Source organism: Solea senegalensis, linkage group LG13 (assembly GCF_019176455.1).
Source record: "Solea senegalensis isolate Sse05_10M linkage group LG13, IFAPA_SoseM_1, whole genome shotgun sequence".
Taxonomy (NCBI): domain Eukaryota; kingdom Metazoa; phylum Chordata; class Actinopteri; order Pleuronectiformes; family Soleidae; genus Solea; species Solea senegalensis.
Window position 1 is genome coordinate 7,571,917 of NC_058033.1, and position 136,535 is coordinate 7,708,451.

The window sequence follows — 136,535 nt, forward strand, 5'->3', positions numbered from 1 at the left end:
ATCAACTCCATATCTCTGGCTCCTTCCAAGGTAGCAAGAAACTTGGGTGTCATGATTGACGACCAGTTGACCTTTACAGATCACGTTGCTTCTGACGCCCACTCATGTCGCTTTGCCTTATTCAATATAAGAAAAATCAGAGCGTACCTAATTTGACAGGCTACCCAGCTTCTAGTACAAGCTCTGGTCGTCTCCCGCCTTGACTACTGCAACGGGCCTCCTGACCTGTGCTGTGAAACCACTACAAATGGTCCAGAACGCAGTGGCAGGCCTGGTGTTCAATCAGCCTAAAAGGGCACATGTCAGTCCTTTGTTCATTGAGCTCCACTAGCTACCCTTAGCTGCCCGCATCAAATTCAAATCACTGATGCTAGCCTACAAAGTGCATCATGGGTCTTTTCCCACCCACGTAAAACCTTCTGTTACCCCTCGACGACTCCGTACATTCAAGGATTGTCGTCTGGCGGTGCCAACACCTCGCACAAGACAATCCAGACTCTTCATGTGTCGTTCCACACTGGTGGAATGACCTACCGAGTGCTACCAGAACAGGGGGCGTCCCCAGAGCCGGATTAATGCAAAGGCAAACAAGGCCGATTGGCAGGGGGCCCAGACAGAGGGACAATGAAAACCTAAAAATGACTTGGTCCGCGTTTCAAGACGATTTACGCTCCTCGTCCGCTCCTCGCAGGGCCTTCTGAGGACAGTCTGCTCCGACGGACAGTCGTGCTGGGGGCAGGCGGGCGGGAGAAGCCGCAGCAAGGCAACGGGCAGTTCTCCAGCCCTCCTGATGCTGGGACATGAAATGCAGCTTCCCCTGGATCGCCTACATCCTCAGAGGGGTGACACTCCAGCAGCAGCGCCGTCTTAGACTGGTGAAACCACCGTCCACCTCTGACCAAGAAGCTGCGGCTGACCAATGGCACAGGGTACCGAGCTGGGACTTCCTGGGAGACCAACCTGAGGTCCCAGTTGGGCAACCGCCCAACCTCTGCAGCCCAATCTCGGCCCATTTCGAGTCCGCCAGAGGCCTATTTACCTCAGGGTCTATGATACTGCTTAAGAAAAAAAAAAAAAAAAAGCTAGTGCATTGCCTGTTAGGCGGCAGAATAATCCACAAGGCTTTGCGGTCCGGCAGTCTACCCGGGTTATCCAGTCAAGTTGGCCATGTTCAGGCCAATGTACGGTTCAGGTTGTTTTTGTATGTGTTCTTATGAAGGGGGGGGTAAATGTACCATATGGCTGTACACCATAGGATAGTCAAGTCGCATGAGTGTGACGTCATAATAGAGAGACGCCCCTGTTTGATGTTGAGTGCACGTTGTAAATAAAACACTGTGAGCACACAGTCGTGTCTATGAATTTGTGGACATAACACACATGTCCACGGCGAGGTCCGGGTGGGGGTTCACTGTAAACCACCTTCACCCCGAGCCCTTCCAAGCCGATCTAGAGTTGGTTTGGAGTGGATTAGGCTGCACGGTTGGTGTAGTGGTTAGCACTCTCGCCTTGCAGCGAGAAGACTGAACACAATCAAGTCTTTATCTCACTGTTACACAGACGTTTTCACAGGAAGGGAAACTGAAGTTTGTAAACCACTCACTCTCCTACACCAAAGTCCATAGAGAAAATCAGTGACTTTAGCTCGATCCACTGCTGCCTCCATCAGTGAGTTGTAATTTTGTGCTGATGGTGTTTACAGCCAACCAGTTAACTCTGTCTGTTAACGGTCTCTATGGTAAGCGCAAAGGCGACGCAGAGATGGCGTCACGTCCCCTGTTGATGAGAGTTCAATAAAAGCTGAGATCAGGTCGTGTCTTTTGGCAGAAGTTGTTTGAAAGCTCTGATCATTTGACAACTTCATGAACAGGAAGACGAACAAAAGTAAAAAAAACAACCATCTTTTAAATGTCAGTGTTTTCACTTGAGTTACTTTTGATGACATGCGCTGATCATGAAAACCTCTTCTGTTCTGTTCCAGGCTGATGGAAAACTACACATTCAACAGCCTCACCCTGCAGCTGGAGGGGTTGAAGGTCACAGAGGTCTCTGTGTACCCGGTCTTTTTCTTCTTCTTGCTCTCCTACCTGCTCATCATCCTCATGAACGTGGGCATCGTGGTCCTGGTCTTTATCGACGAGAACCTGCACCAGCCCATGTACCTGCTCTTCTGCAACCTGCCCGTCAACGACATCGTCGGGAACTCCATCATGCTGCCGCGGCTGCTGTCGGACATTTTGCGTCCGCCGTCCGAGCGCCTCATCAGCTACTACGAGTGCGTGCTCCAGGCGTTCACCACGCACATGTTCGGCACCACGTCCCACACGGTGCTCATGATCATGGCCTTCGACAGATACGTGGCCATCTGCAACCCCCTGCGCTACGCCGCCATCATGACCAACAAGACGGTGGTGAAGCTGACGGCATCCGCCTGGGGCGTGGCCTTTGTTTTGGTCGGGATTCTGCTCGGCCTGACCATCCGGCTGAACCGATGCAGGACTCTGGTCACGAACCCTTTCTGTGACAACGCCTCACTGTTCAAGCTCTCCTGCGAGAGCGTGTTCATCAACAACATCTACGGCCTCACGTTCACTGTGGTGCTGTTCTCGTCGTCCATCGGCAGCATCGTCCTCACATACACACAGATCAGCGTGGTCTGTCTGACCAGCAAGAACAAGTCTCTGAACAGCAAGGCCCTGAAGACCTGCAGCACTCACCTGGTGTTGTATCTCATCATGCTGATCAGCGGCTTCATCGTCATCATCCTGCACCGATTCCCCCAGTACTCAGACTACAGGAAGCTGTCGGCCATTTTGTTTCACCTGGTCCCTGGCAGCCTCAACCCACTCATTTACGGCGTTCAGTCAAAAGAGATCCGGAAATTTCTGTCGAAACAGTTTCAGCCTAAAAAAGCTGTACCTTTATGATCATTTTAAACACAGCAAATTATAAAAATGGAAGAGTAGAACATTTTAAAGTCAGAATTCTGATTTTAAATTTACTTTACTTTCTTTCAAAAAGTCTTTTTACCTGTGGCCTAATACTCCCGTCTGTAAATATGCCAAGATTGTGGCTTCTTTTTGCCTGAATCCTGTACAAAACTAGGAAAAACCAAAGACAATCACAATTATAGCGCTCACAATTATAGCGCTGGACTTTCAGTTTGCATTGTAAACTGCAATTAATTCACAGTTTGTCAATTATAACTTTCCTTCTCTTCAAGTTAAAGAATCAGGAGTTTTATTTCGTCCACATCACAAAATGATCTCTGGTGTTTCAGAAATTTTGACGTGAAAGAAAAACTGATTCTCCCACTTTATTTTTTATTCTAATTGCTCTTTTCTGAAGTTTAATTATAGTTATGGTATAGTAGATCTTTAAGTGTTCCACCCAAATTTTGACACAGTGTGATATATAAGGCATTAAAAGTGAGAATCGGTATATATACATATGTGTGTATAAATATATCAGACGTATTCCGTCTCAAACTGCTTGTGTCATGCACCAGAATGTCCAAAAAAGGCAATTCATTTTCTGATTATATCAAGAAACGCTCCGACGTTAATGCTGACCTGCATACATTTGCTCTTATATCTTCACCTCACCTGCTAATCTAATGTAACCCGAGTGCTGGGATTATCTGTCTGTTTGTACATATATTATATGTTGTTGTATGTCTGGCCAGCTGCTTTATCAACAAGTTTAAATCGCTTCCTCTGAGTCGCAGTGAAAATGTCGACTGTATATAAGCTGCATTTCACGTGGATGATGTGTGAATAAAACTGAGATTAAATCAAATAGACTGGTGCTGAATGTCGATGAAAGAAAGCTGCTGTGCTGTTTTTCAAAAACAACAAGAAAGTGCCGTCTTTTACGTCGAAACTAAAGCTTGGGTTCTTCTTCAGGAACAAACCATGTCTTAACGGGGTTTAACGGGGTGCAGTCCGACCACAAAACATTACCCCCTCTTTTTCATAATTTTCCTGACTTCATATTTCTTTGTTTTGTTTTTAAAACGAAAAACACTTATTTTATTAACTCTGTGTCAAACGCCACAGCCATGAAGCAGTGGTTGCCAGGCAACAGGTGACCTGTGACGCTGCTGCAGATAAAAATGTGCCGCGTCGCCTCAGGTGAGCGGGCAGGAGGACGGTGCGTGTGCTGTGTTCACTGACAGCTGACGATGAACCGAGCAGGGACGTGAACGGAGACAAGATCATCTCACCGTTAGTGAACAAGTTTACACTCTTTTAATCATCAGTTAAAATGAAGCTCTGTCTCTTTTGGTTTCTTTGCTTAGAGAGTGTTAAAAGTTGTCTAAAGTGACATAATGACATAAACTGAATATCTTTGACATTTCATTAACCAAACAGTTCTCATATCCAGGGTTTTTGCCTCAGTGAAAATCATTTTTGGGGGGAATTTTATCACATGTTTGATATAAATGATCTTCTCCTTCTTTAAGTCAGGCTTCACTGTTCATACACTTAAATATGTGTCTCTGTAAATGTGTGTGTGTTCCACATATTACGCATGTTGTGAGGACTGAAATCTCTTTACACACTTGTTTTCCTGATGGGGACAAAAACATCAGGTTTGCGTGAAGACATGTTAGCGTCAGTCTGCAGGACAGTGTCATGTCCTCTGAAGTCACAGAAACCAGAGTGTGAGGACATTTTTCTCAGGGTTAAGACCTGCATGATGTCAGTGATGTGTCCTCGCTATCATTTAAAAACAAGTGTGCATGTGTGTGTGTGTGTTTCAGGTAATAGTCATGTCCTAAATCACATGAGGACTTTTTTTCCTCATGGGGACAAAAAGACAAAAGTGTCAAAATGTCAATTTTTACATTTTAAGGTGAAGACATGTTGTATGAAGTGAAGACATTAAATGTCCTCACTTCATATGGTTTTTAAATTAAGTTTTTGGCCGGTCCTCACATTTTTAAAGGGCTTTTTGGGGGATTAAGACCTGGTTTTAGGGGTTAGGCATTTAGTTGCGCTGGTTATGGTTAGAGTGTCTTATGTTTGAGTGTCCTCAGTGAGACTGCTGCACGAGTTTGTATGTGTGTCTTTGTATGTGTCTCTTTGTGAGGACCAGAAAAATGTATAAACCATAGAGACATTAAGGGAAAGTGAGGACATTTTGTCTGGGTCCTCATAATGTAAAATTAGGATGAGGTTGAGGTTAAACTTAGAAACCATATGAAGTGAGGACATTAAGGGAAAGTGAGGACATAAACGGAAAGTTAGGTCCTTAAGGGAAAGTGAGGACATAAACGGAAAGTTAGGTCCTTAAGGGAAAGGGAGGACATTAAGGTGCAAGTGTGTTACTGCTGTCGTCTCCACAGATTCCAGAAACATGGAAAACCAGAGTTTACATTCAGGCATCCTGCTCCTGGAGGGGTTAAAGGTCACGCCCCAGTCGGCCGTCCCCGCCTTCGTCCTCCTCCTCCTCATCTACGTCTTCATCATGGTGTCAAACCTCGGTCTGATGCTGCTGATCCTGCGGAGCCGGCGCCTGCAGCAGCCCATGTACCTGCTCTTCTGCAACATGAGCGTGAACGACGTGTTCGGTGCGACCATCATCATCCCGCACGTCCTCAGGGACATGTTCGTCTCCACGTCGGAGCGCTACATCCGCTACGTGGACTGTGTGGTGCAGGCCTTCTGCGTTCACCTGTACGGGAGCACGTCGCACACCGTGCTCATGATCATGGCGTTCGACCGCTACGTGGCCATCTGCGACCCGCTGCGTTACGCTGCCATCATGACCAACAGGGCGGTGGCGACGCTGTCGGCCGCTGCCTGGATGTCGGCATTGGTGCCGGTGGCGGTTCTCCTCGGCCTCACCATCCGCCTGAGGCGCTGCCGCCACGTCATCGCCAACCTGTTCTGCGACAACGCCTCGCTCTTCACACTCTCGTGCGAGAGCGTCGTGGTCAACCAGGTGTACGGTCTGGGCTACACCGTGCTGCTGCTGGGCTCCTCCATCTGCAGCGTCACGCTCACGTACCTGAGGATCGCCGCCGTCTGCGCACGCAGCAGGAGCAAGGCACTCAACAGCAAAGCACTGCAGACGTGCGCCAGCCACCTCACCGTCTATGTGCTGCTCCTAGTGTCGGCGTTCGTCATCGTCATCCTGCACCGCTTCCCTCAGCTCTCTGACCACAGGAAGGTGGTGGCCATCCTGGGCGAGGTGGCGCTGCCTGCTCTGAATGCCGTGATCTACGGGCTGCAGATGAAGGAGGTCAAACAGACACTGGCAGTGCTGTTTCACGGCAAAAAGGCAGCAGTAATGGTCAAATGAAGCAGGAGGTTTCTGGAGGGTCCTCTCACCACTGCTGTTTATGTGATATTCCAATATTGGCGTTTTTCCACGACATAGGTCCGGCACGGTACGACACAGCTCGACTCCAAGCGGCTTGGTTTCGGTTTCCATGACTTCATAGCTCCTCCTTAATATGGGCGGAGTCACCACAACACGGCTGCAAGAAAGGTGGTTTTATATGTGACACAAACACACAAATGAGTTGTTTTGGGTGTAACTGAATCATTAGAATCAGTCAATTAAAAAGATTAATTCAGTACTTCCTGCATGAGTGGAGCACTGAACTGAAATACCACTGAACGTCATTGTGATTCGGCTCACGATCGCTGTAAAATATTGAGATTTTTTAATTTTGGAGATTAACGATAATGTTTTAAGGGATTTTTAAGTCTTTTTAACATAATAGCTTAGATTTTTGTGTCGGACGCCGCGCTCATGGCCGGCAGTCTGTCGACGGCACATTTTAGTATCGGGTCAGCTGAACCTCGTCAGAGCAGGAACGAACAAAAACACCAGGTTCTGTCACTGATGGAAAAGCACAAAAAACGAGCCGAATCAAGCTGGAACTGAGTCATGGAAAAGCGTCAGAGCACTTTGGAAACATAAACAATCTTTTTCACTCATGTTTTATGGCTTTTTACGTGACTTTTATTTGTATTTTATGCCCCGTGTGAGCTGTTTAATGATCCTTGTGAAAAATGCTTTCAAAATAAAGTGGGATCTTTGAAGCTGTGAAAGAAATTCTTGAGTCATCAGTGTTGAGTAAATCATATCTTTACTGCATGCATGGATTTTTGCATGGAGGAGAGACACTGTCACCAAGGACGGTCTAAAATGGTCTCTCCCTTTCCTCCAAAAAGCTTCAACACTTATACAGAAACATCAAAGTAAAACAAGAACAGACACCATACCTAATGTTTATGACCGTAGTAGATGTTATCTAATATTTACCCTAACAAATGCCATTATGTGCAACCCTTACGTTGACCTTTCCTGGTGACCTTTCCCTATCATATAATCACCCCAGCATTCATTCACAGCTTGACTGTTAGTTCTTGTCTTAGAACATTACAGGAAACAAGAAGAAAACCAATTATTTCCCACAAAGCTCGACTCTTCTTCTTCTTCTTCTTCCTCTTCACTGTACACACGTCTAAATGATTGACATATGGGAATCATCGTGGCTGGGACGTCATTGAAGACGTCATTAACAAACGGCCTGGGAAAGCTTTGTGAAGTCGCTGGGCATATAAAGTCTTGACTCCCTTCAGGTGAACGTGGAGGACGTTCATGTCAGCAGAGGTGAGTGTGTGACACACACACACACGCACCCTTTTAACAAAATTAGCCACAAAAATATTTTTAGAATAGTAGAATTTGAATAAATTGCATTAATTAAAATAAAACAAGTGATAGTTTTCACTCAAGTCTATTTTGCATAATTTACTTAAATAGAAAAAAACAAATCAAATATTCTTTATTTTTAGTTTTTTGCCCAAAATGTTAAAATGTGAAGTCAAATTTTTAATAATTTATATGAATAAAAACACAAGTGACTACAAAGAAAAAATTATGTTTTCATTCAAAATAATAATTTATGAATGAATGAAGATGAAGTTGTTGCTTTGTGTGAAGTTTAGATTAAGAAAATTGTAGAAACGATCTTTAGTTTGAACGTCAACATGTGAGCAGGTGAAGTGGAGAAGCCACAGCTGTGTGAGGTGTTCAAGGTCACGTCTGAGGAAGAATTTTCCTGAAGGTGATGTGGTGAGTTCAGGTGAAATGTGACAGGTTTACGAGGTGAAACTAAACGTCTCATGAAGCCAGTTTCTGATTTATTACTACGTTTGTGGACTTGTATTTAAGCTATATTAATATTTTTTATAGGGTTAAGACCTGGTTTTAGGTTTAAGGTAAGGGGTTATGTCTCTGATGTGTCCTCACTAAGACAAAAAAACATGTTTGTGGTGTGTGTGTGTTACAAGACAAAGTTCCTTCATGACAATAAAGTCTTACCTTACCTTATCTTATCTTCAGTGAAAACATCACTGTCTCTGTTTTTGAATTCTGAACTTGTTTTTTGTCACTCTTATGTTCTGGAAGTATTTAATATAAATATATATATATATATATATATATATATATATACTGAGCAAACTTTATTTTCCAGAAGTCAGTTTTCCTGTGCAGTCAGTGGTGATGATGTGAGTACCTCATACAACCAGGGTTAGGGTTAGGGTTTCATGTATATATGTATATATATATATATATATATATATATACATACATACCTATTACCATGGTTCTCAAACTGCAGTGACTGTGGGCGCCCTCTGGTACTTGGAGGAAAATAATAGAAATACTGTTATACTGTAAATGCCAGGGTAGAAAATGAAACAAATAACAAAAGGAGTCATAATAATTAGAGTCACCTCGTCTGTCGCTCTGTCTTAATGTGCTGGTGCTGGAGTTTTGAGTTTCAATCGCAAAAGTCAAAAGTGTTCACTTGCATTTATACCTGTATACCTTTGTAAATATACATTATATATATAAATGTGAGCAGCCGGCAGATACGCCTGAGGTTCAAATACTGCCGTTTGTCAACAGACTGACGGACACTGATCAGAGGTCAGAGAGTGTCGTCACTGAAGAGTCATGAGCACGATGTCCGACACAAGAATCAAAGCCAACAATGTCCAACTGTAGATCAGTGAAAAAGACTTAAAAATCTTACTTATAGCTCCAAATTCTACTTTAAGTTCCAAAATCTACTTAGAATTCCAATTATGATTCTAAAATCTACTTATAATTCTAAAATCTACTTAAAGTTCCAAAATCTAATGATAATTCCAAAATCTACTTAGAATTCTAAAATCTACCTAAAGTTCCAAAATCTACTTAGAATTCCAAAATCTACTTATAATTCTAAAATCTACCTTAAATTCCAAAATCTACTTATAATTCTAAAATCTACCTTAAATTCCAAAATCTACTTATATTTTCAAATTCTACTTAAGTTCCAAAGAGTCATGAGTGCGACGCCCAACACAAGAATCAAAGCCAACAATGTCAAATTGTAGATCAAAGCAAATGTCTAAAATGTCAACATTAACATAAGGAGTCTGGTGCATTTAGAGACAGCCTGATGAGCCTGATCACGACCACGTTCAGTGGTATTTCAGTTCAGTGACTGTGTCAGGCGGAGTCTGAAGGACTGAACGAGTTTGGGTCGCCCACGTTGAGGGGGAGCTATGAAGTAATTGAAAACAACATGATTGATGCCGTGTTCACACCGAACACGATTTGTCGCATCACCCTGTGTCTACCGCGCCACGGGATCATTTTGTATATTTTGTGACACAGTGATGGGAGTGCTGGCCGCGAGTCGCCGTGTTTTAAACAGAAGTAATGTAGCATTTCTTTTCACCATCAGCCAAAGCATTGTTACTCTCTCTGTTGTAGAAACATGTGCAGAGAAGGAACCGTCGTCTGGACAAAGTCTTGTTTAAGATTTCCCATGTCGCGACAGATTTAGCGAGATTCAGTTAGTGAAACTAGCAGTGAAAGCTAATGGGGCTCGTCTGAAATGTTAGCTTTCATATTCCCACATTCACGCTCTCTTGTGTTTATCAGGTGAACTCACCTCAGCCTCTGAGCGATGGAGAACCAGACGGACATCCTGCTCCTGGAGGGGTTAAAGGTCACGCACCAGTCCACCGTCCCCGCCTTTATCCTCCTCCTCCTCATCTACGTCTTCATCATGGTGTCGAACCTCGGCCTGGTGCTGCTGATCGCCACCGAGCGCAGTCTCCATCAGCCCATGTACCTGCTCTTCTGCAACATGAGTGTGAACGACGCGTTTGGGGCGTCAACCATCATCCCTCGCCTGCTGAGCGACGCCCTCCTCCCGAGTACAGAGCGGTTCATCCCCTACATTGACTGCGCCGCTCAGGCGTTCTGCGCCCACTTGCACGCGAGCATGTGTCACACCGTGCTCATGATCATGGCGTTCGACCGCTACGTGGCCATCTGCAACCCGCTGCGTTACGCTGCTATCATGACCAATAGGATGGTGGCGGTGCTGTCGGCGTGGGCGTGGACTGTGTCTTTGCTGCTGGTGTCCATCCTAGTGGGCCTCAGCGTCCGCCTGACGCGCTGCAGGTGGGTTATCTTCAACCCGTTCTGCGACAATGCCTCGCTCTTCAAACTCTCCTGCGAAAGCGTCCTGATCAACAACATCTACGGCCTCGGCTACACCATCGTCCTGCTCGGCTCCTCCCTCGGCAGCATTGCACTCACGTACCTGCGGATCGCTGCGGTCTGTCTGAGCGGCAGGAACGCGACCCTGAATGGCCGCGCGCTGCAGACCTGCGCCACTCACCTCGCCGTCTACGTCATCATGCTCGTGTCGGGCTCCGTCGTCATCATCCTCCATCGCTTCCCACTCCTGTCAGACCAACGCAAACTGGCCTCCATCATGTTCCACGTGGTTCCACCGGCCCTGAATGCCATCATCTACGGACTGCAGATCAAAGTGGTGCGACAGAAAATCTTCATCATGTTCAGCAGCAAAACCATGACGGTGAAATGTTAATATTTTTAATTTTTATTAAAGTGCCTGTTAAACAGTAAACAACTGTTCTGGGTTTATTTCACCTTAAAAATGTATTGATTTTATGACAACAACAGCTTAAAATTTATGATAAAACTCTTGAGCTACATGCTTACAACACAAGCTAACAACACTTAAGCTTCATGCTAACAACACAAGCTACACAATCTTAAAATGTACGATATTAGGTTAAAGATCATTGGGATAAAGTCAGCTGAGACCTTTGAAAAGCTTCAGTCATGTGACCTTTCTGTGGTTTGATGGGTAGCTATGTGAGCTCAGTAGATACGTTAGCTCGGCAGCTATGTTAGCTTATCTTGTAAATATTTTAACCTCCTTTTAAAGGGATGCTCAGATGAATCAAAAACCTACATCTGGTTTAAATAACATGAACAAGCTAAACCTCGTTAGCATCTCCAGCTCAACACTGTGTTAGCTTCATGCTAACAACACTTGATCTTCATGCTAACAATCCAAGTGTACAAGCTAACAAAACTTTAGATAAATGCTAACAACACGAGAGCTCCATCTGACTGAAACACGCTGCTGTACATATGCCAGGCCTGTATGTGGTGCTGTAATGTTACACCAAAGACAGAGATGCAGACATTGTACACATTCCAGATTATAAGAACAGAAACAGAGACAGAATGAACCGCGTCAAGGGAAATTAAAGAAAGACGCGGACTTTGCTGTTATATTTAGCGAGTTAACCAATGACCCAAAAAAGACATTGACATTATTTTCTTATTTGTTTTGTTTTAAAAAATGCTTTAAAAATAAAGTTGGTTGGATCTTTGAAGCTCGACTCTTCTTCTTCGCTGTTTACACGTCTAAATGATTGAAATATGGGAAACACAGTGACTTCTCGTAATAAACAATGGAAACGCAACGTGGATGATGTTATTGATGACGTCGTTGGTGGTCGCCAGGCGACAAGTGGCCTGGGGAGGTGTTGTAAAAGTTGCTGGGTGTATAAAGTCCCCAACTCCTACAGGTGAGCGTGGAGGACGTTCATGTGACCAGAGGTGAGCTTGTGACACACACACACACACAAAGTGCATCATTTTAACAAAATTAGCCACAAAACATTTTTAAAACGGTAACATTTTAGGTAGAATTTGAATAAATTACATTTATTGAAATAAAACAAGTCATATTTTTACCCTAGTCAATTTTGAATAAGTTACCTAAACAACTAAAGATATTCTTTCTATGTTTTCAGCCACTAAATATTTTTTGAAAGGCAATTTATTTTAAGTACAATTTAAATGATTTACATTGAATAAAATAAAACAACTGAATATATTATTATTTATTTTTAGCCACAGTATTTCTTTATAACTGTAAATTATGAATAGTTATACGTAATAATTATCAATGGAAGTAGAATTTGAATAATATTGTTTGTTTTCAGCCAAATGATATTTTATAACGGTAAAATATGGTCGAAAAAAGGGAATATTTTAAATCATTATAAATAAAATAAATAAATATGTAATTTAAATACATAAACAACTTAAAAAGAACTGTAATATTAGTTATTTATTTTATAATGGAAACATTTTAAAAACATGAGTAATAATAAAATCATCAGACACATTCAAATTGAAACACTACAAAGAAAAAATTATGCTTTCATTCAAAAAAAATAAATGATGAATGAATGAAGATGAAGTTGTTGATTTGTGTGAAGTTTAGATTGAGAAAATCGTAAGAAACGATCTTTAGTTTGAACGTCAACACGTGAGCAGGTGAAGTGGTGAAGCCGCAGGTGAAGTGGTAAAGCCGCAGCTGTGTGAGGCGTTCAAGGTCACGTCCGAGGATGAATTTTCCTGAAGGTGAAGTGGTGAGTTCAGGTGAAATGTGACAGGTTTTCGAGGTGACACTGAACGTCTCACGAATGTGGTGTGTGTGTGTGACAAGACAAAGTTCCTTCATGACAATAAAGTCTTATCTTATCTGATCTTAAGTGAATACTTCACTGTCTCTGTTTGTGTGTGTAAACTTCAGTTTCACCGTCGTTCATGACACGTTCAAATTCACTGTGTAACTATGGGATATTTCAATTAAAGTGGATGATATTCTATTAATAGAAATGATAATAACAGTAAGAATCCTGTTTACATGGTACTAACAGTCAAAAAGAACAAGCTTATTTTTTCACGCCATTGAATTCTGAACTTGTTTTTTTTTTTATCTATAACCATACTAACCATACGTTCTCAAACTGGGGTTCGTGTACAACCAGTGGTATGTGGGCTCCCTCTTGGAGGAAAATACTTGGAGCAAAATAATAAGTAATGTTCTAATGTATATGCCAGGGTAGAAAATAAAACAAAGAAAAAAAAATATATAATAAATGAAAACATTATAACTGGAGTCTCTCGCTCCGTTTCAATCTAACGTCACTATACCAATGTGTGAAGTATATAGTGTTGCTACTTGAGTAAAACACGATAAAATTCTGTTAAACACCATCAACCAAAGCATTGTTGCACCGTCGTCTTGTGTTGTTTCACGACAACCATACGCACAAAGTGTCCACACACAAAAATGATTGAAAACTCGAGCTTCAAATTTGGTTTGTGTGACAGATGCAATGGGCACGATTTTGACGTGTCAATGCGCACCAATCGCGCCTAATCTGTGCATTGACTTTGTGTGTAAAGGGGCTCATTTGAAATGTTAGCTTTCATATTCCCACATTCACGCTCTCTTGTGTTTATCAGGTGAACTCACCTCAGCCTCTGAGCGATGGAGAACCAGACGGACATCCTGCTTCTGGAGGGGTTAAAGGTCCCGCACCAGTCCACCGTCCCCGCCTTTATCCTCCTCCTCCTCATCTACGTCTTCATCATGGTGTCAAACCTCGGCCTGGTGCTGCTGATCGCCACCGAGCGCAGCCTCCATCAGCCCATGTACCTGCTCTTCTGCAACATGAGCGTGAACGATGCGTTTGGGGCGTCGACTCTCATACCTCGCCTGCTGAGCGACGCCCTCCTCCCGAGTACAGAACGGTTCATCCCCTACATTGACTGCGCCGCTCAGGCGTTCTGTGGCCACTTGCACGCGAGCATGTGTCACACCGTGCTCATGATCATGGCGTTTGACCGCTACGTGGCCATCTGCAACCCACTGCGTTACGCTGCCATCATGACCAACAGGATGGTGGCGGTGCTGTCGGCGTGGGCGTGGACTGTGTCTTTGCTGCTGGTGTCCATCCTAGTGGGCCTCAGCGTCCGCCTGACGCGCTGCAGGTGGGTTATCTTCAACCCGTTCTGCGACAATGCCTCGCTCTTCAAACTCTCCTGCGAAAGCGTCCTGATCAACAACATCTACGGCCTCGGCTACACCATCGTCCTGCTTGGCTCCTCCCTCGGCAGCATCGCGCTCACGTACCTGCGGATCGCTGTGGTCTGTCTGAGCGGCAGGAACGCGACCCTGAACGGCCGCGCGCTGCAGACCTGCGCCACTCACCTCGCCGTCTACGTCATCATGCTCGTGTCGGGCTCCGTCGTCATCATCCTCCATCGCTTCCCGCTCCTGTCGGACCAACGCAAACTGGCTTCCATCATGTTCCACGTGGTTCCGCCCGCCCTGAACGCCATCATCTACGGACTGCAGATCAAAGTGGTGCGACAGAAAATCTTCATCATGTTCAGCAGCAAAACCACGACAGTGAAATGTTAACATATTTCATTTTTATTAAAGTGCCTGTTAAACAGTAAACAAATGTTCTGGGTTTATTTCACCTTAAAAATGTTGCCAAATTAAATGACAACAACAGCTTAAAATTTAGGATAAAACACAACCTGAATGTACGATCTTAGGTTAAAAATCATGCAGATAAAGTGAGCCGAGACCTTTGAAAAGCTTCAGTCATGTGATCTTTCTGTAATTTGACAGGTCGCTATGTTAGCTCAGTCACTACGATAGCTGAGAAGCTACAGTAGCTGATCTTGTAATTATTTTAACCTCTGCTCAAATGAATCAAAAACTTTCATCTGGTTTAATCAACATGATCAACCTAAAGCTTCTCCAACTCATCACTGTGTCAGCTTCATGCGCACAACACAAGCTAACCAAAGTTTAGGCTAATGCCAACCAAACAAGCTAACAACACTTGAGCTTCATGCTAACAACAGATGCTAACAAAACGTTAGGCAAATGCTAACAGCACTTGAGCTCCATGCTAACAGCACAAGCAAACAACACTAGAGATTGATGCTAGCAACATAAACAAACATCACTTGCGCTTCATGCTAACCACACTTGAGCTTCTTGCTAACAACACAAGCAGACAACACTAGAGCTTCATGCTAACAACACGCGCAAAAACAACAGTAGAGCTTCATGCTACCAACGTAAACACACATCACTTGAGCTTCATGATAACAACACAAGCTAACAACACTTCAGCTTCATGCTAACAACACTTGGACTTCATGCTAACAACACGTCAGCTGCATGCTAACAACACAAGCAAACGACACTTGAGCTTCATGCTAACAGCACTTGGGCTTCATTCGAACAACACACACAAACAACAGTAGAGTTTCATGCTACCAACGTAAACAAACACCACTTGAGCTTCATGCTAACAACACAAGCTAACAACACTTCAGCTTCATGCTAACAACACTTGGGCTTCATGCTAACAACACTTCAGCTGCATGCTAACAACACAAGCAAACAACACTTGGGCTTAATGAGAATGTAACCGGTGTAGTTTTGCGGTATGTGTTGTGAAAAATTCGCCGTACGATGAATCTCTTTTGGAGGTCGTCTCCATTTATTTCTGACACAAGGCAAGTGAAAGAAATCTCCCATTAGCATGTGAAACACAGGGAAACGTGCCCTCTATAAAATAAACATGTACAGCTTGTCAAATTTAGCATGATAATCTCCATATTAGGATAATGACAATGCTAAACAATGCAGAAATCACACAAGCACACATCACGTACCTCTCCCACAACATGCAGCAGCAGAAGGGGAGAGGTGAGGGCAGATACACCCTTAAATACTGGGTGGGCACCCCAAAAGTGAACATGGGGGACAAAAAATCATGAAGGTTCCACATGACAACTAAACCTGCCGTGTCAGGGTAGAATATAAAAATAAAAACTGAAAACATACATTTTGTGTAATTAGAAAATAAAAAGGCTAATAAAATAAATGTCAGGTATTCAATAAATTGCAGTACCTTAAAAAAAATTACTGTAATAACTGACCCTGTTACAGGAACAACACTCGAGCTTCATGCTCACAACACACGCAAACAAGAGTAGAGCTTCATGCTACCAACGTAAACAAACACCACTTGAGCTTCATGCTAACAACACAAGCTAACAACACTTCAGCTGCATGCTAAAAACACTTCAGCTGCATGCTAACAACACAAGCTAACAACCCTTAAGTTAAAGCCAAAGTTTAATTTTCACTTCGTCATTGATTTAAATAAAATGAACGAGAGTCAAACACATGAAAAACATTTACCGTTCATTCAGTCACCGCGCCGTGTCAAACACCCAAACAGTTAATAGCATGTTGCTAATCACATGTTTGATTCTCACGTGATCCTGTGATCACATTCACCGTCACTGAGTCTGAATAAATGAGACCAAGAAGAAGAAGCAGAGACATCAGCGTCTCGTCGTCCAGAGTGTGGAGACACACGCACAGGTGACACACACACACACACCTGTGCAGCCTCATCATGAAAAACAAACTCTCTGTTTTTATATTTATATTTCATATTTTTGTAATACTCATAATATTCCATATTCTACTCTGAAGTGAAACACTTTGATGAAGAATGTCTTTATTTAAATGTATTTGATTTTTGCATCAGATATGAAGGTTGATCACATGAGATTTACTCCTCTTCCTCATGTATTGTTTTTTATTTCACTCCTCAAACAAAGCAAACACACACACACACAAGAAAACATGCATGAACAATGAGAATAATCTCTTCAGAATGATCTGTTGTTACACAAGTTCAAATGAAGGCAAAATGTCATTTACAAAATATTAGAATCTACTAATCTGTACATTTTTAACCAGTGAAGAAAATAATGGTGTCAGTTCTCCTGATCATTACATATGACGTGTGTATATGTATATTCTGTTAGTAAATCAATAAATACTAAAGTGATCGACATTTACAAAACAAAAAAAAAAAAAAGACAATTTATTTCAAATATGTAGTCCATATTCAAAGAACTGGGCTTATGTGATTACATTTTGCCAAGTTTAGTTGATCCTTTATGTTTCCAATAGTGATCTTACAACTAAATATGAGAGAAAACTACCAGCAGGTATTGTTCTTGTTCTGAATTCATCTCTTTATCGACGATTCCCGCGTCCCTTTTTTTGTACAATTACAACAGAACGAGTTCATATTTGGCAAAGTACTTCCCCTGTATTTCTTCAGTCGTTGAGTGGAGTAAAACTGAACGTAAGATTTGAAAAGGCCGAACTCATAAACAAACACGTGACCTTAGTGACGGAGGCAGCAGTGGGTCAACAACTCCTGTGTGCTGTGATGTAAAAATCACTGAATTTCCCGAGGGACTTTGGTGTAGGAGAATGAGTGATTTCCAAACTTCAGTTTCCTGTTGCTTGAGCCTTTTGAACTGAATATAATCAGCATCAAAACACATCTATGACATCTTCTGAACACGTTCAAGGCTTTATCTCACTGTTACACAGACGTTTTCACGGGAAGGGAAACTGAAGTTTGTAAACCACTCACTCTCCTACACCAAAGTCCATAGAGAAAATCAGTGACTTTAGCTCGATCCACTGCTGCCTCCGTCAGTGAGTTGTAATTTTGTGCTGATGGTGTTTACAGCCAACCTTCATGAATTAGTTCGTCTGAGTTAACTCTGTCTGTTAACGGTCTCTATGGTAAGCGCAAAGGCGACACAGAGATGGCGTCATGTCCCCTGTTGATGAGAGTTCTATAAAAGCTGAGATCAGGTCGTATCTTTTGGCAGAAGTTGTTTGAAAGCTCTGATTGTTTGACAACTTCATGAACAGGAAGACGAACAAAAGTAAAAAAAACAAAAAAAAACATCATTTAAATGTCATTGTTTTCACTTGTGTTAGTTTTGATGACACGCGCTGATCATGAAAACCTCTTCTGTTCTGTTCCAGGCTGATGGAAAACTACACATTCAACAGCCTCACCCTGCAGCTGGAGGGGTTGAAGGTCACAGAGGTCTCTGTGTACCCGGTCTTTTTCGTCTTCTTGCTCTCCTACCTGCTCATCATCCTCATGAACGTGGGCATCGTGGTCCTGGTCTTCATCGACGAGAACCTGCACCAGCCCATGTACCTGCTCTTCTGCAACCTGCCCGTCAACGACATCGTCGGGAACTCCATCATGGTGCCGCGGCTGCTCTCGGACATTTTGCGCCCGCCGTCCGAGCGCCTCATCAGCTACTACGAGTGCGTGCTCCAGGCGTTCACCTCGCACATGTTCGGCACCACGTCCCACACGGTGCTCATGATCATGGCCTTCGACAGATACGTGGCCATCTGCAACCCCCTGCGCTACGCCGCCATCATGACCAACAAGACGGTGGTGAAGCTGACGGCGTCCGCCTGGGGCGTGGCCTTTGTTCTGGTCGCGATTCTGCTCGGCCTGACCATCCGGCTGAACCGATGCAGGACTCTGGTCACGAACCCTTTCTGTGACAACGTCTCGCTGTTCAAGCTCTCCTGCGAGAGCGTGTTCATCAACAACATCTACGGCCTCACGTTCACCGTGGTGCTGTTCTCGTCGTCCATCGGCAGCATCGTCCTCACATACACACAGATCAGCGTGGTCTGTCTGACCAGCAAGAACAAGTCTCTGAACAGCAAGGCCCTGAAGACCTGCAGCACTCACCTGGTGTTGTATCTCATCATGCTGATCAGCGGCTTCATTGTCATCATCCTGCACCGATTCCCCCAGTACTCAGACTACAGGAAGCTGTCGGTCATTTTGTTTCACCTGGTCCCCGGCAGCCTCAACCCACTCATTTACGGCGTTCAGTCAAAAGAGATCCGGAAATTTCTGTTGAAACTGTTTCAGCCTAAAAAAGCTGTACCTTTATGATCATTTTAAACACAGCAAATTATAAAAATGGAAGAGTAGAACATTTTAAAGTCAGAATTCTGATTCTAAATTTACTTTTCTTTCTTTCAAAAAGTCTTTTTACCTGTAGCCTAATACTACAGTCTGTAAATATGCCAAGATTGTGGCTTCTTTTTGCCTGAATCCTGTACAAAACTAGGAAAAACCGAAGACAATCAGAAATGTTCAGAAAACATCGCGCTCACAATTATAGCGCTGGACTTTCAGTTTGCATTGTAAACTGTAATTAATTCACAGTTTGTCAATTATAACTTTCCTTCTCTTCAAGTTAAAGAATCAGGAGTTTTATTTCGTCAACATCACAAAATGATCTCTGGTGTTTCAGAAATTTTGACGTGAAAGAAAAACTGATTCTCCCACTTTATTTTTTATTCTAATTGCTCTTTTCTGAAGTTTAATTATAGTTATGGTATAGTAGATCTTTAAGTGTTCCACCCAAATTTTGACACAGTGTGATATATAAGGCATTAAAAGTGAGAATCGTTATATATACATATGTGTGTATAAATATATCAGACGTATTCCGTCTCAAACTGCTTGTGTCATGCACCAGAATGTCCAAAAAAGGCAATTCATTTTCTGATTATATCAAGAAACGCTCCGATGTTAATGCTGACCTGCATACATTTTCTCTTATATCTTCACCTCACCTGCTAATCTAATGTAACCCGAGTGCTGGGATTATCTGTCTGTTTGTACATGTATTATATGTTGCTGTATGTCTGGCCAATGTCTCGCCCGTCGCTGCTTTATCAACAAGTTTAATTCGCTTCCTCGGAGTCGCAGTGAAAATGTCGACTGTATATAAACTGCATTTCATGTGGATGATGTGTGAATAAAACTGAGATTAAATCAAATAAAGTGGTGCTGAATGTCGATGAAAGAAAGCTGCTGTGCTGTTTTTCAAAAACAACAAGAAAGTGCCGTCTTTTACGTCCACAAAATGTGTCCCTGTCCAGTTGGTGGACTCTCATAAATGTCTGTGAATCTTAATTCCCTTAAATCCCAGATTGAAAGTAAAGCTTGGGTTCTTGTTCAGGAACAAACCATGTCTTACTTTCAACACCAGGATGACAGTCAGTGTGTTTACATGCATGTTAAAAGTCTGATTTTAGTCAGACTAAGAGAATAATTCAGTTTAATTAATGCCCCATAAACACATTAGTCCACTAAAATCAAGCTGGTCTTAGTCAGACTAACATACTTATCATTATTATCAATTGTTGCATTAACAGACAAAATTTCCAAACAAGGTCAAAATGTCCTCACAAACATAGCTTATTCAGTTTTTTGGACATCGTAAAAGATATAAGTACACACACACACAGAGTCTGGTTTCCATGACTTCAGAGGACATTACTAGGACTTAACATTTATCTCCTATAGATTTACAACATGTCTTCACCTTAAAATGACCTTCATGTGGACTTGATTTTTTGTCCCCATAAGGTGAGATTTAGAGATTTAGAGATTTAGAGAGTGTTAAAAGTTGTCTAAAGTGACAAAATGACATAAACTGAATATCTTTGACATTTCATCAACCAAACAGTTCTCATATCCAGGGTTTTTACCTCAGTGAAATTCATTTTTGGGGGGATTTTTAACACATGTTTGATATAAATGATCTTCTTCTTCTTCAAGTCAGGCTTCACTGTTCATACACTTAAATATGTGTCTCTGCAAATGTGTGTGTGTTCCACATATTACGCATGTTGTGAGGACCAAAATCTCTTCACACACTTGTTTTCCTGATGGGGACAAAAACATCAGGTTTGCGTGAAGACATGTTAGTGTCAGTCTGCAGGACAGTGTCATGTCCTCTGACGTCACAGAAACCAGAGTGTGAGGACATTTTTCTCAGGGTTAAGACCTGCATGATGTCAGTGATGTGTCCTCGCTATCATTTAAAAACAAGTGTGCGTGTGTGTGTGTTTCAGGTAATAGTCATATCCTCGTTGCTTTAGCTTTCATATTCCCACGTTCAGCCTCTGAGCGATGGAGAACCAGACGGACATCCTGCTCCTGGAGGGGTTAAAGGTCACGCCCCAGTCCACCATCCTTGCCTTTATCCTCCTCCTCCTCCTCATCTATGTCTTCATCATGGTCTGTCTGAGCGGCAGGAATGTGACCCTGAATGGCCACACGCTGCAGACCTGCGCCACTCACCTTGCCGTTTATGTCAACATACTCATGTCGGGCTCCGTCGTCATCGTCCTCCCGCTGCGTTACGGCGCCATCATGACCACGCTTCCCACTCCAGTCGGACCAACGCAAACTGGCCTCCATCATGTTCCACGTGGTTCCACCCGCCCTGAACGCCATCATCTACGGACTGCAGATCAAAGTGGTGCGACAGAAAATCTTCATCATGTTCAGCAGCAAACCACGACAGTGAAATGTTAAAATGTTTCATTTTTATTAAAGTGCCTGTTAAACAGTAAACAACTGTTCTGGGTTTATTTCACTTTTAAAATGTATTTTTCAACCATTCAGCCAAATTTAAATGACAACAACAGCTTAAAATGTATGAGCTTGAGCTTAATGCTAACAACACAAGCTAACAACACTTGAGCTTCATGCTAACAATATAAGCTACACAATCTTAAAATGTACGATCTTAGGTTAAAAATCATGCAGATAAAGTGAGCCGAGACCTTCGAAAAGCTTCAGTCATGTGACCTTTCTGTAGTTTGACAGGTCACTATGTAAGCTCAGTCGCTGCGTTAGCTGAGAAGCTAAGGTAGCTCCTCTTGTAATTATTTTAACCTCTGACAGTAAAGGTGCAGAAGCTCAAAAGAATCAAAAACTTTCATCTGGTTTAATCAACATGATCAAGCTAAACCTCGTTAGCTAAAGCTTCTACAACTCAACACTATGTTAGCTTCATGCTCACAACACAAGCTAACCAAAGTTTAGGATAATGCCAACCAAACAATCTAACAACACTTGAGCTTCATGCTAACAACAGATGCTAACAAAACGTTAAGTTAATGCCAACAACACAAGCTTGATGCTTACAACAGATGCTAATAAAATGATAAATTAATGCAAACAACACAAGCTTCATGCTAACAACAGATGCTAACAACACTTGAGCTTCATGCTAATAATCCAAGTTAACAACACAAGCTAATAAAACGTTACGCAAATGCTAACAACACTTGAGCACCATGCTAACAGCACAAGCAAACAACACTAGAGATTGATGCTAGCAACATAAACAAACAACACTTGAGCTTCATGCTAACCACACTTGAGCTTCTTGCTAACAACAAAAGCAGACAACACTAGTGCTTCATGCTAACAACACACGCAAATAACAGTAGAGCTTCATGCTACCAATGTAAACAAACACCACTTGAGCTTCATGCTAACAACACAAACTAACAACACTTCAGCTTCATGCTAACAACACTTGGGCTTCATGCTAACAACACTTCAGCTGCATGCTAACAACACAAGCTAACAACCCTTAAGTTAATGGTTTTTGGGTTTTTTAATGAGTTTCACTTACGATAGAATTTAATTTGAGCCAAAGTTTAATATTCACTTTGTCATAGATTTAAATAAAATGAACGAGAGTCAAACATATGAAAAACATTTACCGTTCATTCAGTCACTGCGCTGTGTCAAACACCCAAACAGTTAATAGCATGTTGCTAATCACATGTTTGATTCTCACGTGATCCTGTGATCACATTCACCGTCACTGAGTCTGAATAAATGAGACCAAGAAGAAGAAGCAGAGACATCAGTGTCTCGTCGTCCAGAGTGTGGTGACACACACACAGGTGACACACACACACCTGTGCAGCCTCATCATGAAAAACAAACTCTCTGTTTTTATATTTTATATTTCATATATTTGAAATACAAAATATAAAAGACAATTTATTTCAAATATGTAGTCCATATTCAAAGAACTGGGCTTATGTGATTACATTTTGCCAAGTTTAATTGATCCTTTATGTTTCCAATAGTGATCTTACAACTAAATATGAGAGAAAACTACCAGCAGGTATTGTTCTTGTTCTGAATTCATCCCTTTATCGACGATTCCCGCGTCCCTTTTTTTGTACAATTACAACAGAACGAGTTCATATTTGGCAAAGTACTTCCCCTGTATTTCTTCAGTCGTTGAGTGGAGTAAAACTGAACGTAAGATTTGAAAAGGCCGAACTCATAAACAAACACGTGACCTTAGTGACGGAGGCAGCAGTGGGTCAACAACTCCTGTGTGCTGTGATGTAAAAATCACTGAATTTCCCGAGGGACTTTGGTGTAGGAGAATGAGTGATTTCCAAACTTCAGTTTCCTGTTGCTTGAGCCTTTTGAACTGAATATAATCAGCATCAAAACACATCTATGACATCTTCTGAACACGTTCAAGGCTTTATCTCACTGTTACACAGACGTTTTCACGGGAAGGGAAACTGAAGTTTGTAAACCACTCACTCTCCTACACCAAAGTCCATAGAGAAAATCAGTGACTTTAGCTCGATCCACTGCTGCCTCCGTCAGTGAGTTGTAATTTTGTGCTGATGGTGTTTACAGCCAACCTTCATGAATTAGTTCGTCTGAGTTAACTCTGTCTGTTAACGGTCTCTATGGTAAGCGCAAAGGCGACACAGAGATGGCGTCATGTCCCCTGTTGATGAGAGTTCTATAAAAGCTGAGATCAGGTCGTATCTTTTGGCAGAAGTTGTTTGAAAGCTCTGATTGTTTGACAACTTCATGAACAGGAAGACGAACAAAAGTAAAAAAAACAAAAAAAAACATCATTTAAATGTCATTGTTTTCACTTGTGTTAGTTTTGATGACACGCGCTGATCATGAAAACCTCTTCTGTTCTGTTCCAGGCTGATGGAAAACTACACATTCAACAGCCTCACCCTGCAGCTGGAGGGGTTGAAGGTCACAGAGGTCTCTGTGTACCCGGTCTTTTTCGTCTTCTTGCTCTCCTACCTGCTCATCATCCTCATGAACGTGGGCATCGTGGTCCTGGTCTTCATCGACGAGAACCTGCACCAGCCCATGTACCTGCTCTTCTGCAACCTGCCCGTCAACGACATCGTCGGGAACTCCATCATGGTGCCGCGGCTGCTCTCGGACATTTTGCGCCCGCCGTCCGAGCGCCTCATCAGCTACTACGAGTGCGTGCTCCAGGCGTTCACCTCGCACATGTTCGGCACCACGTCCCACACGGTGCTCATGATCATGGCCTTCGACAGATACGTGGCCATCTGCAACCCCCTGCGCTACGCCGCCATCATGACCAACAAGACGGTGGTGAAGCTGACGGCGTCCGCCTGGGGCGTGGCCTTTGTTCTGGTCGCGATTCTGCTCGGCCTGACCATCCGGCTGAACCGATGCAGGACTCTGGTCACGAACCCTTTCTGTGACAACGTCTCGCTGTTCAAGCTCTCCTGCGAGAGCGTGTTCATCAACAACATCTACGGCCTCACGTTCACCGTGGTGCTGTTCTCGTCGTCCATCGGCAGCATCGTCCTCACATACACACAGATCAGCGTGGTCTGTCTGACCAGCAAGAACAAGTCTCTGAACAGCAAGGCCCTGAAGACCTGCAGCACTCACCTGGTGTTGTATCTCATCATGCTGATCAGCGGCTTCATTGTCATCATCCTGCACCGATTCCCCCAGTACTCAGACTACAGGAAGCTGTCGGTCATTTTGTTTCACCTGGTCCCCGGCAGCCTCAACCCACTCATTTACGGCGTTCAGTCAAAAGAGATCCGGAAATTTCTGTTGAAACTGTTTCAGCCTAAAAAAGCTGTACCTTTATGATCATTTTAAACACAGCAAATTATAAAAATGGAAGAGTAGAACATTTTAAAGTCAGAATTCTGATTCTAAATTTACTTTTCTTTCTTTCAAAAAGTCTTTTTACCTGTGGCCTAATACTACAGTCTGTAAATATGCCAAGATTGTGGCTTCTTTTTGCCTGAATCCTGTACAAAACTAGGAAAAACCGAAGACAATCAGAAATGTTCAGAAAACATCGCGCTCACAATTATAGCGCTGGACTTTCAGTTTGCATTGTAAACTGTAATTAATTCACAGTTTGTCAATTATAACTTTCCTTCTCTTCGAGTTAAAGAATCAGGAGTTTTATTTCGTCCACATCACAAAATGATCTCTGGTGTTTCAGAAATTTTGACGTGAAAGAAAAACTGATTCTCCCACTTTATTTTTTATTCTAATTGCTCTTTTCTGAAGTTTAATTATAGTTATGGTATAGTAGATCTTTAAGTGTTCCACCCAAATTTTGACACAGTGTGATATATAAGGCATTAAAAGTGAGAATCGGTATATATACATATGTGTGTATAAATATATCAGACGTATTCCGTCTCAAACTGCTTGTGTCATGCACCAGAATGTCCAAAAAAGGCAATTCATTTTCTGATTATATCAAGAAACGCTCCGATGTTAATGCTGACCTGCATACATTTTCTCTTATATCTTCACCTCACCTGCTAATCTAATGTAACCCGAGTGCTGGGAATATCTGTCTGTTTGTACATGTATTATATGTTGCTGTATGTCTGGCCAATGTCTCGCCCGTCGCTGCTTTATCAACAAGTTTAATTCGCTTCCTCGGAGTCGCAGTGAAAATGTCGACTGTATATAAACTGCATTTCATGTGGATGATGTGTGAATAAAACTGAGATTAAATCAAATAAAGTGGTGCTGAATGTCGATGAAAGAAAGCTGCTGTGCTGTTTTTCAAAAACAACAAGAAAGTGCCGTCTTTTACGTCCACAAAATGTGTCCCTGTCCAGTTGGTGGACTCTCATAAATGTCTGTGAATCTTAATTCCCTTAAATCCCAGAATCCCATGTCTTACTTTCAACACCAAGATGACAGTCAGTGTGTTTACATGCATGTTAAAAGTCTGATTTTAGTCAGACTAAGAGAATAATTCAGTTTAATTAATGCCCCATAAACACGTTAGTCCACTAAAATCAAGCTGGTCTTAGTCAGACTAACATACTTATCATTATTATCAATTGTTGCATTAACAGACAAAATGTCCAAACAAGGTCAAAATGTCCTCACAAACATAGCTTATTCAGTTTTTTGGACATCGTAAAAGATATAAGTACACACACACACAGAGTCTGGTTTCCATGACTTCAGAGGACATTACTAGGACTTAACATTTATCTCCTATAGATTTACTCCAACATGTCTTCACCTTAAAATGACCTTCATGTGGACTTGATTTTTTGTCCCCATAAGGTGAGATTTAGAGATTTAGAGAGTGTTAAAAGTTGTCTAAAGTGACAAAATGACATAAACTGAATATCTTTGACATTTCATCAACCAAACAGTTCTCATATCCAGGGTTTTTACCTCAGTGAAATTCATTTTTGGGGGGATTTTTAACACATGTTTGATATAAATGATCTTCTTCTTCTTCAAGTCAGGCTTTACTGTTCATACACTTAAATATGTGTCTCTGCAAATGTGTGTGTGTTCCACATATTACGCATGTTGTGAGGACCAAAATCTCTTCACACACTTGTTTTCCTGATGGGGACAAAAACATCAGGTTTGCGTGAAGACATGTTAGTGTCAGTCTGCAGGACAGTGTCATGTCCTCTGACGTCACAGAAACCAGAGTGTGAGGACATTTTTCTCAGGGTTAAGACCTGCATGATGTCAGTGATGTGTCCTCGCTATCATTTAAAAACAAGTGTGCGTGTGTGTGTGTTTCAGGTAATAGTCATATCCTCGTTGGAAATGTTAGCTTTCATATTCCCACGTTCAGCCTCTGAGCGATGGAGAACCAGACGGACATCCTGCTCCTGGAGGGGTTAAAGGTCACGCCCCAGTCCACCATCCTTGCCTTTATCCTCCTCCTCCTCCTCATCTATGTCTTCATCATGGTCTGTCTGAGCGGCAGGAATGTGACCCTGAATGGCCACACGCTGCAGACCTGCGCCACTCACCTTGCCGTTTATGTCAACATACTCATGTCGGGCTCCGTCGTCATCGTCCTCCCGCTGCGTTACGGCGCCATCATGACCACGCTTCCCACTCCAGTCGGACCAACGCAAACTGGCCTCCATCATGTTCCACGTGGTTCCACCCGCCCTGAACGCCATCATCTACGGACTGCAGATCAAAGTGGTGCGACAGAAAATCTTCATCATGTTCAGCAGCAAACCACGACAGTGAAATGTTAAAATGTTTCATTTTTATTAAAGTGCCTGTTAAACAGTAAACAACTGTTCTGGGTTTTTATTTCACTTTTAAAATGTATTTTTCAACCATTCAGCCAAATTTAAATGACAACAACAGCTTAAAATGTATGAGCTTGAGCTTAATGCTAACAACACAAGCTAACAACACTTGAGCTTCATGCTAACAACACAAGCTACACAATCTTAAAATGTACGATCTTAGGTTAAAAATCATGCAGATAAAGTGAGCCGAGACCTTCGAAAAGCTTCAGTCATGTGACCTTTCTGTAGTTTGACAGGTCACTATGTAAGCTCAGTCGCTGCGTTAGCTGAGAAGCTACGGTAGCTCATCTTGTAATTATTTTAACCTCTGACAGTAAAGGTGCAGAAGCTCAAACGAATCAAAAACTTTCATCTGGTTTAATCAACATGATCAAGCTAAACCTCATTAGCTAAAGCTTCTCCAACTCAACACTATGTTAGCTTCATGCTCACAACACAAACTAACCAAAGTTTAGGATAATGCCAACCAAACAATCTAACAACACTTGAGCTTCATGCTAACAACAGATGCTAACAAAACGTTAAGTTAATGCCAACAACACAAGCTTGATGCTTACAACAGATGCTAATAAAATGATAAATTAATGCAAACAACACGAGCTTCATGCTAACAACAGATGCTAACAACACTTGAGCTTCATGCTAATAATCCAAGCTAACAACACAAGCTAATAAAACGTTACGCAAATGCTAACAACACTTGAGCACCATGCTAACAGCACAAGCAAACAACACTAGAGATTGATGCTAGCAACATAAACAAACTTGAGCTTCATGCTAACCACACTTGAGCTTCTTGCTAACAACACAAGCAGACAACACTAGAGCTTCATGCTAACAACACACGCAAATAACAGTAGAGCTTCATGCTACCAATGTAAACAAACACCACTTGAGCTTCATGCTAACAACACAAACTAACAACACTTCAGCTTCATGCTAACAACACTTGGGCTCCATGCTAACAACACTTCAGCTGCATGCTAACAACACAAGCTAACAACCCTTAAGTTAATGTTTTTTTTTTTTTTTTATGAGTTTCACTTTTGATAGAATTTAATTTGAGCCAAAGTTTAATATTCACTTTGTCATAGATTTAAATAAAATGAACGAGAGTCAAACACATGAAAAACGTTTACCGTTCATTCAGTCACCCAAACAGTTAATAGCATGTTGCTAATCACATGTTTGATTCTCACGTGATCCTGTGATCACATTCACCGTCACTGAGTCTGAATAAATGAGACCAAGAAGAAGAAGCAGAGACATCAGCGTCTCGTCGTCCAGAGTGTGGAGACACACGCACAGGTGACACACACACACACACCTGTGCAGCCTCATCATGAAAAACAAACTCTCTGTTTTTATATTTATATTTCATATATTTGAAATACTCATAATATTCCATATTCTACTCTGAAGTGAAACACTTTGATGAAGAATGTCTTTATTTAAATGTATTTGATTTTTGCATCAGATATGAAGGTTGATCACATGAGATTTACTCCTCTTCCTCATGTATTGTTTTTTATTTCACTCCTCAAACGAAGCAAACACACACACACACACAAGAAAACAATGAGAATAATCTCTTCAGAATGATCTGTTGTTACACAAGTTCAAATGAAGGCAAAATATTAGAATCTACTAATCTGTACATTTTTAACCAGTGAAGAAAATAACGGTGTCAGTTCTCCTGATCATCCATATGACGTGTGTATATGTATATTCTCTGTTAGTAAATCAATAAATACTAAAGTGATCGACATTTACAAAACATAAAAGACAATTTATTTCAAATATGTAGTCCATATTCAAAGAACTGGGCTTATGTGATTACATTTTGCCAAGTTTAGATGATCCCTTATGTTTCCAATAGTGATCTTACAACTAAATATGAGAGAACACTACCAGCAGGTATTGTTCTTGTTCTGAATTCATCTCTTTATCGACGATTCTCGCGTCTGTTTTTGTACAATTAAAACAGAACAAGTTCATATTTGGCAAAGTACTTCCCCTGTATTTCTTCAGTTGTTGAGTTCTATACTATATGTAATGCTTTGTTATCTGATGACTCTGTTACTTTAGTGGAAGACAGAGGCCAAAGTCTGAAACTGAAGTTTGCAAACCCCTCACTCTCCCACACCACACCCCATAGAGAAAAACAGTGATTTCAACATCACAGCACACAGGAGTTCACAGGAGTTGTTGATCCACTTCTGCCTCCATCACTAAGTTCAAATGTCTTTTTTTGTCAATTCCGCTTTTGAAATCCTTTGTTCAGATTGACCTCAGTGACACAAAGTGACCACACGAGGCAGCAGTAGACCAGCAGCTCCAGTGTCCCGGCCAGCTAAAATCACTGATTTTCTCTATGGACTTTTGCGTGGGAGAGAAACTCCAGTTTCCTGTTGGAAATGTCTGTCTAACAGTGAGATAAAGACATCTTAGATTTAAACTAACGTAGATTGTGTCAAGTGAGTGTCAAACATGTGTATGAATGAAGAAATACATCATTATTATCAGGAATATTATAATATTCCGCGTTTACATTTTGTTCTAGGTGATAAAGATGTAAAGAGAAACTAAAATGTTTGAATTCATCTTCATATCTAATGTTTATGAGTCAGTAAATCTGTGACGTGTCGTGTTTCTCTTTCTCCTCTCAGATGTTGTGATCATGTGACCCGCGCCGCCGCTCTGCTGATGGAGAATATAACAGTGGGCGTGGACATCCTGCTCCTGGAGGGGCTGAGGGTCACGCCCCAGTCCTCCGTCCCCGCCTTCGTCCTCCTCCTCCTCATCTACGTCTTCATCATGGTGTCAAACCTCGGCCTGGTGCTTCTGATCGCCACCGAGCGCAGCCTCCATCAGCCCATGTACCTGCTCTTCTGCAACATGAGCGTGAACGACGCGTTTGGGGCGTCGACTGTCATCCCTCACCTGCTGATGGACGTCTTCACGCCGCTGACTCAGCGCTACGTTCACTACCATCAGTGCGTGGTGCAGGCGTTCTGCGCCCACTTCCACGGAGCCACATCGCACAACGTGCTCACGATCATGGCGTTCGACCGCTACGTGGCCATCTGCAAGCCTCTGCGCTATGCCGCCATCATGAGCAACAGGATGGTGGCGGCACTGTCGGCATGGGCGTGGGCGGCCGCCCTCTTGATGGTGGCGGCGCTGGTGGCCCTCAGCGCGCGCTTGTCACGGTGCAGACACATCATTAGGAACCCGTTCTGCGACAACGCCTCGCTGTTCAAGCTCTCCTGCGAGAACGTCCTCATCAACCATGTGTACGGCCTCGGTGCCGCCGCGTCCACCATGGCGTGCTCCCTCTCCGCTGTCACGCTCACGTACCTGCGCATCGCCACGGTGTGCTTGAGCCGCAGGGACGCGACGCTGAACGGCCGTGCGCTGCAGACGTGTGCGTCGCACCTCGCCGTCTACGTCATCCTGCTTCTGTCGGGCAACGTCATCCTCATCCTGCACCGCTTCCCGCAGCTCTCCCAGCACAGGAAGCTCGCCTCCGTCCTGTTCCACGTGGTCCCGCCCGCCATGAACGCCGTCATCTACGGCCTGCAGATCAAAGTGGTGCGGGAGAAAATCGTCGTCATCTTCAGCAAGAAGAAGTCGCAAAACGGAGCGGAGAAACGAGCAAGTTGAAGAAACGTTGTGCTGTGACAGCAATCGAGCTGTCACACCAAACCTCACAGCTAAAATCACTGAGTTCACTGTCACTTTAAATCCACCATCACTGACCGCTATATCGCAAAACCTGACAGACTGAATGTCTCTGATCCTTATTATATTATTATTATTATTATAATGTTTGTGAACAGGTGGACTGCTGTGGAGGGGCCCCTCAGCCCCTCAGCTCTGCCCACCCCATTACAACAGCCCTGCTGCTAAAAAAATAAGCAAATGTTTTCAATGAGAATAATTAAAGAGACATAAATGTTTCTTTGTTTCTTAAATTAATTGTTGTTACACGTTCTATTGATATTTTCTGAGACAATATGAAACACATTCACTTGCGTTCTCCCTCTTTATTTATAATATGTACCTGCTAAATAAATAAATAAATATCAATTGGACCCGAAACATCACATTCATCCACCATCCACCATCAACATTTATCGATTTATTACTTTATTTGGAAACATTTAAAAAATGCAGTCTTTGTGTCGACGAAGGTGTGAAGGAAACGAAAGGTTTCACAAGAGGTGAAAAGGTGTCAAGGAAAAGGAAGTGACAAAAACACGTTTTCAAGATTTGAATAATTAGTGAATCTTGAAAATAAAAGATGAACTAAGAATAAACAAGAGTGTCGAAGCTGTAAAATCTATGAAAACGTTAGTTTTTTAGGTCATATATACATACAGTATATATGTATTTATGTATATGTATATTTATGTAGTACATGCATTTATATACACACATATTTAAAAAATAATAAAATATTGAAATAGAATATTTGTTAAAATGCTGTAAGTCATGCTCACACACCTGTAGTACCTTTACAGTCCACTAGGAGACCACAACCAAAACCTAACTGTTTGTCTGTGGACAAATGAATTTCATAAGTAACAAAAGATATAAACATATATGGCTAGATATATCTATATAGATTTATATATGGTCAAAACACCTGAGGTCAAATATAAACCGTCACTGTGGCGACGTCAGGCGTGGACGTTTAAAAGGCCAGGTGAGCTCTCCGGCGCCGGAACACGTTGGACAAGCACCTGTGTATTTCGTGCGACTGCAGGCCGTAGATGACGGGATTCAGGCTGCCGGGGACCACGTTGAAGAGAATGGCCGAGATCTTCCTGTACTCATCGTGCTGGGGGAAGCGGTGCAACGCGATACTCACCATCCCGCTGAGCAGCATGAGCAGGTAGAGGCACAGGTGCGTGCCGCACGTCTTCAGCGCTCGGCCGTTCAGTGACGCACTCTTGCCGCGCAGGCACGCCTCCGTGACCTTGGCGTACGTGAGGACGACGGAGCCGATGGAGGAGGAGAACAGCAGCACGGTGAAGGTCAGGCCGTACACGTTGTTGACGAGGGAGCTCTCGCAGGAGAGTTTGAAGAGCGAGGCGTTGTCGCAGAACGCGTTCGCGACCAGCGTCCGGCATCGGTTCAGCCGCGAGGTCAGACTCAGCAGAACCACCACCAGTGCGAAGGCCACGCCCCACGCGGACACCGTCAGCTTGATTACCATCCGATCCGTCATGATGGCGGCGTAGCGCAGCGGCTCACAGATGGCCACGTACCTGTCGAAAGCCATGATCATGAGCACGGTGTGGGCGTTGGTGCCGGACATGTGCGCAGTGAACGCCTGCATCAGACACTCATAGTAGTGAATGAAGCGCTCTGACGGCGGCACCAGAACGTCGGCCAGGACCCTGGGAACCAGGAGCGAGTTCCCCATAACGTCGTTGACGGACAGGTTACAAAAGAGCAGGTACATGGGCTGGTGCAGGCTTCTGTCCATCCAGATCAGCACCATGATGCCCAGGTTGGCGACAAAGATGAAGATGTAGACGAGGAGCAGAGCGACAAAGACGGGGTACCTGCTTGTCTTGGTGACCTTGATTCCCTCGAGCTGCAGGATGAGGCTGTTGTACGTGGCGTTGTCCATCTGAGCTGCACAGAAAACAAGCACAATTTCAAACAAACAGACTTTGTGCAAAAGAGGGATGAGTCAGGATTGTTGTTGAAATGTAGTTCAATGAGTTTCTGGCTCTGGCAGAGCAATTTAAAGGGGAATTCTGGTATTTTTTTGACCTTTTGGCTGCAGTGTCGGAATATCTGTGACAAACTGGTACTGGTATCTGGTACTTACTGAGTCTGATATGGAGCAACTGTAACAAAACAATTTCTTCCGGGATAATAAAAGTATTCTAATTCTGAAGCTCCTCTCTCCAACTATCACTCATTTCCAGCTTCTTCTTCTTCCTGCAATGACCCTCAGGTCTTGCCTAAGTCTGTATCTGTACCTAAAGTACAGACTTTGAGTAACACACTGCTCTGGTAACATTTCCAAACTCTTACAACAACAATCCCAGCCATTTATTTGCAAAAAATGTGCACCTTGTCACGATTGCCTTACTGCAGACATCTGCTCCTGAACCAAGTATGAAACCAATAACTATTCACATGCACAACCACATTTATAAAAACTGGAAATCCCTCGTTCTGAAAAACAGTGGAGCACAAAGAATTGACTCATGTGCACGTGTGGCTGAGAACAGAGTTTCACTCAGGAGCGTCTACAGGCAAGCAGTCACCTGGTGGGCGGCGGTCAGTGAACGCCAGTGCCAGCCTCCAGCCGCTGTTTTTTAAGAATGCGGCTGCTCTCAGGGGAGAGCGCGGCATCACGCCTCAGCATGCTTTGCTTTTGGAAGTCGTCTCTGACTTCTAACACTCTCTGTGCATCTCCTTCCGTCACCATCTCCTGGTGAGCAGAAGGCAAATTGGTTCTATTCTCTTCTACTCTAACCGATTAAAAACACATTTCAGTGATGTATGTTGTCAAATTCATTGACTGTAAAACTGACTGTGAGTGTGTGAGTGTTTGTGAGACGCCAGTGAATGGATGAGTGCAACCCACCAGAGTGAGCGATGATGTTTACACCGAGGAAACTGAACGTTTGACACAAGGAAAAAGTAACAAATTCGCTTTATTTCTGATCTGATTCATCTGACACGTGCAGGTGTAAACAGTGGATATACAGTTAATCCATGTGCACTTTCCCATTATACAGTTCTAGCTCGACTCTACTAGTTATTTTTTTGCTTTTCCATTGTACTGACACAAGAATCAAAGCGTTAATCGCCAACATTTACCAATTAACATGTCTAAAATGTCAATATTTAACAAAGGAGTCTGGTGTATTACACTAAACCACCTGTTCAGTGTTGTGTCAGTTCAGACGGAGTCTATGCTCGGGTCATGCAGGAAGTACTGAACGATTCTGTGAACCGTGAGGGTGAGCCGCGTTGAGTCGAGTCGAGCTACAACTGTGGGAAGGAAAAGTGCCATTTGACTCCAGGTTGACACTCGTCATTTGCAAGGTGCCACTGCTTTGGTTCGAAACAATCTTGACATGGATTTGCAGATTTCTGCAGACTGAACTCCATAAATGACAGGGTTCAAGCTCCCAGGGATGATGTGAAACAAAATGGCCGACAGCTTCCTGTAGTCTGAGTACTGAGGGAAGCGGTGAAGGATAATGACGATGAAACCACTGATCAGCATGATGAGATACGCCACCAGGTGAGTGCTGCAGGTCTTCAGGGCTTTCCCGTTCAGAGACTTGTTCTTGCTGGTCAGACAGACCACGGTGATCTGCGTGTATGTGAGGACGATGCTGCCTATGGACGACGAGAGTAAGACCACGGAGAACGTGAGGCCGTAGATGTTATTAACAAAAACACTCTCACAGGAGAGTTTAAACAGCGAGGCGTTGTCACAGTAAGGATTCATGATCCAAGACCTGCATCGGTTCAGCCTAATGGTCAGACCGAGCAGAATCCCGACCAGAACAAAGGCCACTCCCCAGGCAGACGCTGTCAGCTTCACCACCATTTTGTTGTTCATGATGGAAGTGTAGCGCAGGGGGTTACAGATGGCCACGTATCTGTCAAAGGCCATGATCATGAGTGCCGTGTGAGCGGTGGCACCAAACATGTGCGTGGTGAACGCCTGGACCACACACTCATAATAACTGATGACACGCTCAGAGTGAGGACGCAGCATGTCTATGAGCAGCCGTGGCAGCATGATGGAGTTCCCAACGATGTCGTTGACGGGCAGGTTGCAGAAGAGCAGGTACATGGGCTGGTGCAGGTTCTTGTCAGTGACAACCAGGAGCACGATGCCTGCGTTCACGATCACAATGAACATGTAGGAGAGAAAGAAGCAGAGGAAGACGGGGTAGACGGAGGCCTCGGAGAGTTTCAAACCCTCCAGCTGCAGCATAATGCTGTTTAATGAGGAGTTTTCCATCAACCTGTGATGAACACAAACGTACAACACAAACAATCAATGATTATTATACTGTACGTCCCATGTGCAATGTAACCATTAAGATAGGATACGATCATCCTTAAACAACCGGTGTAAGAGCAGCAAAGAAAGAAAGGAAATAAATAACAAGCATGCATTTTTACGTCTATGAATGTCCAATTTAGAACACATCGAGTATTAAGACCATGAACATAGAACACTTGAAATGTTGCACTTATCATAAGGGTAACTTCTCCTTTGCAATCCTTGTTTGCGCTGTAAATATCGGACTTGGTTATTTAATGACTTTTCGTGAGACTTTTCACTTTTTATAATCTTAATGGTCAACATTTGTCTACACTGCACATTCAGAAATTTGCAATAGGATGTCCGTTATTTATTACCTTTACCTTGACTGTACTACTGTAAAATTCCCCACATTGTGAGACTAATTATGACAATATTATGTTATCCTGCTCTGTAGTTGTACCTGCTTTGAATCCTCTCGAGTGTCTTGGCTCGCACGCCTGTTGTGTTAGATTTCTTCTTTGGTAGAACTTTTATATGGTGACAGATTTAATCTCAACAGACTTGACCCTTGTTTACCTGCGTGATTTTATTTTTCAACTTTATGATGTGATGATTAAAGCCAAGAAGGGTAGTATGCCAACAAGCTACACTGTGTAACTTCTAAATGAATTAATAGCTTTAAAGCCTGGCTTACTGTCCTTAAACTAACCTTTATATGAAGCAAAAGAGACAAAGAAAAACAAAAAATAACTGAACCTTTTCCTTTCTGTTGTTCCCTCTCGGCACAGTTATTTTCTAACAAGATGATATAAAGAAAATCTTGGAACTGTTTGCAGTTTCAGCTGTATCTGTCTATAAAAATAAACAATTTTTAGTGGCTATGTGATGAAAATGGAACCAAATACCAAAAAACTATGTACACCTGAAAAACTACGACATGCATCTTTTTGGGCCTAGAAAATGTTCCCAAGCAGTAAAAAGTACAGATATTTAACAAAATGAAGGTAACAAATACCTCAGGCAAAGGTGTTTTGTATTTGGCTTTGTTTCATTTCATTTGTGAGCAGCGTAACTCAAAACATCAGACACGGATACTGTGGGAAACTCAACATCCATTTCATTTCATTCAATAAAAAGAAATTAATAGTTTGGTGAAAACTCTAAGCACACTATTGTTTTTACATTTTACACCAGTACTGGTTCTTGTTTAACTTGCTGCTGAGCTGGAGGTTTGAAAATTCACTTCCTTGATGCTAGCAGGACTACATCAGTCAGCTGTACCTGTTTAAAAGTTGTTGGAACATTTGATAATGCTAGCACGTGTCTGTTGGTGGGAAGTAAAAGAAAAACTAATAAGTAAATCAATACTAAGCAGTGTTTTAGTGTGTAACATAAGCTACAGGGAGCTAATGTTAGCTCGCGCGCTAACGTTCGGGCTGTTAGTTAATGGGAGCTAGCGTTAGCTATGGCGCTAACGTTTGCGGCTGTTAGGTAATGGGCGCTAACGTTAGCTCGCGCGTTACCGTTCGCGACTGTTAGCTCGTGTTGGCGAACGGACTAACGTTCGCGACTAGCACACGGTTGTTTTCATTATTTATCGTCAGCAATTTAATTGAGATCTTTATCTAGCTGCTGTTTGCTACGCTGGGAGAGGTGAGCAGCTAATGGCATTAATGTTATATTTTACTTGTTTTTTATTGTTCTTCGTGTTATGGCTGTTATTTTTTTACCCATGTTTTATGTCTTTTCTTTTTTTGTCTCTTTATATGTATTTTCTTGCCGAGCTGAGCTTTCATGTGTCTTTTATTTATTATTCTGTGCAGCACTTTAGTCCACTGTGGTTGTTAAAGTGCTTTATTAAGTGCTTCACTTGTTTGTTTGTTTTATTTTTTTTCTGATTCTGCTCAGCTGAGGCATCTTGTATTGAGACATTTTAGCTAATAACCTTTGTAAATCATAGGTTTTTCTGTGGATAAAAAAACATTTAGTGTGAATTATTAATTATTTCTTGCAGACTTGGATGCAGGAACAGCTTCGATTGAGGATTTTACTCTTGTGGAGGTATTTGAAACATTTCAGATAATGTTTTTTAGTCAATGTATTTTTCCCGTTTTGATTATAAGCATTTAGTTTTTATAAATAATGCACTGACAGGTAACAAAAGTACTTAGGCAAAATAATACTATGTGTTTTGGGCCTATTTCTTTATGTGCAGAATGCAACTATTTAAATTATAAGAATGTGTGCTGAATATGTGTTTTTGTCTGTGCATAAGTGTTACAGAAATAAACTAACATCAACATTTTATTTGAAATTGTGGTTGGGTGGTAGATGGAAAACATATTCAAGTCCTACATTTGGTCAATGTTTGCTCGATGTCCAAGTAGTTAAGTATTTACAAACGTGTCTTTCTTGCTTTCTTTGACAGGTCTGCAATTTTCGTTGCTCATTTTGGGAGGAGTGCAGGATGTTAGAGGCTACTGTTTTGTCACTGACGTAAAGCCGGGGCAAAACACTGGTAAGTCTGACATGATATTGTTTCATAATAAGCACCCCTGCCCTAAAAAACACAGGATTATCTTTATTGCTTTAAATACTGAATAACATAGTCTTTTTGTGTAGTTTATTTTTGGTATACATGGTGGCTAAACTATAGTTGATTGTTGGAAAACAATGCTAACATCTAGTGCTATTGGTGTTCTTTTATGCTTTAAATGTGATGGTGAGGTGGAACCTCCCGTATGATGTTGACATTATGCTCAACTACTGTTTGGTTTGATCAAAACAGATTTACTGTTATTGCAAACGAAAGGGTTAGCTTTCACATTGCATATAATGTCATGTTAAATCGCGGCTGCCATATAAAATCACACTTGCCAAATTACCCATTACCTAAGTGGTAAGTATTTGGTTTCTCAAGAGTTCATTAAAAAACTTTAAAACACAAAGAACTTAGTGTTTTTCACAAAACGAAAAAACACAGAGTAGAGCAGGAAGTTCTTGGTACACATTTTGTATCCCCTATGAATGAATAAAAAAACAACTCAAACAAAATTTAACATGATGACAAAATTTTTTGGGATTTAAACAATTTTAACAAAAACTTTCGGACTTCTTTAGACTGCACTCCGTAAATAACTGGGTTGAGGCTCCCGGGGACGATATGAAACAAAATGACACACAGTTTTCTGTAGTCCGTGTACTGAGGGAAGCGATGTAAAATAATGTTAGCCATTCCAGTCAACATCAAAATCAGATACACGACCAGGTGAGTGCTGCAGGTTTGTAAGGCTTTACTGTTCAGAGACTTGCTCTTACTGGTCAGACAGACCACAGTGATCTGAGTGTAGGTGAGAACTGTGCTGCCTATAGAAGCTGTGAACAGGACCACTGTGAACGTGAGGCCATAGACATTGTTAATGAAGACGCTCTCACAGGAGAGTTTAAAAAGTGACGCATTGTCACAGTAGGGGCTATGGATCATAGCCCTGCATCTGTTCAGCCTGATGGTCAGACCGAGCAGAACCCCGACCAAAACCAAGGACACTCCCCAGGCAGAAGCCGTCAGCTTGACCACCATTTTGTTGGTCATTATGGCAGCATAGCGTAAAGGATTACAGATGGCCACATATCTGTCAAAGGCCATAATCATGAGAATAGTGAGACTGGCCGTACCGAACATGTGTGTGGTGAAAGCTTGAACCACACACTCATAATAATTTATGAGACGTTCAGAGGGAGGACGCAGCATGTCTATAAGCAGACGTGGCACCATGATGGAGTTTCCAAGTATGTCATTAAATGGCAGATTGCAAAAAAGCAGGTACATGGGCTGGTGCAGGTTTTTGTCAGCGAAAACTAACACAACAATGCCAACGTTTGCAAACATTATGAACAGATAGGCGAAGATGAAGAAGAGAAAGACTGGGTAGACAGAGTCCTGTGGGACATTTAAGCCCTCCAGCTGGAGTGTGAGGCTGTTGTATGTGTAGTTTTCCATCAGCCTGAAAGAGGAAAGACAGTGAAGTTACCACAGATAATTCTAGAAACATAATAGACTGAAAAACGCTTAAAGCCATTATCATTTTAAGCGCTATAGAACATTGAAGAACATCATTTGAGCTAAACGGCTTCACAGTTATAGCCAATATCGGCAGGTGCTGTAATATTGTACAGTAAGTATGTGTGGAGCTTTTTCTCCTGCTAATGAAATCTGCCATGTTGACTTGTTCATCATGATTGTTAAACATTAAAAACCAGTGAGAGTTACACGAGAAAGCACTACCAAAAAGGTATATAAATTGTGATATATTTTCATGTTAGAGTAACAGATGCATACTTTAGTATCTCTTTTCTAGTTTCAGTTTTTCCTCTATGACTTGCTGATTCCAGTCTCTCCTGGTGAAACCCACCAACTCTGAACAAGTTCCCTGTTGGACTGTTATATAGATGTGACTTTAACTTTAGGGAATTCACGTTTTCATTGTGTTTTATAATGACTGGTACACCATTGAAAGAATCATTATGATGAAATACTTAACTTGCAACTCTTGCTCCAGGAGTTTCTCTCATACTTAATTTTTTTTATTCAGAATTTCCTTCAATTCTAATTTCACACAAAAAAAGTTAAAATTAAAGCAATAGATAAGAGAATATATGTTTGTACATCGCAAACACTGAATTTTACCTCCTTTACTTTTTTTTCAGTCTAGAAAGTTGCTGTTTGCTATGTTGGGAGAGTTAAGTAGCCAACAGGAGTAATGGTAATAATTTAACTGATGCATTCGTGTGGTGATGTAGTTAAGGCTCAAACACCAACTGATGCAAAGGCCTTATTGTGTGGTGTGCATGTGGTGTGCACATTAGGACAACATTCTGCACAAATTATGGTTAAAAACACATTTTCACATATTGTGTTCCCACTAGTCACGCAGCAGGTTTCCACTCAGATACACTCTGCCCTGTGGCCAAAAGTATGTTTGCAGGAATAAGCACGCAGCAGTGGAAGGATTTAGGAATGAGGAAAGGATAAGGCTGTGAATGAAGGGCAACTTTGGTCCATGTTGGGCTGGGAGGTAGCCAGCAGGTGGCCAGTGGGTGGGCGTGGTGGAGCAGTTACAGCCTCATTGTTGTCATCAACATTTCCCAGTGAGGAGCGTAGAGAACCGAGAGGAGAACCACTGAAATATCGAGTCAGAGTACATATGCCGTTAAATGGCACTGAAGGGTCGCAGATGTTGCCCACGCCCTTATACTACTGCCCTTCGGGTGAGAAACAATGGCGAGTTGACTGTTTTGCAGCACTTTGTCTGCAGAGGGGTCTGATTTGGGACCTGCCAGGCTCTCCTCCCGGTTCTCCCATTTCCTCAGTTGCAGAGGTGGATGACAACACAGAGGCTGGAGTGATAAACCGCTCCAGAATTAACTTGCAAGCAATCCAAAATGCACTGGGGTTTGATTTAACCACAATAAATGAGATTGGTTTAAATGTACACTTCGTGTACAGCCTGCCAAAACATAATGGAAGAAGAAGGACTAGCACACAACAGGCTTCCACCCTGTCTTGATTGTTTTTCATCTTCCACTTTGTGCAATTCTTTGTGATGATAACCTGCAAAGCCAGTTGTTTTGTGACACCTACTGGCAACAGAAAGTACACCTGAAGTAACAAACATTGTTTCATTTACCTGGAGCTTTCAGGGTGAGGTCTACATTTGCTAATAAATTATTAGTGGCTACCATCTTGCACCCCGACATGCAGAAGCAGTGAGAGAGCTATTTCAGTGCTGCTTGCTGCAGAAAAGTGATTATTATTTATTTATTAATTTATTATAAGTTTCCCATGACTGAAGACTTATACTGGTGGAATTTGTGAAATTATAATAATAATCCAGACTATTATTTATATGCACTTTAAAATACACTTGTCCTAACAATATTCAGAGAATACTTATTTGATAAACACATATTTTTATGAGCAGATTGGTCTGTTGTTGTCATAACTGAGATGTTCTGCCAATTATTATATTATTATCCTACACAGGTGACACCTGTTAGGTGTTGTTACTGACCTGGGCCTTTTGAAATCTAAACTTAAAACATATTTATTCAGAATGGCTTTTAATTCCCAGTAGTGCAGTAACAGTTTTTATTATTTTATTTTTATTCTTTTAATTGGTATTTTCATGATTTGATTTGTGTTTCATGAATTTATTTATTAGCATCTGTTTTTAATGATGTGTGTCTTTAATGCCTTTATTTTATAAAGCAGTTTGGTCACATGTGAGTTGTTATAAAGGGCTATAGAAATAAAGTACATTACATTATTGATATCACCTGGTCATATGTGTAATTTCCCCGTTAATATTCAATCTTTGTACCTCAGTATAACATTGAGCGCCATAATTCAGCATGTGTCCACATAAACTAAATAAAAAACACCACAAGGCAGAATAGGACATTGTTGTTGCACAGTTTATGTTTTATATGAATAATCACAAACACATTTTCACAATAATGGCAAAATTCTCTTGGACTAAAACAATTTTAACAAAAACCTTCGTATTTCTTTGGACTGCACCCCGTAAATAACAGGGTTGAGGCTCCCAGGGACGATATGAAACAAAATCGTACATAGTTTTCTATAGTCTGTGTACTGTGGGAAGCGATGCAAAACAATTATAGACATTCCACTGAACACCACAATCAGAAACACAACCAGGTGAGTGCTGCAGGTCTGTAAGGCTTTACTGTTCAAAGACTTGCTCTTACTGGTCAGACAGACCTCAGTGATCTTGGTGTAGGTAAGAACCATGCTGCCTATAGAAGCTGTGAATAGGACCACAGTAAACATGAGGCCATAGACATTGTTAATGAAGACGCTCTCACAGGAGAGTTTAAACAGTGATGCATTGTCACAGTAGGGGCTATGGATCATAGTCCTGCATCTGTTCAGCCTGATGGTAAGACCGAGCAGAACCCCGACCAAAACCAAGGCGACTCCCCAGGCAGAAGCCGTCAGCTTGACCACCATTTTGTTGGTCATTATAGCAGCGTAGCGTAGAGGATTACAGATGGCCACATATCTGTCAAAGGCCATGATGATGAGAATAGTGTGAGTGGTGGTTCCATACATGTGTGTGGTGAAAGCTTGAGCCACACAGTTAGTATAACTGATGAGACGTTCAGAAGGTGGACGCAACATGTCAACGAGCAAATGTGGCACCAGGATCGAGTTCCCAAGTACGTCACTTACTGGCAGGTTGCAAAAAAGCAGGTACATCGGCTGGTGGAGATTCTTGTCAATAAAAACCAGAATAACAATGCCTACATTTGTAACCAGTATAAACAAATAGGAAAAAAAGAAGAAGATGAACAAGGGGTATATTGACTCTTTTGAAACATTTAACCCTTCCAGTTGGAGTGTGAAGCTGTTGTGAGTGTAGTTTTCCATCAGCCTAAATAAACAAAACATTAGATTTTAATGCCATTGGTGATGTCATAAAATCCATGAATGTAAGAGATCAATCAATGAAAAACTACATGCAGAGAAATTAAATTTTCTTTTCACATGTTTAATTGTTTTTAATCAAACATTGAGGTAAAAATCAGCAAAAAAAAAGAAAGAAAAAGATCAGTGATACATACTTTCAGTGTTTCAGGTTTCAGTCTTGCATTTCTTCTCCTCCAAATGACATCAAAGTTGTGGCAATGTTTTATAGACATGATTCTATATACTGGGGAATAAGTCATCATTATTTTATGATGCAACATTTAGAGATCACTGTAATGGCCATCACAATTGATATGCATCATCAAGCAGTTTTTTTCCTCAGACAAACTACATTTTATTCAATAAATTACATATTATTTACAGCTTTGAGCCATAAAACATTTGTATGACCAAAGCACTGGTGTATATTACCTCGTTATTGCTAAGCTAATCTACTGTTTTATCTTTTTCGGGGGTAAACAATTTTAACAAAAACTTTTTTATTTCTTTGGACTGCACTCCGTAAATGACAGGGTTGAGGCTGCCAGGGACGATATGAAACAAAATGCTTGAGAGTTTTCTGTAGTCTGTGTACTGAGGGAAACGGTGCAGAGCAATAACGGACATTCCACTGAACATCATTATCAGATACACAACCAGGTGAGTGCTGCAGGTTTGTAAGGCTTTACTGTTCAGAGACTTGCTCTTACTGGTCAGACAGACCACAGTGATCTGAGTGTAGGTGAGAACTGTGCTGCCTATAGAAGCTGTGAACAGGACCACAGTGAACGTGAGGCCATAGACATTGTTAATGAAGACGCTCTCACAGGAGAGTTTAAACAGTGACGCGTTGTCACAGTAGGGGCTTCTGATCATAGCCCTGCATCTGTTCAGCCTGATGGTCAGACCGAGCAGAATCCCGACTAAAACAAAGGCCACTCCCCAGGCAGAAGCCGTCAGCTTGACCACCATTTTGTTGGTCATTATGGCAGCATAGCGTAAAGGATTACAGATGGCCACATATCTGTCAAAGGCCATAATCATGAGCACAGTGAGACTGGCCGTACCGAACATGTGTGAAGTGAAAGCTTGAACCACACACTCATAATAACTGATGAGACGTTCAGAGGGAGGACGCAGCATGTCTATGAGCAGACGTGGCACCATGATGGAGTTTCCAAGTATGTCATTAAATGGCAGATTGCAAAAAAGCAGGTACATGGGCTGGTGCAGGTTTTTGTCAGTGAAAACCAGCACAAGAATGCCAACGTTTGCAAACATTATGAACAGATAGGAGATGAATAAGAAGATAAAGAGCGGGTAGACGGAGTCCTGTGGGACATTTAAGCCCTCCAGCTGGAGTGTGAGGCTATTGAATGTGTAGTTTTCCATCAGCCTGAAAGAGGAAAGACAGTGAAGTTACCACAGATAATTCTAGAAACATAAGTTACCATAGAACATGGAAAAACATCAGGATTTGATCTAAAGGGCTTCAGTTACATTCAAAACTCTCAGATATCATCAGATTCTGTAATTTTGTGCAGTCCGTATTTGGTTTGTTACTACTGATGAAATATGTAGTGCTGACTATTTCTATAACGTTATGCATACTTTGGTTTCTCTTTTTGGTTTTCAGTTTGCCGTCCGTACTTGCTGATTCCAGTCTCTGCTGGTAAAACCCACCAATTCTGAACAAGATGGTCTCTTTTGGACTGTTATATAGAGGTCCCTTAACTTTAGGGAATTCGCTTATCATTACGTTAGATAATGTCATTAGGAAACATGATGAAATGCTCAACTGAAACATGCAACTCTTCAAATGGGACATTTTCCTCAATCTGGTCTACCTTATTAAGAATATGGCTCACAAAGAAAATATTATATTTATACTTTATTATATGTAATTTGCCTCAAAAACACACATTGATAAAACATTAAATAAACTAAATAATACTAAATACATATGAATATGTAGATATTAATCTATTGATTGATGAAGAAACACCTGACACAGTTTGCATGCAAACTTTATGTCAGCCCTAAAGGATCCGTTCATACATATATTTTATTACAGGCTTAACTGCAAGAAAGGGGTTTAAATTACTTCTCATGGCAGATTTAAATGTTCATGGAAAAATAAACAACATTTTTGCCCATAAATCTATGCTTAGTAATGTCTAGTGGCAAAGTGATAACATGATTTCAGACATTTATGCCAATTAAAAATTTTTTTTAGAGATCTCCCATTTCTAATTTGGTTTCGATTGTCCATATTTTGAACTGTCCTTGGGTGAGGCTGAGGTCACACAGAGAGGGGATATTCAACTAGGCTGCAAAATGCAACTCTATCACTAGATGTCACTAAATCCTATTTACTTAAACTTAAAGTCATTATCTACCGCTTTATCCTCCACCAGAGGGTCGCGGGGGTGCTGTGCCAATTTCAGGGCCAATTTCCATCGCAGGGCCACAAACAGCTAGAGACAAACTTAAAGTGTGAATCATAAATCAGTGTCGGGCCATTGGACAAGGTTTTGATGTTATCCAGAGAATTTGTTTTTGGTGTCACCAAACACAAGCCCCGAGTTAAAAATTTTCAACTCCAGCAAATGGAATGAATGATGTGAAAATGCAAAATTTGTAATGTTGTCACAAACATTTGTGCCGCATCCAAATTGTTGTGTGTTGCACTCTATACTATTATTGCTCAGAACACACAGATAGATAGGCTGAAATCCGACAGAAAACGGGTGTTCACTGAGGTTGCAATATGCAACTGCCACTAGATGTCACTAGACGAAAATGCTCACTGAACCTTGAACTGTGTGACTTGTGACGTCTGCCGGAGAATATTGGCACTGATTGTTTTTGGCGTTGAAATTTCATATCCACTCACGTCTCATCATTGATATTGTTCACAATATTGGTGTGGACACAGGATTAAAGGTGTAGAGCAGTGGTCACCAACGTGGTGCCCGTGGGCACCTGGTAACCTGTGAGCAGCCAACGAGCTGCCCACAGGCTCATTTCACTTCACCTCACTTGCATGTATCCATATGATCACTGAGTAAAATGTCCTTGATATTGTTTATAAAAACTGTGATCATCATTAGGAGTAAGCACAGAAATTAATGTGTATGCAATTGAATGCATAATATTCATCATTTAAATGGTAAATTGCATAAAATGTTAATATGGTAGCCCTCCATATATTATGAGATTTAGGTCTCAAAAAGGTTGGTGACCCCTGGTGTAGAGTGTCTACAACTTGTTGACTGATGAATAATAAATTAATCTCTTGTCTTGCTCATGCCATGATTTTGGATGTAAATTTGTCAAACGATTTAAACAATTTAAATATTGGAAGTATTGCCTCCAATATTATATTTATATATATATATATATACATATATATATATAATTATAATTATATATATATATATACGTATATATATAATATTATAAGCAATGTTTACATATTGGCTTCAGTTGATTGATAATAACTCTACAGTCATCTGCCTCATATGCAAAATATTTCCAAACACGACTCTTGGTGCCGGGTCACACGGTGGTAAAGTGGTTAGCACTCTCGCCTTGCAGCGAGAAGACCCGGGTTCGAGCCCCGGTTGGAACAAAGGCCATTGAGATGGAGTTTGCATGTTCTCCCTGTGTGTGCGTGGGTTCTCTCCGGGTTCTCTGGCTTCCTCCCACATTCCAAAAACATGCAGTGTGGGGATTAGGTAAATTGACTGTGAGTGTGATAGTGAATGGTTGTTTGTCTCTATCTGTGTGTGGCCCTGCGATGGAGCTGGCTTTTATTTTAGTGGAAGTTCTAAGTGACACTTAGTGATATCACTGCATTTAGTGATACATACATGTATACACATAGATGGTGTCTTTTTGAAGTACTGTAGATTCAAAAGCATAAAACCGTGAAATAATGCTGTTGTGTTGTACCTTGTCTGCTTTTGTCGCCTGCAACACCAGGGAAAACAGTGTCTAACCATGTCCAAACCACACAACCAAACTGCATTCTTAAATTAGTTTTATTAAAGAATACAACGTCTCCTAGATAACTTGTGTTGACTTTGCCAAAGACATAAAACATCTTTAGTCTGTTCTTGCTTCATGTTTTGTGGTTTTGTTTATATATATACAAAAAAGCCTTGAACATAAATGTGTCTTTGTTAATATGAAAAAACCTTCTTGGAGTTAAAAAACCTAGACAAAAATGCTCGTATCTCTTTAGATTGTAGGCCATAAATTATGGGATTGAGGCTGCCTGGGATTATATGATACAAAATGGCGGCAATTTTTCTGCTGTCTGAGTACTGTGGGAAACGATGCAGAACAATGATAAACATTCCACTTAACAACATTATCAGATAAACAACCAGGTGAGTGCTGCAGGTCTTCAAAGCTTTACTGTTCAGACTCTTGTTCTTACTGGTCAGACAGATGACCGTGATCTTAGTGTAGGTTAGAACCATGCTGCCTATGGACCCTGTGAACAGGACCACAGTGAACGTGAGGCCATATATGTTATTGATGAACACACTTTCACAGGAGAGTTTAAACAGTGCAGCATTGTCACAGTAGGGGCTTGTGATCAGAGTTCTACAGCGGTTCAGTCGTATAGTCAAACCAAGCAGGATCCCGACCAAAACCAAGGCCATACCCCAGGCAGAAACTGTTAGCTTCATCAACATTTTGTTGGTCATTATGGCAGCGTAACGCAGCGGATTGCAAATGGCCACATATCTGTCAAAGGCCATTATCATGAGCACAGTGTGAGCAGTCGTACTGAACATGTGTGTGGTGAAAGCCTGGATCACACACTCGTAATAACTGATGAGACGCTCAGGGGGAGGACGCAGCATGTCAATGAGCAGCCGTGGCAACAGGATTGAATTTCCAAGAATGTCATTGATTGACAAGTTCCAGAACAGTATATACATTGGCTGATGAAGACTTTTGTCCATGAAAACAAAAACAGCAATGCTGACATTGGCAACAATAACAAACAAGTAAGAGAAGAAGAGAAAAAGAAACAAAGGGTAGATGGAGTCCTTCGGGAGATTTAACCCCGCCAGCTGCAGTGTGTAGCTGTTGTAGGTGTAGTTTTCCATCAGTCTGAAACAACAAAGCAATGCTCTTATTGTCACATATGAAGACTAGCCAGCAAAGATATCACAGATCATTAAAATAAGATTCATCTATTAGAATTTATTTGTATTCTACATTTAAAATTCTGAGCCAAACACAGTGTAATCACAGTAAGAATGTTCCAGATATCAGATGCCAGTTCTGACCTTTTGCATTTGATAATTAAATGAATACTGAGTCATACAAAGAAAAGATAAAGAAATATACTTTACATTACTACACAGTTTGATAATCCTGGTATGTGTGTCTGGCTTCAATCACTCGTCTTCTTATGTCTCGTGGCTCATCGTTGATAACATTCATAAGAGCCAATCAAGATAAAGTCTGCTATGTACCAATGTTCATCGTTGTCTACATCAGACAATGTGTGATGTAACAATAAAAAAAATTGATATGCTGCAAAGTATTTGATTATTCAGTAGTTAATAAAAAATTATACAAATTTAGATGGTCAACCATACACTGTACACTGTATTTTTTATCAATGTATGAGCACAAATAAGAGAGGTCATCAATTCAAAAAACTTATAAAAAACAGCTCTTAACAGCTCTTAAATCACAGACATGTTGTGATGCAATCTACTACTATTACAAATACTGGCTATGAAGTGGCAACCTATTTGCCGCCCTTGCAGGACGTAAAGTTTCTGTACTCGTGCTTTTCGTGAGGCAATAAACTCCAAAGAAAATCCAAGACGGAAACGAAGCAGACGTAAAAGAAAGTGCAGCGATTTATTGTCACTCTGTAATCCACATTGAACACAAAATGAAAGTCATCAAGCAAAATTCTTGGTATTAGGTCTGTCACCTCAAACTAATTGACAGGAAAAAATAAGTTTTTTAATGCTTAAATGACAGCTACGGTCAGAAAATTGTTGCTCCCGTCCTGCTCCGAAACTTAATTAATGCAGAGATGCCGACAGTGCTGTTTTGTATTGAGTATGGACACTCATGGTTGAGAATGTGTTTTGGCTTGATCCAAGGGTCATTTAGATGAATGGATAGCTGGCTAGGCAGGAAATAATCAACCCAACAGATTGGTGGGTTGTCAAGATGTGTCATGTGGTTGAGTGGTAATTTTTAAGTTTACTGTAGACAAAAGAAATGGGGTGGAGGTACATAGCTAAAGTGTCCAGGAAGAAATATTGGTTTGTGAATATTATATATAATATATATGCAACTCCTGAGGGCTGATGATCAAATTGATTCTGTGGTTACAGTGTTTTGGGATGCTTTGAGACAAAATGTTTGAGTTCTCAGATTTGAGCTCAGTCCACTGTCAACAAATGGCAAAAAAGTGTGATCATGTTAAATTGGCTCAGGTGGCTACATATTTGGATATAATTCCAAATATAATGTGCCTTTAATGTCATAAATGATCTTTGAACAAGTTTCAGTTAATAGTTTCCCATAAATGGCAACTGTAAAACATTTTTTTTTTTCAATAGTTTGTCGTTAAAAGAATCTTTCTTTCTAAAATTGTATTTTTAAACCCATGTTTTCTTGGATCACAAGTTAAATTGGGATTTTACTCCATTTTGAACAAGACAGCAAAATAGCATTCACACATATTCAAAAATTCGCTTCTCATGCTTTTATGATTTATTTTTACAATTTGCCATAAACAAAAAGACAACTATTTTTTACATGACATACATTTCTTAGTGCAAAACATTTCGAATAAGAATTTCCGTATCTCTTTGGACTGTACACCATAAATAACGGGGTTGAGGCTTCCAGGGACGAGGACGAACAGAATGGCAGCAAGTTTTCTGTAATCTGAGTACTGAGGGAAACGATGCATAGTAATGATAATCATTCCACTAAACAACATGATCAGATACACCATTAAATGAGTGCTGCAGGTCTTCAGGGCCTTACTGTTCAGAGACTTGCTCTTACTGTTCAGACACACAATAGTGATCTGAGCATATGTGAGAACTATGCTTCCTATGGAGGTTGTGAGCAACACCACAGTGAAAGTGAGGCCATAGATATTATTAATAAAGACACTTTCGCAGGAGAGTTTAAACAGTGAGGCGTTGTCGCAAAAAGGGTTTTTGATCAGAGTCCGGCATCGATTTAGCCTGATGGTCAGACCGAGCAGAATAGAGACCAAGACAAAGGCCACTCCCCAGGCAGAAGCCGTCAGCTTGACCACCATCTTGTTTGTCATTATGGAAGCATAGCGTAGTGGATTACAGATGGCCACATATCTGTCAAAGGCCATGATCATGAGCACAGTGTGGGAAGTGGTGCCGAACAGCTGTGTGGTGAAAGCCTGAACCACACACTCGTAATAACTGATGAGACGTTCAGAGGGAGGATGCAGGATATCTGAGAGCAGCCTCGGCACAATATGAGTACTTCCAATGATGTCACTGACTGACAGGTTGCAAAAAAGGAGATACATTGGCTGATGAAGGTTCTTGTCAATGATAATAAGAATCAAAATGCCCACATTCATAAACATTATAACAATGTAGGAAATGAAGAAAACAAAAAAGACAGGGTACACAGATTTCTTTGTGACCTTTAAGCCCTCCATCTGGAGCATAAAACTGTTGTAGGAGTAGTTTTCCATCAGCCTAAAAATTTGCAGTATTCCGTTCACGCTGCCTCTGTCACTGCTGCTGTGTAACAGGTTTTTTTGTTTGTTTGTTTTTTAATAATTCCAAAAAGGTTAATGCAGCAACAATAACACACATATGCAGTTGAAAAATCCTGACTTCAAGAAATTCTGAAATTGCATTTGACTGTTGACAGTTATTCATGTAATAAAGCAATACCTGCTTTGTGACCTGGGTTCATCAGCCACCAAAAGCACATGGTCCTCCTTTAGCAGCAAAGGAGACATTTTTATATGTGTATTTTTACATCAGGGGAATCGTTGAGCAGCTCATGATGTGCTTTGTTATTTTAAAGGTGTGCAATACTATGGGGCACACCTAGTGGTGAGCTTACAAGTTGCAACAAAATACAATATAATTTCACACCCATCACTCCTTCTCGTTGAACAGTAACCATTGATAACGGTTGACATAATCCAACCATGGTGGGGTTTTTTGAGCAATTGTAGCACGACTACACATTAGTTCCAATTCGTAACCCGAAGCTTCCGCCAAATAATAGTAACCACGACAACTGCTGAATCGGATTGACACATTGAACAAACTCAAACCCCCTCCTGCTTCTCTGAAATCACCACTGGAAATATTTTGCGTTCCCTTTAAGTTTTGTCAACAACATTCACATTGTCAACAAGAAAACCACGGTATGTAAACTATGTTATGAGTGTGTAGCAAAGCACAGGACATAACTATGAAATCAACTCTTCCAAATCTTCTGTCCACATTTGAAGCAAAAATGTCCTCAAAAATTCCACTGGCGCTAAAGCGAAAACTAGAGTGATATACGTGTCATGACATAAAACCAATGGTCCTAGACAAAAATGTTTAAAAATGGCAGACTCATCTGCACTAAAAGAGGAAAAAAAAAGGATTGAGAATCGAAATCAAGTATAGAATTGTGACACCCCTAATTATTATCACGTATTTTTACTTGTTATAGGTCGCTTTCTTAGAGATCTACAGTATTTCCTCTATGTTTCGCTAAAAGACCTTGTAATGTCACTGAACCCGACCCAAGCCTGACAATTAGGCCTGTAGCGATACACCAAAGTCATGATTTGATTCCTATCTCGATTGTCAACTCACAGTTCGATACATGGTTCGATTTATTTATTTGTTTATTGAACATAGTGACGCATATGTTGGGCATCTGTACTATATTGTATTGTGCTGTCATTGAATAACACAATAAGTTGCAGCCAGTGAGTTAGCAATCAACGTTTACTTCCATTAAATTTTCACATTTACAAAGTAGATATACATTCAGTGTTCAAAGTCAATGTTTTATTGATGACTAAACAAAATGACTCATTTAGTTTTTCCAATTTTTTTCGAGTTACACAATTCTCTTAAGAATTTCCGCATCTCTTTGGACTGTACATCATAAATAACAGGGTTGAGGCTTCCAGGGACGAGGACGAACAGAATGGCAGCAAGTTTTCTGTATTCTGAGTACTGAGGGAAACGATGGAGTGTAATAACAACACTTCCACTTAAGATCATGATGAGATACACCAATAAATGAGTGCTGCAGGTCTTCAGAGCCTTACTGTTCAGAGACTTGCTCTTACTGGTCACACAGACAATAGTGATCTTACCATATGTGAGAACCATGCTGCCAAGAGAAGCCATGAACAGGATCACAGTGAATAAGAGGCCATAGACGTTATTAATGAAGACACTTTCACAGGAGAGTTTAAACAGTGAAGCGTTGTCACAGTAATGATTCCTGATCATGGCTCTGCATCGGCTCAGCCGGATGGTCAGACCAAGCAGAATAGAAACAAAAAAAAGGGCCGTTCCCCAGGCAGAAGCCGACAGCTTGACCACCATTCTATTGGTCATGATGGAAGTGTAGCGCAGTGGGTTACAGATGGCCACATATCTGTCAAAGGCCATGATAATGAGCACAGTGTGAGTGGTCGTGCCAAACAATTGTGTGACAAAAGCTTGGATCACACACTCGAAATAAGTGATGAAACGTTCAGAGGGAGGACGCAGGATATCTGAGAGCAGCCGTGGCACAATATGAGTACTTCCAATGATGTCACTGATTGCAAGGTTGCACAACAGAAGATACATCGGCTGATGAAGGTTCTTATCAATGAAAATTATTATCGCCATGCCCACGTTCGATACCATTACAATGATATAGGAAATTAAGAAAAAGCAAAAGAAAAGGTACATGTTTTCTTTGGTGACTGTATACCCCTCTATCTGGAGTAGGAAGCTGTTGTATGTGTGGTTTTCCATCAACCTGAAATAACAAAAAAAATCGTGTTCCACAAAGGCATTTCAGCAACATTAACACATACATAAAATTGCAGTTAATCTCCATACACATTTAGAACACATTCAGAAATAGTAAAAAGGTCATTTTGTCATAGATGTGACCAGTAATACCTGCAGTGTAGTTAAGGTGGATGAGTCTGTGATCCTCACTGGGGAGCGTTTGCCACCTGCAAAGAACATGGCGTACTTTATATACAGTACATTCACTTAAACACCATGGGAATCGCTTACATATCATCTATAATGAAACAGAACGAAATCAACAGCCATAGGGACTGCAACTGTCACCGGCTTTCAGAAGTTTTACTTTTAATTGTTTCCATGTAACACTTTCCCAATTTTAAGTCCAGTCTGCAAAACTCTGCACGTGATGGTCAACACTCACACCTATGAGCATGACATACACTTGTATTAATTCAATTGTTGCCTCACTGCAAGATTTTCGGTTTGAATATTCCAATCCATGTGAAAAAAACACATTTATGCTTCAGGTTCTGTACAACCTGAATGTGTCCTTCATGGAGCAAGTTAGGCAGGAGGAAAAGAGGAAGATGACAGAGAATGTTGATCGATGTTGAGAAGGAGGACATGAGGACAGTTGGTTGCGAGAGATATGTTGAGATGGAGGCAGATGATCTGCTGTGGCGACCCCTAAAGGGAGAAGCCGAAAGAAGAAGAAAACTCAGTTTCCCTGAGACTGTGTCAGAAATGATTGGTTGATCAATGTCCACAAAAGTATTTATTATTATTATTATTATTGTTGTTATTAACCAGTTTGGTTCCCGGTTCCTGAGGGCCTTCCATGCAGGAGTTTACATGTTTTCCTCATGTACACGTGGGTTCTCTCTGGCTACTCTGGATTCCTCCCACAGTCCAAAAACAGATGTAGATTGGAGAAAAGTTTAACTGGACACTCTAAATTGACTGTAAGTGTGAGAGAGAGTGGTTGTTCATCTCTAGATGTTTGCCCTGTGTTGGATTTGGGACCTGTCCAGAGTGTGACCATGCTTTTGTGATTGGCTCCAGGAGGATAAAGCAGTAGAAAACGGATGGGTGCCATCTTTTCATTAATTTTGAGACCCTAAATGTGCTTGATGTGAATTGTATTTTGTTATTTGTGTTGTCACACGTGGGTGCTGCTGAACGGCTCAGTCTGGCTTCACATTCCAGACTCAGAGACGAGTGTTGTTCACAAGCTTTGGACGATTTTCACCTTGTTGACCAACATGAGATGACACTGCAGGGTTTGTACAATATATGCAGCACATTACAGTAAAGCTTATACAGTCGGCCCACTGCTGTTTAAGAAATTATATGTCAGATTAGTATCAACGTTTGTCAGAGCTGGCACCCCCACAGTCCTGTGCTGTGAACCCAGCCACGGGTGGCCAGTGTGCTCCTAGTGCCAGTGCCAAGCCTTGATAAATGGCATGGTTGCATCAGGAAAGAAATCAAAAATGCATACAGATAATCCGTTGTGGAGAAGCCCAAAGAGGAGCAACAGCATGAATGCCTCAGTTTGATCCACTCATTCTGTCCTGTCTCTCAGGAAACAGCTGATTGTTTCTGTGCTATAAACACTAAACACCATTTAAACAATTTATTAGTTTTAAATACTGAGTGTCAAAAGTCTTAGAGATGATGTTTGTTTGCAATGATAGCTCTTAATGATAGATCTTTTTTACGTCATCGCCAGCTGTCGTAATACCTTAGTGGTGACAGGAAGTAGTCACACTTTGCACATGTGCAGAACAAATTGGGTTTCCATGACAGTGATCTCATTATGTCCCCACACAACACTTAAATTAAAGCTTTTGTGAAATTAAATTATTTAAACCTTTCTCATTGTAGGCCAGAAATAACTACGAAAACAACTCGTAAAGTACAATGCAAATGTTTTTCATAAGCTAACGATACCTTAAAAAGTCCAAGATTCCCCAGCAGCTGACTAATATTTTCTCAGAGTTCCTTAAGTGATGCTGCATGTAAATAGTCAATTGTCCACGCAGCTAATATTTCATGTTTCTTCTGTGTTGTTGATCATAAAACTTTATACAGTGTTTTACAAAATAAATAACATTTAAAAGTAGAATGATGATCAAATTACTCTTTTGTCATTGTTTTATATGATTTATTATGAAAAAAAAACAGAAATGCTCTTTCTATTTGATGACAAACATTTATTAGACTGAAACTTATCAAATAAAAATTGTCTAATCTCCTTGGACTGTATACCATAAATAAGTGGGTTCAGGCCTCCAGGGACAATGATGAAGAGAATGCCAGACAGTTTTCTGTAGTCTGAATACTGAGGGAAACGATGCAGAATAATGAGGATGCTTCCACTTATGATCACGAGTAGATAAACCATTAAATGAGTGCTGCAGGTTTTTAAGGCCTTACTGCTCAGAGACTTGTTCTTATTGGTTAGACAGACGGTCAGAATCCTAGTGTAGGTGAGAACCATGCTGCCTATAGAAGATGTGCACAAGACCACGGTGAACGTGAGGCCATAGATGTTATTGATGAAGACGCTCTCACAGGAGAGTTTAAACAGCGAGGCATTGTCACAGTAGGGGCTTTTAATCAGAGTCCGGCATCGGCTCAGTCTGATGGTCAGACCGAGCAGAATCCCGACCAAAACCAGGGCCACTCCCCACGCAGAAGCCGACAGCTTGACCACCATTCTGTTGGTCATAATGGAAGTGTAGCGCAGTGGGTTACAGATGGCCACATATCTGTCAAGGGCCATGATCATGAGCACGGTGTGAGTGGTCGTGCCAAACATTTGTATGATGAAAGCTTGAACCACACACTCGTAATAACTGATGAGACGTTCAGAGGGAGGACGTAGGATATCTGAGAGCAGCCTGGGGACAATAAGACTACTTCCTATGATGTCACTGACTGACAGGTTGCAGAATAGGAGATACATCGGCTGGTGAAGGTTTCTGTCGATGATAATTAAAATTAAGATGCCCACATTCAGTATCATAACAAACAAATAGTTGAGCAGCAAAGCAAAAAAGACAGGGTACATGGTGGTCTGTGTGACCTTTAACCCCTCCACCTGGAGTGTGAAACTGTTGTAGGTGTAGTTTTCCATCAACCTGAAATTACAAAAACAACACTTTTCTTTTAAAGTTAGGAAGTCACTGATACTTGATAGCAATACTGTCACTACAACACTTCATACAACATTTTAATGACGGAACAACAGAATTATTGATCAACAAAGATTGACGATGACAATAATCATTAGTTTTAACCCTATACGGTATATCAATGTTTCCCATTGATTATCTAGACTGTGTTGGCCAGTCATGATCTAATTTGCCTTGGAGCAGTACGGGCACTTTTTTAATTTGACTATTTTGAGTACTGGCACTTCTCACGAGATGTCGTCTTCTGTTTAGGTTCATTATCATTTCCCAGGCAACGCTACATAACGTTCCCTTGTTCTTGCAAGAGTCTAGAGTTAGTTTCTATTGTGAAGGCTTTTTATTTTTATTGTAAAAACAAGAACAATATCAGTCTGTCGCTGTTGATGGTCCGAAAGGCGAAGATCAATTTCTAAAGAAAGTGTTTCTAAGGTTTCACAAATGTTTACTTCTTGCCGCATTTGTGTCGTGGAGAAACAACATAATAACAAGACACCAAATAAAATGAAAAAGTTTAAAGTTTAAGGATAATCTAAATATACAAGTTGGCAAATTGTGAAAAAAACAAGTGCAGTTTTTATATGTAAATAAACAGATGTTGTAAACATCACTAACATTTTCTGCTATCTTTTATTTACTGAAGATTTTCATGATTCTTTAATGATTTAGTACGTCAGACATATTCGGAGGTCGCAGAGAAAACATCTAGTGTTACACATTGTCACAGACACGGCAACAGTCGATAAGCTATAGTGAACCTGAGGAATCACCACACTTACCTCTTTTACGAGAATATGAATAAGTGCTTTGTGACTGAGGCAAATTATTCTTTCATGGACACTAAAAGTGAGCTGTATTCGAGACGGCCTAATCTTTTATAACTGCATTCATCCATCAGGGGAATCTTTTAGCATTAGCTAATATGCAATGTAACTTGGCAACCTGGGTTTGAGTTCCGTGGGAACCAATGGGAGCCCAGCTTCCGTTAAATTAGTAAAATTATACATCTGTGCTAAAATATACACATACTCATCCACAATACTCACTCAGCCAATCTTACTTAGCACCACTTCCTATATAAAACTTGCACTTAACAATAAAATAGCTTATAGTCAGTGTCTTATAAATAAAATACACATTTTGTATTTATGTTATTTTTAGTGTTATTAGTAATTCCACAAATGTCATTAGTGGTAACGTTGTATGTGTGCACAACTCGGGTTTCCGGTACCAGCTTGGCAATAAATATAGCTTATATTTGTTATACTTCATTTTCATGGTATCTTTCCTTGTATTATTTAATTTTATTCAAAAAAAAATTATGTCATCCCTCAACTGTCATTATACAATAGTGGTGACAGGAAATAGTCGCACTTTCGCACATGTGCAGAACAAATCGGGTTATGACATTGCTCCGCTCAAATTTAAATGCCTTTTTCATTTTAGGCCATGGTGAATCCTTCAGGGTTTTTTGTCATGTCTTTGTACAGCACTTTGGCAAACTGTGTTATCTTTTAAGTGCCTTATAAATAAAGTTGGTTTGGCTGCACGGTTGGTGTAGTGGTTAGCACTCTTGCCTTTACAGCAAGAAGACCCGGGTTGTCCCCGTGTGTGCATGTGTTTTCTCGGGTTCTCCGCTTTCCTCCCACAGTCCAAAAACATGCAATGTTGTGGGGATTAGGTAAATTGCGCACCCTAAATTGACCGTGAGTGTGAGAGTGAATGGTTGTTTGTCTGTGTGTTTGTCCCTGCGATGGACTGGCGAACTGTCCAGGGAGTACCCTGTCTATCGCCTGATGTAGCTGAGATTGGCACAGCACCCCCCGCGACCCTCTGGTCGAGGATAAAGCGGTAGATGATGGATGGATTGGATTAGTACAGATGATTTTCACCAAATGGGACCAATCCCCAAAATTTCATACAAATAGACCACTAGGAGGCACCATAACTACTTGTTCAATGACAAATAATCAGTATTGTTAAAAGTACAGTTTTCTCTGACTTTCTTAAAAGAGGAATTATCAGCAGGAACGAATCCTCTGGCCTTTTGTGATGAATGATTGATGATGCTTTGTGCAGAAGCAGCCACATCCCAGCTGCATTCTCATGTGAATTGTTGAGAGGACAATAAAGATGTTATGGAAGGCCAGTGATCAGGCTGAGCAATTAAAGAAACAAAGATAGTATGTCATATGTGTCTTTTATTTATTTATTTAAATATTTGAAAGTCCAGACGGAACTCAAGAAAGAAACCCAGATTTAGAGGTTTGTTATGATTGTGTGGGATGTTCCTCAGACGTTTGTCCTGCACCGCTTTATTGTTTAGTACAGACATGAAAGAGGTCAGGAACCTTTTTTACATTTTAAAGCACTCTCATTTTTTCAGACTTAATTCAGTGGTAAAATTCTTAATGATGCTAGCACGCAGCTCTTTACTGAACAGTCCGTAGATGATGGGGTTAATGGCTGGTGGAATGATGATAAACATGATGCTGAAGAATTTCTTGACGTTTTGGGAGACGGAGGCAAACCTCTGCCCGAGGATTATGATCAGTGATGCTATTTCATAGATTAGATACACCACAAGATGTGAGGCGCACGTCTGAAAGGCCTTGCTGCGGGCTCTGTTTCCACCTCTGCTCTGTTTTACCGTGTGCAGGATTTGGATGTAGGTGAAAGCAATGATGACAAAGACCCCCGTACTCAAGCACCAGGTCATGGACAGACCTAGAAAAACATGGAAAAATACATTTATTCTTAGTATGCGGCATTCATATCATAGCTGTATCATCCTGATCCTTATCTTGAAACCTGCTCGTGGTTTAGACATTTCCTTTACGAAATGTTGGAGATTAAGGCATGTTTGCAAGATTTTTAACTGATCTACAGTTTGACATTGTTCACTTTCACATACTACGCTCAAGACTCTTCCAATGATAACACTCTCTGACCAATCAGTGGCCCGAAGTCTGTTGGTGTCACATTTTAGTATCGGCTCAGCCCACTTGGAACCTTGACAGAGCAGGGACTAAAAAAAATACCAGGTACTATCACTGATGGAAAAGCAAAAGAAACAGAGTCATGCTAAATAGTATTTAAAAAAAGTGTGCCCAGTATTAGCTGGAACTATTTTACATTAGAAAATAAAGGTGTTTGTCCTTTCAGGTGCAACTCTAAATGCATAAAATCAAAAAGGTGCACAATATTAGCATTTCTTTCTCTTTGAAATAAGATAAACATACATCATATATGAGCCACAAAGTGCCTTTAACAGAATACAAAAGAACTAACACTGCTATCATACCGATCAGACGACTGTGGGAATTGATCTAGGAATCTTTGTGGGACAGTGAAATGTGTTTTTTTACTTATTTCTTCAGTTATTTCTGGTGGAACCACAGGCTCGGTCACTAAGAAGTTGGTTATGGGCCACAGGCTGCCATTTGAATAGACTGGCTGTAGATCATGCAGAAAGAATTCAATTTACCAGGGTCTTTGAATGCATCTCGTGAGCTCCAACACACTGTGAACCCTCTGTGAACCCTGTTGAAACTCCAGCTCTCATGTGCTGGAGTTTAGAGCATTCAACAAATAATACCATGAAATATTCAAGTGGCATTTTTGCCAGAAATGCCCATCCCTAGCAGCTTTACTCTGAAAGGATGCACTGTCCATACCATAGATATTATTAATGGGGGTGGACCGGCAGGCCAGGCTCAGGATAGAACGGTTGCTGCAGTATACGTGACGAATGGTGTTGCCACACAGCGGCGTATTCACATGGAGGGCAAAGAGCACAACGATACACAGCAGAGCGACAAACCAGGAGAACGCGCAGCAGGAGTGCAGCCGAGCTGGAGTCATGATGGCGTGATACCTGAGCGGCGCACACACAGCGACGTACCTGCAGTGGAAATATATTTACAGCATCTCTTTCTCTTTCACATAACTGCACTGTATGGCTTAAAAATCAATTATATCCACATATAACTCTTATATCAGTATATAGACTAAAAATATACACATATTATTTCTAAGACCTATCACCCAGCCTTACAGAAATATTGCTTTGATTTATATTTATTGATATTGAATGATATAAAAAGGCATATTGTGATCAGATCAAATCAGATGGTAAAAGAATCACTGACTCTTTTTCTTGTGCTTCGCTGCATCTTGTTACCTGTCATACGCCATGGCCCCCAGAATAGTCTGCACTGCGGCTCCGTACGTGTGCACACAGAAGGCCTGAGCGATGGCCGAGACGTAGGTGATTCTTTTTTCCCCTGTCAGAAAGTGCAGCATGAGGCGAGGCAACACTGCGGTGGACCCCATCATGTCACAGAATACCAAGTGACAAACCAGCACAAACATGGGTCTGTGCAGGCTCTTGTCTATGATGATGACACACATCACCACACCGTTCCCAAACAGCACCACCAAGTAGTTAAACAGAGCCAGAAAAAACAGGAACGGGCCGTAGCCTGGTGGAATATGGAAGCCCTCCAGCTTGAACACAATGGGCTGGCTGAGGGGAGTTACCAGAGACGTCACGTTCTCCATCCAGAACAGTGTGGTTCTGCAAAGGACAGGTGTGTCAGAACCTTTCAAACCAGAACCAGATCACACATTTTACCTGCAGTAAAACAATCAACAGACCCTCTCCTGTTGCCTCGTCAGAGTGGTGATGTTGCTCTCACTTGTTCTAAATAACTTTAGGTTGTTCTTGTGAGCGTCCATCAGCCATGCCCATGGTCAACAACCCAACCCTAACCCCGCCCCCTCTGCTACTCATGTTGCCGGCTCGCTGTAATGATTGGCTGTGACATTCATTCATTGTCTACGGCTTAATTCTCCTCATGAGAGTCATGGGGTCAGCTGGGGCCAATCCCTGCTGACATTGGGCTTAAGGCCCTCGGTCAGACTGTGTCCCGAACCTGAATCTTTATGCTCTAAGGCAGCAGCGCTAGCGACACTTCCAGGATTTACTTTCGCCGGTTCCCATCCCACCTTGGTTCTTTCTGCATGGAGTTTGCATGTACTCCTCATGTGTACGTGGGTTTTCTCCAGGTTCTCCGGTTTCCTGCCACAGTCCGAAAACATGCAGAGGTTAACAGGATGCACACTCTAACTTGACCGTAGGTGTGAGTCGATATGTTTGCGCTGCAACTGACTTTTCGAGCACTACTTGGTTCGGCTCGACTCAGAGAGTGTCGTCACTGGATAGTCATGAGCGCGACGTCCTACACAAGAACGAAAGCCAACAGTGCCAAACTGTAGATCTTTTATAGAGACTTTATTTTAAAAATCTATTTATAATTCCAAAATGTACTGATCATTCCAGGCTCTGAAAACAAGCGGAGGATTTGTTTCATGAGAATTTACTTCTTGTTTGTTTGTTTTTCTGAGGAAAATCTGGCAGCAAGATATTGAAAAATACTACATCAAAGTACAAACTGTTGTGTTGTACTTAAGTTACTGAACTTAAGTACAAAATTCATGTGTCTGTACTTTTACTTTGTTATTTATATTTCTAGCAAATTATACTTTACTCCACTACATTTCCTCTAACTATCTCTGTTACTCTTTACTACCAACAACCCTCCTGACCAGACTAGATGCTCATTGGCCCCCAGGTCATTTGAGTTTGACACCCCTGTGTCATAGTTGCTTGATTTGGCTAACAACTATCAAAATGTAATTTCCATTTTCATCATAAAAAAGTGAGAAGTTAATGTCGCTGCAATAATGTGCTTGTGAACTTTCCACAAAAGTTGAGCGGGAAACAAGAGCAACACGTGACAAATTATTACACGTTTGTTTTGTTGTTGTTGTTGTTGTTGCAGCAGCAACTTGAAGACAGTGTTCTTTTGTGGCTCCAACAGAGAGTTAATAACACAAAGCCTGCAGGGAATGTCCTCTGCTGTGATCACTCACTGTCCTCCCAGCTGATCTCATGGTGAAAGTTAACTTTGCAGAGACGTTGCCACGAGTTAACATCAGAAAATAGCCACTCATTCCGATTATTTACTGTCAATTGTTCACTTTGTTCATGACAAGCGACCTTAACGCAACACAATATAGGATTTCAACTAATAAATAATTAAATAATGTCTCCTAAGATTACTTTGATATTACATCGACTTACAACAGGGTGAAAGTCACCTCTGTCGGAGCCTGAGCAGGTCTGCATCACCTGTATTGGCACTGTAGAACTTCTGGTTACGGGTCTGTGCCGCGAAAAAAGAACTACAAGGTTCTACTGTACATCATATAAGCCGGGTTGAAAACACAAGCTACCTTACCTTAAACTAAAGCACTAGCATTCTTATCTGTTTACCATTTATGACCACAGTCCAGTCTGTGGCCTAGGTAACAGAAACACTTCAGTAAACCTGTTCTCCAACCTGTTCTTGTCATAAGTGTCTTTTATTTATTTAAATATTTAAAAGAACGGAACTCAAGAAAGAAACCCAGATTTAGAGGTTTGTTATGATTGTGTGGGATGTTCCTCAGACGTTTGTCCTGCACCGCTTTATTGTTTAGTACAGACATGAAAGAGGTCAGGAACCTTTTTTACATTTTTAAAGCACTCTCATTTTTTCAGACTTAATTCAGTGGTAAAATTCTTAATGATGCTAGCACGCAGCTCTTTACTGAATAGTCCGTAGATGATGGGGTTAATGGCTGGTGGAATGATGATAACCATGATGCTGAAGAACTTCTTGATGTTTTGGGAGACGGAGGCAAACCTGTGCCCGAGGATTATGATCAGTGATGCTATTTCAAAGATTATATACACCATAAGGTGCGAGGCACACGTCTGAAAGGCCTTGCTGCGGGCTCTGTTTCCATCTCTGCTCTGTTTTACCGTGTGCAGGATTCGGAAGTAGGTGAAAGCAATGATGACAAAGACCCCCGTACTCAAGCACCATGTCATGGACAGACCTAGAAAAACATGGAAAAATACATTTATTCTTAGTATGCGGCATTCATATCATAGCTGTATCATCCTGATCCTTATCTTGAAACCTGTTTGTGGTTTAGACATTTCCTTTACTTAATGTTGGAGATTAACGCATGTTTGCAGGATTTATTAAGTCTTTTTGAAATAAGATAAACATATGTCATATATGAGCCACAAACTTCTCAAAGTGCCTTTAACAGAATACAAAAGAACTAACACTGCTATCAAACCAATCAGACTACTGTGGGAATTGATCTAGGAATCTTTGTGGGACCGTGAAATATGTTGTTTTAGTTATTTCTTCAGTTATTTCTGGTGGAACCACAGGCTAGGTCACTAAGAAGTTGGTTATGGGCCACAGGCCACCATTTGAATAGACTGGCTGTAGATCATGCAGAAGGAATTCAATTTACCAGGGTCTTTGAATGCATCTCGTGAGCTCCCATTAGCCCAACAGACTGTGAACCCTGTGTGAACCCTGTTGAATACTCTAAACTCCAGCTCTCATGTGCTGGAGTTTAGAGCATTCAACAAATAATACCATGCAATATTCAAGTGACATTTTTTGCCAGAAATGCCCATCCCTAGCAGCTTTACTCTGAAAGGATGTACTGTCCATACCATAGATATTATTAATGGGGGTGGACCGGCAGGCCAGGCTCAGGATAGAACGGTTGCTGCAGTATACATGGCGAATGGTGTTGCCACACAGCGGCGTATTCACGTGGAGGGCAAAGAGCACAACGATACACAGCAGAGCGACAAACCAGGAGAGCGCGCAGCAGGAGTGCAGCCGAGCTGGAGTCATGATGGCGTGATACCTGAGCGGCGCACACACAGCGACGTACCTGCAGTGGAAACATATTTACAGCATCTCTTTCTCTTTCACATAACTGCACTGTATGGCTGAAAAATCAACAAACAAGATTCTACCAACATGTGGCGTGGATTTGTTAGCCTTTCTAAACAAGAACCAAAACAAGTCTTCATTATAAAAACCCACAGAGCTCCTGGATAATCTGAGTATAGTAGCTGTTTGTCGGAAAATAATAAATCCAGATCAGGGTTGAGTTAGACTTTGACACAGGCTAAAGAAAGTTTTGGTGCTTTTTCACTATACATTTTGAGCACTACTCGGTTCGGCTCGACTCAAAAAGTGTCATCACTGAAGAGTCATGAGTCACAGTGCTGAACTGTAGATGAGTTAAAGAGACTTTATTTTAAAAATCTATTCATAATTCCAAAATCTACTTATTATTCCAGGCTCTGAAAACAAGCGGAGAATTTGCTTCATGAGAATTTACTACTAGTTTGTTCTTCTGAGGAAAATCTGGCAGCAAGATATTGAAAAATACTACAAAGGAATAGGAAAATGAATCCTGCTCCCTGATTTTTCAGCTTCTTACATTTGAATATTTTCTGGTTTCTGGGCTCCATCTACAGTTTGGCATTGTTAGGTTTGATTCTTGAGTCATGTCAACCAATTATTACAAATTCTACATTTTTGGTCTCAGAAACTTGAAAAATATTGTCCAGTCTTCATAATACTGAAGATGACTATGACCTGGACAACTGAAAACCATCACAGACATAGACCAACACATAAGTCATGTTAGAGCTGAACAATATATCGATATTATGTCTGTATCGTGACATGAGACAAAATATACTCTTAGATTGTGGATATTATGTCATGATAAAGTATCTGTGATGACTTTATATCATACCATTTGATAATCATCATATTTAAGGAATACAAACTACGATGTATGTTGATTTAAAATACTTAAAAATCAAGAAAATTATACTTTTTAAAAGTCACTTTGTTGTCATTTTAAACCTAATTATATGTGTTATTGCAGAAGTTTTAGCATAAAACATTTCTGACATAAATATCCTTTATCCTTTAAATAAATAAAAAATAAAACAACATTAAATAAAAGGCAATAATAAGTGTATTTTAAGATCATGTAATACAGATCACAAACAGTAGACTAGGTTTTGTAGGTTTTGTATTGGAGTATTGTCACTCTGCTTTGAGAAGCACAGACATCTCAAAAGAGTCCAGAGAAGCAAACTGTGTGCAGCTTTATATCCACATATAACTCCAGTATATCAGTATATAGACTAAAAATATACACATATTATTTCTAGGACATATCACCCAGCCTTACAGAAATATTGCTTTGATTTATATTTATTGATATCGAATGATATAAAAAGGCATATCGTGATCAGATCTTATTTTGAACTGGTAAAAGAATTGCTGACTCTTTTTCCTGATGTGTTGCATCTTGTTACCTGTCATACGCCATGGCCCCCAGAATAGTCTGCACTGCGGCTCCGTACGTGTGCACACAGAAGCCCTGAACGATGGCTGAGACGTAGGCGATTCTTTTTTCCCCCGTCAGAAAGTGCAGCATGAGGCGAGGCAACACTGCGGTGGACCCCATCATGTCACAGAATACCAAGTGACAAACCAGCACAAACATGGGTCTGTGCAGGCTCTTGTCTATGATGATGACACACATCACCACACCGTTCCCAAACAGCACCACCAAGTAGTTAAACAGAGCCAGAAAAAACAGGAACGGGCCGTAGCCTGGTGGAATATGGAAGCCCTCCAGCTTGAACACAATGGGCTGGCTGAGGGGAGTTACCAGAGACGTCACGTTCTCCATCCAGAACAGTGTGGTTCTGCAAAGGACAGGTGTGTCAGAACCTTTCAAACCAGAACCAGATCACACATTTTACCTGCAGTAAAACAATCAACAGACCCTCTCCTGTTGCCTCGTCAGAGTGGTGATGTTGCTCTCACTTGTTCTAAATGACTTTAGGTTGCTTTTGTGAGAGTCCATCAGCCATGCCCATGGTCAACAACCCAACCCTAACCCCGCCTCCTCTGCTGCTCATGTTCCCAGCTCGCTGTAATGATTGGCTGTGATTTTCATTCATTCATTGTCTACGGCTTAATTCTCCTCATGAGAGTCGTGGGGGCAGCTGGGGCCAATCCCTGCTGACATTGGGCTGAAGACCCTCGGTCAGACTGTGTCACGAGTCTTTATGCTCTAAGGCAGCAGCGCTAGCGACACTTCCGGGATTTACTTTTGCCGGTTCCCATCCCGCCTTGGTTCTTTCTGCATGGAGTTGTGTACACATGTACTCCCCATGTGTCCGTGGGTTTTCTCTAGGTTCTCCGGTTTCCTGCCACAGTCCAAAAACATACAGAGGTTAACAGGACGCACACTCTAACTCAACCATAGGTGTGAGTCGATATATTTACGCTGCGACTGACTGGCAACCTCTCCAGGATGTGACCTTTCCTATGTCAGCTGGGATGGGCTCTGGTGTCCCCCCCGCGGCCGTCATCAGTGGGGTTTTCACGAAGGTTTGAGGGTTAATAGAGTTGGTATCGGATGTTTCGTCTTGATATTCTTCTGTTGAATTGCTCTCCGATCTAAGTTTGACAGAGCCACCTAGAGAGAGAGTGAGAGGTTTGTTTTTAGCATTTAATCCCATAATAGCATAGTTTTCAGTTCAGACTTTATCACAAACAGTAACCAGTGCTGTAATGTAACAAAGTACAAACTGTTGTGTTGTGCTTAAGTTACTGAACTTAAGTACAAAATTCATGTGTCTGTACTTTTACTTTGTTATTTATATTTCTAGCAAATTGTACTTTACTCCACTACATTTCCTCTAACTATCTCTGTTACTCGTTACTACCAACAACCCTCCTGACCAGACTAGATGCTCATTGGCCCCCAGGTCATTTGAGTTTGACACCTCTGTGTCATAATTGCTTGATTTGGCTAACAACTATCAAAATGTAATTTCCATTTTCATCACAAAAAAGTGAGAAGTTAATGTCGCTGCAGTAATGTGCTTGTGAACTTTCCACAAAAGTAACAAGAGCAACAAGTGACAGATTATTACACGTTTGTTTTGTTGTTGTTGTTGTTGTTGTTGTTGCAGCAGCGACTTGAACACAGTGTTCTTTTGTGGCTCCAACAGAGAGCTAATAACACAAAGCCTGCAGGGAATGTCCTCTGCTGTGATCATTTACTGTCCTCCCAGCCGATTTCATGGTGAAAGTTAACTTTGCAGAGAAGTTGCCATCAGAAAATGGCCACTCATTCCGGTTATTTACAGACAATTGTTCACTTTGTTCATGACAAGTGACCCTAAAGCAACACAATATAGGATTTCAACCTTCAAATAATGTCTCCTAAGATTACTTACTCTGTCGAAGCCTGAGCAGGTCTGCATCACCTGTATTGGCACGATAGAACTTCTGGTTTTGGGTCCATGCCTACAGCGTTCTACTGTACGTCATATAAGCCGGGTTGAAAACACAAGCTACAACAAGCTTAAACTAAAGTAAATGTAGAGACCACCATTAATTTGTCCTGTCAGAGTATATTAAATGTAGACCTCAAGCTCCATGTAAATTACCCGTTTCCTGAAGGTGCCAGAAGGGGGTGCAAAGGTTATGAAAAAGACGATGAAAAAGACTAGGCCGAACTACCACGGTTGCTGCGGTAACCTGCTTACAGATCAAAGCCTGCTGCATGGCTAGTGGGAGCACAAAATGTGAAAATCAGTTTTTAGCTAGAATTCCAGTCAAATTAATTATCACTCTAAAATTCAGTCGCAATAGTCACAGGTCTTTATGTGAACGCCAAGTATAATATAAGGATAATGCGAGCATATAAAATAGTAAAAAATTGTGCTTGCGTCTGCGCTGGCTACCCATGCTGCGTTGAGTGTTTTTATGTGACAGGGTAGAGCGGGCAGGTATGTTGTCAAGTTGTAATGAGTGTCCTGAAGGCCTCAGCTCTCCCAGGAGTCTCATTGTCCAGCATGTTAATAGAATTATAAGCTTAATTGAGGCCTTCAGCTGACAGGGAGACACTCCCTGAAGACTGTCCTTATCCCTTTGGACTGTCCCACTTGTGTCCGCCTCCTCTGTCCATCTTATTCCCTCGACTTTCTCTGATCCTGACATTCTCTGACATTCTTGCTCTGTAAAGGCCTGATTTGGGATCTGTTTCAGCTGGTGAACGGGGTTGTACCACACCACACTGAGAAAACCTCAGACAAAACCTGCTGTTGAGTCAGATAATTGCTGAGGCATTTCTAGGAGGGCCACATAATGGAACCCGTGGCTAGCACAGCAAAAAGGCAAAAAGGTTGCTGGTTGGAGTCCTGGTCCAGGCCTCTGTGTGTGCATGGATGTTTGCTAAGTTGTCTGGTTTCTTCCCACCCTGTCAACATGCGGTTAATTGGACACTTCACTCTCACATTGTGAAGGTGAGAGTGAATGGTTGTTTGTCCCTGTGATGGACTGACTGAGAAAACAGCCCCAGATTGGACAGAGCGGCCACAGTTCAGGATTTCTGTAATCTGTCTGCTTGATTTTACAGTATGTCCCTTGATTTGTGTGATGGGATTAGTAGAAAGACCAGGCTTATTGAGGAACCAGCAAGTTAGATCCAAATCTGACCCGTTATTTAGTTTTCTTGCTGTTGACCAAAGTACAAAGTGTTCTATTTTCAGTTACCTGCAGCAACCAGAGTTTCAGCATGTGTTGTCAGTGACGTGAGTCACTATTTACCCCCAGGAGCTTTCATTACTGCCCCCTGATGTCACTGTTACCCTGATAAACATCTATTACCGGGCCTGTCTCTGCTCCCTCTGGGGTAATTAGCATTAGAAACTGTTGATCAGTGTTTATTGAAGCAGCAGTGGCTCACAGCAGACCTCATTAACGATCACCTCTGTGTCAGAAACATTAACGCTCATTACTGGCTGCTGTGGGAACTGGAACACACTGATGACACTTTTTTAAACTGTTGTGTTTCAACACTCGGCAACAAGGTTTTACATTTGTTATCTTACGACTCAAATCCCCTGTTCCTATTTTAAGTCAGATATTATATAATCATTAGCATGAACTTTTTTAATGCACTTAAATGTTTGAAATCTATCGGTGCTGTATCTGATAGGCTCAGTGTGAATCTTACAGCTCCATCTGCTGTACAGTTTTTGCCACTACACAGTCAATGTATGTTACAGTAACCTTTCTTAGAAACATTGTTCAGCAGTGACAGTTCCATGTGTTTAGTAACACGACATTCCACGCTCAAAACCAAATATTAATTTAAGTAGAGTAACTGATGTGGCGTCACGCTCCTCGTTGTGTGACAGGTCCTTCTCTTTTGTTTGAGTACCGCCCAAACATGGTCTTGTGAAATCTAAGGTCTTGCAAGCAACGCATATTGATTTACAGCAACACACTCACTCTATCCAGGTACTGCCTATAAGATCAAGCCAACGTTATTTTAAACGTTCAGCATGACAGTGTTGGCGAAAAAGAAGCAGAGAAAACCTTATTGCAGGAAGTGAGGATAGGGAAACGACTGACTGCACAAGGGGCCACTGACTGTAGAACATTTCTCCATCTTTGACTGACAATTTACAGGAAAGGGTTGGGTTGAATTGTTGAAAACAGTGGACCTGTGTCTCTTTGCTTGTGCTGTGTCAAACATAGAGAAGCACAAACAACATCTTTGAGTCAATATGGAGGATTATTTTTGATGATTGAGGAGAAACCAAGGCCATATCCACACAAACGTAAATCTTTTTCTTTGTTGTTTAGAAAAAGTTTCCCATAAACATGGCATTGTTTCAGGAAATGTCTCCAGCTGTAGCTGTAGAGACAAAGACACATTACAATATACACAGTGTATACGACTAAATGACTCTGTTGCTTTATTTTGTGACTTTTCAGACCCTCCCCCTCCCAAAAAAAAGTCGGAAAGTCGGACTGACTGTGGAGAATTTTGTTACTTTTCATTAAAGGTATTTGGCAACACTGCCAAACAATATCCAAACACCAGAGTATGATGATGAAACCCTGTTTCTGTGCAGATGAAACACCAATGACGATAAGAAACCTTTGTGGATTCTGTGTGGAGGGGCCTGTGTTTTCTGCTGTCCTCACTGGCAGCCATGTTTTCTCACCGAGTCTGCACGCACATGCCAGTGAGGAGCCGTCATCGCACCACGTCACCTCACACAAACCCAAACACTAGAAAACAAACGCATCTAACCCTTCAACCAGGAAGACATCATCTAGCTGCCGAGAAATGAAGTGAAACTCTATCTGCGTGTGTTATCTTTCATGCCAATCTCGTTACATTAAGACATTCAGTTCAGTTAAAGTGCAACAGGAGTTCACACACAACTTCCTGACTCATCAGGTTTAAATCACTTCAATTGTGCAAATTTGTCAGTGCAGCTTCTTTTTTTTCCCACTGCACAGAAAAACAACAGTGACACATTCAGCTTCCCCTTTGCCAGTTAAAGAAAACTTAAGGGAGACTTAACTTACAATGAGAGTATGCACAGTGAGCTCTTAATGCTTGAAACAAGCTGTTCATGGTGTCAATCATTTTTCTTTTATTTGTTTTATTTATTTTTAGTTTTTGTGATCAATATTGAAATTGATTTGCAGTTTAGAGCTGCCGAGTTACAAATCAGAAATGAACTGAACCTGAAGTATTTGTAATGACACAAAAAACATTTGACAAAAAAGACAAATTGCAACAAAACTGAGTGAACAAAGCTTTTTTCTTTTAATATATGAACGTGTTCATGTGTCTCAGTGCATTGCCTGTGTGTCAATGTACAACAACATAAACAAACATCTGACAACACTGATGAATTTGGCATTTCTTAGTTTTTAAACTGTGATTATACAAAAACAAATTGAATTATTGAATAATTTTAATCACAAACTAATTTTTAGTGAAACAACAAGAACTCCTTTGTTTTACATTTTAATGAAAGTCAAATTATCAACAACCTCAAATTTCTTGCGATAAATACCATTCAATGGTAAATGTATGCACAATATTGTTGAAATTGCACTTGAACGTGTGCATATACGTCCACAAAGGCACAAACATTTAGTCACACGTATCTAGAACTGATAAATATAGTATTTCACAGTAAGATTAATCATAATGTGAGGATTTCAACAAATTCACATCCCTGGTTTAAAGCATGAAGATGTTATTGTAGCCAATCGTCCGACATGGCATAAACTATTGTATTTATTCAGGTCATAAAGAGTTAAAACAGGAAAGGTCGGATATTAGATATTTCATAAAACTGTGCAGCGTGAAATCCTCTAGGATGCAGTTTGTAAATTACACACACGTGACAAAAGTGTGGCAACTGTGGAGGCGTGAAAGAAATCAGCGACATTCGTAGATGACTGTGATGATGTGTCAGATTTAATCTCCAAACTTCCTTTGATGATTCAAATATATTTGACATTGTATATATAACTGTGAGGAACACCAGGTCCATCTCCTCAGCAAGCAAATATTTTCTACTCTACTTTTTTTCTTTGATCTGTACAAAAGAAGGTGGAAGCCACACAGAATTAAAATCACTGAATTGTTTAATATTTATCTCTTTGAAACATTTGATGATGTCAATCGTCTGATTTAGGGAGAAATGCTGAAACAATGTTGAATGAAACATCCTGTTGGTTGTTGATTTGAGAGCCTAATATAATTACATTGGAACAGAGTTGTTACAATGTCTTTATCTGGTGATTCCAGTATTAGTTTCACATCATATTTACTCACTGGACCTTTTTTTTGTCTTTGTGCTGATTCATCTAACAAGCAGTTGTGTAGTTTTGTAGTTTGGTTTATAATCAAAACCTCACTCTGCAGACATGTCTGGCAAGGACATCGTTTTGGCCAACTTCAGAATCTCCCAAAAAAAAAAAGGAACCAATCACAAAAGCCACTGACACTCTAAAGGGGGACCTGACACGATGACATTTGGCAGCTTTTGTATGTAAGTCCAGCCTGAAGAGCAGCAGCCTTACAATTCGGGTTCGGTTTTAAGCGACTTGCTCCCCCAGGGTAAAAGTCGTGAGACGCTGTTACTAGATAGATAGCGATTGCTCCAAGAAAACTACAACAATCACGTTTGTTGACACGTATTCCGTCATCCTGCATACATCATCCAGATCATTGGTTGTGGGTCTGTCCAATTATGTACCGAGGCATTTCAATCTTCATCTGTTGGTCATAACTGGGAATATGGCAAGTGCTGTATGGTGCAGCTGTTAAGATTTCCGTCATGTGACAAGCTGAATTTCATGCTGTTCCATTTAAAAAAAATATATAAAAACAATAACTTTCAAACCATTTGAAATCATCTTTGGCCTTTCCTCGATTAGTTTCACTGGCAGCGGTCGCTCTTGTAGCACGACACCTCAGCGTTGATGAGCTTTGTGAGAAGAAACTCTCTGAACTCTGGAGTTCAGAGAGTTTGCAGAGTTACTGGGCGGAGTAGCTTCCGAAGCATGTCAAGGAACTGTGGAAGCCTTTACAGACTAGAAAGCCATTTCTTTGCTGGATTATGCGTCGGGTTTATGTGGGTGAAATGGTTTGCCATTATTTGGGTATAAGCTCCCACTTCAGAATGCAAAGTACATGTCGTCTACAAAAACTACACAGTTTAGTATTTGTTTTAAGCAAATTGTAGTAAATTCAATTTCCGCTAATGATTCCTCCTAAATGTTACACACTGGACCTTAAATGGAAAGTTGAACTAATCATTGAGTCAGTGTACCAGTCCTCTGCCGTCAACCTCTCGCGATCCCCGTGCTTGGTCTCGATCATATGGCTTTGCCCAAGATCAGAATGCTCATGAAGAAGACCATGATGAAGAAGAGCCACATGAAGAAACGATCCATGACCTTGGCGACCTTCCTCCATTCTCCGATGCGCAGCTGTGCAGCTCGCTGGTCCTGGTACGAGTTGGCAATGTACTCAACGTTCTTGCGCAGTCCCTGGTGCTGGCAAACACACTGGGTTTTCACGAAGATCTCCGTTCTGTTCTCCCGTGCTCCACCTCCTCCTTCACCCCCGACACCTTTCTTCTCCTCGACTTGCTCTTCTCCTCTTCCATAGACTCTATTAGACCTGTCTCCGTGCTCTTCACTTCCACCAGTAGCTCCTTCATCTTTCGAGTGGTCAATGGTCACAAACAGATCCTCCTTCCAGCCTGTTTGGTTGGTCAAATCCTGACTTACCTTCAGAGACTGCCCTGACCCATCATCTTCCACCCTCCCTCCCCAGGCTCGTCCGTTCACACCCCAGTTTGGACCCCTGCGGTTGCCACTGTTGGCTGATGGGGCCTCTGACTCCTCCTGACACGGCGGTTGCTTCTTGGACGATTTCCCAGCAAAGCAGTTTTCTCCAACCTCGTAGACAAAACAGATGCGAGCGAGGTGGTTGAGGATGAACCGTTCGGCCCACTCTGGAACGGGTCGGGCCTCAGGACCACAGTGGTGTATGTTCATGATGAAGATGGTGAGTGCCGTTGAAGCAGTAACCATCGTCATGGTGGCTATGTAGTACTTTCCTGTCAAAAAAATGAAATTGAAGATTATTTACAGCGACTGATTCATAAACCTTTCATCAGAGCGGGGTCACCTCTTCACTAATCCGTCAAAGGGTAACTGAACTCCCTCTTGTGATGCCAACTTCATCCAATGCCTGATTCTGGATGAAGTGGGCTGAGAGCAGAGTGGGTGGAGAGCAGTGCAGTGTACAACAAGCAAAATTTGAATGCAGTAGCTGGTGTTTGACCAGAGACAGGCAGTCGTATAATTTCATATTTTTACACTAAACTGTGAATATTTGCACCTGCATCAACATTATATACCTATACACACCTGAAGAAAGGGGTTTTAGAGGTTCATTTACACCTTAATGTGGGAAGTCAGCAAGATCTGAACTTTACCTTTTAAAAACAAAATTTCTCTTGATATGACTGTCACTGTGTTTTAACAATGTAGAACAAGAGAGTGAGATTTCAGGATCAGCCCATGGCCATGTAGAAAGGGAACCTGGCTTGTAACCAGAGAGTTTCCAGTTTCCAGAGTCCCTAGCAGGTCAAAAAAGGGCTGGGGTACCCCTGAGCAAGGTACCCACCCCCCATTGCTCCCCGGGTGGCTGCCCACTGCTCCTAATTCTAGGAAGGTTTCTAGTAGAGGATGGGTTAAATGCAGAGAAACGATTCCCCTACGGGGATTAATAAAAACTACAAAACAAGGAAACCAATGGAGTGTGTGCAGCAGGTTAATCTAATTTCCAGGTTTTTTTAAATCAGAATTATTTATTCTTCCCATTATTTCCTAGATAGCTTTGTTTCCTGTTTGATAGTTGTATGTCAGAATCCCCTCAGGCCTGTTTGAGATTTCTGTCTTTACTGGAAACATTTTTACTTCCTTGTAGTTCTTGTTTGTCTGCACTGGGTGAGAATGACATGACAAAGTTTTGACTTTCATTACAACACTCCCTCAGTCTCCCCGTGAAAGCTCATAGTAGCCATACCTGCGTGTTTGCGTAATAAACAGCATGTTTTTCTGATCTCATGTTTTCCCCAAAAGACTCAATTAAAGTAGGATTTTTGCCAATTCTCAATTATAAATATTTTCATCAGATTGGAATCGTTCCTGTTACCTGCTCACCTGAAAACCTGGTCATTTTATTTTAATGTATTTACATTTATAGAATATTATTACAGTCCCACCCCAGTCTGTACTGCTGCCAATAACCATAAGACAACACTTTGTTTTCTTTGACTCGTTTATTAAAACTAATCAAATATCAATTTAACACAGACTGCATACATTAAAACTGATTAAATTACATCAGAAACAGTCAAAACAAAAACTGTATCTGGATGTAAAGAGACCAATTATGTATATTCTAAATATTACCACATAATACTGTATATAGATATATATATTTTTTTGCAGAAACATTTTGTCTTTGTTTGGCATTAGCAAGTAGTAGGACAAAACATTTGAAACATCACATGACTTCTAGAAAAACAGGTATTTTATGTGCAGTCAGGGGTTGATATATTTGATTTAAGGGAGGCTTGATTTAAGGCTTTAATGGAACAGGAATATTTTGATCAGCCGCAAATAAGACGGGGAAAGCACCGCACAAACTTACACACTTTAAATGAGCTGAGCCTTAAATATGAAGAAGCTACTGAAGCGTCTCTATGTCTGTTTCCTTGATGTTATTGAAAATAAACCGACAGGAGATCATCCAGTACTGGAAAAATGTCTACGCTATGACAAAAACATAACAGGAAGTCAGAGTATATAAAACATTTAGGCCAAAGAACATTCCTGAACAGATTTGAATCAGTTGGTGCAGTTTTGCCAACATGTGTCAAGTATGATAGTCATTTAACAAGTGTGCAAGACTTGGATTCAAAAGTGTGGACTTTTGCGAGGTCAAAGGTGACTGCTTCAGTTTCTTCTTTCCACCACTTGGTTAGTTTGGGTCTACAGTTACCCGTTGTAGTGTGGCTGTCAGCTTTTTGTTGAGGACATTGTCTCTCTACGTGGTTGAAAAGGTTTGTCACAAAACCTCGTCCGTGCAAATAACTGTTGTTCTTCTAAGGGACCAACCTCTCCGCTTTGTTTTAATTTTTAGCCTTGGCTGAATTTAAACGAGTCTCTATGATTGGTTGATCGCCATTTCTCTACGTCATATCACCCACTCCAATCCTAGTTATTTCCTCTTTCAAAAGTAAGGTCTATAAATGTATTCACGTATGATTATATGTATGAATATGACAACTCTCATCAACAGTTACATTTCAACCCACTTAAAAAAAAAAAAAGAAATCAGATTTTTTTTTAACATAGATTAAAGAGCAGTAAAAAAGTATTGTAAATTTTCTTCTTGACTAATTTGTCAATTCTGGTTTATTCCTGAGCGATGTGGCATTAGGTTGGTGTTTGGGACTGGACAGATGATCAGAGGGGCGGAGTTTCTTCCGTTGTCATTATTGCAGGGATTGAAGAATGGGTAGATTTTCTCACTGAATGAGCAGGCTGGGAAGGAGTGGATTCGAACTGCGGCGTAAACGTCATAGAAAGAGATCAGACCTTCCTCATAGTCCACGAACACACCCACTTTCTGAGGGGACAACTTGAGCATGTGGTGAACATTTGATCGAGGAAAGGTTTTGTGCTCGTTTTCGTTTCTCAAAGATATGGTCCAGAAACCATGTTGGGGGTCCAGTGTGACTTGGCCCTTCCTGTTGATTGACTCCTTGGCCACTCCCAAATCCCACTTTGTCTTCCCTGCAACCTGAACCTCAAAGTAAAATCTTCCTGAAGAAAAACCCTGGTTTCCTAGGACACCAGCGTAATAAGAGAATCTCTTTGGAGTGTCTGGCAATGTCCGATTGACATCACCAAACCTCACCTGTTTCCCATCTTCTGACAAGACGAGCCAGGAATTTGCTGTATTGGGATCGAATGTGACATCTGTCGCATAATCCTGGACCTTCTTCAGCTCTTCCACAAAGAAGGAACATATCTCTTTGTCAAGCTTCTTTTTCAACTCAGTAACTGCTGCTTCTGCCATGCCCTGAAATAACGGTGGTTTGACAATGACACCTGACCAGTCCTTGGTGGGTAGAGCATCGTTAAAGAATCGGAGGCCTTGGAGGAAGTGAATTTGGTCTTCAGAGTGTGAGATCTTCTCCAGCTCGTCGCTTCTCTCAATCAGGTTAGAGATTTCTTGTTCCAGCTCCATGATCAAGCCCTCACCACGTTTCTCTGTTGATTCTTGCTTGTCGTTGATCGTGTCAGTATATTCAGCCAGGGCTCTGTCAACAGAGTCCTTCAGAGCAGTTAGAACCAGAATACCATCTGCTGTTTCTCTGTGTGTGTCCTTCTTACTGAACTCAAGCGTGTGCTTGATCTGCTGAATTTTCAACTGCCTCTTCTGGATCATGAGTTTGACTTCAGCTTTTGTCTTACCCAGCGCATTCTTCTTTTCTTCATACTCTTTAGTCACAGGGACAACGTCGTGCATCTTGTGGTCTGAAATCGTGCACATCATGCAGACGCACAGCTGGTCTTTCTTGCAGAAAACCTCCAGAGGTTTGTCGTGCTTCAGACACATCTGACGTTGCTGATTTTTCCTAGGGGGGACGAGCTGATGTTTTCTCAGATCTGGTGCTGTCAGATGAGGCTGCAGGTGAGTCTCACAATAGGATGCCATACATATCAGGCAGGACTTTGTGGCTTTCTTTTTGGTTCCAGTGCAGATGTTACAGGAAGGTCTGACGCCTAATATTTCTTTTAAATCTGGGTTTTTCGCTTTGACCTCCTGTTTGTCTGACTTTTTGAAATGAGCAGCCATCTGAGAGATCAGAGAGTTGACGTGCAGCTCCGGTCTTGTGTAGAACGTCTCTTTACACATGGGACACTTGCATGGGACGTTGACATCCCAGTGTTTAGTGATGCACTTCTTGCAGAAGTTGTGGCCACAAGGTGTGGCAACTGGATCAGTGAACACATCCAGACAGATGGAGCACACAAACTGATCTTCAGACAGTGGGTAGCAGGAGGCAGCCATGTCTGACACACTGAGAAACAAAAATTAAAAGTGTGAAAAACAAAACTGGAATATTGAAACTCATCCTGTCATACTAGAAAACACACTCTGAAGTGTGGTTGTATGAGGTAGCGACACATAAACAATGTCTTACGCAGAGGTCGACCAGTATGGGCTAATCTAAGGTTGATGTGTGTGTGGCTGATAATTGTTGCCAAATTTTTTGGTGATTTATCTAAGATGTCAAAGTCAAATATTGAACTGTATTTATATGCACGGGCGCTGGGCTTCTGCATGATGATTGGAGGGAGTGTCTGAAAGGTGGAGTCAGTTTTTTGATCAACAGCGTTGCTGGTCATTGTGTTATTTGCTCTGCGATGTATATTGTATATTGTTTGTCCATATACATGGTCAATGAAAACACTTTTATAAGCATTTCTGTTTTGCATAATTATCGCGTTTCCTTGTTCTAGTTGTTTGTTTGCAGTATGTATGGAAGAATTTATGTATAAAGAACTGGACCTGAAGTTTAATGATAACAAATAATACAAATATGTCTTTGGTCTGTCTCCCTCCAATCTATAATTTATGTCTTCACAGCAGTGACATTATATGCAGTGTTTTCAAGAAAGAAATAATGTATAAAGTTAATATTAAATACATGAAAAAAGTCAGAAAAAAAAAAATATATTTTTATGGATGAAAAGCATTAAGGTTTAGTGACTGAGCGAAACGTATTACAGTTATGAGAACAAAATATGCAAAATAGTAGGCCGATTTCTAAACAATATCGGCCAATGTGGAATAGTCAAGAATGTCAAAAATCAGGCCCTCTTCTCATTTTACACACCGCTAACACACAGAAACCAACAGACACATAATAATTTTAAAAATCAAAATCTGATTCTCTTTCCACCTTGAAATCCCGTAGTTATTTACACTCACTTTGACAGTTTCTCATCTTTGTTTGCGTTAAATTCACATGGTATCGTATATTGTTTTTAATGTTCTGATAACTGGTTTTAATCCTGTCTTGAAAGGTGCCTTAAAAATAAAATCTATTATTATGATGATTATTATTATTAGTATCTCATACGACACGAGCTGTTATCAATTAAATGTAACTGAACAAGTTTCAACTATGAAATGAAATAAGTGGGAGTGAGCAGATCGTGCTGCTCCTCTTTAGCTGTACTCACCACTCTGCTGTGTTTTTGTGTCCTGATTAACGCACAAAAACCAAAACCAAAAATAATAAAGTAGTTGATGTTGATGCCGATGCTCAGCTTGAATGCAGCTCTGGCGTCTCTCTGACAGCCTCCACCTCAGTGGTATGAAGTTCTGCGGCTGTCATTCTCATTTTTCTTTGACTCGCACTCGTTGACTGCTGCATTTCTGGTTTGGCAATTATATGTTGTGACAAATGTTTGGAAAAAAAATAAAAACAAATTCCAGTATGAGCGAATCAAATTCTCAGTAACATTTCTGCTTTGTTGGAGTTGTACAGGTTTGACTTTGTTTCTACTTTCCTTATTTGCAGCAGAAACATGTCAGTTTTGAATATCTGATGATACACTAGGACATGGAACGATATAAAATTTTCCGATTCACGATATTACTGCTAAACTTAAACAGGAGTAGCCTTTGTCTGCACTTCTGGTGGTTGTAAATAATGTATTAATTTAATGTGATCACCATAAGTCACGATGAAAGATGCAGCTCCGCCTGGTGGCACATTAAAAAAAGTAAGTCACAAGAACTGTATGTTGGTGGACTCGCGTGAAATATTATCGGAACTTTCATCGCCTGGTTCTTCCTTAGCTCCCTCCTCACCTGGTCAGCTGTTATGAGGCTGGGGGTGGGGCCGGTGGTAAACTCCTGATGGGTGAGGGGGAGGAGGGGGAGACTTTGAGTGAGGACGGTGAAGTTATTGGATGGTATGGTGGGGCAGGCCAGGACCACCACTGAAGAGAAGGGGGGGGGAGGAGGAGGGGGGAGACGTGTCACCATCGAATCTGTTGAAAAACAGGTTAAGCTCGTTCGCCCGGTCCAGGTCATCTGATTCAGGGCCCCTCCCACTGTCCTTGGAGTGGCCAGAGATGGTTTTTAGGCCTCTCCAGACCTCCCTGGCATTGCTCCCCTTCAGTCACTCCTCCAGCTTCCTCTTGTAGCTGTCTTTGCCTTTCCTAATCCCATTTTTTAGCTCCCTCTGCACTCTCCTCCGTCATTTGAAGACCCTCTTCTTCTCGTTGAGCAGGGACTTTAGTTCTGGGGTCACCCAGGGTTTGTTGTTGGGAAAACACTGTACCTTCCTAGTAAGTACAGTGTTCTCCATGCAGAAGTTGATTTAGTCCGTGATACAGGTTGTCAGGCTGTCGATGTCCTCCCTGTGTGGTTCACACAACACATCCCAGTCTGTGATGTCAAAACAGTCCCTCAGTGCCATACTGGTCTCCTCAGACCAGCACTTCACATACCTAATGGTGGGTGGTTGTTTTTTCACCATAGGAATGTATGCAGGGGACAGATAGACCAGGTTGTGATCAGAGCAACCCAGCGGGGGGAGAGGTGAGGAGCTGAATGCATCCTTGGTGTTCACATATATTAAGTCCAATGTTTTATTGTCTCTGGTGTGGCATTTAACATACTGTGTGAAGGTAGGGAGAGTGGAGGACAGGGAAGCATGATTGAAGTCACCAGAAATAAGTAGGAGGGACTGAGGGTGCGATGTCTGGAACCGCGATACTACAGTATGCAAGAGCTCACAACAGCGAGCAGCTCAATATCCCTACTGCAGTACTGCTCCTTAATCCTGATGTGTCCAGGGATGCACCACCTATCGTTCACAAACATCGCAATGCCTCCCCCTTTCCTCTTACCACTCTCCTTCGCTTTTCAGTTGAAATCCGTCCAGTGCGACGTGCGTGTCCGGTGTGAATTCGTTCAGCCAAGTCTCTGTGAAGCACATAATGCTACCCTCCCGATACTCCCTCTGCAGCCTGGTTAGCGCCGTTAGCTCCTCCATCTTATTGAGGAGAGATCTCACGTTCCCCATGATGAGTCGGGGAGTACCTGCGTGTAGCACCATGCTAACAGCTGCTTTCTGGTGAAAACAATGGAGCCTTGGTTGTACAGGTCTGCCGAAACCGGGTTAAACAGTCCAAAACCGAGAAAAATAAAAATGCATAGTCTCAGGACTAGTACATCCATAGGTGTACCCTTCAGACAGAGACTTGCAGCAAGAAAACCACAAAACAAAAAAATGAACAAAAACACAACAAAACACAGAGAGATGCCCGGAGCTACTGCTACTGGCTGCCACACGTGCGGCGCCATCACATACATTAGACATTAGAAAATAGTTCCTGAGTCTCCTCACCTATGAGTGGGACACTCTCGGAGGGCGGCATGCTCTCAGCCACCAGCAACTGGAACACAGTCAGAGCCAGCAGCACCGTGACGCCCAGAGAAACCTTTTCACCCGAGTCAGCCGGCAGGTAGAATCCTAATGGAGCCAGAAAGGAGATCATCATGCAGGGGATGAGGAGGTTGAAGATGTAGAAGGAGGCCCGTCTCCTCAGGTGGAGGGTAAAAGTGATATCTGGGTACGGATCTGAACAGCAGCCATACAGGATGACATTTTTCTTTGCTGGCATGCCCAGAACCTGGTTAAGATGAAACAAACACGTTTGATATTGTCTAAGAAACACTTTAAGGTCACTTGAAATTGGCAACAACTGACCTCCCACTCCACATTGGAGACAAAGTCAGAGAGGTCAGCACTGTCCAGGGCGTTGAACAAGTCCATCTGGTTGCCATTGTGAGTCCAGGAGCCAAAGGTCAGGTGACACTGCTGCAAATCAAAAGGGAAGAAGGCCACGTCGACCAAGCAGGAGCTTTTAGTGATGGCTGGCTGGTCCCACATGACCTGACCATCGTTACGGAGAACAATGTTGGTCTCCATGGAGCTGGAGAACTCATCATCTGCACTGTGGGGGAGAAGGTCGAGGAAGTGGAGTCAAGAAGAAGGAACTAGAGTTGGGAGCAAAGTCATACGTCAGAGTGCCAATGCCTCCTACGAAGACAGGAGGAAGCCTCGCCCGCTTACCTGTTATACAGAACAATATCGGGTCTCCACACATAGCTGCTGGGGATGCGAATAGTGTCAAGGCCGTCATAGTCCTCCTTCCTCCAGGAAAGGTAGGCGTCCATCCACACCTGGCGTACCCACAGGTAGGTTGTCAGGATCTGGTTCCGCTCGTCCTAGTGAAAAGACCCAGAAACTACAGATCTATCAGTGTGGACGTAAAAACACACAACACAAACTTGTGATCTGAATGTGAATGTGGTTACCATGTCGATGATCTGGGAGAGCGTGATCTGAAGAGTAACGTTGATGATGTGGTCGGTGTCCTCCACCGGACGTAGAGCGTTGGTGTAATTAGAGAACAAGTCTTTCAGCAGCTTCTGAGCAAAACGTCCATGAGCAGCCAAGCAAACTGGAGAATAGAGAGAGGGAAAGACTTTGTTCGACCAGGTTTGTCTACGCAGCGCCCCTCTCTCAAAGGATAAAGGCACATCAACGGTGACATGGAACATTTGCAAGAACTAACCAGAAAGTAGAGAGGGCCAGACAGTTCAAAGATCTGAGGAGGATCCCCATTTTTGAGGCGTTACAGTAATCCAGTGGAGACATAACAAACGTGGTTCAGCTCGCTAGGGAGATAGACCTTCACCTTGGTGAGAAGACTCAGGTGGCAGCTGGACTTTTTAACGAACATCAGAGCGAATTGTATAACAAACCTTTCTTTGTTTTTTTCTTTGTCATTTTGAAAAGGTTTTCTAAAAACAAGACAAGTTTGTATGTGTACTGTACCAAAACTGGAGAAGAAGACTTTGAGCAGGTGCATGTGCTCATCTATTATAAACAAAGCTTTGTTTGTATCAGTAAACATGTATAAATGTATAAAATCATCGAAACAGAGACAGAAAGTCAGGACGACCTATGAATCATAAAGAGAAGAAGACCAAACACAAGAAGAGGACGACGAAGATGAGCAACAGCGAATTCCCAAGGTTGTGCATTGTTCGTCTGCATGACAATGCAAGGGTAGTGCTCACCAAAGCCGTTTTTCCACTGAGCGTAATGGCCCCAACCGCTCCATTCTTTGGCAATCTTCCCTTGGGGTACCAGAGTAAAATGGTACAGTCAGGACGGAGCTAGACCACCTCCACCCACAGTCAGATGATTGGGTGAGGGAAAAACATCCCTCCTTTGCGATCGGTGTAAATATCTCATGGAAGTCGAGGCAAACGCCCACAGTCTATTCAAAGCTTGACTTTGAAAGCCTCAAAACAAACAGGAAAAACAAACCCATACAACAACGTCAGGCTTTTTGGCCATCGGTCACAGCCCATACCCCCCACCTACTAAGTAATGGTACTGTTCTCAGTGGAAACTGACCCAGGACTTTACCATTCCAAACTGTACCGTACCATGATGGAAACACGCCGCTCCTTAACCCTTTAGGGGGCAAAGAATTAATTACCGCGACATCTTAGAAACACATGGATTTCACCCAGCCAATCAGCAGAGATCCAGCTACGCAACAGTGAAACTCCTCATGAAATTTGAGGCCTCCATAAAGGCAGAAAGTACAGTGATGCGGCTTGGTCTCCTCCTGCACGGTAATGTCTCAGAAACTAATGATGGAAAGTTAATGAAATCATTTAGGTGCGTCGAGCAGGGAAACATCTAAAATGTGAAGGACAGGGGTCTCCGAGGCCCAGGATTGGGAAACACTGATCTAGAATGGGTTAAATATATATGATCCTCCAATAACACTCCAGTAAGAGATCTGCAGTCATGCATGTTGCACTACAAAGTGGCAAAGGAGAGTCTGGTTTTGGAAAAACAGTCCAAGTTAAAGGGTGAAGTTCAGCGCCCACTGACGTGTGATCAGAGGAACATAAACACGAACGGTCAGAGCAAGTAAAAGACACGTCTTCACTCGCAGGTTTATCGCAGCAGAGCTTCGTCTTGGATCTGGTGACCATATAAGTCGACAGAGAAACGCCGCCAACACTTCAGTCGCATAAACTGTGTATTGAACTTGTTCCCAGCAAAGACTTGAATATCAGATGCAGTCAGTCAACTTCAGGCAGCCACGGAATGAATTTCAAATGCCAAAGAAACATCACGTCAGGTCACGGTGACTAACACTCTGTTAGCGGTCGAGAATGCTGCAGGGCTGCATTTTTCAGATGTGTGATCTAAGAGAAAAGAGTATTAAGCAATATTTTTCCCATAGGTTTGAGCAAGCTTTGATGGACCGCGGGTCAACACAGTCCATGTTAACTGAGATTTAAGAAATGGAAAATTACATTATTGTGTGTATTCATGTGTCAGGGACACTTACTTTCAAAATAAATAAACTAAAATAAAAAAGTTTCATATGAAAATGTGTCCGCGCTATCAACTGTGGCGTGTTTTAGATTAGGGAGCAACAGCAGAAACAAAAGCACAACACTGTCAGATAATTAACGACAAGTCATCAAACCTTGGCTCAGCTTCCACAGCTGCTGTAGCATCAACGCTGCTGCTCTGCCCCGACATAACCCCCCACCCCCCACTGTGAGCCTCAGGCTGAACAAACTCCACGACAAACAATTAAAGAGCTATGCAAGTTTTCAATTTGCTCTAAAGCGTCAAGACTCTTCCAGAGGACATTTATGGCGCTTTTCCACCATACGACACAAAGCTACTGAGTTATTTAACCTCGGAGTAACCTGGTTGACACACATCGCTTCGTTAATTACTGCCATACATTAGCGTTTGTGTTGATGCTGTACAGTGACATTTACACCGCGTTCCAAATTATTATGAAGTAAAAGTGATATTTTTCTCTAATTTTTCTAAATGTCAGTGCAAATGACAGTCAGCATTATTTCCAAGTCATTAACTGTTAGAGTATAATTTGACTGTTATTGAACAAACCTTCCAATGATTTCTTTTCAAAAATAAAAAACTTAAAATGCACTGTACCAAATGATTATGCACAACAGAGTTTCGAAACATTTTATAGGTTGTAAAGAACTGGAAATGGTCATTTCTTGAACTCCACATACTTTCAGAGGTAATTTTCACACCTTCAGGGACCCTAAAGGGGCCGACCAGCTCTCTCCCCATGATTCCGACCCAAAACATGTCGCCCCCACCTTGCTGACGTCGCAGCCCCGTCCACTAACCATCCACTACTCCATCCATCTGGACCATCCAGGGTTGCACGGCACTCATCAGTGAACAAGACTGTTTGAAAATGAGTCCTCATGTATTTCTGGGCCCACTGCAGCCGTTTCTGCTTGTGAGCATTGTTTAGGGGTGGCTGAAGGTTTAGAAGGTTTATGCATAACTGCAAGCCTCTGGAGGATCCTACACCTTGATGTTCGCAGGCACCAGCAGCTTCAAATACCTGTTTGCTGCTTTGTAATGGCATTTTAGAAGCTGCTCTCTTAATCCGATGTATTTGTCTGGAGAGAAACCTTCCTCATTGTGCCTTTATCTGCACAAACCCGTGTGTGCTCCGAATCAGCCACAAATCGCTTTAACAGTACGATGACCACACTTAAGTTTTCATGAAATATCTAAGGTTTTCATACCTTGTCCAAGGCATTCAACTATTTCATGCTTTTCAGCAGCAGAGAGATCCTTTTTCTTTCCCATATTGCTTGAAAATGGCGGTCTGCTTAGTAATGTGGAATGTCCTTCTTTAGTAGTTTTTCCTTTAATTGGGCTCACTTGGCAAACTGATTATCACAGGTGTTTGAGATCGATTTCAGTGGTCCAAAAAGCCCTGAGACACAACACCATCTATGAGTTTAATTGAAAAACAAAACATTTAATCTTTATGACACTTAAATACAATTTGCATAATAATTTGGAAGGCAGTGTATTCCTTGAGTGGGAGTCAATGTTGTCAATCAATCTCCAGTTTCTAACGCACAAAAACTTACAAACAGACGTTGTGGAAACGTGGATGTCCTGGCTGAGAAGACAGGATCGACTTGGCTTGTGCAAGTTACCAAGTTACAATCCACTCCTCTGTTAAAAGCCTTGGCGAACCATTTTGACAGTGCTTTTAACTTTGATGAACAAATCCAGCTTTATTTCCATCGTATTCCCGCGTCTTTCTTGCACTGGCGTTAATTGTCTTGTGTTTGGTGATTGTCAATGAAAAATATTTCTGTTTATGACAGAGAGCCGCTAGATTTGTCGGCAAGCTGCCGGCGATTGTAAAGTCGCTAAATATTCACGTGGAAACGGCACGCAACGTAAGCGTATACAAACAGACCTTATTTCACTGTCCTTCCTCTGGCTCGGCTCATTCTGTCTGAGTCTCTGGTATACTTCCGACCCAACATGCACCAAGCCACGTGACGCTAACTGTGTCATCAGCATGCAACACGCAGAGTGCGTTGGATGCGTGTGGACAGCGCATGCGCCAACTGAACTTCCGCCCCACCAGTAGGTGGAGGATAAAGCCCCGCTCACCAAGCAAAAACATTTTAACAACAGAAGAAGTTGTCGCCAAGGATAGTCATCCGAGACTCGACCTGGTGACCCTCGAACCCTGCTGACACCCTGTCTCCCCTGCCCGACGGACCTTTTTGCTGTGAGCCGCTCAAACCAGACGTGTCTGAGGGAGCCGTTGCATCGTTCTCCTCTTCTTCTTCTTCTTCTTCTTCTTCTTCTTCTGACTTGTACCCCCACCCGATGGTGGGATCAGATACTACAGGGATACGACACGATATGCTCATTCGGCATGAGCACAGGAGTATACCATGGGCTTCACAGCACAACCAACAGTTGTGGCGTATGTACTGCATATGTTTATACAGCAGATATTTCCTGAAGCGATGCTGTGTTTACGGGGGAATTTTTTGAACACGGCAAAGAAAAAGATTGTTCACATTTCATGCAGTTTTTCTTTTACGTGTGGATGTGGCCTTAGTTTCTCCTCAATCATCAAACTAATCCTCCATATTCACTCTGTGTTTGAAGCAGTTCAGCTGTGAACTCTGAGATTAATAACTGCCCAGATAATCTCACACTCACACACACACACACACAGGTTAAACAACATGCTTTGCACAAAAAAGGAAGTCACAAAACCATGAGCCGTTCGCTGACCTTCAGATAACGAGAAAAATAATGTGATAAAGAAAATAAAAATAAAATAAAACATGACAGTAGAGACGGGGAGGGTTTGACTGGAAACATCCTTTGTACTTAAATGGACATGAGAGTGTGTGTTGGACACGTGAACAGCAACGTCTGTCCTCAGCTGCTCTGTTTAAGGCTTCATTATTTCTGCACAGTATCAAATTTAGCTTTAAAAGCATCTCGTTCTTTTTTGGGCAAAAACTTGTGATCTCTTGATTTCATGTTGTTTTTGGACTAAATAACGTTGTGTTTGCTTCACTGAGAATCTGTGACAGAGAATCACATACAGGATTTTCATATAGAGGATGTCAAGCAGCTGCGGCAATGCCATTTTGGTGATATAAAACTTTGCATCATGGACATAATGCATTACCTAGCCCCTTAACCTAACCCTAAAACCAGGTCTTAACCCTGAAAAAGCCCTTCAAGGTTAAGGTCTAACCACAAAGTATGTGAAGAGATTTCTGCACAGTATCAAATTTAGCTTTAAAAGCATCTCGTTCTTTTTTGGGCAAAAACTTGTGATCTCTTGATTTCATGTTGTTTTTGGACTAAATAACGTTGTGTTTGCTTCACTGAGAATCTGTGACAGAGAATCACATACAGGATTTTCATATAGAGGATGTCAAGCAGGTCTTAACCCTGAAAAAGCCCTTCAAGGTTAAGGTCTAACCACAAAGTATGTGAAGAGATTTCTGCACAGTATCAAATTTAGCTTTAAAAGCATCTCGTTCTTTTTTGGGCAAAAACTTGTGATCTCTTGATTTCATGTTGTTTTTGGACTAAATAACGTTGTGTTTGCTTCACTGAGAATCTGTGAAAGAGAATCACATACAGGATTTTCATATAGAGGATGTCAAGCAGCTGCGGCAATGCCATTTTGGTGATATAAAACTTTGCATCATGGACATAATGCATTACCTAGCCCCTTAACCTAACCCTAAAACCAGGTCTTAACCCTGAAAAAGCCCTTCAAGGTTAAGGTCTAACCACAAAGTATGTGAAGAGATTCAGGTTTTATTCTCACTATTCTTTATTTTTTGTTATTTTTCGTCCTTAACCCTTTAACACCGAGACAAATACTCGTTTTATTCTGTTCAGATTTCAAACATGTCTTATTCATGTACAACTACAGTGTTTTTCCTCAATAAAACTCTAAAATCAAACTTGAATCTGTTGAATAACTTGAATAACTGAATTTTTTTTTTTTTTTTTTTAAAGCACTTTAGCCTCAGGACATTTTCTGACCCTTTTGTGGGAACAATAAGCAAAAAAAGGCCAGGCGGACATTTTGAGGCTTAGGTGTTAAAGGCTTTAAAGGCTGCAGTACTTATGCCAGACCTGTGTGTGGCGCTGTAACACAGGAATACACCATATAACGACTCTAAACGTCGTAGTAAACGAGGCAAAAGCAAGACCACGTTCACACCGCTGTCATGTGACGTCTCAGCTCCACACAACGCTCTATAGCGGTGTTTAGATCTCTGTGATTTCCCCCCGCTGCACACAGGAAGTGACGGAGGCAGAGAGACGACTGCAAACGAAAAGAGGCGTCCACGGAGAGTGAATTCCAGTGAATTCCAGCAGTGGTACGCGAGCATCCTCTGGTGGCACTAGGGGGAAAATTAATAAATGCTGTTCTGCTGCTTGTGCGAAATTTAAACTTACTTGAAAAACTACTGAGTTAATAAAGTTGTTAGCTCATTCATTCATTCACTCACTCATTCATTCATTTTTACAGGAATCACTAAAACTTGACACTTGTTTGCCTGTGGACTCTTTCACAATAGAGCACGACAGTGAACGTTCTGACCGCTGTGAGACACAGTGAATCCTGAGTGAACACATGAACACGTGAACACATGAAGGTCACTGCCTCAAAAATTCAAAGGTGAAGACTTCATTTCAAAACATTTAAAAAAACAATTTAAAAAATGGTTCAAGAGAATGAGATGAAAGAGTGAAAACGTGCTGCAGATGTTTGTGGTCAGTGAGGCTGTCAATCACTGTTTTAATCCCCAGGATTACAGTCTAATCTAGAGTTTATAAAACAGCATAAAAACACAGGTAAATAAATCAATTCATGAACACATTTCTATGTTTGTTTTAAGGTAAAAATTCAAATTAAAAAAGTGTTTGTACCTGGCAGAAAGAAGAGCAGCAGCAGCAGAGACGCCATGGAGACGCTGCAGAGGAGCCTCATCTGATCGATCGGCTCAAATAATCGATCACAACTCTGTGATCAGAGACAGACACAGAGAGACAGAGAGACAGAGAGCATGTGCTGATGCAGACTGTGTTTGCTCGAGTGCGGTGCTCTCTGTTGTATGGAGTGTCATTAGTGCCACACTCACACTGGACACCACAAAAAAACCAGTACAGTACACTACTCTCATTTAAAGGTGCAGTGTGTGATATTTAGGGTCTTTGTGGGCGGGTCTTTAATAACTGATGACAAACTAAAGACACTTTTCCACCTATGACACCAGCTCGCCTTGGCATGGCACGGTTTAGGTTTAGGTTGAGGTTTTGTTTTACACACGACACAGTGTGTAAAGCAATTGTTTTCAGCATAACTGCTCAGTATTTCAGGACTCCCTCCATGACCGGAGCACAGACGACAGCAGACTCCTCTGTTAAATTTGAGGATTGTTAATTCTTTTGAACTGATCTACAGTTCGGCATTGTTCAGCTTGAGTCTTGAGTCGGACGTCTCTTCCTGTGAGCGCCTCGGCTCGCCTGGAACCTCGCCAGAGCAGGTATTAAAAGTACCGGGTGCTATGCTAGTGGGAACGCTACTGAACTGTGCCGAGGCGGTGGAAACACGCCTTAAGACCGAGATAAATACGTAACAAAATACAGCCAAACAATACTTAATTTTTCAATCAATAATTTTACTCTGTCTTTGTTACTCGTTATGACCAAATAAAATCAGAAGAAGAAGAGTTGGTATTATGTTCTGTATGTATGTATATAGAGCTTTTCTACACTACATTTTTCACCCATTCACAGGCTGCAACATGAGGGTTAAGTGTCTTTGCTCAAGGACACACACATAGACGAGCAGAGCCAGGAACTGAACCCACAGCCTTCCAGTTGAAGGACAACTCGCCCTACCACTGAGCCACCATGGCTCAATCCTAACTGCTCACTTTTTTACAACAAATGTCATAAACTTAGTAATATTGTACCAAAGTCATTTTCTGGTAACATACGTTTACTTTTACTCCAGTGACCTTTAAAGTACTTTATACAAGACTGCTGTTTATTGTTTGTGATTAAAGTAATAAAATGATAGTGTTTTTTTGGCGAGGGCGTAAGTTTGGACTGGGCACGCTGCCAATGTGCCCACAAAACTTATGGGCATCATTTGATTTATTTAGATTTTATAGCAGTACAATTGTCAAAACAAATGTTAATTGAGTTCTTTATGCTTCTTTTTCCAAGATAACTTTCACTTTTCATATCTGGTAGTTATTTATTTAACCGTTTATGAATTACAGTACTGAGAAGCTGTGATTGGACGCTTGTTCCCGCGGAAGTTCTACCATAACGAAAAGTATATGAGCACAAAAACCTCTATTTCTCTGCTTTCCTGGTATCCATCCATTAATCTATTACTTCTTTATCCTCCACATGAGGCTTACGGGGGGGTGCTGTGCCAATCTCAGCTGACACAGAGCGAAAGGCGGACCCACACCCTCGACATATCGCCAGTCTGGACGTCACAAGCGGTCTAAGGATTTAGGGTAACAAGACGTTGACAAATCCTGTCGGCGATGATTAAACAGTGCAGGTGCGTACACGTTACCCGTCTCCAATGTTGGTTGTGGATTTCTCTTCCCTTGATTTTTCGGTTATATTTTAACAACTCCCCACCGTCATACAGTTTGACTGCCTCCATGGGAGCCTGGACGAGTGTCCAAGATCAAATATTTTACAAAAACAAAAAAACAAATCCTCAGTGAACAAAGATAAAACTGAGACCTAGTGTTAATAATTAAAGAGCAGCGACGACCACTCGTCGGATTTCCTTTTCCTTTTGAAACAAGAACCAAAATCCGCTTCTGCCTTCGACATGTCGTGTGACGCCTCACGACTGAAACCCCCCACCCTCCATCACCTGTCACCTGCTGTTGTTTTCAATTTCAACTCGAGTGTCCATGAATTATAGATTCTGTCTTTTTCACTTCACATGGCAGCTGACGCCACACAGCTAAGGTAGCGCCGCCCTCTGGCAGGAAACACAACCTCTATAGACCTCGAGAAAGTCCCACAACTTCTCTCTACTCCAGCTGTTCTCATCATAAAAGTGAAGATGGTGAAAACCAGTCGGGGACAGGCTAACGTGCTAACGGGAGGACATGTTAGCGTTTCCCCACAGATCCAGAGAGACGGTGGACGTGAATCACTGCCGTGAAAAGTTTGAGGACGAAGCGATGGGACCTGGATTCACCGTCATGTGAAGGACAAAGTGGACGGTTTTCTGTCACATTCAAAGCAACGTTGTCTTAAAGGGACGTTTGTCTCTTTCATGTCTTTGTCCCTCTGTCCTCACTGCATCAACTGTTCTGTCCTTCAGCCACGTCGTTTACGCTAAGTTTCCATGGCATCATTTCAGAGGACACTCATAGCCCCTTACCTTATCCTAAACCTAATTCTAACCCTTAAACCAGGTCTTAACCTTTAATCCCTTAACCATAACCAGTTAAGGATTAACTTTAACCTTAACCAAACCACAATACCAATCTTAGTCCTCAACGTCAGTAAGGTTCTGCCTCACTGGGACCAGGTTTTGGTCTCCATGAGGACTTTCCCCATTCACATTACCAACTCATGTAAATCTGAAGAGTGAAGCGAGGAGGAGATTAACAGATTAAGAGGAAATAAATAAATAATCTGACAGACATGTGATAAAGAAGTCAAAACCTCAGCTCCTCCCATTCCCCTCTTATTTTATAACCTGATTTAATCCAGGTTGAGTTGGTTCAGTGTAGATGATGTAGATTATTCTTATTCTTATTGCTGCTGGATCATTTTGAAACAAACTCTCACAACTTCACTGCTCTTTGCCTTTTCTTTTCTTGCTTCTTTCTTGAGCTTTTGTTGAGTGAACTTGAGGCGACTGAAGGTTAATTGAGCTGCGTCGTCGTAGCCGTCAGCCAATTCTTCTTCAATTCCTCCTGGAAATTAAAGTAAGAGCCCTTTCCATGTGGGCAGGAGGCCAGAGCCGGACCATCCAACAGAACAGAAGAAGTGATTCTTTCTCTTCTCTCACTCTGACACTCTCTGACACACACACATCAGCAGCAGCAGCTCTGCGGCTTTTCCCCTCATTTGTCAGATTTGTTTGAATGTGACCCAAATTCAACCCGTCTTAAAAGGACAGCGCCACTTTTTTAAAGTGTAGTTGTCTGAGGCACTGACACACAGTCAAGAAATAACTGATTTCAGCCACTTAATAAAACACTCGACGAGTAAAATCCACGTCTACGATGTCTTAAGAATGTGTTCACGTCATTATCTCACTGTTTGAAAGACTTTTCCAACAGGAAATTTATGTTTCTCTCCCCATAGAGAAAACCAGTGATTTTAACACACGGGGACACAGGAGCTGCTGGTCTAATGCTGCCTTGTGTGGTCACTTTGTGTCACTGAGGTAAATCTGAACAAAGGCTTTTGAATGCCGAATTGACTAAAATAAGACATTTGAACTTGGTGATGGAGGCAGCAATGGATCAACAACTCCTGTTTCCTGTGATGTTAAAATCACTGATTTTCTCTATGGGGTTTGGTGTGGGAGGTGGTCTCAGTTTAAGCTCTGGAGGAGTTAGAACTGGAAGAAGATACAACCTTTGACCCTTCACCATTTCTTTTAAGTATCATCATCCAATTCAGAGGTCTCAAACACGTGGCCTGTGGGCCACATGCGGCCCCCCCAAATCAATCTAATGCTGCACAACATTTAATATCAAGTTATTTCTTTCTATTTTTATTATTAATAGATTGATTTTGCGTCATAAATCCGTTTGTATTGTAAACCATTTATCGTCCCATGTCAAAGCAAAGACTTTTATTGTGAAATGTCATCATAAATATTGTTTCTCGTTTCTTATGACTGGCCCCGAGGTCATACGAGATTATGAGAGGTCCCTGATCCAACGGAATTCTGTGATGGAGGAGAATGTAGTTTCACCTGATGTCCACTTGAGGGCGACAAAGCATAGCAGGTAGTCTCTCTCCCACTCTCTCTCTCTCTCTCTCTCTCTCTCCCTCTCTCTCTAACATGTACTGTATGAGATAAAATCAACAATACTTAACTAAAAGTTAATTCATGTACAAATACAAGCATATCATAAATAATATGTATTAGGTATATATATATGCATATATATATGCATTAATACATATTGTATATATGTATGTAAAAATGTATATATATGTACATATATATATATATATTGCCAATAAAATCAATAGATTTATAATAAAGAAGTATTTCTGAATATCACATTTTCCATAACAGTGCAAAGTCTTTCAAAAACAAAATATTATTATTATGACGTCATGACGCTGCGCTCTCTGATTGGCTGAGCGCTCTGTCACTCTGTGACGTAGCGGCCAATCGCTGTTGGCGGCAGGCGATCCAAACTGACCACCGCCATGTTGGGTCTACAGGCGCCAAGAGCCGCTGGAGGAGGACGGTCCGGTGGGAGGCGGTAGATGTCAGCGGCGGCTCCGCTTCTGGAAGTCATGAGCCGCCCGTCTTCAGCCGGAGCCGGGGGAGGAGGGGCCGGGAAAGCAGGCGGAGGGAAGCATGGAGGCTCTGGAGGAGTCACCGCCGGTGTCGCAGCGGCAGCCGCCTCCGGTGTGAGCTCCGTGCCCGGGGGGTCGGGGTCTGTCGCCCCTTCCGTCGCCGTGACCCTGAGCTTGGGCGGCCTGACCGGGCAGCCGTCGGAGCTCACGGCGCTGTTTGAGTGTCCGGTGTGCTTCGACTACGTCCTGCCGCCCATCCTGCAGTGTCAGGCGGGTCACCTAGTGTGTAACCCGTGCCGGCAGAAGCTGAGCTGCTGCCCCACCTGCCGCGTCCCGCTCACCCCCAGCATCCGCAACCTGGCCATGGAGAAGGTGGCGTCCACTCTGCCCTTCCCCTGCAAGGTAACACACAAACACACACACACACACACACACACACACACACACAGAGGTGTGTTGTCACGTGACCAAAGGACCAAAACAAACACAGTGGGAGTGTTCACTGACCCAGAAACTTACCAGAATCTTCATTATTTTTCTTCTTCTTTTACATGACTTTGAAATATGTTTTTAGACACTTATGAGTTAAAGGGATAGTTCAAGTTTACTGTTTTTTTTTTAAAGAAAAGTGTGTTCATACTGTACTGTGAGCACCCCCTGTTGCTGAGTGTAGGGATGGGACAATACTACCTTTTTTGAGTCTGATACCAACATCACAAACTCGAGTAACTACTGATATCACAAACTCGAGTATCTACCGATACCAATATCACAAACTCGAGTATCTACTGATACCGATATCACAAACTTGAGTATCTACCAATACCGATTTCAAAGATACAGATATCACAAACTTGAGTATCTACCAATACCTATATCACAGATACCGATATCACAAACTCGAGTATCTACTGATAAGATATCACAAACAAGAGTATCTACTGATACCGATATCACAAACTTGATTATCTACCGATATCACAAACCAGATTATCTACCGATATCACAAACTTGAATATCTACCAATACTGATATCACAAACTTGATTATCTACCAATATCAAAAACCGGATTATCTACCGATACCGATATCACAAACCAGATTATCTACCGATACCGATTTCACAAACTTGAATATCTACCAATACCGATATCACAAACTTGATTATCTACCAATACCGATATCACACACTCGATTATCTACCGATACTAATACCGATGTCACAAACTTGAGTATCTACCAATACCGATATCACAACCTCAAGTATTTACCGATATCACAAACCAGAGTATCTACCGATACCGATATCACAAACTCAAGTATCTACCGATACCGATATTAGTGCAATACAGTCATTTTAGACCATTTATGAGCGTATGAAGCTGTTAATAACACATTTATGCTGAGTTGATTCAAAGACAAAGTTGTCCAACTTTGTCACAAATATTGTTGTAATAAGCGGGAACTTTGGTGTGGGAGAGTGCGTGGTTTACAAACGTCAGTTTCCTGTTGTTAAAGTCTGTCTAACAGTGACATAAACACGTGAACATCGTGGACTTAAAATGTGTTGTTTTTTTACGTCTGGTTTTACAGCTTCAGGTGGCGCTCACAGCACACTCTGTACATCACACAAACACACTATAAACCCCATTAAAGTACAAGCTTTATTTAGTGTCTCACTCTGGTCGCAGGTTTGGAACTTAAATTGGTTCGAGACACCGTTCTAAATTCACACGACGCACGCTCGCGTGTCCACGTTGGTCAGTGATACAGCTGATCACGTTACACACACATTAATGTTGAATAGAGTCTGAAAGATGTGTGTGTGTGTTTGTTTGTATGTGTGTCATCCTTCCTCCGCGTATTTCCATGGTTTTCCGATGCATTAAACCATTTTTAATTATAATTATCTGAATTATCTATTTACCAGTTAATTCTCAACCATTTCCATTTTTTTGGGGAAATTTACCACAAGTCTTTCCACCCCTTTGCAACAATTGAGTTGTATGTGTGTGTAAAAATAATGTTTATGATAAATAGAGAATGTGGGATTTTTCAGTGTATGTTTGATGTATTTCATGTAACAAACTGTGGTTATTGATTTCACCAGACACTCGGTCTTAATGTGTGTGTGTGTGTGTGTGATGAATCTGATCCTGTAAGTGCTGCAGAAACTCCATCAGTTTGTGATTGAATCAAGTTCTTTTTTATTTAATGGATCCTCCTCCTCCTCCTCCTGCTGCTGCTTTTCATTGATTTGTCTGTAAGTGGACAGGAGGATATCTGAAGAAATGAGGACATGATGAGTGTCTTCAGAAACATCTTGGATGTTTACGATGTGAATTCAAGAGAAAAAAACGACGCAATGGGAATTTTGTGATCTTTTAGTATTTTTAGATTATTAGATTATTGTTTGGTCCATAAAATGGAAATGATGATGTTTTTGTCCACAAACCCAGCAAAGAATCCAGACAATATTCACATTCAAGAAGCTGAAAAAATCACAAAAAAAGAAGTTGGGATATCAGAAAAATGGTTGTAATTATTGACAAAAGCGATGAATTGATAATAATTGACCTGTTTTGGAAAAACGTTGGAAGCTACTCCTCAAATGAAGCAAGAACTTTTCATCCTCAGGAGCCGACTTCTCTCGTCTCGCTCTTGCGTCGTCGCAGGCGGAAACATCGCTGCGTTGGAAGAGGATCGGTCACGTGACCTTGTATACGGTCAGCTGACTGACGGGAAACGACTTTTACACATGAGGTGATGTCATGTAACACAAACACTGAGCTCAGTGTGTGTGTGTGTGTGTGGGGAGGGGGGGTTTGACAGATGCTGGGGGGAGGAGGAGGAGGACGGGGGAGCGATACTCCCCCTCTATTCTCTCTCTCTTTCTCCCCGCCCCCACTGTATGTGTGTGTGTTGGGCAGCGACTCTGTGCGGTCGATTTGAGGACGAATGTTTTTCTGCCTCACAGAGAGAGTGTTTTCCTCAGTGTGTGTGTGTGTGTTGCTGGTCCGTCGGACACCACATTTCAGGCTGTGTGTGTTGGCATTTGTGTTTGGCTCTGTGTGTGTGTGTTACCACAGAAGAAGAAAACAAATTTTTTTTTTGTTTTCTTCTGCTGCTGCTGCAGTAGAAAAGAGAGAGAGAGAGGACGTGCGAGGTTCAGCTGCATTACTGCTGCGTCTACAGGAGCTGGTACGTGTGTCTGTTTGTGTTTGATTAACTTGATGGAGTTCAGGGAAAAACTGCTGATGTTTGACTGTGTATATGAATATTATCAGTGACTGTATATATAGACCGTCAGTGACTGTATATATAGACCGTCAGTGACTGTATATATAGACCATCAGTGACTGTATATAAAGACCATCAGTGACTGTATATAAAGACTGCCAGTGACTGTATTTATAGACCGTCAGTGACTGTATATATAGACCGTCAGTGACTGGATATGAATATTATCAGTGACTGTATATAAAGACCATCAGTGACTGTATATAAAGACTGTCAGTAACTATATATAGACCGTCAGTGACTGTATATAAAGACCGCCAGTGACTGTAAATAAAAACTGTCAGTGACTGTATATATAGACTGTGTATATATAGACCTGTATATATAGACCGTCAGTGACTGTATATATAGACTGCCAGCGACTATATAAAGACCGCCAGTGACTATATAAAGACTGTCAGTGACTGTATATATAGACCGTCAGCGACTGTATATAAAGACCATCAGTGACTGTATGTATAGACCATCCAGTGACTATATATATATATCTATAAAGACTGTCAGTGACTGTATATATAGACCCAGTATATAAGACCCAGTGACTGTATATAAAGACTGTCAGTGACTGTATGTATAAACCCAGTGACTGTATATAAAGACCAGCAGTATATAAAGACCATCAGTGACTGTATGTATAGACCATCCAGTGACTATATAGGCCAGCGATATATAAAGTCCGCCAGTGACTGTATATAAAGACAGTGACTGTATATATGGACCCGACCATCAGTGACTGTATATATAGACCATCAGTGACTGTATATAAAGACCGTCAGTGACTGTATATAAAGGCTGCCAGTGACTGTATATATAGACCAGTGACTGGATATGAATATTATCAGTGACTGTATATAAAGACCATCAGTGACTGTATATAAAGACTGTCAGTAACTATATATAGACCGTCAGTGACTGTATAGACCGCCAGTGACTGTAAAAAAACTGTCAGTGACTGTATATATAGACTGCCAGCTGTATATATAGACCCAGTGACTGTATATATAGACGCCAGTGACTGTATATATAGACTGATGCCAGTGACTATATATAGACCGCCACTGTATATAAAGACCATCAGTGACTGTATGTATAGACCATCCAGTGACTATATACGTCAGCGACTGTATATAAAGACAGTGATATATAAAGACCGTCAGTGACTGTATATAAAGACTGTCAGTGACTGCTATATAAAGACCGCCAGCGACTGTATATAAAGACATCAGTGACTGTATGTATAGACCATCCAGTGACTATATATAGGCCGTCAGCGACTGTATATAAAGACCGTCAGTGACTGTATATAAAGACCGTCAGTGACTGTATGTATAAACCGTCAGTGACTGTATATAAAGACTATCAATGACCATATATAAAGACCATCAGTGACTGACTGATCTTTGTCTCTGTGGACACAGACTGAGTCTGGTCCAGGACTTGATGAGTGGACTCACAGACACGGTGTTGTGGTGTGTTTTTTAGTGAACGTAAAAACACTCACACACACAAGCAGTGAGTCGTCATTTCTTTCCACATGGTTCTGTGGTCAGTGACAAGCTTCTGTCTGTGTACAGAGAGTGAGGAGGGACAAAATAGTTGAGTCCTTCTTTAACCATATTCACTCACTCTCCCATACCAAAGTCCATAGAAAATCAGTGATTTTAGCTCAGGGGGGACACAGGAGCTGCTGGTCTACTGCTTCCTCGCGTGGTCACTTTGTGACACTGAGGTAAATCTGAATTAAAAAATAAGACGTGAATTTAGTGATGGAGGCAGCAGTGGATCAACAACTCCTGTGTGCTGTGATGTTAAAATCACTGATTTTCTCTATGGACATTGGTGTGGGAGAGTGAGTGGTTTACAGTGGAAAATTGTTGTTGATGTTTGTGTGTATGTGTGTGTGTGTTTGTGGCAGCTGTGTATGTGTGTGTGATGCTGTGTCCGGCCTCCTGCCTGCCTCTCCTCAGGGAGTTGGCTCAGTGGCGCTGCCTGCTGGGTTGGCATCGGCACAACGGAGTTGGTTCAGCCAGCACCACAGTGCTAAAAGCTAACACTGGGCGACGACAACAACAACATCAGAAACCTAAGCGGGGGTCAGAGGTCAAGGACCGAACCAGTCGTCCTGTCGGCTGCACCAAACCGCTGTCGGGCCGGCAGGTGAGTGGAGGACGAAGACGAAAAAAAACATCGTAGGGGTTGTGAACCTTTTTGGGGAATTCTCAGAATTGGAAACTTTCTATGGGAATAAAATGTAAATTTTCAGCTTCTTAAATGTGAATATTTTAATCGATGATAATATCCATGTTATTCCATCGCACAGTACTGACTGCAGGGCTGTTGAGGCCACTCCCCCATCCTGGGCCTGTTGTGTGCTTTGCATTCTTATGTTCATGCATATTTCATGAAATCTGTCAAGATATAAGGTGTATTTATATTTGATTCACTGCATCAAATATCAAATAAAATAAAATAAAATAAAATGGACTATGTATGAGCAATATTTACACTCAGCCTGTTGAGCGCCAAAAATGTCCCATTGAAACCCATTCAAACTACAATTTCCCATCTCACTCCCAGAAAAAGCATAAAACATGCATATCATATCTGGATGTCAATCTGGGCTTTTGGCATGGAATTGATCATTTGTACTACTCTCCACTAGGTGGCGTCATTTAGCCATATTTGGCATACAGAGAAAAAAAAACATTATTTCCTCTAGATTAGTGTAATTATTTGACCATGCACAAACAATAATCATGCAAAGAACCTGCATTGACATATCCTAGGCTGTAATAATTCAACTTTGCTCATAGTATATTGAAAATAATTCATTTTTCCAATTTTTTTGGTGGCATCATGATAAAAACCTGGCATTTAAAATCTTTAAAAATGAGTTCGTTTTTGACTGAGCAGAAAATCAGCTCAGTCAAAGTAGAATATAATAATGTTTCATGTTTTTTATAGCCTTTGCTTTTAAAAGGGACATTTTTTGCTCTTAGTGGTTCAAGTGTAACAAATACTAGAACAGTCCCTCAGGGTTAACATCACCAGTACAAGGATGTCCAAGGACATCTGCACTCACTCACTCACTCAGAGTCCTGATGAAACCATGAACAGGTTTCTGTCTCTTTTAATCCATTAAAAAATTCATGAATGCAGCTGCATGAGAGGATTCATGTCTCGTGTGTGTGTGTGAGGGCATGAACATGGTCTCACTGTGTCATAAACATCATCAGTTCATATACATGTGTCCATCTTCTCTGTTAAAATATTTTTTTTATATTTTTTATCATTTTTTTCAGCTTCTTAAATGTGAATATTTCCTGTTTTCTTTGCTCCATATAAAACAAAATGAATCATTTTTTGGGTTTGTGGACAAAAACAAGACACTTTGAGATCATCAACGATTTCTGACCCTAATGATTCATCGAAGAAAACAATCGACAGACAAGTCAATGATGAGAATAGTTCCACTTCCACCACAGTTTTGATTATGTGACACAGTGACGCCCCCTGCAGGATGCCCCTGAACCCCGTCCACACACGCAGGGAATAGAAGACGCATTCCTACCAAAGAAGAGAATGCTGCTACAGCTCCCTCGGACATGTCTGGTTTGAGCGGCTCATCAACTGAAAATACATTTTAAAGCTAGTATCGTTTGTCACTGAACTGCACATGATCGCGTATGTTTACAGAAATATGTTACGTGTGTGTGTCCTCAGTTCTCGTCCTCCGGCTGCCTGCTGTCTCTCCACCACAGTGAGAAACCCGACCATGAGGACGCATGCGTGTTCCGGCCATACTCGTGTCCGTGTCCTGGGGCGACCTGCAAGTGGCACGGCTCCCTGGAGGCCGTCATGCCGCACCTGACGCACGCGCATAAGTCCATCACCACACTGCAGGTAAGTGTCCTGGGCTCTGCCCCCCACAGTACTCGTCAGTAAATCTCCGACGTAGGGGACAGACGTTTTCTGAACTCCTGCGCATGAGTGCTAATGTAAAGAATGCAGGGTTCGCAGTCTGTTGAGCGACGAGGGCTAATTTACTCGTCTTCATAGACGATAAAATGTCGCGTTATGATGCGATTTATTTGGGAAATGGAGTAAAAGTAGACAATTGCTGTGGCTTTACATCTATGTTTCCTACGTGTCGTTGTCTCGTCTTCAGGGCGAGGACATCGTCTTCCTGGCGACCGACATCGACCTCCCCGGCGCCGTGGACTGGGTGATGATGCAGTCGTGTTTCAGTCACCACTTCATGCTGGTGCTGGAGAAGCAGGAGAAATACGAGGGCCACCAACAGTTCTTCGCCGCCGTGCTGCTCATCGGGACACGCAAGCAGGCCGACAGCTTCGCCTACCGCCTGGAGCTCAACGGTAACCGCCGGCGCCTCACCTGGGAGGCCACGCCCCGCTCCGTCCACGACGGCGTGGCAGCCGCCATCGTCAACAGCGACTGCCTGGTGTTTGACGCCGCTGTTGCGCACCTGTTCGCCGACAACGGCAACCTGGGCATCAACGTCACCATCTCTGCGTGCTGACATGACTGTGACGGGTGTCTGACACCCGGGGGGAGGGGCCTTTACCCTCCGCCTCCGTCTGTCGTCACCGCATTGAAAACGTGATGCGGAACTATGACCTCACACCGTCTCCACCGGCAGTGACGCAACCTATGCGTCTCTTTGAGTTTATCGTGAACTGAATAAGTCTTTCGGTTTCGATATCGCGGTTCGTCATGGTTGCGACTTTGAGGATTGTGCAGAGCAAACGTTTGAACATTGGTTGATTGACAGGCGTGTCGGCCAATCGTGGCGCTCACTCACAGGAAGTGACGTTTACGTGAGAAAACTAATTACAGAGTTGTTTTTGTTTGTAGTTTTTAAATATTTAAACTCTTTCTCTAAATGAGGATGAAACATTTTGTAAAAATTAAATCCAATGTTTATTGATCGTCTTTTTATCGATCAGCTGATGAACAAATTAAACCTCAGACGCAATTTTTTTTTTTTTTACACTTAAAAACCAAAGATTCAGTTTATGAAATAGAAAATCTTCATCTTTCAGTGAATAAACACTTTTTCGCACGGAGAATACGGAGAATTCCCAAAAAATTCTTTACTTTTATTCGCACGAGATCAAACAGACGACACAACCTCGAATGGGGTCTGATGCTCGGGGGGGCGTGGCCTTTACCCTCCGCCTGTTGTCATCAGGTTTTAAACTTCCTGCAGTGATGCCGTAATGTAATCTCCACCCCCCAGGCGTGTTTCGCTGCAGCAATGTATTTAGATTTTTTTCTGATGACTCAGCTGTTTTTACTCCCAGAAGCCCCGCTATATTTTTTGGGGTTGGTAAAAAAAATCGACTGCCCTCTGCTGGAGGAGGCGGAGTCAAGAATCGCCGCAGATAAAAGCAGGAAACACACTGTGGGCTGTCACTTTTTCTAGGTTTGTACAAAAATATACAACTAAGTCCCCACACACACACACACAATTGTGACCTTTCTTTTTTTCCCGCTGTTGAACGCACCACAAACTTTGCCGTCAATTTTTATCACAGAAACTCAAACACCTGCACGTCTCTTTTCTTTGTCCGATATTTACGTTCCTCCATTCTGATGGATTCAAGCCATGCTCACAGTGCCCCCTGTTGGAGTACATGTTGTATGTCGAGACTACAGTGGGGCAAAAAAGTATTTAGTCAGCCATCAAATGTGCAAGTTCTCCCACTTAAAATGATGACAGGTCTGTAATTTTCATCATAGGTACACTTCAACTGTAAGAGACAGAATGTGAAGAAAACATCCTGGAAATCAAATTGTAGGATTTTTAAAGAATTTATTTGTAAATTATGGTGGAAAATAAGTATTTGGTCAATAACAAAAGTTCAACTCAATACTTTGTAATATAACCTTTGTTGGCAATGAGGTCAAACGTTTAATGTAGGTCTTCACGAGGTTTGCACACACTGTCGCTCAAAATCTCACGATACATGGCCCCATTCATTCTTTCCTTAACAAGGAGCAGTTGTCCTATCCCCTTTGCAGAAAAACAGCCCCAAAGCATGATGTTTCCACCCCCATGCTTCGCAGGAGGTATGGTGTTCTTGGGATGCAACTCAGCATTCTTCTTCCTACGACGAGTAGAGTTTGTACCAAAAAGTTCTATTTTGGTTTCATCTGACCACATGACATTCTCCCAATCCCCTTCTGGATCATCCATATGGTCTCTGGCAAACTTCAGACAGGGCTGGACATGTACTGGCTTAAGTAGGGGGACACGTCTGGCACTGCAGGATTTGATTCCCTGTCGACATAGTGTGTTACTGATGGTAACCTTTGTTACTTTGGTCCTAGGTCTCTGCAGGTCCTTCACCATGTTCATGTGTAGTTCTGGGATGTTTGCTCACCGTTCTCATGATCATTTTGACCCCACGGGATGAGATCTTGCGTGGAGCCCCAGATCGAGGGAGATTATCAATGGTCTTGTATGTCTTCCATTTTCTAATAATTGCTCCCACAGTTGATTTATTCACACCAAGCTGCTTGCCTAGTGTAGATTCACTCTTGCCAGCCTGGTGGAGGTCTACAATTTTGTTCCTGGTGTCCGTCGACAGTTCTTTGGTCTTGGCCATGGTTTTTTGGGATTAAGTGACAGCACCAACACACACACACACACACACACACACGTATTTAACCGCCAGCGCCTTAAACTTCACCCGCCCCCATTTTAATGCCGACATCCCCACGGAAAACAAAAATGAAGTTACCTCTGACCTTTGACCCTCACACCCTGGCGGTGTTTTTTCCAACACGACCTTTCACCAAAACTGGACGACTGGTTCGTTCGTTGGATGATGTGATGACGTTGTTTTTGTTGCAGAAATAAACATGTGGTATAATGTGGACATGTATGTTTTTTGTCATGTTACAAACAAAAACAATGAGTAAAAAAAAATTATAACACGTAAAATTTCCCGTATAATTAACATGTTAAAATAAGTTGCCATAGAAAATTTAATTCAGAAAAGGAAAAAGTTTAATATGGAAAAAAACAAAAAACTCTATGAAACTAGAAACTATGCCTGCATCTTCTATCGCTGCCTGTCTCTTCGTCTGTTGTCTCCGTCTCTCCTCCTGTCCTCTCTGTCCCGCTCTGTCTCTTTTCTCCTCTCGTCCTCTCTGTCCACATCTCTCCGCCTGTCCTCTCTGTCCACGTCTCTTCGCCTGTCCTCTCTGTCCACGTCTCTCCTCCTGTCCTCCTCTCCTCGTCTGTCTTTGTCTCTCTCGGTCTCTCTTTGTCTGTCTCCCTCTCGTTCGTGACGTCTCCTCCTATCCTCCTCTCGCCTCTCCTCTGCTACTCTCTGTCCGTTCTGTTGTCCTCCCAGTGGCGCCCCCCTCTGTTTGTACTTGTCATAGGCGCTGTCCTCTTTTTCCTCTTTGACTCTGACGGGGGGAGGAGGAGGAGGAGGAGGAGGAGGAGGTGATGCAGAGGAGGAGGAAGACGCTCGTCTCCCCCACTCCTTCTCTTTCTTCTTCTTGTCTTTCTTCCTTTTTTTCTTTTCTTTTTTTTCTGAAACAGAAAAACAGGACACATTAAAGGGACACTTTGGTGAGGACCTGAAATTTGTAAACCACCTCCAACCAGTGATGGAGGCAGCAGTGGGTCAACAACTCCTGTGTGCTGTGATGTTGAAATCACATATTTTCTCTATGGGGTTTGGTTTGTGAGAGTGAGTGGTTTACAAACTTCAGTTTCCTGTTGGAAGTCTGTCTCACAGTGAGATAAAGACGTGAACATCTTCTTAAGACATCGTAGACTTGTCCTGATGTTGATTTTATCAATAAAAAAGGGTCAAGTAACAGGAAACTGAAGTTTGTAAACCACTCTCTCTCACACCAAACCCCATAGAGAAAATCAGTGATTTTAGCTCACAGGGACACAGGAGCTGCCGATCCACTGCTGCCTCCATCCACTAGATTCAAAATCACAGATGTCCTCACCTTTCTTCAGCTTCTTCACTGGAACGTTGGGCTGCTCATCGTCCTCTGAGGGAGACGACGGAGACTTGGAAGCTTTCGGTGCACAGCCCTCCTCCCTCAGGCGCTTGGTCACGTCGTCAATGTCCTCATAGTCTTTCGGAGGACGATAGTCTTTGACGTGGTCCACGCGGATGGTCCGACCTTTGATCTGAATCCAAAAAAAACGCTTTGTTACAAAATCTCACTGCAATGGGACGAAATGCGATTGTATCACATGTTGCAATAAAAAGCACTCGCAATAACTCGATGGCAGAGAATTGGAATAATACGATAATGACCAGAGGAAAATCGCTAACATTCCATGTGAGTGATGTGAAAATGCTGTTTAATTCTCCGACATATAACACTAATGATTTGTCGCAGTGCCACACACTGCATCTTTTCAGTAATTTCAGAACTTAATTATTTTATTTACAATTAAAAGGTAACGCCACAAGACGATATTATCATGATACTTATTCACGATGATATTATCACAATATCACATCACAATACGATATGTTTAGTCTCCAAACGATATTACCACGATATCACGTCACAATACAATATCATGATATTTAGTCACAATACAATATCGAGATTTAGTCACCAAACAATAACCAATCCCCCCCACCCACACCTATGTGGTATAAGTGTAAATCGCGATTATTTTGGTCAAGAAAAAACAAGACGCAACCCACAAATGCCAAGTGGACTGCTGGTGAACCAGGTGTGTCGCGCGTTGATGATGTCATACAGGTAAGTGTGCGTGTGCTGACAGCGCTGCCTCACCTTGATGCCGTTGAAGTTGTCCACAGCGAGGACTGTGCTCCTCTGGTCCTCGTAGCAGATGAAGCAGAAACCCTTGGACTTTCCCGTCTTCTTGTCTCGCACCAGGTTGATGTTCACAATCTCGCCGTACCTGTTCGGGCAAGAGGTGAAATCTAGCGTGAGTTACTGGGGTGAGGTGACGGGCTGCTCAAGAAGCAAAAAAGTGGTTCCCAAAGTCTGGGTTGGGACCCACTGATGGGTGACAGGGTTTTTTTTGGGTCCCCAAACTTTTACTTCAGATTTCTGTGCATATGTTTAAAAAATGGGCATAAAATGTTTCATGGACTAAACTGTGGAGTATGCTTCTCATTCTATTCTATTATTTTATTTTGTTATTATTTATCACAGCTTTGACACGGGTGGAGGACATTCCTCCGTCTGTCCCAGAGGTGTGTGTATGTACGTACTGAGAGAAGACGCAGATGATGTCGCCTTCTGTCAGCTCGTATGGAAATCCACCTGTGGAGACAGGGAGACAGACGTCACAAACAGGAAGCAAGGAAGCGTCTCAGTCCACTTCAAAATGTGAATATTTCCTGCTTTCTTTGCTTCATATGACAAAAACAAGACATTCTGAGAATATTGTGTCCAACTTTTCTACATTCCCTGATATTTTATGGACCAATTGAGGAGATAAATGAATGGAAAATGTGGTGTCTCTCACCAACAAAGACCCAGGCACTGTCTTTGTACACGCTGTGCCAGGAAACGGAATCCTTGACCCCGAGGTCAGCCTCGCGCTCGTTGAGCTCGTTGATCAGCTTCACCTTCGTCAGCGGACTGAAAAACACCACAGAGTTCACGCTGTTATCAATACGTTCAATCATACACTGATCATATAACATCATCTTTATATCTGACCTCGCACAGAGCTGCAACAATTATTCGATTATTGGATTATTCGTAGATCAACATCAACTATTTAGATCAATAAATTGGGCTGGGGGTTAAAACAACAGAATAGTTAAAAACAAATTTCTGTTATTTTTCAGCTTCTTAAACGTGAATATTTTCTGGTTTCTTTGCTGCACATAAACAACGTAATCATTGAAACTGAATCTCTTTTGACCTGACCTTTTATGTACCCGATTAATCGATAAAATAATCATTAGTTGCAGCCCTGATGATGCACTGTATATCCTGATATTGTCTGGACTTGTTTGAGGACAGAGTCAATTCTGAATGGGGACAATAGTATTTGCATCTCTATTCCGATTAAAGACACTTTATGGTTTTCTACTTTTCTAAAAACACCCGATTGATTAAAAACCTGGGATATAAACAATATCGTTTATATTAAGGGGTTCACTTACTTCATGTTGAACTGTGCGGAACAGACACTGATGCTAATCCTGGTGCTAGCGCGGTGCTAATCCGCTGACATGAGCCGTTTCCGTTCGAGTTCCCCGCCTGTGCTGCCGCCTGCTGCCTGGATGTCTCAACTGCAGGCTAAATGTGACAAAAATGACTAACCAGAAACAAAACACGTCCTAAAATTTTACGATAGACTTCCATGAACGTAAAAAGACAAAATTATATACAACAATCCAAAATTGTGGCATTTATTTGACTCATTTCGATTATTATGACTCATGGAAATTAACCGCCCGTACACTAGGTGGCGCTGTGCGTCTAATCACTGTGTGCTGACCCAGGTTGTAAACACTGGTCTGTCGGCTGATCCGGGAACAGTCAGATATATGAGGCAACACAAATGGAAGTGTCTTTCATGTCTTTAATGTAACATAAACAGAGTTGTATGTAGACGTTTTTCGGCGCAGTCCCGTTTATTTTAACACGTGTGCATTAGTTCGCGGATTCTGCTAGCTACAGCACCGTCACCTGTCACATGATTTCCATGGATGAATTACAATAAATTCGAGAAATACATTATTTTGAACAAATCATCTCGTTTTTGTTGATTGCCTGCTTCAGGTAAGTGAAACAGAACCTGACATTATGTGGTTGCTCCGCTGGGTTACTCGCTCACTGTTCAAATCCAAACCTGCTTCCAATTTCACTCAATTAAACAAACGTCGTCGTGTTTAAACACCATGTGTGCGCGTTAAAAGAACAAAAAGGGCTTTTTCTGACTCGTGTAGGTTTTCTGAGAAATTCGGCGCAAGACAAAATGAAACATCACATTTGAAATGTGTTTTAGTTTAGTCTTGTAACTGACCGACTTCGTCTCTGGTTCAGTTGGTTCAACTGCTACTTTCTGTTCACATAAGAGTGGAGTGAACACTGTAGTGTTTGTAAATAAAAGGCAAACGGTGCAGCGTATTACATATGTATTATATATGTGTAAATGATGCATACATAATGAATAATCTGCCCAATGTTACACACGGATGCTGAAAACAGACTTTAGTCAGAAGGGCTTGTGTATGAGTAAAAAAATCCTTAAATTGGCAGAATATTGAGTGGGGTTTGGTCCAACCTGGATGGATTTTTACATACATTTTAAAGGTGCCTTTTATAGGTATTTTAAAACGATGCTACTGAAAGCCAACATGTTTCCACTGTTGCCAGCAGGGGGAGCCACTGTGTCACAGTGATGAAACGACTTGTATTTGTTTTCCAACGTTCAGTTAATGGATTATTTTGGGTTTGTCTCATCAGGAGGAGGAGGATGATCTCTCAGCTCTTCATCTTGTCGTCAAAGGGCGATCACCTCATCTATAAAGACTGTATCCTTGTTTTCCCCACAGTTCAAAAACAATTACTACTGCTACTGTTATTATCGTTATTACTCTGTTAAGTTAAGGAACTGTTGTTTAAATGTTCTTAACACCGACCATTAGTCCGCGGAGAAGCAGGAATTGATGTCGTCAGCGTTTTCTACGAGAAGGTCACGGCACTGCCTGGAGACCAGCCTCCAGTTGTCATGGTAACCCCCCCCCGTGTCGCTGTGTGTTGTCAGTCGAAACTTGAATTTCATACCAGCTCATACATTATTTGGCAAAACAGTCTGTTGGACGACAATTGGCACGTAAATCAGAAAAAAACACTACTGGACACCTCAAAGATGAAAAGTTACTAAAAGGTCTCCCGGATTCAAAAGGGCGTTGTCACAGCGACCATGGGAATATTGGGGAAGTGGCCTGTGACTTTGCCGTTCAAGGACTGACCCTGACAGGAAGTAGTGGACCTTGAATGCAACATAATTAACATAATTCCTGTGTGGTTTTGCAGAGTCACAAAGATCTTCACTATGTCCACATCAGGCAGGGAGGACTGTACTGGGTCGCCACGACGACGCAAGACTCCTCCCCCTTCACCATCATCGAGTTCCTCAACAGGTTTGTTTTCGAGGGGCGAATAGAGCGAAGAACTAGTGTGTGAACTTATGTCTGTGACGTCCTCACGTCTTTAAAGGGCTTGGTCAGGGTTAAGACCTGGTCTTAGGGGTAGAACTGGGTTTAAGGTGAAGGGAAGTGATGGTTATTGTGTATGTGTGTGTGTGTGTGTGTGTATGTATCCTCAGACTGGCTGCTCTGGTGAAAGATTACTGCGGCTCTCTGTCAGAGAAGTCGGTGCAGATGAACTTCGCTCTCATCTACGAGCTGCTGGACGAGGTCGTGGTGAGTGACCTCCTCATCACAGCGCCCCCCTGTGACAGAAATATTTACACAGAAACAATGACTGCTGTATGTGTGGTGTGTGTGTGTGTCTCAGGACTACGGTTACGTACAGACGACGTCCTCTGACGTCCTGAAGAACTTCATCCAGACTGAAGCTGTTTCCTCCAAACCCTTCAGTCTGTTCGACCTGAGCAACGTTGGCCTGGTCAGTCACACAGAGGTCACACAGAACTGAGAGAGTTCATACACTGCACAGAGACACTGTGACAGAGCCTGTGCTGGTTTTGTTGTTGTTGACATGTTGTCTTGTTTGTGTTGTTGTTTGTTGTAGTTTGGAGCAGAAACACAGCAAAGTAAAGTGGCTCCAAGTTCTGCTGCGACCAGACCAATCCAGTCCAGCAGAGAGCAGGTTATCCTCTTCTTCTTCCCCCTCTTCCTCCTCTTCTTCTCTTCTCCTCCTCCTCTTCCTCCTCAGGAATCCTGTGAACGTTTTATTTGGTGAATTTTTGAATCATGAACTTTGTGTTTGAGGAAAAAAACAACAACTGAATGAAAGTCCAGTTTATTCACCACTTCACTCAAACATCACCACTTCACTCACTCACACATGTGTTTCTCTGCAGGGAGGAAAGAGTCAGATATTTGTGGACGTGATCGAGAGACTGTCGGTCGTCATCGGCTCTAACGTGAGTGATGATGATGAGGATGATGACGAAGGTCACATGTGTTCACGTGTTACTGACGAGTCTCCTCCTCCTCCTCCTCCCTCAGGGTGTCGTGATGAAGGCAGACGTGGAAGGAGAGATCAGAGTCAAGTGCTACATGCCGAGCTGCTCAGGTGAGGTCGACTCCAATTCGCTAATCCGTGTTTTTCTGTCAGTAACACAAATGTAACACAATGTGCTCATAACACAATTGCTCATCAAATCTACGATGTCTTAAGAACATGTTTCACGTCTTTATCTCACAAACCACTCACTCTCACACACCAAACCTCATAGGGAAAATCAGTGACTTTTGCATCACAGCACACAGGAGCTGCTGGTCTACTGCTGCCTCGTGTGGTCACTTTGTGTCACTGATGTCAATCTGAACGAAGATTTTCAAAAGCTGAAGTGACAAATAAGACATTTGAACTTAGTGATGGAGGCAGCAGTGGATCAACAACTCCTGTGTGCTGTGATGTTAAAATCACTGATTTTCTCTAGTGCAGGGGTCTCAAACTCAAATGACCTGTGGGCCACTGACGGTCTCGTCTGGTCAGTCGGGGGCCAGTCAAGTAAATAAAAAAACATTTTTGGGAAAAGCAACAGTTGCGGTGGACGTTATGAGCTCATATCATTTTTTGTGAAGGAAACAAACTTTACATTTTTCAGACTTTCGGTCACTGTGACTATTTCCTAATGTATCGAAAAGACACAAAACCAATGTTTTATGATGATGATTGCGCTCATAAAAACAGAAGCAGCAGCAGCAGCATACATCCAGTTAGGGGAACTTGAAATTTGCGAGGTTACTTCATTTCGCTGTGAACTCTGCATTTACTGGGATTCAAAGCAAATGAGTTTCACTTTGATTTTAGCCAAATGTCCTTGTTTGTTTATTTGCAGCTTTTTATCATGTGTTTTACATACAGTAAAAGTGTGTGTAAAAGAGTGGAGTTGTAAATTAGCAGTTGCTCTAAACACCAGCTTCACACTCTGTCCTGGAACTAAGTTAAACTGCTTTGTCCCTGTTCAATAAATAACAATCCTTTTTTTTCTTGAAACAGAGATGAGAATCGGTCTGAATGAAGAGTTCAGCATCGGCAAGTCACAGCTCAGAGGTACACACACACAGGTCTCAAACCCGTGTTCCGTGGGCCACATACAGCCCCCCTAAAATTGACTTCACGTGACATGCCGTTTCATTTCAAGTTATAAAAGCGTTTGTCTTCCATTCACTCGTTCACTCCTTTGTTCATGTTAATTGTCTTAATTGCTGGCGGTTAAAGTGAGACACTAAGTCATAACTGTGATGTTTTGTTGTTCAGGTTACGGGGCGGCGGTGCGCGTTGACGAGTGCAGCTTCCATCAGGCGGTGAGACTGGACGAGTTTGACAACCACCGAATCCTGCGGCTCTGTCCGAGTCAGGGAGAGGTATTGTAATCGGTATTATTATAATCATCATTATTATTATTATTATTATTATCATTGTTAGTATATCTTACATTACATGTCATTTAGCAGACGCTTTTATCCAAAGCGACTTACAATAAGTGCATTTAAACATTTGGTTACAAATAAGAGCTAGAAGTAAGTAAGAGCTTCAAGTAAGCCAAACTATGAAGTGCTAGTCATAAGTGCGATGTATAAGTTTTTTGTTTTTTTTTGTTTGTAAGCTTGTAAACCACTCACTCTCTCACACCAAAGCCCATAGAGAAAATCAGTGATTTTAACATCACACACACAGAAGTTGTTGATCCACTGCTGCCTCCATCACTAAGTTCAAAGGTCTTATTTTGTCACCTCGGCATTTATAATCCTTTGTTCAGATTCACGTCAGTGACACAAAGTGACCACAAAGAGGACCAGCAGCTCCTGTGTCCCTGTGAGCTAAAATCAGTGATTTTCTCTGTGAGGTTTGGTTTACAAACTTCAGTTTCCTGTTGGAAAAGTCTGTCTCACAGTGAGATAAAGGCGTGAACATGTTCTTAAGACATCGTAGACTTAAGATCTTTTATTAGGTGGCTAAAACCTTTCTGCTGGCAGCCATGTTTTCAGTGAGATTGAGCCTCGGTGACTCAGGCTGGTTCTCAGCAGTAGGGGGCGCTCACAGCACAGTCAGATGTGACGTCATGTAACAATACGTTAAACAAAAGACCTTAACTCTCTGATGACAGAGTGGTTCATAAATAAAACTTGTTCTCGTGGGTTTGCAGCAAACAGTGATGCAGTACCAGCTGAGTGACGACCTGCCCACGCCTCCTCCTTTCCGCCTCTTCCCGACCATCGAGCGAGACAACGGAGGAAGGTAAAGAAGAATCTGTAGGTCATTAAAGGTCATTAAAGGTCAGTTTGAAGGTGTGCTGCTCTTCTTTTTCTTTTTCTACAGACTGCTGATCTACTTGAAGCTCCGCTGTGATCTTCCTCCAAAGAGGTCAGCACACACACACACACTTTTTTAATCTCTCAAATGTGGTGAAGTGGTGACTCACTGATTTTCCTGTGAGGGTTAATCAGAGGAGAGGTTTTTAATCACAGTAATGAACATGGAGGGTTAATACATGAAGATGAAGATGAAGATGATGATGATGATGATGATGATGTGTCTCTGCAGCGCCACCATCAATGTGTCCGTCTCTGTTCCTGTTCCTAAAGGCTGTGTGAGGTGAGACGCTCACAGTCAAATGTTGTTGTTTATTTTTTTTAACAAAGCAGGAAGAGACGTCAGAGACATGTTTTTGCTGCTTTGTTAGGGAAAACTCATGGAAATGAAACGTGCTGACGAAACAAAACATCGCCGTTAAACCAGAGTGATGACGTTAAACAAAAGAAAACAAATAAATAAAAACTCAAAAGACATGGGAAGAAGAACCTGTCAAAGTATATTCATGTGTATGTCAAAGAAAGAAAAGAAAAATCATTTAAACTGAACCCACTTTGGTTTGAGGACCAAAACAAAGACGTTTAAGGACATCGTTTCCATTTAAAGGAGAAAATAGTCGACAGAAACGTCTGAAGACAAACGTGAGCTCATGGAACCATGAGGAAAGTTTTTCAGGTATCATGAAAGAAAATCCACATGTTATCTCTGTGCCAACTTCCTGCTCACGCTCACTGGACTCTTTGTCCTGATGATGATGACGAAGAGTGTGAACATGCAAAACAGACGTTTAGACACAAACGCAGCGCTGACACCTGTGTGTGTGTGTGTGTGTGTGTGTGTGTGTGTGTGTGTGTGTGTGTGTGTGTGTGTGTGTGTGTGTGTCAGTTTTTCACAGGAGCTCAGCAGCCCAGAGCAGAGCTGTGAGCTGAAGCCTCAGAACAGGTCTGTGGTGTGGACTGTTCCCCGCTGCACAGGAGGGACACAACTGTCCGCTGTGTTCAAGGTCAGCACACACGCACACTGTCAATACTGTCTCGATATAAGGGGAAAACTATCTCGATATAATGGGAAAACTATCTCGAGGATAATGGGAATAATGGGAAAACTATCTCAATATAATGGGAAAACTGTCTCGATATAAAGGGAAAACTATCTCGATATAAAGGGAAAACTATCTCAATATTGTGGGAAAATTATCTCAATATAAGAGGAAAACTGTCTCGATATAAGGGGAAAACTGTCTCAATATAAAGGGAAAACTATCTCGATTTAAGGGGAAAACCATCTCGATTTAAGGGACAAAATGTCTTGATATAAGGAAACTATCTCTGGAAAACTATCTCGATATAAAGGGAAAACTATCTCGATATAAAAGGAAAACTATCTCATATTGTGGAAAAACTTATCTCAATATAAGAGGAAAACTCTCAATATAAAAGGAAAACTATCTCATACAAGGGAAAACTATCTCTTAATATTGTGGGAAAATTATCCCAATATTGTAGGAAAAATTCTATAAGGGAAAACTGTCTAGCATAAGGGGAAAACTCTCGACATAAGGATAACTATCTCAAAAGGGAAACTATCTCGAGCATGTGGGAGAAATTATCTCAATATTGGGAAAAGTTGTCCCAGTATAAAAGGAAACTGTCTCGATATAAGGGGAAAACTGTCTTGATATAACTGTCTGTCTCGATATATAAGGAAAACTGTCTCTCTACGTGTAATAAGGGAAAACTGTCTCGATATAAGGGAAAACTGTCTCTATAAGGGGAAAGGGGAAAAACTATCTGGAAACCATTCTGGAGAGTAAGGGGAAACTATCTCGGGACATGTGGGAAAATTCAATATTGTGGGAAAATTATCTCAGTATGGGAGAAAACTGTGCCATATAAGGGGAAAACTGTCTCCATATAAAGGGGAAAACTGTCTCGGAGCATAGGAAAATCACTATAAGGGGGAAAACTGTCTCGAAAACTGTCATAATGGGGAAACTGTCTCTATAAGGGGAAAACTATCTCGATATAAGGGGAAAACTATCTCGATATTGTGGGAAAATTAACTCAATATTGTGGGAAAATTATCTCAGTATAAGAGGAAAACTGTCTTGATATAAGGGGAAAACTGTCTATAAAGGGGAAAGTTCCGCTGTCTAATAAGGAAAACTATCTCTAACTGCCCCAATATAAGGGGAAAAAACTATTTTCGCATAAGGGGAAAACATTCATATATAAGGGAAAAACAAGTCTCTCGATATAAGGGGAAAACTGTCTCATATTAGAAAACTGTGTCTGACATAAAAGGGGAAAACTATCTCGATATAAAGGAAAACTATCTTTGTTTTGGGAAAATGATCTCTAGTATAAGAGAAAACTGTCTCGATATAAAGGAAAACTGTCTCAATATAAGGAAAACTATCTTGATATAAAGGGAAAACTATCTCGATATAAGGGAAAACTATCTATATAAAGGGAAAACTATCTCTCGAAAGGTGGGAAAACTATCTCGATTTTGTGGGAAAATTATCTCAGTATAAGAGGAAAACTGTCTCGATATAAGGGGAAAACTATCTCGATATAACGGGAAAACTATCTCAATATCGTGGGAAAATGATCTCAGTATAAGAGGAAAACTGTCTCAATATAAGGGGAAAACTATCTCGATATAAAGGGAAAACTATCTCGATATAAAGGGAAAATTATCTCATTATAAGAGGAAAACTGTCTCAATATAAGGGGAAAACTGTCTCGATCTTGACTCTCTTGTATTTGGTGAAATCAAATAAAAATCAAATCTACAGAAAAGTGACGCTCCTGACGCTGTGATTGGCTCGTCTGTGTTAGAAGGCGGGGCTTAACCATGGGCCATTTGTGTCTTTTCCCCCAAAATCTTTTTACACGTCTTGTTTTTGTTTGTTTTTAATCCAGCTGGAGGTCCCCGGCCTCAGCTCGGCGTCCATGTTGGAGGTCGGTCCGGTCGGTCTGACCTTTGAGCTGCCAAAGGTCACGGCCACTGGGCTACAGATCCGCTTCCTCCGCCTGTCGCCCGTCCAGCCGGGACCGTCGCAGCGTTGGGTCCGATACGTCACACACTCGGACTCCTACATCGTCCGGATTTAACGGTGTGGCGCGTTCATGTGCTGGGAGAAGTCAACACGACTCTGACTGTGAGCTGTAAATAATAAATAAACTGTTTTAAATACTGATAAACTAATGTTGTGTGCTTGATAAATGGAAACCTGCTCCTCTCCTTGTCTCCTTTCCTCAATCCATCATTCATGGCCTCACTCCTCATCTCCTTTCCTCAATCTTCCTCTCCCTAATCACCTCTTCTCCTTGTCTCCTTTTCTCACTCATCTCCTTGTCTCCTCTCCTTGCTTCCTCCTCTTGTCTTTCTGATGATGAATCAATTTTTTTTCTTTAACGTTCATCTCGACGCTTCATGTTTTCATGTTGGCGAACACTATTGTGCAAGGACGCGCGAGCACACGCACACACACACAGACACACACATCCTGCCTTTGCGGAAGCCAGAGGATCGAGGCGGCGCTAAATTAAATTAGCATACTAACTAGTTAGCTGTCTGTGTGGCGGTGGATGGACGGTGTCGGTGTTGGTGAGCGTGAGCGGAGCTGTCCGAACTAACGCTCATTTTCCAGTCTTCACCGAGTCCGGGCTCCGTGTGTCGGGATCCTGCTGCCGTCCGCCTGCCGAGGAGATGGGGGACAAGGCGGGCACCAGGTAGGAGCTCACAAGGCTGCAGCTAACGCTAGTTAGCCACGGAGCTCACGCACTTCGGCAGCTTTAGCCGAGCCTCCGGTGACTCGGGCGGCGGCAGCATTTCTCGGGCTGCGCTGCAGACATTAGTCAGTGCTTGGTGAAAACATGACCCACGCATGAGTCAGCTTCACCGCGGTCGGCGGTCCATTCTTCCCGGGGCGATGACCTCGTCTTCGGTGGAGGCCAAGTTAGCAGAGCAGGGTGGGGTTAGCTAAGCGGACTGGACGCTGCTGCTGCTTACTAATCTGTCACTTTTCAACATGTAACCGCTGCAGCTGATTACACACTTTTTTATCAGATTATTATTTTCATTGTTATTTAATCTGTTCCACATACTGCCACTGTACATACAGTGCATTTAACGCAGTGTTGTTGTGATGTTAACACGGATTCCCACGGTGATTTACCACCAAAATACGGCCGCGGTGGGCGGTATCGACCGGCGGAAAACTGGACATTTTTATTGCTTTAAAGCGGTGTTCGGTGAACGGCAAGGAAGCCGATTTAAAGAATGACTTAAAAAGTTCCATCAGAGATTCAGAGATGTGTTAAAAACCCGCTGGGGTCACAGGAGCTTATTAAATTGACGTTTTCTCCAATGGAGTTTAGTTTGGTGTGGGTTTAGCCTGGTACCCGCGTAGCCTGTTTTCAGCCTTATAATGAGTATGATTATGTTCTCATGTGCGAGTCGTGCATGTTCTCCATCTGTGACTGAGTAATTACTGTTGTAATTATAATAATGATGTTGATAGGCAGAGGAAGCGTCAATTTAGCTCGAGTCACATTTGACAACAAAATGGTTAAGAAATCAAAACCAAGATTTAAATGATTACTATTTAGATTTGCCTTTCTGCCACCAAAATGTTATCACTCCCCTTACTCTACATCGTAAGATAATTTCAACAAAAAAAGGGTTAGCATCAGCAACAACAACAGAAGCAGAACAGAAAGAGAAGAAGATCCAATATTACTATTTCCAATTGAGCAAGGGGACAGAATCATAATCATGTTAGTGCAGGTAACTATAAATATAATGAGAATGAACTTTCTTTATGAAGCAGCACCTTCCAGACCACGTCACAAAGAGCTTTATAAAGATAGAAAATGACAGAATGGGGCAATATTGACAATATAAAAGAGCAATATGAGAAACGAAACAATAACATTCTTTAAAAAGGTCCACTTTATAAGATTTAACACATTTAAAGCACGTTATGCATAAGTGTCGGCAGGTTTGAAACTTATTGATTAATCTGCTGTTGATTTCACATCAAAACAGGAAAAAAAACACTAAGTAATTTTTTAAACATAAAATAGTGGATAAATGATAAGTTTTCAGTGCATTAATTTGTGCAGAGTATCAGTATCAACTGAACTAACAATAACTGACCGCTCTCAGATTTGACAACTTTTTAAGATGTTTTCCTCTCGTGGAAAAAACAACAAAAAATGGGACGAAGTGACACTCGTGTGTGTTTAATCCTTATAGAATGAATAGATCAATAACCAATAAAAGATATCAGTTCTTATAGGACGTGCTTCGTGTTTCTCTCTCCTGCACAGTGTTTTGAATAATCTGCTGACTGGGGTTTAAAGTGCAGACTCTGCGTTTAATCTGAGGTTGTTTACATGGCGTGGAAACAAAGACAGTTGTGCTTTGTTTTTATGTTTGTTTGTTTGTTTTTTTCACCTGAATTTGTGTAAAATCGAGATTTTTTTAGTTTTTTATATGATGGAGTGAATTTTGTGTCTCCGGTGGGTTTTTTTTTTTATTAAACATCGAAAGACGTTGACTTTCCATTTCTGTCTCAAACTTCCTGTCCCCGCCCACGGGCAACCTCCTGGTTACTTCCTGTTAGGAAACAGGTGTGGTGTGAAGGTTGTCTCTGTGTTTCCTGGTGGTTTGGAACATTAAAGGGATAGTTCAGGGTTTGTTTGTGGGTTGTTGTTTTTTTGAAGTGGGCATGTATTCAGGGATTTTAAACACCATCAGTGCTGACTGCTCTCTATGTGAGAGGGGGAATAAAATGTTTTAAGCCACTTTGTAAAAAGACTCAACAAATAAAATCTACGTCAGTTCAAGTCGATGATGTCTTAAGAACATGTTTACATCTTTATCTCACTGTTCGACGGACTTTTCCAACAGGAAACAGAAGTTTGTAAACCACTCACTCTCCCACACCAAACCCCATAGAGAAAATCAGTGATTTTAGCTGGCGGGGAAACAGGAGCCGCTGGTCTACTGCTGCCTCGTGTGGTCTTTTTGTGTCACTGAGTTCAATCTGAACAAAGTACAGAATTTTACAGAACAAGACATTTGAACTTCGTCGAGGAGGCAGCAGTGGATCAACAACTCCTGTGTGCTGTGAGCTTAAATCGCTGATTTTCTCTATGGGCTTTGGTGTGGGAGAGTGAGTGGTTTACAAACTGTCTAACAGTGAGAAGATGTGAACAGAGGTTTTATGACACTGGACAGGAAGTTAGTTGAGAGATTGACAAAAACAACACACATATATATATATATATATATACACACATATATACATGTGTATATATAAAAACCCCAAACTATAGATTACTTCGTCTGACAATTATTGATATGGACTGATTTAGAAGTGTCCACCATGATGGCGTTTTACAGCAGTCTTCAATCAAACCTGATCAATGTCTTTATCCAGAGACTGAGACCTCTGACCTTTGACCTCTGTCCACCAACACACACGTGTTTCAGTTCTGTAAGTAGCAGTTCCAGAACAGGGAAGTTCAGACACTGAATGCTGGTAAAGGTCAGTGAAGGCATCGTCTCATGGAAACTTTCAGCTCCTGTTTGTTTGTTTGTTTGTTTGTTTGTCTCCATTTTTCATCAGCAAACAAACAACTAAACTGATGTTGACCACAGACAAAGAAGCTGTTGACTGTTTTGAGGATGTTTTGATTTTTTGTTTGTTTGTAGAAAACTGAATCAACCAATCAAATCATAATCACTTTATTATAACCATCTGACTGTTTTCAGCTTTGATGCCAATTTAGCACATGTTTTTAATATTATAATTAGTCACAGAGTCGTCTGACTGTTGTCTTCCTCTGATAAGACAAGTGTGTACTTTATTTTGTAAGAATTCACAAAAAACCAAAGGATAACTTTAAAAAAAAGGGTACTTTATTTTGTAGGAGTAACACCAAAAACCAAAGATAATAAAACCATGTACTTTATTTTGAAGGAATGACTAATTAAATGAAAGCTGACATAAAAACATGTACTTTATTTTGAAGGAATGACTACTGAAATGAAAGCTAACATAAAAACATGTACTTTCTTTTGTAGGAATAACTACTAAAATGAAAGCTCACATAAAAACGTACTTTATTTTGAAAGAATAATGACTAAAAGAAAATATAACATCAAAATGGGCATTTTATTTTGTAGGAATAACTACTAAAATGAAAGCTAACATAAAAACATACTTTATTTTGAAAGAATAACGAAAATAAATACATTTGAACTGAAAACTCCTCAAACTGCAGCAAATCAAATCACCTGAAAAGCAAGCAAGCGAGTGAATGAATGAAAGATGAAAGGGTTAATTCAGAGATAAACAACTCTCTCTCTCTCTCTCTCTCTAATGAACGTCTTTTAATGAAGTTAAAGATCTGTGTGTTTCGTGTCCAGACTTGAACGTGACATGACGCAGACTCTGCTCACAGGAGGACCACACTTTGGTCCCCGCAGGTTTTTCATCCATCGTGACTGGAGTGTTTTAGAAGCGAGCAGCCAAGCGTAAAAAGGCTGTGTGTCTCCACGCCGCCGCCACTCTCGCTGACTTGTTTACCCTGAACGCCTCGCCTCGTGTTTTTCTCTGAACTGCTTTAAATGTCAAGAGGACAAAAACTGCACTCAGTTACTTCCTGTTTGTGTGCCGCCGCGACCAGGAAGTGGTCGCGTTTCCTCGTTTTGGTTTGTGGTTTTTGTGACGGCTGTCAAGTCGAGCTGCGGCGGTCCAAACCCTGTCTGACCCGGGTTGACGCGGGTCCACTTTATTTGACATCTGAAAGGAGCGGGGGATTAAAGTGTTGTCATAACAGGCATGGGATTATTTCAGACATGAGCCACTGTCACGTCTTTATCTCACCGTTAGACTTTTCCAACAGGAAAGTGAAGTTTGTAAACCACTCACTCTCCCACACCAAAGTCCATAGAGAAAATCAGTGATTTTAACATCACGGCATACAGGAGTTGTTGATCCACTGCTGCCTCCATCACTAAGTTTTATTTATTATTTCTAAATTTGTCAGTTTGGCATTTTGTTCAGATTCACCTGTGACACAAACTAAGAAATGAGGCAGCAGTAGACCAGCAGCTCCTGTGTCCCCGCGAGCTGAAACCCCTGATTTTCTCTATGGGGTTTGGTGTGAGAGAGAAACATCAGTTTCCTCTCTAACAGTGGAACAAAAACTAATTAAAATATCATAGACTTGAATCTGAGGTAGATTATATTCGGTAAATCTTTGACTAAGTGGCTGAATAATTTTTTTTCCCCTGACGATGGTGTGTTCAGGGACCTGCGTTCAGGATAAATAATGGTTCATTTATTGTTGGCTCATTGTTGCAGTTCTCGGTGGTTGGATAATTAATTTCATTATTAAATAATTTGTTTTGAATCAGGTTTGACATCATTGTGGCTCTGCAGGGGGGTGGGGGGGCGTGGCTTCACGAGCCTGGCGGCTGTATGAAACCGTGTGGTCGCAGTTTATCAGAAAGTCAAACAGACAACGATCTAAACACAAATACTGATGTAGACTCAGGGCGTGTGTGCACACACACTTTAATCTCTGCTGCCGTATTCTTACATGAAAACACGGAGGAACGAAAGAAGCGCAGCGTTTTCTGTCACCTCTTGAAATGATGACATGTCAATCCACGATGCAGGCAGACGGGACATATTCACACGCGTGAACTTATTTAAACGTCAAGTTCAGTTTGAGCTCCACAGTGCATTCCTTTGTCTGCAGCCCTGCCCACATCGGGGAAAAACTGCGTTTATACCACAAGGTGGCAGCAGCAGCAAGTGTTTAGTGAGTGCACTTGATGTGTTTTTGCACAAGTGATGATATCTACGTCCCTATCCGCACGATCACGCACAAACTTAAGCCACTGTCCTGCCCGAACATCCCGAGTGTTTCTGTTGCCGTGGTTTCCTGCCCGTGTCGAAATGGCGTCTATACATCGTCTGACACGTTTCCTCAAATGATTTCACCAAATATTCTCTGTTATTATGTGACAGCGATTTATTTATTTATTTCAAACTGAACTTCTTCTTCTTCTTCTTCTTCTTCTTCCTGTTTCCAAACTTTGCAGAGTTTTCAAGAAGTCAAGCCCCAACTGTAAAGTGAGTCACTTCCTCTTTGTCTTTTTTCAGCAGCAAAATCTGACTCCTCATCATAATAATCATAATAATCATTATTCTCCCTGTGCAGGTCACAGTTTACCTGGGAAAGAGAGACTTTGTGGATCACCTGGACCATGTGGATCCAGTTGGTGAGTTAATTTGATGATATTATCGGCACAATATCGGTATTGGTCGATATTGGCTTTCGGATAGCCCCAAAAATGACTTCTATCAAACTATATCTTCGATGTCGTACATTTGAAACTATATATTTGACACAAATATAAAGTTTCAAAATAATTTAGAAACATATAGAATGTAGTTGTGAAATATCGCGATGTACAGAAATATTTCAAAATATTGCGATATATAGACATCGGGTTTCTAAAATTAGCGATATATATGTAGAAGTGTCAAATATGTAGTTTCAAAATATCGGAATAAAATAGGAGCTTGAAATCGGGAAATTCCAGCTAACGGTAACATTAGATTAGATTCCAAAGCATTTGCAATATATCGGGTGTCCTAAATATCGGAAGTAACGTAATAGAAAAATTGCTGATGTTGGCACTTTACTGCAGTGGAATCCACTGATATAAACAGAAGAGCCCGCCCCCTAGTGGCGAGTATAGTCACCTGAAGTGTGGGCGGGGTCTTGAGTTGACGCGCCTCTTGTCTTCTTGTCATGACAGACGGCGTGATCCTCGTAGACCCTGAGTATCTGAAGGACAGGAAAGGTAAGATGGCGGCGCCCTCCTGTGGTCAGAGCGTCCATCACTGCTAATAATGTGATATTTAAGAGATCATTATTATTGTTGTTATTATTATTATTATTGTTATTAATAATAATAATAATAATAACAATAATAATAATAATACATTTCAGTGAAAATAAAATGAATGTCAGTGAAATTAAAAAAAGGGAAGATGTAACTGACAGGAAGTGTCTGCGATCATGACCCTCCCCTTCCTCCTCTTCCTCCTCCTCAGTCTTCGTCACTCTGACGTGTGCATTTCGTTACGGTCGTGAAGACCTGGACGTTCTCGGTCTGTCGTTCAGGAAGGATCTGTACATCTCCACCTTCCAGGTCACACGCACACACATGCACATGCACACACATGCACACACACGCACACACACACAGCTGTCTCATACATTCATTTGTCTCCCGATTGATTATCACACTGATGTTTGCTGCTGTGTAACAGTGTGTGTGTGAATGTGCGTGTGTGTGTGTGTGTGTGTGCGTGTGTGTGTCAGGCCTTCCCTCCAGTTCCTGAGGAAAAGAAACCCAACAGTCGTCTTCAGGAGCGGCTGCTGAAGAAACTGGGTCAACATGCTCACCCGTTCTACTTCACTGTGAGTCGCAGCGTGATGACATCATCACCTGTGTGTGTTTGTGTGTGTGTCGTCCTCAGCTGTTAATCTGTTTGTCAGTGAAGACAAGGTCTTGTGACCTCTGTCACAGATTAATCTGCAGATTATTTCCATGAATCAATCACTGAGCGATCTCTCACACACACACACACTCTGTCCTCGTCGTCATGGAGACGAAAAACACTGCCTATCGTGCCAGCTCAGCCATGTTGACGGGATTTTAAAAACAATCTTTATGAACAACACACACAGGGTCAAATGTCACAAGGCCTTGTTCTTAAGTGTTGTTCTGTGTTTTTTTTTTTAAACACATTATTGTTTTGTTTACTGTTTTTGTTCAATGAATGTTAGGATGGAATAACTGGTGAGTGTAGGGCAAAGGTCAAAGGTCTGTATGTGTGTGATGATGGTGAAGAAAGAAGTGTGACGTCAAAGTTTTGTTTGTTTCAGATTCCTCAGAACCTGCCCTGTTCAGTCACTTTACAGCCAGGCCCAGAGGACACTGGAAAGGTAACACACACAGCTGCGTCATGTGACCTCTCTCTCGTCTCCTTTACTAACTCGTAAGACTAATCAATACAAGGCTTTCGTGTCTTCATCAGGAATGTCATTGATATATTGATTGCTCGATGGCAGCTCGGCATTGTGCTGGTCCTGACAGCAGGTGGCGCCGTGGCTTTGACACAGTTTTTAATGTTGTTCATCTTTGATCTGTGTCTACAAACGCAGACAAGTTTGTTCATTTACAAAAACTCTGGGAGAAAAAAACCAAATCATTCAAGAATTCCAATAGAAGAAGAAGCCTCAGATTTGTCTCCTGCACTTTGATCACTGAGGTTGGAGTTTGCCCTCTGCTGGTGTAAAAACCTCATTACATCAGATGACATCATCGACACAGGAGGGTCATCATCAACATTCAAATAAAAACATCCATTCACATTAACATGGTTTGTCCTCGTCAGGCCTGCGGTGTCGACTTTGAGATTAGAGCCTTCTGCGCCAAGTCGATAGAAGAGAAGATTCACAAGAGGTGAGTGAGTGAGTGGGGGAGCGAGTGAGTCTCTGCTGCTTCTGTCAGTGTCCAAGTGTGCTTACCGTGTGTGTGTGAGAGCAGGAACTCGGTGCGTCTGGTGATCAGGAAGGTTCAGTATGCTCCAGAGAAACCTGGTCCTCAGCCCATGGTGGAGACGACTCGCAGTTTCCTCATGTCCGACAGATCTCTGCACCTGGAGGCGTCTCTGGACAAAGAGGTACACACACACACACACACACACACACACACTGAAATCAGATGATGAAATAATAAAGTAAAATCGATAAACACAAAAGTGAAAGTCCACGTTTTTTGTCATGTGACCATAAAAACTGTGTGTGTGTGTGTGTGTGTAGCTGTATTACCATGGTGAGCCAATCAGCGTCAACGTTCACGTCACCAACAACTCGACCAAGACGGTGAAGAGAGTGAAGATCTCTGGTACGTCTCTGTCCACTTCCTCCCTTCCTCTCCTTCACCTTCTATCTTTCTTTCTTTCCTCCCTTGAAATAGAAAAGATGATTTAGCTGTCATTAATGGTGTGTGTGTGTCTGCAGTGCGTCAGTATGCAGACATCTGTCTCTTCAGTACGGCGCAGTATAAATGTCCAGTTGCTCAGCTTGAAGCAGAGTGAGTCTCACAAAAAACAACATAAACACAAACACGTCAATCAAAACTTTTTTTTATTCATATTTTATCTTAAAACTGTAACGTGTCAAATGTTCATTTCAGTTAAACAGATTTTTTTTTCTATTAAATCACATGTTATAGTTATAAAAAAAAGTAAACTGGTTTTAAATATGAATAACTTGGTTTATACCAGTTAAAAATTAATAAATTACACTGTACACCTGTAAAGTTATTTTATCTTCAATTTCTTATCTAATTTTTACACACTGGACGCTTTTTAAGTGTTTTAACTCGTTTAAATGAGTGTAAAGCAGTCTGGGTGGGGCTTCTGTGATTGACAACAACATGTTACACGTGTCTCCGCAGCGACCAGGTGTCGTCCAGCTCCACCTTCTGTAAGGTTTACACTCTGACCCCGACGCTCGACAAGAACAGAGAGAAGAGAGGACTCGCTCTGGACGGAAAACTCAAACATGAAGACACCAACCTGGCCTCGTCCACCATGTAACGTACACACGCACACACACACACACACACACACACACACACACACACACACACACGCACAGGTGTGTCAGTGCTGTCACATGACCCACAGCGCTGTGAATGTGTGTGTTTCAGTGTGAAGGACGTCACCAACAAAGAGGTTCTGGGAATCCTGGTTTCCTACAGAGTCAAAGTGAAGCTGGTGGTCTCACGTGGCGGGTAACACACACACAAGCTCCTCCCACTCTGCTGACATCACTTCCTGTCTGTACTTTGCTGATGAAATGTTTGAGGCTGAGCTTCACCGAATTCAACGTCGTTGGCTGTTATAAATGTGTGTGTGTGTGCACGGCAACAGGAAACAGTCTGACACACACTGGAATCACTCCTGTTTAAAAATAAAAGCCTCAACATTTTTAAACAGAGTGAACTTTCTATTACAATAGTTAAAAATAAATTTATTCTGAAAAATACAGGGTTGAGTTTTAGTGTGACAAAACGGAAACTAGGAGCTTTTAATTTGAAAACTGCGGGGTTTGTTTGAGTGTGGATGAACAGAAAGTGAGACTTTTATTTTGTTGGTGTAAGTGAAACTGTGGGCAGGGCCTGTGGGGGCGGGGCCTGAGCGTGACACTGGTGAAGCTCAGCTTCAGATTTCTGCTTCATCCTCAGACTCTGCTGTTGTTGCCCGTCACTGTTTGTTGTCAACATGTTGCCTCCTGCTTTTCATTTCATCTCCCTCTGTGTTTTTGGCTTCCTGTTTCCCTCCTCCTCCCCCCTGTGTCCGCCCCCCTCCCTCCCTCCCTCCCTCCCTCCCCCAGGCTGCTGCGAGGCATGTTGGAGAGGTAAATGTGAACAACAGCCTCACTTCTCATTTCAAACAGCCTGGTTTAACAAGAGTTAAAATACGACTGTAATCTGGATTAAACAACACACAAACCAGTTTAAATTGGTTTGAAAAGATTTCTCCTAGATTAAGACAAACCATATAAACCTGGTTTGAAGATGTAAACTGGTTTAAATTTAATGTTTCCCCATCATATTTAACCAATCTAAACTAGTTTAAACCCATTTTAATCCAGTTTAAGTGTAAATTATTAAACCAGTGGATCCTCTTCTGTTTACATTAGGTTTGAACCAAAGACTCTTCAGAAACTAGATCATGATGATTTAACCTGGTTTAAACTCAATGTAGACTGAAGTGGATCCAATTGTGTTTTTATTTTCCTAAGATGATTCTGTTTTTGTCGTAAACATCACTGTGTGTGTGTGTGTGTGTGTGTGTGTGTGTGTGTTAGGGATGTGTCGGTGGAGCTGCCCTTCATTTTAATGCATCCTAAACCTGTGGAGCTGCCACTGTCCCGCCCACAGTCAGGTGAGTCCACGCCCACATGTCTCATGTTCTGCCACCAGGGCGTGTCTCTTTACTCCATTTCTGACACAGCATCAGAACTTTTTTGGGGGGGGATCTCAATGCTGATTTGCTTTAATGTCAAATGGTTTGGGCGCTAGGGGGCGCCAACGTTTCTATATTCAAAACTCAACAGGGGCAGCCATTTTGGATCAAACTGCTATTTTGGCAGTTTGGTACGTGCAGTATTTGAAGAAATTCCTCCTAGAGTTTTATTGTGATCAATTCCTAATTTGGTGAAGTCACTCGGAACAAAATTATGACTAAAATCTGTCTAAATCTTCACTTTATGTCACATGGTTTCGGTGCTAGGGGGCACCAAATTTGCTGATGTGTCTGTCTGTGCGTGTGTTCCAGCTGTGCCAGAGATGGACCCGCCCATCGACACCAACTTAATAGAATTCGACACAAAGTGAGTTAAACCTCGTTTGTCGCCACATTGACGTCTCGCGGGCCGCCGCTAACGTAACACTTGTGACTTCTGCGTCCACAGCAGCATCTCCCAGGACGACGACTTCGTCTTCGAGGACTTCGCCCGCCTGCGACTCAAAGGTGTAATGGACGACAAGGACGAAGACTGCTAGGAGCTCGCCGACCCCTCACACGCTCGCTTCACACACACCGCACACACGCACACACACACACTGTTCACGTTACATTCCCCACTGGAGGGGACGGAGGGCGTGTTTGAACGGAGGCCTCGGGGGCTCGGTGGTGTTCTTCCTCTCTTGCTTCTGCCATTCGTCACGCCGCCGCCATATTCCTGCCACCGTCTTCTCCCTCCACCCCTCCCTCTTTACTGAAGGTTAAACTGTCAACGTGACGCAGCCGCAGGGTCTGCGCCGAAGCCTCGCCGTCACATTGTTTGTAGTCGTAGTGACGTTAAGGTGCGGGGCTTAGTCTGAGCGCGTACCACGTGACGGAAGTAGAATTAAATTAAAGTTTGCGTAGTCGTAGCGTTGCAGTGTTTGTCGGCTTTTATGTTGACACTCGCGTCTCGTACGAACAGGATATATATTTGAAACAGAAAAAAAAAATTACAAGACGCTGAGTCGTACGTTTGCCGCTTTTTCTTTTTTTTTTAAAACACTGTACGTGCTTTTTTTAGGGAGGAAATACTCACACACACACACAGTCTTAACACCGGCGACTAAAGTTCAATTTCACCAGCATCCGCTCTGACTCCACCCCCTCCTCGTCACTTCCTGTCTGCTGTCGCGTTCTTTTCGTTTATTTCCACAGAATCATTCCACGCATTTTTCTTACTGTTTTGTAAAAGTAAACAAACAAACGTAGTTCAGGCGACGCAGCACGAATGTAAATAAAGATGGACAACGCTGCATTCCATTTAAATCAGAAGTCGGAACTGGGAGCATTCACAGCCGAGTTCACAGCGTTCCAGTTAGAAGTCGGAAATGCAAATGTATCTCAAGGCGCACACAAACTTTGTTTAAAAAAAAATGACTACGATAAATAAAAAAAACAGTACGTTGCGTACGACTGTTTTATCGTGAAACATAACACAAAATTTGCAGTGTTTGTACGGTGGCTGCCATCTTGGGATCAAATGTTGGGATTGGTGCGTTAGCTCGTCGGAAATTCCCCAGTTCCGACTACAAATGGAACGCACCCCACTACTCCCGACCAATCGGGAGTCGGTACCAGCTGCCAATCACGACGTCTCAACCTGTTTTTGTATCAATAAATTATTAAACCAAACAGTTTTTTGGGTAGGAATTATTAGTGTTACTGTCACCGGCCACCGAGGGGCAGGATTTACGACTTAGACCGTGACCGGCCACCAGGGGGCGACCTGGATGTAAGTTGTTCTCCATCTTTGTTTATTGTCCACATCTTTTAGTTTTTGTGTTAAACGGAAAAAATACAGAATTGAAGCGACAATTTACAGATTTAGCGCTTTAGTGAAATATTGCTTGAATGTTATTTTGTTTAAAAATCAGTTTGTTGACAGGTTTGAATTCTTTTACGTTAAGAAAGAAGCAGACGTTTGAATTTGTCGGACTTGGCTCGATTTAAAACAAATAAATAAACCGTCACCGTTTTTTTTTTTTTATTAAAAGGGAACTACTGTGATTTTTAATCTGGTTTATTATTGTCAACTTTGTTTAAATATATTATTATTATTATATTCTCTAATGACTCTAAACTGCTTTGTGCCTTTAACGTCTCACTGTTGCCAATTTAACGAAAACCCGTCGCCGATTGATGACATCATCAATGATGCGCAAAGACGGAAAAATTCAAATTAAATTTGAATTTTTTTTCAAACCTGAAAATGACTTGTGTTCCGAATAATAACAAATCGATCATACGTTTCGTCCATTCACCAGATTCTGAATTAAGATTTGCACATTTCACTTAATGAAATATACATTTTACAACTTAAATATTTTTATTTTCACCTTAAATCACCACTTTTCCCTTTAAAATGTAATGTGACAAAATGTAGTTTTAACGTAAAAAGAACATTAAAAACCCGGTGCCATGGAAAAAAAACCTTTTACCAAAAAATAAATTAATGAACCAAATTTTTCTCAGTTTTTCCCTTTTTTTTTAATTTTGTTTTAGCTTCTGGTCAAACTCAGACATGAATGAAGGACTGGAACAGTTTGGATTTAGTAACCATCGTTCAGAAGAGGATTAGGGCCAAATATGAGTTTTAAAGATAAACGAGGCAGAATTCCGAGGTAAAAGTCGTGAATTGAAAAAAGCCTGTTTTAGGATTTTGACATCATCCTTCTCCGTACTGTGGGAATTGTTGGTTTTATTTGTGTTTTCGTGATTCGTCATCATCGTCATTTCACACGGCAGCACTTTCATCTTTCAAACCCACAGAACTGCACACATTTGTTTTGTTTTTTCGTCGTTTTTGCGTACGTCGGGAAAAAAAGTTTGAATGTCCGTCCTGTTTTTTGTTTTTTTTCACGCTCTGCTGTTTTTTTGTAAATTCTCCATTGAGTCTTTTGTTGAGTCCACGCGGCAAAATCTCGTCTACGAACCAGCAATTTTTTGCGATGTACAAACTGCCAATAGCCCGCCCCACCGCCTGCCCTCCTCCCGCCTGAAGCTGCGAAACAGAAGAAGAAGAAACGACACGGAGCATGTTTTTTCAGTTGATTTCCTTAGATTTTTTGTTGAGTTTTAAACGACGCAGTGCTGTGAATCGTATGAGCTGTGATTCTGTCCTTACGTTGTCGTGCATATGTGGGGTTAACTTTGCTAAGTGTGAAAATATTTTTGACAAGTGCCACGCCCCGAGCAACGCCCCCTCAGCCTGTGCGATACTAAACCATAATGTCTATAAAACAGAAGGCGATTTTCAAAAAGATAAGAGTTACGATTATTATTACGCTTCTGATTATTATTATTATTATTATTATGGTGACTATTATTATAATAATTATTATTATCTACTGTATCATTTGCAACATGATTATTATAATCATTTAAGAGTCTATTGTTTTTGCCATGTATTTTTATTTTGAGATTTTTATTTTAGTTTTCTTTTTATTAAAGTTAAAATGAACTAACGCACACTGTTGTCGCCGCATTTGTTCACAACACTGTTTCATAAATCTACTCGAACAATTAACACTGTTTCTTAAATCTACTCAAACAATTAACGACTTGCTTCAGTAAAAGCCTTATTTTTGTCGCCTTATGGCTAACATTAGCATTACCAGCTGTTTAGTTCCTCTGGGTAGTCATTACAAAGCATTAGCTGTCGTTTTGTCACTCTGGGTAATTGCTACGAATCTAATATTAGTATTAGCAGCCTTTAGTCACTCTGGGAACTTTGCTAAAATTAGCATTACCTGAGAAGAGAAACAAATAATCGAGGGACAGACAGACAGAGAGAGAGATGATTAATGATGTTACCAATAGGTGGCAGTATAAGGGTATTTAACTGTATTCCTAGTTTGCTCATAGGCCTATAATTGTCCAGGTTATTGATAGAAATGTATTGAATAATGTTCGTTTCATCTGGTATTTGTTGGTTTATTTGCAACATTTTTAGGTCTGTATACAGCATGTATTTTATCTGGATGTTTTTGTCATTTCAGAGCCAGCCATACCTCCATGAAGGGAAGACGATAGCATTAAATAAGGACTATTGAAAAAATAAAGAGGCATTTGGTGTCTTCTTAACAAACACCCTTCAGTAGACCTGGCTCCACTTACAACACAGTTTTTCATCACTGTATCATGTCATCATCATCATCGTCATTCACCCTCAGCTCAGAATTAAACCTGCATGTCCTTCTGACCTAACGCTGCTGTCCACTTCTAAGCATCTTTGACAGCTCACATCAGACAGGTATTTCTAATGTAATGTAGGCTATTGAGTCAAACGCATGACACTGTGCTGTACACTGAGTGAACACTGTTTTAAGAGTCAACTGGATGACATATGGAACACGGAGAGCACAGCTACTCGCAAGATATTTCTCACATGACCAAACAAGACATGATGTTATACAACAAGTATAGTTTCAGTGGCATGGATAAACTTTATAATGTTAACATAATCATAGCCTAGCACCAATGAAAACAACATAAACTTTAAAATAAAATTTCATCTAAAATTAAGCTATGGCTGCAGAACACTGACTTTAAAAGGCCATTTTCCAAGGCCTAAAATAAATAATAAAGCAGGCTTTAAATGCTGAAAATATCTGGTGATGTCAATCAGGCCTTTGAGCTCACATATGTTCTGAATATGAATATGTTCTGTCGCATAAGGTGCAACAGCATTCTTACATCTGAGCACTGCAAACTAAAAACAATGGAAGTCTCCAAATACATCGTGAGCTGAGACAATCTCAGGTTGCCATGAGGTGTTTCAAAAAAAAAAAAGGCCACACATTTTAGTTTGTCATATTCATCCTCTCTACTCAGAAAGTTTGCATAATTTAACCCAGGGGTGTCAAACTCATTTTTGTTCAGGGGCCACATACAGCACAATTTGATCTCAAGCGGGCCGGACCAGTAAAAATAGCAAAATAATAGAATGATAACCTATGAACAACAAGAACTCTTTTGTTTTTTCTCCTTTGTTTTACATTTAATGAAGGATAATTTTACAAAACATGAAATTTCTTGAGAAATATAAGTGCAATTTCAACAATATCATGCCTAAATTTACTATTTAGACAGCACACTGGATCTATAGAGGCACAAACATTTAGTCACGGGTATCTGGAGCATTTGACATTACGTTTAGATTAGTGTGAAATTTTAACAAATTCATCCTGTGGGCTGGATTGGACCCTCCGGCGGGCCGGTTCTGGCCCCCAGGCCGTATGTTTGACACCCCTGATTTAACCACTTGTGTGTATTCAGCATATGTATCATTACCTCTATGAACCTCTGTAAATTGGACTTGATATGAAATCTTAGCTTGATCACTGATTGACAATGAATAGTTTTTTAAATCTTCAAACTGTGTATTTACACGCGGGTGTGAACACATACAAGGAGTCATGGTGGGTAAGAAAAAGGTGTTGCACTGTATCTGACCGTAAATCTACAGGTCTGAAATGGTCAGTAAATCAAAATAAATAACACATTGTCATTTTGAGATGCTTAGAAGATGACAGCAGCATTAGGCCAGAAGGACATGCAGGTTTAAATCTGAGCTGAGGGTGAATGATGATGATGATACAGTGATGAAGTGCAAAAAAACAAGCACTGGTGGTGCTGTGACTGTGGTAAGTGAAGCCAGGTCTACTTTAAGGGTGTTTGTTAAGAAGACTCCAAATGCCTCTTTATGTTTTCAGTAGTCCAAATAGTCCATTTATAGCTACACGTCAACACATCCTCTTCCCTTCATGGAGGTATGGGCAGCTCTGAAATGATAAAAACGTACAGATAAAATACATGCTGTATACTGGTGTAAAAATGTAGCAAATAAACCAACAAATACCAGATGAAATAGGGTAAACATCACTAATCATGTGTCTGTCTATCTAATCGGCTATTGGCTTTTATTTTGAAGTATTTGCTTTTACTTTTGGGTCACCTGACTTCCTGTCCTTCAAATAAATGCAAATGCAAAATAAATAGTCAAAAACACAAAATCTGGCCGTTTATTTGAATTTGGTTTTCTAATTTCTCGTATTTTGATTTTGACAACAAAAAAGAAAAACGATGGTATTTCCGTTTTCTCGTTAATTGGTTTAAACGAAAAAATGGACGATCAAAACGTACACGGACCCGCGCCCTCCCCTCTAGATAAATCGAATTGGAACCATCCACTTCCGGTTTGCCACTCGTACCTTCCACGCGCGCAGAGCCGGTAGGAGGAGACGCTCAGGCGGACGAGGAGCAGCGGGGACAAACGCCTGGTAACTGCTGCTTAAAAATGAACCACACCGGCTGTTAACATCCGACCTGAGTGATCCGATCACAGGTGTTCAGATTACACCTGCTGCTGCTAATGTGACACGATCACCGTCTAACCATTGTAGGTGTGGTCAATGCGATAGTATGTCGTATGAACTTTACTACTACAGTATGTCATCAAAACGTTAAAATAGAAACTGTCCACATGTTTCCTCAATAAACTGTCCAAAATGTAAAAGAATGTCCTCAAAAACTGTCAATGGACCATTAACACTGTTCAGAATGAGTATCTAGTCTGGCCAGTAGGGGGCAGGTTAGCTGTCTAACCATGTACGTGTGTTTTCAAAAAACTGAATTAGTGACAAATATGTCATTATGTTGTATGACATCATTCTGTTGACAACTGTCCAAAATGTCCTTGTATAATAGGTCAACAAACAGTTCAAATATGAACTGTCTAAAAGTGTCCTAGTATAGTATGTTGTCATAAAAACATGTTTATTATTTTTTTAATTGTCCAATTATAAACTGTCTAACATGTCAAACAATGTCCAAATATAGTACGTCAACAAGAATTGTCCCTAGACCATTAAAACTGTTCAGAATGAGTATCTAGTCTGGCCAGTAGGGGGCAGGTTAAGTAAAAAAAACTGTTGAGGAGCAGTGGTTTAGCAGAAGTTCAAAATAAAAGTGTCCAGGTTGACATGGATCAATAAATAGTTGACAATAAAAAGGTTTTCCTGTGTTTTCCTCACATTTCTTCACTCATTTACTACAGTGAGCACATTTGAACACTTTAAAGTGGACACTGCTTTGTCTCATCATGTCCTCTGACTGAAGACCTGCAAACAGCTGCCGTTAAAGGCACAGTTCATGTGTTTTCATGTGATTCCATTCACAGTTGTCACTAAATACATCAGAATCCTCTGTTAAATATTGAGATTTTACAAATGTTTTCAGGATTTTTAAAGTCTTTAACTGATCTACAACTTTGTTTGGAGCAGGAGCCAGGAGCCAGGAGCCAGGAGCCAGGACCAGGAGGAGCTGGAGGAGGACGAGGAGCAGCGGGGACAGGTGTGTGGTAGCTGCTGCTTAAAAATGATCTGCACATTTCTTAGATGTTCTGTTGACGCTCTGTTCACACCTGCTGTTAACATCCGACCTGAGGGATCCGATCACAGGTGTTCAGATTACACCTGCTAATGCTAATGCTAATGTGACATCACTGCTCCACATGTAATGTGGAAAATGTTCAACATTTGTAATAAAACAAAAAACAATTAATCTATTATTAAAGTATTTGACAATTAATTTAGTAATGGTTTAATTATGCAGTAATTGTTGCATCTCTACTTGGTTTATATTTTTAAAAATAATCATCAGAGACACCATGATGCGATTTATCGCGATATTTGCGATATACTGAGACAACAGCTCTTGTGAAAGTGAGCACTTGGCACCATCTAGTGGACTGAAATGTTCATTTATTTAGTTCATTTTTAATGACGTTTATTTGTTACATCAGTTAAAAAAAAAAAGAATACGCCATATTTCACTGTATTAATTTTTCTACTAATAATTCGACAACATTAGCTGAAAAAGTTGCACTATTTTATCGGCACAGTTTTGTCACCGCTTCCACATCAGAATCAGCAGGAAAACAAATAGCTGTAAGTGGCGCTAGCATAGAAGTCAAGGAGGTCCAAGCTTTTTCAGTCGACTATTGTAGTCATTCGTCATTATCAGCACATCTCACCGTGTTTGCCCATATCCCATAATACTTTTCAAAGCCAATATGTTCCCATGGCGATAATATCGAGCATCCCGACACATTTCAGTGTCAGGTGTAAACTAACAACATCTTTTGTTTTTTAAAGAATTAAATCAAGCTTTGTGATTTTCCAGCTTCTTAAATGTCAACATTTTCTGTTTTCTTTGCTCCATGAAAACAAAGAAATCATTCAAACTCAATAATCTTTGCTTTGTGGACAAAAACAATCGTCGTTTCCAGCTTTTAAAAAACACTCATCAACATTTTAGCACATTTTCTGGAGCAAACCATCACTCTTTCACCTGTGATTTCATCCCCTCACACGGACGTTAACAGCACTTGTCAACAGAGCCTCTGTTTAATGTGTTCACATCATTTTTACATTGTTAACAAGTGGACGAGTCAAAGTGACAACATTCAATCAATAAATACACCATTAAATAATGACTCACATGTGTCTCACATTCATTCATTCGCATTGGAATTAAATACAGAAATGTCTCATTGTTAAATGTGTCATTCATTCATTCACATACTCAATTCAATTGATGTAAAAAAAAAAACATAGAGTTACTTAAAGACTATTTAATGAATGATTTCATGAGGACCATGAAATCATTCATTAAATAGTGAAGAATTTATGTTATGTTGTTTTTTTGTTTTTTTACATCAAATGAATTTGGTATTTGAATGAATGAATGACACATTTAACAATGAGACATTTCTGTATTGAATTCCAATGTGAATGAATGAATGTGAGACACATGTGAGTCATTATTTAATGGTGTATTTATTGATTGAATGTTGCCACTTTGACTCGTCCACAGTTTTCACTTGTTAATGATGTAAAAAGGATGTGAACACGTTAATCACACAGAAGTCTCACTCATGTGCTCATGATTTTTAAGCAGCAAATACTGGACACCTGTACCCAACTGTGTGGTCAACAGTCTAGGGAGTGAACCCCTATCATTTTTTTTTTGTATTTTTTTGTTTTTTTAGCCAAAAAAATGTGAAATAAAATGGTATAACCCCCTGCTGTTATCTGTGCGGGGGGCCGGGGGAGCACAGCCCAGCCCCAGCCCCCCACCACCACAATGGCAGTGAGAGCGCGCAGTTTGGCCCCGGCGCCGGGGCCAAGTGTTCGAAGTGTGCTGGATTTGAACCAGCCACAGCCGGACTGGCACAACCTTGCGGTTGCGAACCAACCACCACGCCACGAACCCTTCTGCGCTTTGGGATGGAGCTCCGGGCGTTTTTGAGTCTTCACTTTGGCTGTGGAACCTTAAACCTTGACCTATAAGGAAATTGAACCGTCAACATCCGGACTGAAAGGCCACTCTCTAACCAGCTGAGCTAACTGTCCATGCTGTTCCTCAGGTTTTCTCACACTTATTCACTCTCTGTGTGGAATATTGGGCTTAAAAAGTTGCTTCATCTAAGATTTGAACCTCTGACCTCAGGAACCCCAGTCTTTGTCTGAACCACGTGAGCTATTTGTACTCACACACTTCTTCTTCAACGTTGGACGACATTCAATAACAGATGAGCACAAACATGATTTCAGAAAGACCTCAGACTAATGAGGTATTTAACGATACATGTCCTCCGTAATGGCCCAAACAGTTGGTGCAGTGGTTAGTGCTCTTGCCTTTGAAACAAGAAGACCTGGGTTCGAGACCCAGTTGGAACAAGGATGTTTGTGGAGTTTTTCATGTTCTCCCTGTGTGAGAATGTGGCTTTTCTACACATAGTCAGGCTTCCTCCCACAGTCCATCAATCATCTACCACTTTGTCGTGGGGGCTGCTGTGCCAAGCTCAACTGTCATAGGGTGATAGGATGTGTTCACCCTGGACTATTGGCCAGTCCATTCAAAACATGCAATACAGTAATGAGGTA

General features: G+C 41.6%; 23 protein-coding genes and 1 long non-coding RNA gene across 34 annotated transcripts; 10 read left to right on the forward strand and 14 right to left on the reverse strand.

The window, feature by feature from the left end:
- The first annotated feature begins 1,825 nt into the window (after positions 1-1,825).
- LOC122780021 (olfactory receptor 146) lies at positions 1,826-2,973 on the forward strand. The gene is made up of 2 exons (XM_044042778.1): positions 1,826-1,884; positions 1,982-2,973. The coding sequence occupies exon 2, from the start codon at positions 1,986-1,988 to the stop codon at positions 2,925-2,927; it is 942 nt and encodes a 313-aa protein (XP_043898713.1). The 5' UTR covers positions 1,826-1,884; positions 1,982-1,985; the 3' UTR covers positions 2,928-2,973.
- A 1,148-nt stretch (positions 2,974-4,121) lies between these two features.
- Positions 4,122-6,555, forward strand: LOC122780020 (olfactory receptor 52N5-like). Its single transcript, XM_044042777.1, has 2 exons — positions 4,122-4,226; positions 5,351-6,555. Exon 2 carries the CDS (start codon positions 5,362-5,364, stop codon positions 6,307-6,309), a length of 948 nt encoding a protein of 315 aa, XP_043898712.1. The 5' UTR covers positions 4,122-4,226; positions 5,351-5,361; the 3' UTR covers positions 6,310-6,555.
- A 631-nt stretch (positions 6,556-7,186) lies between these two features.
- Positions 7,187-10,963, forward strand: LOC122780023 (putative gustatory receptor clone PTE03). 2 transcript variants are annotated; one of them, XM_044042780.1, is made up of 2 exons: positions 7,187-7,632; positions 9,964-10,963. In XM_044042780.1, exon 2 carries the CDS (start codon positions 9,989-9,991, stop codon positions 10,922-10,924), a length of 936 nt encoding a protein of 311 aa, XP_043898715.1. In that variant the 5' UTR covers positions 7,187-7,632; positions 9,964-9,988; the 3' UTR covers positions 10,925-10,963. The 2 variants fall into 2 exon arrangements, with proteins under 2 accessions (XP_043898715.1, XP_043898716.1); XM_044042781.1 differs by lacking the exon at positions 7,187-7,632 and adding an exon at positions 7,900-8,097.
- A 975-nt stretch (positions 10,964-11,938) lies between these two features.
- LOC122780022 (olfactory receptor 52D1-like) lies at positions 11,939-14,674 on the forward strand. The gene is made up of 2 exons (XM_044042779.1): positions 11,939-11,970; positions 13,675-14,674. The coding sequence occupies exon 2, from the start codon at positions 13,700-13,702 to the stop codon at positions 14,633-14,635; it is 936 nt and encodes a 311-aa protein (XP_043898714.1). The 5' UTR covers positions 11,939-11,970; positions 13,675-13,699; the 3' UTR covers positions 14,636-14,674.
- Positions 14,675-16,547: 1,873 nt separating this feature from the next.
- Positions 16,548-19,101, forward strand: LOC122780019 (olfactory receptor 146-like). Of its 2 annotated transcripts, none has more exons than XM_044042775.1 (2): positions 16,548-16,630; positions 18,110-19,101. In XM_044042775.1, the coding sequence occupies exons 1-2, from the start codon at positions 16,563-16,565 to the stop codon at positions 19,053-19,055; spliced, it is 1,014 nt and encodes a 337-aa protein (XP_043898710.1). In that variant the 5' UTR covers positions 16,548-16,562; the 3' UTR covers positions 19,056-19,101. The 2 variants fall into 2 exon arrangements, with proteins under 2 accessions (XP_043898710.1, XP_043898711.1); XM_044042776.1 differs by lacking the exon at positions 16,548-16,630 and adding an exon at positions 17,929-18,006.
- A 4,671-nt stretch (positions 19,102-23,772) lies between these two features.
- On the forward strand, positions 23,773-24,945 carry LOC122779302 (olfactory receptor 146-like). Its single transcript, XM_044041481.1, has 2 exons — positions 23,773-23,850; positions 23,954-24,945. Exon 2 carries the CDS (start codon positions 23,958-23,960, stop codon positions 24,897-24,899), a length of 942 nt encoding a protein of 313 aa, XP_043897416.1. The 5' UTR covers positions 23,773-23,850; positions 23,954-23,957; the 3' UTR covers positions 24,900-24,945.
- Positions 24,946-28,592: 3,647 nt separating this feature from the next.
- On the forward strand, positions 28,593-31,476 carry LOC122779238 (olfactory receptor 52E8-like). The gene is made up of 2 exons (XM_044041403.1): positions 28,593-28,675; positions 30,037-31,476. The coding sequence occupies exons 1-2, from the start codon at positions 28,608-28,610 to the stop codon at positions 31,031-31,033; spliced, it is 1,065 nt and encodes a 354-aa protein (XP_043897338.1). The 5' UTR covers positions 28,593-28,607; the 3' UTR covers positions 31,034-31,476.
- A 309-nt stretch (positions 31,477-31,785) lies between these two features.
- Positions 31,786-34,176, reverse strand: LOC122779239 (putative olfactory receptor 52L2). 3 transcript variants are annotated; one of them, XM_044041404.1, is made up of 2 exons: positions 33,661-34,176; positions 31,786-33,016 (listed from the first exon to the last, which is right to left on the reverse strand). In XM_044041404.1, the coding sequence occupies exons 1-2, from the start codon at positions 33,746-33,748 to the stop codon at positions 32,067-32,069; spliced, it is 1,038 nt and encodes a 345-aa protein (XP_043897339.1). In that variant the 5' UTR covers positions 33,749-34,176; the 3' UTR covers positions 31,786-32,066. The 3 variants fall into 3 exon arrangements, with proteins under 3 accessions (XP_043897339.1, XP_043897340.1, XP_043897341.1); XM_044041405.1 differs by having other exon boundaries at positions 33,464-33,729; XM_044041406.1 differs by lacking the exon at positions 33,661-34,176 and adding an exon at positions 33,216-33,454.
- A 40-nt stretch (positions 34,177-34,216) lies between these two features.
- Positions 34,217-35,900, reverse strand: LOC122779973 (olfactory receptor 146-like). Its single transcript, XM_044042718.1, has 2 exons — positions 35,872-35,900; positions 34,217-35,385 (listed from the first exon to the last, which is right to left on the reverse strand). The coding sequence occupies exon 2, from the start codon at positions 35,379-35,381 to the stop codon at positions 34,437-34,439; it is 945 nt and encodes a 314-aa protein (XP_043898653.1). The 5' UTR covers positions 35,382-35,385; positions 35,872-35,900; the 3' UTR covers positions 34,217-34,436.
- Positions 35,901-38,408: 2,508 nt separating this feature from the next.
- On the reverse strand, positions 38,409-39,813 carry LOC122779859 (olfactory receptor 146-like). The gene is made up of 2 exons (XM_044042512.1): positions 39,751-39,813; positions 38,409-39,415 (listed from the first exon to the last, which is right to left on the reverse strand). Exon 2 carries the CDS (start codon positions 39,409-39,411, stop codon positions 38,467-38,469), a length of 945 nt encoding a protein of 314 aa, XP_043898447.1. The 5' UTR covers positions 39,412-39,415; positions 39,751-39,813; the 3' UTR covers positions 38,409-38,466.
- Positions 39,814-41,864: 2,051 nt separating this feature from the next.
- Positions 41,865-43,065, reverse strand: LOC122779843 (olfactory receptor 52N5-like). Its single transcript, XM_044042494.1, has one exon. The coding sequence runs from the start codon at positions 42,883-42,885 to the stop codon at positions 41,947-41,949; it is 939 nt and encodes a 312-aa protein (XP_043898429.1). The 5' UTR covers positions 42,886-43,065; the 3' UTR covers positions 41,865-41,946.
- Positions 43,066-43,341: 276 nt separating this feature from the next.
- On the reverse strand, positions 43,342-44,576 carry LOC122779839 (olfactory receptor 146-like). The gene is made up of 2 exons (XM_044042488.1): positions 44,515-44,576; positions 43,342-44,299 (listed from the first exon to the last, which is right to left on the reverse strand). The coding sequence occupies exon 2, from the start codon at positions 44,293-44,295 to the stop codon at positions 43,351-43,353; it is 945 nt and encodes a 314-aa protein (XP_043898423.1). The 5' UTR covers positions 44,296-44,299; positions 44,515-44,576; the 3' UTR covers positions 43,342-43,350.
- A 2,357-nt stretch (positions 44,577-46,933) lies between these two features.
- On the reverse strand, positions 46,934-48,392 carry LOC122779840 (olfactory receptor 146-like). 2 transcript variants are annotated; one of them, XM_044042490.1, is made up of 2 exons: positions 48,282-48,392; positions 46,934-48,036 (listed from the first exon to the last, which is right to left on the reverse strand). In XM_044042490.1, the coding sequence occupies exon 2, from the start codon at positions 48,030-48,032 to the stop codon at positions 47,091-47,093; it is 942 nt and encodes a 313-aa protein (XP_043898425.1). In that variant the 5' UTR covers positions 48,033-48,036; positions 48,282-48,392; the 3' UTR covers positions 46,934-47,090. The 2 variants fall into 2 exon arrangements, with proteins under 2 accessions (XP_043898425.1, XP_043898426.1); XM_044042491.1 differs by having other exon boundaries at positions 48,216-48,392.
- Positions 48,393-49,648: 1,256 nt separating this feature from the next.
- Positions 49,649-51,826, reverse strand: LOC122779837 (olfactory receptor 146-like). The gene has a single exon (XM_044042486.1). The coding sequence runs from the start codon at positions 50,651-50,653 to the stop codon at positions 49,706-49,708; it is 948 nt and encodes a 315-aa protein (XP_043898421.1). The 5' UTR covers positions 50,654-51,826; the 3' UTR covers positions 49,649-49,705.
- Positions 51,827-51,902: 76 nt separating this feature from the next.
- LOC122779838 (olfactory receptor 146-like) lies at positions 51,903-53,156 on the reverse strand. Its single transcript, XM_044042487.1, has 2 exons — positions 53,103-53,156; positions 51,903-52,956 (listed from the first exon to the last, which is right to left on the reverse strand). The coding sequence occupies exon 2, from the start codon at positions 52,950-52,952 to the stop codon at positions 52,008-52,010; it is 945 nt and encodes a 314-aa protein (XP_043898422.1). The 5' UTR covers positions 52,953-52,956; positions 53,103-53,156; the 3' UTR covers positions 51,903-52,007.
- Positions 53,157-55,106: 1,950 nt separating this feature from the next.
- Positions 55,107-60,857, reverse strand: LOC122779699. Its single transcript, XM_044042275.1, has 4 exons — positions 60,336-60,857; positions 59,830-60,056; positions 58,541-58,879; positions 55,107-56,183 (listed from the first exon to the last, which is right to left on the reverse strand). The coding sequence occupies exons 1-4, from the start codon at positions 60,713-60,715 to the stop codon at positions 55,126-55,128; spliced, it is 2,004 nt and encodes a 667-aa protein (XP_043898210.1). The 5' UTR covers positions 60,716-60,857; the 3' UTR covers positions 55,107-55,125.
- Positions 60,858-62,667: 1,810 nt separating this feature from the next.
- On the reverse strand, positions 62,668-65,948 carry LOC122779835 (olfactory receptor 2K2-like). Of its 2 annotated transcripts, XM_044042485.1 has the most exons (4): positions 65,897-65,948; positions 65,421-65,816; positions 63,741-63,967; positions 62,668-63,100 (listed from the first exon to the last, which is right to left on the reverse strand). In XM_044042485.1, the coding sequence occupies exons 2-4, from the start codon at positions 65,798-65,800 to the stop codon at positions 62,748-62,750; spliced, it is 960 nt and encodes a 319-aa protein (XP_043898420.1). In that variant the 5' UTR covers positions 65,801-65,816; positions 65,897-65,948; the 3' UTR covers positions 62,668-62,747. The 2 variants fall into 2 exon arrangements, with proteins under 2 accessions (XP_043898420.1, XP_043898419.1); XM_044042484.1 differs by having other exon boundaries at positions 65,421-65,942.
- Positions 65,949-70,736: 4,788 nt separating this feature from the next.
- LOC122779810 (neuronal acetylcholine receptor subunit alpha-10-like) lies at positions 70,737-89,095 on the reverse strand. Its single transcript, XM_044042448.1, has 6 exons — positions 88,959-89,095; positions 81,947-82,092; positions 81,702-81,856; positions 81,336-81,582; positions 80,973-81,258; positions 70,737-73,577 (listed from the first exon to the last, which is right to left on the reverse strand). The coding sequence occupies exons 1-6, from the start codon at positions 89,017-89,019 to the stop codon at positions 72,829-72,831; spliced, it is 1,644 nt and encodes a 547-aa protein (XP_043898383.1). The 5' UTR covers positions 89,020-89,095; the 3' UTR covers positions 70,737-72,828.
- LOC122779809 (E3 ubiquitin-protein ligase TRIM21-like) lies at positions 75,886-79,018 on the reverse strand. Its single transcript, XM_044042447.1, has 2 exons — positions 78,793-79,018; positions 75,886-77,624 (listed from the first exon to the last, which is right to left on the reverse strand). The coding sequence occupies exon 2, from the start codon at positions 77,612-77,614 to the stop codon at positions 75,938-75,940; it is 1,677 nt and encodes a 558-aa protein (XP_043898382.1). The 5' UTR covers positions 77,615-77,624; positions 78,793-79,018; the 3' UTR covers positions 75,886-75,937.
- A 3,502-nt stretch (positions 89,096-92,597) lies between the features above and the next one.
- siah2l (seven in absentia homolog 2 (Drosophila)-like) lies at positions 92,598-103,775 on the forward strand. Of its 2 annotated transcripts, XM_044042480.1 has the most exons (4): positions 92,598-93,046; positions 93,495-93,974; positions 100,596-100,775; positions 101,041-103,775. In XM_044042480.1, exons 2-4 carry the CDS (start codon positions 93,540-93,542, stop codon positions 101,410-101,412), a joined length of 987 nt encoding a protein of 328 aa, XP_043898415.1. In that variant the 5' UTR covers positions 92,598-93,046; positions 93,495-93,539; the 3' UTR covers positions 101,413-103,775. The 2 variants fall into 2 exon arrangements, with proteins under 2 accessions (XP_043898415.1, XP_043898414.1); XM_044042479.1 differs by lacking the exon at positions 92,598-93,046 and having other exon boundaries at positions 93,419-93,974.
- Positions 103,776-103,890: 115 nt separating this feature from the next.
- On the reverse strand, positions 103,891-107,110 carry rbmx2 (RNA binding motif protein X-linked 2). The gene is made up of 7 exons (XM_044042520.1): positions 107,036-107,110; positions 106,387-106,502; positions 106,130-106,181; positions 105,684-105,813; positions 104,874-105,060; positions 104,114-104,442; positions 103,891-104,047 (listed from the first exon to the last, which is right to left on the reverse strand). The coding sequence occupies exons 1-7, from the start codon at positions 107,038-107,040 to the stop codon at positions 103,964-103,966; spliced, it is 903 nt and encodes a 300-aa protein (XP_043898455.1). The 5' UTR covers positions 107,041-107,110; the 3' UTR covers positions 103,891-103,963.
- A 268-nt stretch (positions 107,111-107,378) lies between these two features.
- On the forward strand, positions 107,379-115,607 carry ap4m1 (adaptor related protein complex 4 subunit mu 1). 2 transcript variants are annotated; one of them, XM_044042471.1, is made up of 16 exons: positions 107,379-107,657; positions 108,345-108,412; positions 108,527-108,612; positions 108,918-109,024; positions 109,210-109,306; positions 109,401-109,511; positions 109,638-109,715; positions 109,930-109,992; positions 110,078-110,144; positions 111,078-111,131; positions 111,339-111,445; positions 112,228-112,319; positions 112,401-112,445; positions 112,626-112,676; positions 113,280-113,397; positions 115,322-115,607. In XM_044042471.1, exons 2-16 carry the CDS (start codon positions 108,355-108,357, stop codon positions 115,511-115,513), a joined length of 1,326 nt encoding a protein of 441 aa, XP_043898406.1. In that variant the 5' UTR covers positions 107,379-107,657; positions 108,345-108,354; the 3' UTR covers positions 115,514-115,607. The 2 variants fall into 2 exon arrangements, with proteins under 2 accessions (XP_043898406.1, XP_043898407.1); XM_044042472.1 differs by lacking the exon at positions 112,626-112,676.
- Positions 115,608-115,925: 318 nt separating this feature from the next.
- arrb2a (arrestin, beta 2a) lies at positions 115,926-128,217 on the forward strand. Of its 2 annotated transcripts, none has more exons than XR_006361608.1 (16): positions 115,926-116,134; positions 121,530-121,560; positions 121,649-121,709; positions 122,253-122,297; positions 122,551-122,648; positions 122,822-122,920; positions 123,389-123,448; positions 123,901-123,968; positions 124,053-124,188; positions 124,328-124,412; positions 124,529-124,601; positions 124,968-125,105; positions 125,223-125,932; positions 126,386-126,462; positions 126,856-126,910; positions 126,992-128,217. XR_006361608.1 is itself a non-coding variant. In XM_044042475.1 (16 exons), the coding sequence occupies exons 1-16, from the start codon at positions 116,112-116,114 to the stop codon at positions 127,080-127,082; spliced, it is 1,224 nt and encodes a 407-aa protein (XP_043898410.1). In that variant the 5' UTR covers positions 115,926-116,111; the 3' UTR covers positions 127,083-128,217. The 2 variants fall into 2 exon arrangements, 1 of the variants encoding a protein (XP_043898410.1); XM_044042475.1 differs by having other exon boundaries at positions 125,223-125,306.
- Positions 119,628-124,094, reverse strand: LOC122779870. Of its 2 annotated transcripts, none has more exons than XR_006361620.1 (3): positions 124,034-124,094; positions 122,197-122,340; positions 119,628-120,219 (listed from the first exon to the last, which is right to left on the reverse strand). It is a non-coding gene; the product is annotated as an uncharacterized LOC122779870 (long non-coding RNA). The 2 variants fall into 2 exon arrangements; XR_006361619.1 differs by lacking the exon at positions 124,034-124,094 and adding an exon at positions 122,499-122,580.
- Positions 128,218-136,535: the final 8,318 nt, after the last annotated feature.

Excerpts from the sequence above, each read along its gene's own strand:
- LOC122780019 (XM_044042775.1), top strand. The coding sequence starts at position 16,563 with ATGAGACCAAGAAGAAGAAGCAGAGACATCAGCGTCTCGTCGTCCAGA. Across the intron at positions 16,631-18,109 it reads GTGTGGAGACACACGCACAG|GCTGATGGAAAACTACACAT; the intron begins GTGACACACACA and ends GTTCTGTTCCAG.
- LOC122779973 (XM_044042718.1), bottom strand. The coding sequence starts at position 35,381 with ATGGAAAACTCCTCATTAAACAGCATTATGCTGCAGCTGGAGGGTTTG.
- LOC122780021 (XM_044042778.1), top strand. The coding sequence starts at position 1,986 with ATGGAAAACTACACATTCAACAGCCTCACCCTGCAGCTGGAGGGGTTG.
- LOC122780020 (XM_044042777.1), top strand. The coding sequence starts at position 5,362 with ATGGAAAACCAGAGTTTACATTCAGGCATCCTGCTCCTGGAGGGGTTA.
- LOC122779699 (XM_044042275.1), bottom strand. The coding sequence starts at position 60,715 with ATGGAGAACGTGACGTCTCTGGTAACTCCCCTCAGCCAGCCCATTGTG. Across the intron at positions 60,057-60,335 it reads GGGGCCATGGCGTATGACAG|GTACGTCGCTGTGTGTGCGC; the intron begins GTAACAAGATGC and ends TTTCCACTGCAG. Across the intron at positions 56,184-58,540 it reads GAATTTTACCACTGAATTAA|GAAGTGTTGTAGTGACAGTA; the intron begins GTCTGAAAAAAT and ends AAAATGTTGTAT.
- ap4m1 (XM_044042471.1), top strand. The coding sequence starts at position 108,355 with ATGATCTCTCAGCTCTTCATCTTGTCGTCAAAGGGCGATCACCTCATC. Across the intron at positions 109,025-109,209 it reads ATCATCGAGTTCCTCAACAG|ACTGGCTGCTCTGGTGAAAG; the intron begins GTTTGTTTTCGA and ends ATGTATCCTCAG. Across the intron at positions 111,446-112,227 it reads TCTGTCCGAGTCAGGGAGAG|CAAACAGTGATGCAGTACCA; the intron begins GTATTGTAATCG and ends GTGGGTTTGCAG.
- LOC122779238 (XM_044041403.1), top strand. The coding sequence starts at position 28,608 with ATGAGACCAAGAAGAAGAAGCAGAGACATCAGCGTCTCGTCGTCCAGA. Across the intron at positions 28,676-30,036 it reads GTGTGGAGACACACGCACAG|ATGTTGTGATCATGTGACCC; the intron begins GTGACACACACA and ends TTCTCCTCTCAG.
- LOC122779810 (XM_044042448.1), bottom strand. The coding sequence starts at position 89,019 with ATGAGGCTCCTCTGCAGCGTCTCCATGGCGTCTCTGCTGCTGCTGCTC. Across the intron at positions 81,583-81,701 it reads GATATTGTTCTGTATAACAG|TGCAGATGATGAGTTCTCCA; the intron begins GTAAGCGGGCGA and ends TCTCCCCCACAG. Across the intron at positions 81,259-81,335 it reads TCTCCAATGTGGAGTGGGAG|GTTCTGGGCATGCCAGCAAA; the intron begins GTCAGTTGTTGC and ends CATCTTAACCAG.
- LOC122779840 (XM_044042490.1), bottom strand. The coding sequence starts at position 48,032 with ATGGAAAACTACACCTACAACAGCTACACACTGCAGCTGGCGGGGTTA.
- LOC122779837 (XM_044042486.1), bottom strand. The coding sequence starts at position 50,653 with ATGGAAAACTACTCCTACAACAGTTTTATGCTCCAGATGGAGGGCTTA.
- LOC122779835 (XM_044042485.1), bottom strand. The coding sequence starts at position 65,800 with ATGGAGAACGTGACGTCTCTGGTAACTCCCCTCAGCCAGCCCATTGTG. Across the intron at positions 63,968-65,420 it reads GGGGCCATGGCGTATGACAG|GTACGTCGCTGTGTGTGCGC; the intron begins GTAACAAGATGC and ends TTTCCACTGCAG. Across the intron at positions 63,101-63,740 it reads CCCCATTAATAATATCTATG|GTCTGTCCATGACATGGTGC; the intron begins GTATGGACAGTA and ends ATGTTTTTCTAG.
- LOC122779839 (XM_044042488.1), bottom strand. The coding sequence starts at position 44,295 with ATGGAAAACTACACATTCAATAGCCTCACACTCCAGCTGGAGGGCTTA.
- siah2l (XM_044042480.1), top strand. The coding sequence starts at position 93,540 with ATGTCAGCGGCGGCTCCGCTTCTGGAAGTCATGAGCCGCCCGTCTTCA. Across the intron at positions 93,975-100,595 it reads CTCTGCCCTTCCCCTGCAAG|TTCTCGTCCTCCGGCTGCCT; the intron begins GTAACACACAAA and ends GTGTGTCCTCAG. Across the intron at positions 100,776-101,040 it reads AGTCCATCACCACACTGCAG|GGCGAGGACATCGTCTTCCT; the intron begins GTAAGTGTCCTG and ends TCTCGTCTTCAG.
- LOC122780022 (XM_044042779.1), top strand. The coding sequence starts at position 13,700 with ATGGAGAACCAGACGGACATCCTGCTTCTGGAGGGGTTAAAGGTCCCG.
- arrb2a (XM_044042475.1), top strand. The coding sequence starts at position 116,112 with ATGGGGGACAAGGCGGGCACCAG. Across the intron at positions 122,649-122,821 it reads TGTACATCTCCACCTTCCAG|GCCTTCCCTCCAGTTCCTGA; the intron begins GTCACACGCACA and ends TGTGTGTGTCAG. Across the intron at positions 125,106-125,222 it reads AACCTGGCCTCGTCCACCAT|TGTGAAGGACGTCACCAACA; the intron begins GTAACGTACACA and ends TGTGTGTTTCAG.
- LOC122779838 (XM_044042487.1), bottom strand. The coding sequence starts at position 52,952 with ATGGAAAACCACACATACAACAGCTTCCTACTCCAGATAGAGGGGTAT.
- LOC122780023 (XM_044042780.1), top strand. The coding sequence starts at position 9,989 with ATGGAGAACCAGACGGACATCCTGCTCCTGGAGGGGTTAAAGGTCACG.
- LOC122779859 (XM_044042512.1), bottom strand. The coding sequence starts at position 39,411 with ATGGAAAACTACACATACAACAGCCTCACACTCCAGCTGGAGGGCTTA.
- rbmx2 (XM_044042520.1), bottom strand. Across the intron at positions 106,182-106,386 it reads CAGTGCCTGGGTCTTTGTTG|GTGGATTTCCATACGAGCTG; the intron begins GTGAGAGACACC and ends CTGTCTCCACAG. Across the intron at positions 105,814-106,129 it reads ATCATCTGCGTCTTCTCTCA|GTACGGCGAGATTGTGAACA; the intron begins GTACGTACATAC and ends TTGCCCGAACAG.
- LOC122779843 (XM_044042494.1), bottom strand. The coding sequence starts at position 42,885 with ATGTTTTGTTTATTTAGGCTGATGGAAAACTACACTCACAACAGCTTC.
- LOC122779302 (XM_044041481.1), top strand. The coding sequence starts at position 23,958 with ATGGAAAACTACACATTCAACAGCCTCACCCTGCAGCTGGAGGGGTTG.
- LOC122779809 (XM_044042447.1), bottom strand. The coding sequence starts at position 77,614 with ATGGCTGCCTCCTGCTACCCACTGTCTGAAGATCAGTTTGTGTGCTCC.
- LOC122779239 (XM_044041404.1), bottom strand. The coding sequence starts at position 33,748 with ATGCCGCGCTCTCCCCTGAGAGCAGCCGCATTCTTAAAAAACAGCGGC. Across the intron at positions 33,017-33,660 it reads CACTGACCGCCGCCCACCAG|CTCAGATGGACAACGCCACG; the intron begins GTGACTGCTTGC and ends TTTTCTGTGCAG.